Source organism: Oncorhynchus mykiss, chromosome 16, assembly GCF_013265735.2.
Source record: "Oncorhynchus mykiss isolate Arlee chromosome 16, USDA_OmykA_1.1, whole genome shotgun sequence".
NCBI classification, from domain to species: domain Eukaryota; kingdom Metazoa; phylum Chordata; class Actinopteri; order Salmoniformes; family Salmonidae; genus Oncorhynchus; species Oncorhynchus mykiss.
The window spans coordinates 41903697-42047875 of record NC_048580.1 but is presented as its reverse complement, the minus strand read 5'-3'; the positions used below and the strand labels follow the sequence as shown (position 1 = coordinate 42047875).

At 42.6% G+C, this 144179-nt stretch overlaps 7 protein-coding genes and 1 non-coding gene across 11 annotated transcripts in view; 4 read left to right on the top strand and 4 right to left on the bottom strand.

Annotated features, from left to right (window-relative positions):
• The window catches only part of LOC110492022 (cyclin-T1), an 8079-nt gene extending 6352 nt beyond the window's left edge, over nucleotides 1-1727 (top strand). For both annotated transcript variants that reach the window (XM_021565978.2, XM_021565977.2), the window contains exon 9: nucleotides 1-1727. This exon is cut by the window's left edge and continues 289 nt beyond it. In XM_021565978.2, coding sequence (XP_021421653.2) covers nucleotides 1-1007 — 1007 coding nt within the window. In that variant the 3' untranslated portion in view covers nucleotides 1008-1727.
• A 25787-nt stretch (nucleotides 1728-27514) lies between these two features.
• On the top strand, nucleotides 27515-27650 carry LOC118939612. The gene has a single exon (XR_005036645.1). It is a non-coding gene; the product is annotated as a small nucleolar RNA SNORA2/SNORA34 family (small nucleolar RNA).
• Nucleotides 27651-30040: 2390 nt separating this feature from the next.
• On the top strand, nucleotides 30041-33485 carry LOC100301771 (poly (ADP-ribose) polymerase family, member 3; the record flags this gene model as incomplete). Its single annotated transcript, NM_001160600.2, is given in 2 exon segments — nucleotides 30041-30237; nucleotides 33018-33485. Coding segments are annotated over 2 exon segments (284 nt in total), but the record flags the coding sequence as incomplete, so codon positions are not given.
• A 390-nt stretch (nucleotides 33486-33875) lies between these two features.
• Nucleotides 33876-85937, top strand: LOC110492019 (nck-associated protein 5-like). Of its 2 annotated transcripts, none has more exons than XM_021565973.2 (13): nucleotides 33876-34051; nucleotides 51495-51586; nucleotides 65411-65536; nucleotides 66078-66185; nucleotides 66307-66426; nucleotides 67234-67332; nucleotides 67682-70366; nucleotides 70555-70967; nucleotides 71130-71268; nucleotides 81275-81350; nucleotides 83567-83860; nucleotides 84108-84256; nucleotides 84490-85937. In XM_021565973.2, the coding sequence occupies exons 3-13, from the start codon at nucleotides 65411-65413 to the stop codon at nucleotides 84751-84753; spliced, it is 4473 nt and encodes a 1490-aa protein (XP_021421648.2). In that variant the 5' UTR covers nucleotides 33876-34051; nucleotides 51495-51586; the 3' UTR covers nucleotides 84754-85937. The 2 variants fall into 2 exon arrangements, with proteins under 2 accessions (XP_021421648.2, XP_021421647.2); XM_021565972.2 differs by lacking the exon at nucleotides 33876-34051 and adding an exon at nucleotides 45488-45698.
• Nucleotides 85938-86014: 77 nt separating this feature from the next.
• LOC110492021 (probable Bax inhibitor 1) lies at nucleotides 86015-94672 on the bottom strand. Of its 2 annotated transcripts, XM_021565975.2 has the most exons (10): nucleotides 93067-94672; nucleotides 90090-90177; nucleotides 89891-89999; nucleotides 89637-89757; nucleotides 89444-89492; nucleotides 89250-89347; nucleotides 87396-87475; nucleotides 87154-87254; nucleotides 86949-87024; nucleotides 86270-86831 (listed from the first exon to the last, which is right to left on the bottom strand). In XM_021565975.2, exons 2-10 carry the CDS (start codon nucleotides 90143-90145, stop codon nucleotides 86808-86810), a joined length of 714 nt encoding a protein of 237 aa, XP_021421650.1. In that variant the 5' UTR covers nucleotides 90146-90177; nucleotides 93067-94672; the 3' UTR covers nucleotides 86270-86807. The 2 variants fall into 2 exon arrangements, 1 of the variants encoding a protein (XP_021421650.1); XR_002468936.2 differs by lacking the exons at nucleotides 89444-89492; nucleotides 93067-94672 and having other exon boundaries at nucleotides 86015-86831; nucleotides 89250-89386.
• Nucleotides 94673-94879: 207 nt separating this feature from the next.
• LOC110492020 (carboxy-terminal domain RNA polymerase II polypeptide A small phosphatase 2) lies at nucleotides 94880-109465 on the bottom strand. The gene is made up of 7 exons (XM_021565974.2): nucleotides 108841-109465; nucleotides 104608-104762; nucleotides 102902-103006; nucleotides 101054-101110; nucleotides 100157-100249; nucleotides 99085-99270; nucleotides 94880-96949 (listed from the first exon to the last, which is right to left on the bottom strand). Exons 1-7 carry the CDS (start codon nucleotides 108899-108901, stop codon nucleotides 96824-96826), a joined length of 783 nt encoding a protein of 260 aa, XP_021421649.1. The 5' UTR covers nucleotides 108902-109465; the 3' UTR covers nucleotides 94880-96823.
• A 1766-nt stretch (nucleotides 109466-111231) lies between these two features.
• LOC110492017 (natural resistance-associated macrophage protein 2) lies at nucleotides 111232-121670 on the bottom strand. The gene is made up of 15 exons (XM_021565971.2): nucleotides 121455-121670; nucleotides 120873-120956; nucleotides 118712-118857; nucleotides 118371-118493; nucleotides 117674-117793; nucleotides 117366-117472; nucleotides 117135-117273; nucleotides 116784-116939; nucleotides 116387-116545; nucleotides 116166-116252; nucleotides 115087-115206; nucleotides 114644-114793; nucleotides 114208-114281; nucleotides 113887-114040; nucleotides 111232-113164 (listed from the first exon to the last, which is right to left on the bottom strand). The coding sequence occupies exons 1-15, from the start codon at nucleotides 121498-121500 to the stop codon at nucleotides 113057-113059; spliced, it is 1773 nt and encodes a 590-aa protein (XP_021421646.1). The 5' UTR covers nucleotides 121501-121670; the 3' UTR covers nucleotides 111232-113056.
• Nucleotides 121671-132838: 11168 nt separating this feature from the next.
• On the bottom strand, nucleotides 132839-140929 carry LOC110492016 (E3 ubiquitin-protein ligase MARCHF9). Its single transcript, XM_036946922.1, has 4 exons — nucleotides 139064-140929; nucleotides 135463-135618; nucleotides 134697-134889; nucleotides 132839-134382 (listed from the first exon to the last, which is right to left on the bottom strand). Exons 1-4 carry the CDS (start codon nucleotides 139385-139387, stop codon nucleotides 134054-134056), a joined length of 1002 nt encoding a protein of 333 aa, XP_036802817.1. The 5' UTR covers nucleotides 139388-140929; the 3' UTR covers nucleotides 132839-134053.
• Nucleotides 140930-144179: the final 3250 nt, after the last annotated feature.

Sequence of the window (144179 nt, the reverse complement as noted above, 5' to 3'; positions counted from 1 at the left end):
CTCAGAAGAGGAAGCTGGAGAACATGGAGGCCAGCGTGAAGAGGGAGTACGCCACGGCAGCCCAGGCTCTGATAGGCCAGCAGCAGAGGAAGGAGAAGCACCACCGTGACCAGCAGCAATCCAGCTCCCACCATTCCAGCTCGGCCTCCTCTGACCTCAGCAGCCCCTCGCCCATCATCCTCAAGATCCCCCTGGAAAAGGAGAGGGGCGAGCGCAGCTCCCTGAAGATGCGCCTCCCTCTGGGGTCTGGGGGAGGCGGGGGGCATAGTGGAGGAGGGAACAGAGGAGCAGGAGGAGAAAAGGACATCAAAGTGAGAATTCGGGTGCCTGAGAAAGTACGCAGTGGAGGCTCGGGAGAGGAGGGGGGCAAGACTAGGGAGGGAAAGCACCGAGAACGTTCCAACCACCACCATCATCATCATCACCACCACCATCATTCATCGTCATCTTTTAGCGGTGCTTCTGTCTCTTCGTCCTCGTCACATAAACACTCAGCCAGTGCTGCTGGAGCTGTAGGAGGAAGCAGCAGCAAAAAAGCCCCCAGTGACTCGTCTAGAATGAGCTCCTCTTCCTCTGTGTCTCGAAAGAGGACACATTCCACGGAGTCCCAGGGCTCCCACTCGTCCAAAGTCTCTAAGTCCTCCAGGAACTCAGCTCACCAGCTGCCTGCTCTTTTAGCTGCCTCTGGAGCACATTCCCTGGGGGCACACCCCACTGATATCCTCCCCTCCCTCCACCAGGGCAACTACTCTCACTCCAAGGGGGACAAGCTGGACACTAACGGACACAATGCAGGTGTTGGCAGCCAGTCGAATGAGTATCAGGACACGTTTGAAATGCTGAACTCTTTACTGAGTGCTCAGGGGGTGCAGCCTGTCCAGCCTCCCATGTTTGATTGCCGGTCTCAGTATGTGGAGTACAGATACAGCGGCGGGTCTAGGGGGGGATCTCGACCACCACCTCTGCCTGCTGAACCTCCACCTCCGCTACCCCCTCTACCCAAGTGATCCCTGATGAAGGGGTGAATTACTGACAGTGTACCTGTAGACTCATCCAACCATGTTACATAAGATATTTGCTCTGTGAATTTTGTCCCTTTTATGTGTTTGTATGGATCATGTTGTGGTTTTCAACTTGACAGCAAAGAAATGTACCAATACATACTTTTCAGTGATGTAGGTGCTGAAGTGTGTCCCTCGTCACATCATATTCAATACATCTGTGGGGCAATAACAGGAGGTGTGAAAGAAATGCTTGCAAAAAATTTGAAACGAACAAAATTAATTATTTATTCACAATGTAAATACTTTATCATGATATGACCTCAAATCAGATTTTATGGAATGGCGGGCATAATATTTGAGCCATAGCTATTTTTAAAAGAAAGTCAAACGTTACATGTTTGAATGCCTATTAGAGGAAACAAACTTGTTTGCTTCACTTACTACATTTTAAAGTCTTGCTAACAATGAGTCTTTTCCATAATGTTTTTGAAATATACTATTTATTATTAGTATTGAATGCTTTTGAGGAAGTTTAAAAATATATAAATAACTGCCCCTTTCCGCTGTGTTAAACTGAAGGATAGTTGAGTGCTCCTTACACAGGCCTATTTCAGAATGCATGTCTTCAAAGCCATCGTTTTCAACATTTTGTTTGTTTCAAAATACTGTAGTAACTGAGGTTTTTGTCTCCGTTTTGTCAATACATTTGTTTTGTAATCTCTACATTATTTTGTGAACAATTGTTTAATATTAATAATGTAAATTGGTAAAAGTAGACAAATATTTTGTACATTTTGTTAAGAAAAAAGTTGCTAAAAATCCTGTAGATTGATACGGCTTATATTTTAGTTCCTAGATTTGTGTGTTGCAGTCATTGTTTTAAATGGTTGTAAAATGTTAGCAGTCAAATGCTTACACTAACATTCAGAGTTTATACTACAGTACATGCACTGCATGGCCAAAAGTATGTGGACACTCATTCAAATTAGTGGATTTTGCTGTTTCAGCCGTACCCGTTGCTGACGGGTGTATAAAATTAAGCACACAGCCATGCAATCTCCATATACAAACATAAGCAGTAGACTGGGCCGTACTGAAGAGCACAATGACTTTAAACGTGGCACTGTAATAGGCTGCCACCTTTCCAAAATGTCAGTTTGTAAGTGATGTTATTGTGACGTAGAAACATCTAGGAGCAAGAACTGCTCAGCTGTGAAGTGGTATGACGCACAAGCTAATAAAACTGGACCATCGAGTGCTGTAGCGGGTAAAATTGTCTGTCCTCGGTTGCAACTCTTACCTCCAGAACTGCCTGGAAGCAACGTTAGCACAACAAGTGTTTGTTGGGAGCTTCATGAAATGGGTTTCCATGTGCAAGCAGCCGCACATAAGCCTAAAATCACCATCTGCAATGCCAAGCGTCGGTTGGAGTGGTGTAAAGCTCGCCGCCATTGGACTCTGGAACAGTGGAAACGCATTCTCTGGAGTGATGAATCACGCTGCACCATCTGGCAGACCAACAGACAAATCTGGGTTTGGCAGATACCAGAAGAACGCTACCTGCCTGAATGCATAGTGCCAACTGTAAATTTTGTTGGAGGAGCAATAATGGTCTGGGGCTGTTTTTCATGGTTGGGGCTTGGACCCTTAATTCCAGTAAAGGGAAATTTTAACGCTACAGCATACAATGGCATTCTAGACTGTTCTGTGCATCAAACCTTATGGCAACAGATTGGGGAAGGTCCTTACTTGTTTCAGCATGACAATGCCACCGTGTACAAAGCGAGTTCCATACAGAAATGTTTTTCGAGATCGGTGTAGAATAACTTGACTGGCTTGCACAGAGCCCTGACTTCAACTCCCATCGAACACCTTTGGGATGAATTGGAAGGCCGATTGGGAGCCAGGCCTCATCGCCCAACAGTGCTCGGCCTCACTAATGCTCTTGTGGCTGAATGGAAGCAAGTCCCCGTAGCAATGTTCCAGCATCTAGTGGAAAGCCTTCCCAGAAGAGTGGAGGCTGTCATAGCAGGAAAGGGTGGACCAACTCCATATTAATGGCCATGATTTTGGAATGAGATGTTCGACAAGCAGGTGTCCACATACTTTTGGCCATGTGGTGTATCTACATATTCATATACAAACCACAGCAGTGTCAATCATTTTGATAATGGACTGATTGTCTTTTTTAGTGTTTTGAACAGAATTAAGTGTTACTTTTACTGTTTTAACAGTAACTGAAGTCTTCACTTATTTTAATTCAATTGAAATTCCCTTTTTGGGTGATTTTAGTAAGGGGCATATTCTTTTGTCTATATTATTTAGATAATACAGCAGTTTTTTTCTGGTTTGTTTGTGGCGATTACACATGCTTAACTGAGAGACTAGAGGATTTAACAACAAAAAAGTCCCTCCTACCACTGTCAACCATCCTTGTCAGGGATGCATTTCTGTGTAAAGGACTTGTTCAATTAAGATAATAATAATCATCCCCTTTATGTCCAGTTATGCTGTTTGTCATGTTTATTGGTCATAAACTGGTATTCTCTCTCTCATTTAATCATGTGTTGGGAATCATCTTTAAGATTATGTGATAGTGGAAATGAAGTGGGCTGTAACGTAGCTCTGACATGTTTGACATTTTACCAGAACTCTCTTGGTCCAATAAGCTGCCAATGGACAGATTCATTTTTTGGAGATCATGTAACACAGCTGTAGCATACTGATTTGATCATGTTGTGTTCTTGCTGTTTGTTTTTGTATATAAAGGAAAGAGTTATCATTATTCTGGGGGCTGTTTTCTATTACTTTAACTGACCCATGATGGAAATACATTGTTGCTGTTTCCAAAGGCCACATAAAATGGCCAAAGTCTGCCAAGTTTCTACAGTACTTGAGTCCAACCATTGATTTTTGTCACTCAGGTAAGCCTTTATGATGATATTTGAAGAGAAACATGGATATACTTCAAAATGCACTGAAACGTTATCCCATCAGGATTGTCTAACAAACATAGCTTTTTTTTGTTAAAAACTGAGGAAATTATCACTTGTATTACTAGGAACATTACGTTTCCATTCTGTTTGATATTATATAATAAGATACTCATTAGTACTAAATTAAGCTAAGAATGATTGGACTTGAACTGATACATGGATGACTATATGCAATATATCTTGTGCGAGTGCTTATTTAACAAGAACGACCACAAAAGGAAGCTGAAATTATGAAAATAGATGGAAGACACTCATGCAACCAAATGCAAAATCACAAATGCTACTCCTTTGTACTTCATTAACTGCTCAAAAGTTGTATCTGTCTGTACACATTGTCACGTCTTAATGTTTTAGTTGTACCACAACTCAGGTCTGTAATTGACATTTTTGGGATATATACTGTTTAAAATAACTAAAGGTATGTGTTCTTTTGTTGTGAACAAAGTTCATTTTTTAAAATGTGGTTGATATAATCCCATGTCAATAAATGTTTAAGAAAAAACATCCCTTTCATTTTTATTTTGTATTTTATGATCATGCAACAATCCTTGTTTCCGTAAATAATAATATACTAAGGTCGCAAGCTCAATTGAATATCTACTTGCTCAGATGTGGGTTTTGTAAATTGAGAGACAGGTCTTTCAACCTATCGTGTATTTCCCACCCACTAGTCTGGACCAATCAAAACTAAAATGGGGCGTGTCCATCTTCTCAAGGCACTGATAGGAGAGTGCGGGAAAAACGACGCAGTGGCATTGTGCTTCGAGATCTGTCTAGGTAAGGACACGGTAAGCTCCTCGCCGTTATATTAACCAAACTGTTATATGAAACTCCTTTTTGGATTATTAACATATTTTGATTATATCAGAGTGCATCTGTACATCAACGACAGCGAATAAACCAGTATATGTTGCTACAGAGACTAAGGAACGCTAAGCAAACATGGCTGCTAAAGCTAACTGGCTAACAAGCTAACACAAAAGCTACAATTTGATGTCGTTGAGCTAAAAGGAGGCGGACCTGTTCCATGTGGCGCGTGATTGGGTTTTATGCAGGACGTCACAGCACAAGTGTTTGGCACAGATGGTAGAGTACTGTTTGTTTTATCCTGAACATACTTATTTGGCAGCTAGCTACAACAAATGGCTTGACAACGTAGCAATTAACTAACAACATTTTGTTATGAACATTTTTGCAATGAAAAGGTCCGTGTCTACTGTTCTGCATAACATGATTTTTATAACTAGGCATTTTATCAATCGACAGCATGTGCAAATGTCAGATCTGAAACCATGTGGCATGTTGGCTGGACAGATGTCATGAGTAGTGCCCTGTACTTTTCTTGACATTTTCATAATTTTATTTCTGTTTATTGTCACTGGTTATGCTGATCTGATGCACATGTTTTCGTATAACTATTTATTGATTGCTGAGGTTGTGGCAATGCTTGATGAAAGAATTGAGGAAGGCTTGAATTACAGATGAAGTAAATGTGACATGGGTCCGGTCCGTCAACGGATACACACGTGAACGTTGCTTTTTTTTATTTGATCGTGGCCCATGTTTGTTGTATTGTAGTATCAATATTCTATTGTAATCCCCCCCCCCCCCCCCCCCCCTCCCGGTGTTCTTTGTTTGCTACCATATTGTGGTATCCCTTTGGGCTCAGTTGGTAGAGCATGGTGCTTTCAACGCCAGGGTTGTGTTCCATTCACATCGGAGACCGGCATAAAAAAATGTGTACACTCACTACTGTAAGTCACACTGGATAAGAGCCTTTGCTTAAATGATTAAAATGTCAATATTGGCCTGGTCTCACCTAAGTAGTTATGTCAATTTATAACTGTAGGGTTGATAATTCAGCCCCTGGTACTCACCGGAACATGTATTTCCCTTCCAGGACCAGTGATGAACAGGATAAGGATCCATGTGTTGCCATCGAGCAGAGGCCGTGTGGCCCAGACCGCCCGTACCCAGGAGCCCCAGGCCTGCTCCTTCACCCAGCGACCCTGCTCCCAGCCGCGCCTGGAGGGCCTGGAGTTCTGCATCAAACATGTCCTGGAGGACAAGAACGCCCCTTACAGACAGTGTAGCTATGTCTCCAACAAGAATGGCAAGCGCTGCCCGAACGCAGCCCCTAAGGTGGAAAAGAAAGAAGGGTGAATGAAGCAACTTGCATGTTTATCAAATTCTCAAAACTGCATTTTGATGTATGTGGGCTTGAATCTGGGAAATCCCTTAGTGTATCAATGAATACTGAGTCTTTTACTTTCCAAGTCAGTTCTTCAGAAATATCTGCACAATCTTGAATTCTCTGTGACCTTAGTTCTTATCTTGCTTGTGATTCTTATGTCTACATTCAGGGTGACCTTCTGTGCGGAGCACGCCAGAAGGAATGCCATGGCTCTCCAGGCCCAGCTGAGAAAGGCCTCATCCGGACCCTCCCCTGAAGCCCTCCTATCTCAGCTCAGTGGCTACAACCGCCCCGAGACGCATGGCCTGGACAGTGGCCGCAGTGAAGCCACCCGCATCCTCGGTGAATAATATTTCTGAGTCTTTTCCCTCTAAAGCCATGTGCAATGGCAACATGTTTTAGAATAACCATATTTTTCCTAGAGTGAACTTCAGTTCTTAACCAGTCTGCACAATAATTATTTCCCAATTTGAACCCTAATTTCTTACATGTGCTTGACCTTGAATATTCATGGACTAATTTCACTCTCCCTTTACTACACACTATTGCTAAAAGGGCCCAAATCAAGTCTGACAGCTTGTGGTAGCTGTCCAGATCCTAACAGGGCCAACATTAACATCTTCCCATGGTCTGTTGGTTTTCTCTATATTAACAAAGAGAATAGTCAATTCAGTTGGAAGGAACAAACGCCTCCTTTACAAATCATAATGACTTTCTAAATCATTATTTCAGCATGTTTTTCAAGCCAAAACATCCAGTGCATTTGGATAGTATTCAGACCCCCTTGACTTTTTCCATGTTTTTACTTTAGGCCAGACAATTGATTCAGCGTTTATCTTCTTACGGCCGAGATCCTGTTAACGGGATTGATATGACAACAGCAGTGAAAGTGCAGGACGCCAAATTCAAACAGATCTCATAATTAAAATTCCTCAAACATACAAGTATTTTACACCATTTTAGTGGATAAGGAATAGCAGTACTTGGAAGGAACCACAATGTCTAATGCTATATGGACATGAACAATAGAAAAAATATTCAGACTGATTTTCAGATTATTAATACACAAATTAGCATTAAACATTATTCACAAATTGCATTCTATTTTGCATTCTATTATACATCCTATCATATTCAAAAGTTCAATCAAGTTAGGTCTTGCAAAATGAATGTAGCACTGGGGGAAAAAATGCGTTTTTTTTTTGATGTGCATGTTATAACCTAGAGTCAACTAGAAGCATCAATCTATATAGAGCAAGCGTGACTAAATTCAAGCCCAGTAACCTTGCTCACCGCATCCTCCTTCGATTATCTTGTCTGGCTGCCACAAAGCCCCCATCTGCTGATCTGCACGAAGTGTGTGCATGCCACTGGCGATGTACTTTGCTTGACATGCTAGCTGTTCTCGGCGCATCATCACTTCAAACGCATTCCGTTGTGGCGTTATCGGTTGGCCTACTACTACTGGTAGTACCGGTGAAATGTAAGTTATGAATTGCAAATCACCTGACACGCTTCAATTTCATCAATAAGTTTGACTTAAATTTGGTTGTCCAAAATACTATCAGCTTGCACTGTGACTTTACTGATGAATTCCCTGATTGCTGGCCAGTCAGTTGGTTAAATTACATTGTTTAGTCTATTTAGTCTAACCCCTGCGTTGTGGAGGAAAGTGAGGCGGGGCATTCATTAAACAGTAATTCAACTTTGTCCAGCCTTATTAAAATTGATGAGGGGGAAACTATTTAATCCATATACAAACAATACCCCATAATGACAAAGCTAAAACAGGTTTCTAGAAATGTTTGCAAATTTGCTTTTGGGATGTTTTGTTGCTGCAATGTTTTGCTGGTGCCATGTTTCCTCAAGACAACTTTTTAGCTTGAATGCCTAGTGTTATCTTGGTTTCATCAGACCAGAGAACTGCGGGACCTTATAAACAGGTGTGCCTTTCCAGATCATGTCCAATCTATTGACTCCAAGTTGTAGAAACATCTCAAGAATTATCAATGGAAACAGGATGCACCTGAGCTCATAGCAAAGGTTCTGAATACTTATGTAAATATGGCATTTTTGTTTGTAATACATTTGCGAAAATTACTAAACCTCTTTTCGCTTTGTCATTATGGGGTATTGTTTGTAGATTACTTTATAAAAATTTAATACATTTTAGAATATGGCTGTAATGTAACCCCCCCCCCCTTTTGCTATGACAGCCTCTACGCTTCTGGGAAGGCTTTCCACTAGATGTTGGAACATTGCTGAAGGGACTTTCTTCCATTCAGCCAAGAGCATGAGTGAGGACGGGCGCTGTAATTGGGGAATTAGGCCTGGCTTGCAGTTGGCGTTCCAGTTCATCCCAAAGGTGTTTGATATAAGGCTGGGCGACGATATTGAATTTGTTTTTGCGCGATATTACATATGCTTGTAAGAATTTAGGTTGTTTGAGTGTTTATGTCCGCATGTTCTCGTGTTTTATTCTTTATTTTTCTTCGCTCCTGTGTACCTCACCATTTACACCAGAGATCTGTACATTATGACGAGATGTACGTCTCAAATCAAAGTTTATTTATCACGTGCGCCGAATACAACGGGTGTAGTAGACCTTACAGTGAAATGCTTACTGACAGACCCAACAGTGACATTTTTAAGTAAAAAAAATAGCTATTAGGTGAAAAAGGAAATGAAGACAGTGAATAATAACAGTAGTGAGGCTATATACAGTAGCGAGGCTGGGTGTCGTTGTCCCAAAGGCGGGAAGGCAGGCAACAAGCTTAGGTCCAAAATAAGCCCATAGAAACGCGTTGGCCTTATTTTGGACAGATTTTACTCTTCCTCTATGGTTTACACACCTAGCCCCTGCCTCTCACGCCAACAAAGTTGATAGATGACATTTCCTCTGGCAAGCGGTTTCAATTCGCTATTTGAGGTTGGGTTCAAAATAATTGGTAATAATACATTGAGGCATTATTTTACTGTAATAGAGTAAACTTTTCAAACATAACAATTTCTCAACTACTCAAATTGTGTGCAGAGAAGACTCTACTTTTTTATTTGACCTTTTTATTTAACTAGCCAAGTCAGTTAAGAGCAAATTCTTATTTTCAATGACTGCCTAGGAACAGTGGGTTAACTACCTTGTTCAGGGGCAGAACAACAGATTTTTACCTTGTCAGCTCAGGGATTTGATCTTGCAACAATCTTACACGAGAGTATCAATGAACGTTGATTCTGGAAAATGAATACGGTTTGTCGTGCGTGGAATTGTTAGGTTAGCAGCATTTTAGCCAAAGACTACTATACTAGCAGTCTAGTCTGTGTAAATGTGCAGTAAGCATAAAACCCAACTTATTTTATAAGGAATTGGCAACTTTTCATTCAGAACAATGTGGACATGGTAACATGCTTTTCAAACAGTTGGCGGCAGAAGGTTGTGTTCATAGCAGTTCAACCTTGTTAGCTAGCAAATGGATCCAAGTTGCCTAAACTTGAAATGTAAAGATGAACTGGCTTATCACCAGCATGTGGGTTTGTTAATGTGACCCACTTTAATTTTAGTCATTATTAGTGAATGTGCTTTATACATGGTTTTAAATTTGTAACAAGGGTATTTTCATAGACTTGAAAGCCAGATTGGTGATTATTGCAAAAAAGCAAGTTAATTTAATCAAATTGTTTATTAGTGGGTCTTATGACTGTGGAAGGCTTATATTTCACCTAGGTATAACTAATAGCCCTCAATTAATAATTGCACTCTGTTTGAAATGCAGTGTATTTGACCTTATTTAATTGTACAATGCTTATTTAGATGTATATTGTGACTCACTCATTATTTTGAGGAAGGATTTATTTTTAGGCCATATCACCCATAGTTCGATGGGGTTGAGGTCAGGGCTCTTAGCAGTCCATTCAAGTTCTTCCACACCGATCTTGACAAACCATTTCTGTATGGATCTCGCTTAGTGCATGGGGGCATTGTCATGCTGAAACAGGAAAGGGCCTTCCCCAAACTGTTGCCACAGTCTGAAGCATAACCGTCAAGACTGTCTTTGTATGCTGCAGCGTTCATGATTTCCCTTCACTGGGGTTAGCACGAACCACGAAAAACAGCCCAGGCTGTTATTCCTCCTCCACCAAACTTTACAGTGGGCACCATGCATTTGGGGAGGTAGTGTTCTCCTGGCATCCGCCAAACCCAGATTAGTGTGTCGGACTGCCAGACGGTGACACGTGATTCATCACTCCAGAGAACATGGTTCCGCTGCGCCAGAGTCCACTAGCAGCGAGCTTTACACCACTCCAGCTGATGCTTGGCATTGCACGTGGTGATCTTAGGCCTGTGTGCAGCTGCTCGGCCATTTCATGAAGCTCACAACGAACAGTTCTTGTGCTAGCATTCCTTCCGGAGGCAGTTTGGAACTCTGTAGTGAGTGTTGCAACCATGCACTGTTCAGCATTTGGCGGTCCTGTTCTGTGAGCTTGTGGCCTACCACTTTGCGACTGAGCCGTTACTCCTAGAAGTTTCCACTTCACAATAACAGCAATTTCATTTGACCGGGGCAGCTCAAGCAGGGTTGAAATTTGACGGAATGACTTGAAATGGTGCCATCTTATGACGGTTCTACATAAAAAGTCACTGTGCTCATCAGTAAGGCCATTCTATTGTCAATGTATGTCTATAGAGGCTATAGAGGCTGTGTTTTAAAAAAAATAATAATAATAATTTTTTATTATTATTAATATACCTGTCAGTGGCTGAAATAGCCCAATACACTAATTTGAAGCGGTGTCCAAATACTTTTGTGTGTATACAGACACTTATGTTGGAGGCCTTAAGTCATTTTTCAACCACTCCACAAATTTCTTGTTTACAAACTATCGTTTTGGCAAGTCTGTTAGGACTTCTACTTTGCATGACACAAGTCATTTTTCCAACAATTGTTTACACACCGATTATTTCACTTAAGTCACGATCACAATTCCAGTGGGTCAGAAGTTTACATACATTAAGTTGACTGTGCCTTTAACAGCTTGGAAAGTTCCAGAAAATGATAGGCTAATTGACAATTTGAGTCAATTGGAGGTGTACATGTGGATGTATTTCAAGGCCTACCTTCAAACTCAGTGCCCCTTTGCTTGACATCATGGGAATATCAAAATAATTCAGCCAAGACCTCAGGAAAAAAAACTGTAGACCTCCACAAGTCTGGTTCATCCTTGGGAGCAATTTCCAAATGCCTTAAGGTACCACATTCATCTGTACAAACAATAGTACGCAAGTATAAACACCATGGGACCACGCAGCCGTCATCCCGCTCAGGAAGGAGACGCATTCTGATAAGCGCAAATCAATCCCAGAACATCAGCAAAGGACCTTGTGAAGATGCTGGAGGAAATGGGTACAAAAATGTCTATATCCACAGTAAAACAAGTCCTATATCAACATAGCCTGGAAGGCCACTCAGCAAGGAAGAAGCTACTTTTCAAAAAAAAGCCAGACTACGGTTTGCAACTGCACATGGGGACAAAGATTGTACTTTTTTGGAGAAATGTCCTCTGGTCTGATTAAACAAAAATGGAACTGTTTTGCCATAATGACCATTATGTTTGGAAGAAAAAGTGGTATGCTTGAAAGCCGAAGAACAGCGTCCCAACCATGACGCACGGGGTTGCCATGATGTTGTGGGGGTGCTTTGCTGCAGTAGGGACTGGTGCACTTCACAAACTAGATGGATGGCATCATGAGGGAGGAAAATGATGTGGATATAGTTAAGCAACATCTCAAGACATCAGCCAGGAATTTAAAGCTTGCTTGCAAATGGACAAGGACCCCAATTATACTTCCAAAGTTGTGGCAAAATGGCTTAAAGGACAACACAAGGTATTGGAGTGGCCATCACAGAGCCCTGACGTCAATCCCATACATTTGTGAGCAGAACTGAAAAGGCGTGTGCGAGCAAGGAGTACAACTGGACAAACCTGACTCAGTTACACCAGTTCTGTCTGGAGGAATGGGACAAAATTGACCCAACTTATTGTAGGAAGCTTGTGGAAGGCTACCTGAAACCTTTGACCTAAGTTAAACAATTTAAAGGCAATGCTACCAAATACTAATTCAGTGTATGTAGACTTCTGATCCACTGGGAATGTGATGAAAATAAAGTGATCCTAACTGACCTAAGACAGGGAATTTTTACTCGGATTAAATGTCAGTAATTGTTTAAATGTATTTGGCTATGTACATTTCCGACTTCAACTAAGTCCAAAAAGCCGTTCCATTAGACATAATTCCTAGGACTAACTATTCATTCAGGACCAGGGACAGTTACTATGAATCAGAGAAAAGAAAATGGCAGTGCGGCTTCTACAAGCCAGCTATTACTTCGCATTACAAACATTTTTATCACGTTCAGCACACAAATAACCGGTGATCTGAAGTTGCAACATTTCACACACCAGCAAATTAATATCAACAGTAAGCGAACTGCAATTAAAAAAAAGAAGCTGCCACTCACCAGATCATTTGAAAATCAAGTCCGTCCTCCAGTCCTTTATGAAATGAGCAATGGCAGGTTCATATAGTTTGTCGTTAGATTTTCTATCCAAGAAGTAGCCTACTTTCTCGACTTGAGATCAAAGGCAAGGCTGACAGTCGGGACTGTATGGTGGTGGTCCTGGAGTAAGTCTTGATCCATTTCAGGGCAGATGTCTTTTCAACTGAGGCAGTGGACACAGGAATGGTCAAGACTGATGCAGTTAGTACATACTATCATTCAGCCTCTTCTGCCAGAGAAAGCGGAGGTGGTCGGCTGGGCTCCTACCCTCAGTCAGACATGAGCCGCGCAGATCTAAGTTGGGCCCATGGCTTTCCTCAACTTGAGAATGCAGTATTTCATCGTTGTGAGTCTCTCTGCCCTGCTGCTCGTTAAGCTGAAGAGGGCTACTCTTGTGTCCAAATGTTTTTGAACTCTCGTAGCTCTTAGGTGTGAAGTTGAGTCTTGGTGTCGCAGAGCTAACTTCGTAAAGCTGGATAGGTCTGAAACCAACCAGTACAGGCCAAGGTTGACGTCTTGTCGGTGCTGAAGAGTAGACCATCCCAGCAGTACAGCTTCTTTGTTTGCTCACACCCAGGGCTTCCACAGATGAAAATGCTGTTCATAGCTCTCCTCGTTGCACCAATCCTGGTAGTGCTGGTGTTGGCCCCACCTCTGCACAACCTTTAACTTCTCGTTGAAAGCGACACTTACAAATCAAACACTTCCTCTAACATCTGCTACAGCTGCCACCACTACTACAACAAGCATGGGAAAACTATGCTACTTTGCTATCAGTCAGTAGTGATGTCTAGGCCTTCCAGAAGTGAATGTGACTGGTTCATTCCAAAATTCTGCTCTAATGCAGAGGCCTTCTGTCCAGCTTTTCAAGGCTTGATTTTTCTACCCAGACACCACCAGAGATCCTGATTGGCTATATTTTCTCTTCAGTATTAACCCTTTTTCCAACACAAACTGAATAAATAAAATCAGAAGATCATAAGTTATTGAAAATATGAAATGGATGTATAAGTATTGTATTAATCCTTAAGCCGGGTTCCCCACTGTTTCTAAAGATACACTTATTAACTCCTAAAATTTGTCATGCACAGCATTTTAACCAGACCGTTATAGTTTGTTTTGTAAATGTGCAATAAGCATAACTCCATTGTATAAGGAATTGGCAACTCGTTCTCATTCTGATAAATAAGGTAGGCCACTTGCTTTCCAAATGACAATGTGAACAGGCTAGCATGCTGTTCAAACAGTTGGCGATGGATAGAAGGGTGTGCTCATAACAATTCAACTATTCTACCTTGTTAGCTAGCAAATAGATTCAAGTTTTTTAATTTTTTTCCCCAACTTGAAATATTAAGGTTAGCTTGGTACTCGCTATCACATGGGATTGAGACCTGTTGTGTAGCAGGTATTATAGAAACCTGAGGTTATTGGTGAATGTCCATTATGCATGGTTCTAGTTAAATTGAACAGTAAGGCAATTTTCAGGGATTATTGCAAAAAAGCAGGTAACTTATTTTGATGAAATACAATTATTAGTGGGTCTTATGGGAGGCTTATATTTAGCCTAGGTATAATTTCACATGCCCTGAGTTCATTTGATTTTTGCTGACTATCTGAAATGGAGTGTTACACCTTTTTTTTGTTTTTTTTTTATACAAAACTTATTTAGAGGAAACAGAAACAAGATATACACTGCTGAAAAAAATAAAAGGAACACTAAAATAACACATCCTAGATCTGAATGAATGAAATATTCTTATGAAATACTTTTTTCTTTACATAGTTGAATGTACTGACAACAAAATCACACAAATCCATGGAAATCAAATTTATCAACCCATGGAGGTCTGGATTTAGAGTCACACTCAAAATTAGTGGAAAACCACACTACAGGCTCATCCAACTTTGATGTAATGTCCTTAAAACAAGTCAAAATGAGGCTCAGTAGTGTGTGTGTGGCCTCCACGTGCCTGTATGACCTCCCTACAACGCCTGGGCATGCGCCTGATGAGGTGGCGGATGGTCTCCTGAGGGATCTCCTCCCAGACCTGGATTAAAGCATCTGCCAACTCCTGGACAGTCTGTGGTGCAACGTGGCGTTGGTGGATGGAGCTAGACATGATGTGCTCAATTGGATTCTGGTCTGGGGAACGGGCAGGCCAGTCCATAGCGTCAATGCCTTCCTCTTGCAGGAACTGCTGACACACTCCAGCCACATGAGGTCTAGCATTGTCTTGCATTAGGAGGAACCCAGGGCCAACCGCACCAGCATATGGTCTCATAAGGGGTCTGAGGATCTCATCTCGGTACCTAATGGCAGTCAGGCTACTTCTGGCGAGCACATGGACGGCTGTGCGGCGGCCCCCCCCAAAGAAATGCCACACCATGACTGACCCACCGCCAAACCGGTCATGCTGGAGGATGTTGCAGGCAGCAGAACGTTCTCCACGGCATCTCCAGACTCTCACGTCTGTCACATAAGCATGCGTCACCAAACCACACTCTTGATGAGTTGTAAATACAAGACTTGTATTAGTGTAGCAGATGTGATCAGCCTGAACTGAGCAATTAAAGGCCTTTTTTAATAGTGCGATGAGTTAGAATGCTACAGGAGGGTGGTTGCGAGTTTTCTTTATCACCCTCCCTTCTAATGTGTATTGCATGTCCTATGAGCACCATAGAGGGGAACGGAAGACCCAACCACGCTCCAGAGAGTCTTGGCTTTCAGGAATGGGGCCAGAATTGCTTACAGCCCAAACGCTAGAGCCAAATTCATAAGAAGGAAATAAATTCAACATGCCACATTGGCATCAGAACCCTGTTTAACACAAAGCATTTGACAATATCTGTTCTCTTCTACCGTTCCTTGCTGGTAAAGTAGCAGAATCTTGTGTCCGGTTTTGATTCTGATTTTAGAGAACTGAATTTGAACATTTTAAATCTGCATACATCTGAGAAGTTGAGCATGAAACTTTGGTAAGCTTTAAATTAAGTTGCTATGCAGACAAATGCCATATTTACCATATTGAAAGTGGTATGTATACACACACACGCCTCTTTCAATTCAGTTTTGAATCATGAAATACAATTTCAATTTATGATTTCAATGATTTGAATTTGTGCATTATATCAAAATGTAAAATCTATTTAAATGCAATTTCAAAATATTGAATTCAAATTGCTCCATATACATACACCAGTTTTGTTGCTGTTAGTCTGCTCGTAATCGAGTAAGATCCACATTTTGTTACGTTACTGCCTTATTCTAAAATGTATTAAATAAAAATCCTCAATCTACACACAATACCCCTTAATGACAAAGTGAAGACTGGTGTTTAGATTTCTTAATTTAAGTATTCTCAGACTCTTTACAATGAGACTTGAAATTGATCTCCGGTGCATCCTGGTACTATAGATTATCGTTGAGATGTTTCTACAACTTGGAGTTTACTAGTGGTAAATTCAATTGATTGGACATGATTTGGAAAGGCAAACACCTGTCTATATAAGGTCCCACAGTTGACAGTGCATGTCAGAGCAAAAACCAAGCCATGAGGTCGAAGGAATTGTTCTTAGAGCTCTGAGACAGGATTGTGTTGGCACAGATCTGGGGAAGGGTACCCAAAAAATTCTGCACATTGAAGGTCTCTTAAGAACAGTGGCCTCATCATTCTTAAATGGAAGAAGACCTCAGACTGGGGTGAAGTTTCACCTTCCAACAGGACAACGACACTAAGCACACAGACAAGACAACGCAAGAGTGGTGTTGCACATTTTGGGGAATATTCAGAGGTGGAAACTTTCCATGGAAATTAATGCAAATTAATACTATTTAAATGTGGATGTTTTTTGCTTTTGATATATTTATCATATGGAGACAAACCTAAACCTTTTACCTTATCATAAGTAGACATTTGTGAATTATTAAATCCTTAAAATATAAATAAAATATTTAGTTATGAATTTAACTTTAATTCAACATCTGTAATGATAGTTGTCTTCCCCCTCAGGCCTCCATGTGTTCTCCCTGGACCCCCTCGATGTCCACTGCTCCATGTGTTCTCCCTGGACCCCCTCAATGTCCACATCTTGAACATCAGACAGACCTTTGTCTTCACTGTCACTTTTCAACCTCAAATTTGCCCGGATGGCCACCAGTTTTTCAACCCTTTTATATTGGTCAGCCTGTTGTGCTTTGGTGTGTGTGTTCCCAAACAAGGATCAGTTGTGCTCTGAGGCGGGTGATGTTGGTGGGTTTTGGAGGATGATGGCAACAGAGGAAAGAGCCTCAGATCCACAAAGTCCTTTTTACCAGGCGGCTGATGAGATGTTGCCACGACTGCCATATTGCATCTCCATCCCAAAGCCTTAGCTTGGAAGTGTACTTCACCAGACTGCAAAGAACCTTGCCATAGTCCAGGCCAAGGTGGCGAGACAAGGTAGTCATGACACCGTAGGCCTTGTTGATATCTACACCAGGCAGGATGCTGTTGCCAGCATACTTTGGGTCCAACATGTACACTGCGGAAAGTGTATGGACTTCAGGCAGAAGCCTTCACGCTTTTTGATGCATTTCAAAACTGCAGTTTCCTCTGCTTGGTGCAACAGTGAAGTGGGCAGGGCAGTACGGGTTTCTTCTCTTACATCTGCAAGCAGAGTCTGAACATCAGGCAGGATGGCAGTGCAATGGCTACTGTTATAGGTTTCAGGCTGCTTACCACTCTCTCCCAAAATACAGGAGGATCCTCATCCAGGAGGATCCTCTTGATGGGGCTGTCCATATCGGCAGACTGTTATATGGACATTTCTTGGAGAGACTCCTTCCCCTCCAGGAGACTGTCAAACATGATGACAACACCACCCCAACGGGTGTTGCTGGGCAGCTTCAATGTGGTGCTCTTATTCTCCACTTTGCTTGGTGAGGTAGATTGCTGCTATAACTTGATGGCCCTTCACATACCCAACAATTTCCTTGGCTCTCTTGTAGAGTGTATCCTTTGTTTTCAGTGCCATGATGTCCTTGAGGCGCAGATTCAATGCATGAGCAGCACAGCCAATGGGTGTGATAGGAGGGTAGGACTCCTCCACTTTAGACCAATCAGCCTTCATCTTCACAGCATTGTCTGTCAGCAGTGCAAATACCTTCTGTGGTCCAAGATCATTGACTGCCTTCAGAAGGTGTCTTCATAATTTTCACCTCGATTAGAAGTAGAGGGACTTTTGTCAGAGGTTTAGTGCTGAGGGAACTTTATGCACTTGGCCAGATGATTCTGCATCTTTGTTGCATTCCTCACATGATTTGGCACAGTATTTGCACATGTACACCGCTTTTCCTTCTACATTGGCTGCAGTGAAATGTCTCAATGCATCAGATAGTGCCCATGGCATTTTCCTGTAAAGATTAGGAAAAAATGAGTAAAAACAAATACAATGTACAGAACATTTCTTACGAAAGAGTTGTTTAAAGTTAACTGTGAGGAAACAGGTGAATTAACACTCAGATAGCAGGCTCAAGCAAGCTAAAACCCACATGGTAGCAGAAATTAACAAGTTAGAAATTATTTAAACACTTTGCTGTCGGCTACTATTTACTAGTTAACAAAAACTCATGTATGTTATAAAATATATTCACCCCACCCAGTATTGTAATCAACTTACCAGAAAGCATGTGGTCCTTGGGTCAGACAGTGTAGTAGTGTGGGCTCAATAGCATCTCATTAGTGTGCAAGATCTTGAATCAGCTGTACATGTACATTCAATTGAATTGGATAGTTTAACCAAAATATGCCACAATACCTAGAATTGCCTTGTGAATCCCACAAAGGTTCACTGTTATAAGCTAACTTTTGATGAATTTAAGCAAAATTCCCCAAATTCCCGGGCTTAACTTCCCATGAAAAGTTTCAGGTAAATTTCCTGGAAAGTTTGCAACCCTACGCAAGAGTGGCTTCGGAACAAGTCTCGATGTCCTTTAGTGGCCCAGCCATAGGCCGAACTTTAACCCAATCAAACATCTCTGGAGACACCTGAAAATAGCTGTGCAGCGACGCTCCCCATCCAACCTGACAGAGCTGGAATCAAAATCAAATCAAATGTATTTATATAGCCCTTCGTACATCAGCTGATATCTCAAAGTGCTGTACAGAAACCCAGCCTAAAACCCCAAACAGCAAGCAATGCAGGTGTAGAAGCACGGTGGCTAGGAAAAACTCCCTAGAAAGGCCAAAACCTAGGAAGAAACCTAGAGGAACCAGGCTATGTGGGGTGGCCAGTCCTCTTCTGGCTGTGCCGGGTGGAGATTATAACAGAACTGTTGAAACTGGAGCAGCAGCACGGCCAGGTGGACTGGGGACAGCAAGGAGTCATCATGTCAGGTAGTCCTGAGGCATGGTCCTAGGGCTCCGGTCCTCCGAGAGAATTGGAGAGAGGACACCGAATAGGACAGGAGAAGTACTCCAGATATAACAAACTGACCCTAGCCCCCCCGACAAACTACTGCAGCATAAATACTGGAGGCTGAGGCAGGAGGGGTCAGGAGACACTGGCCCCATCCGAGGACACCCCTGGACAGGGCCAAACAGGAAGGATATAACCCCACCCACTTTGCCAAAGCACAGCCCCCACACCACTCGAGGGATATCTTCAACCACCAACTTACCATCCTGAGACAAGGCCGAGTATAGCCCACAAAGATCTCCGCCACGGCACAACCCAAGAGGGGGGGGGAAAGAACTGAAAACTGCTGTTCACAAATGCTCTCCATACAACCTCACTGAGCTCGAGCTGTTTTGCAAGGAGGAATGGGAGAAAAATTCAGTCTCTCGATGTGCAAAACTGATAGAGACATACCCCAAGCGACTTACAGCTGTAATCGCAGCAAAAGGTGGCGCTACAAAGTATTAACTTAAGGGGGCTGAATAATTTTGCACGCCCAATTTTTCAGTTTTTGATTTGTTAAAGAAGTTTGAAATATCCAATAAATGTCGTTCCACTTCATGATTGTGTCCCACTTGTTGTTGATTCTTCACAAAAAAATACAGTTTTATATCTTTATGTTTGAAGCCTGAAATGTGGCAAAAGGTCGCAAAGTTCAAGGGGGCCGAATACTTTCGCAAGGCACTGTAGTGCTTTATCCGGGTAGCCGGAAAGTAGAGCATTGCAGTAGTCTAACCTAGAAGTGACAAAAGCATGGATTAATTTTTCTGCATAATTTTTGGACAACGTTTCTGACTTTTACAATGTTGCGTAGATGGAAAAAAGCTGTCCTTGAAATGGTCTTGATATGTTCTTCAAAAGAGAGAGCAGGGTCCAGAGTAACGCCGAGGTCCTTCAGTTTTATTTGAGATGACTGTACAACCATTAAGATTAATTGTCAGATTCAACAGAAGATCTCTTTGTTTCTTGGGACCTAGAACAAGCATCTCTGTTTTGTCCGAGTTTAAAAGTAGAAAGTTTGCTGCCTTCCACTTCCTTATGTCTGAAACATGCTTCTAGCGAGGGCAATTTTGGGGCTTCACCATGTTTCATTGAAATGTACAGCTGTGTGTCATCCGCATAGCAGTGAAAGTTAACATTGTTTTCAAATGACATCCCCAAGAGGATATCTCTATCTCTCCTAAAACGGAACCTTGAACACCTACATTTACAGTTGGTTTGTCAGAGGACAAACCATTCAGAGACAAACTGATATCTTTCCGACAGATAAGATCTAAACCAGGCCAGGTTCAACATAGGAGGGCCAAGCACAGGAAGCAGCTCTTTCAGTAGTTTAGTTGGAATAGGGTCCAGTATGCAACTTGACGGTTTAGAGGCCATGATTATTTTCATAATTGTGTCAAGAGATATAGTACTAAAACACTTGAGCGTCTCTCTTGATCCTAGGTCCTGGCAGAGTTGTGCAGACTCAGGACAACTAATCTTTGAAGGAATACGCAGATTTAAAGAGGAGTCCGTAATTTGCTTTCTAACAATCATGATCTTTTCCTCAAAGAAGTTCATGAATTTATCACTGCTGAAGTGAAAGCCATCCTCTCTTGGGGAATGCTGCTTTTTAGTTAACTTTGCGACAGTATCAAAAAGGAATTTCGGATTGTTCTTATTTTCCTCAATTATGTTAGAAAAATTTGATGATCGAGCAGCAGTAAGGGCTCTTCGGTACTGTCTTCCACTGGAAGACTTCCAGTTTGGTGTGGCGCCATTTCCGTTCCAATTTTCTGGAAGCTTGCTTCAGAGCTCGGGTATTTTCTGTGTACCAGGGAGCTAGTTTGTAATGAGATGTTTTTAGGGCTGCAACTGCATCTAGGGTACTGCGCAAGGTTAAATTGAGTTCCTCAGTTAGGTGGTTCACTGATTTTTGTCCTCTGGCGTCCTTGGGTAGACAGAGGGAATCTGGAAGGACATCAAGGAATCTTTGAATCTGAATTTATAGCACGACTTTTGATGTTCCTTGGTTGAGGTCTGAGCAGATTATTTGTTGCAATTGCAAACGTAATAAAATGGTGGTCCTATAGTCCAGGATTATGTGGAAAAACATTAAGATCCACAACATTTATTCCATGGGACAAAACTAGGTCCAGAGACATGTTGGACAAAACCCACTGAGTCGATGATGGCTCCGAAAGCCTTTTGAAGTGGGTCTGTGGACTTTTCCATGTGAATATTAAAGTCACCAAAGATTAGAATATTATCTGCTATGACTACAAGGTCCGATAGGAATTCAGGGAACCCAATGAGGAACGCTGTATATGGCCCAGGAGACTTGTAAACAGTAGCTATAAAAAGTGATTGAGTAGGCTGCATAGATTTCATGACTAGAAGCTCAAAAGACAAAAGTTTTTATTTTCTTTTTTTTTTTGTAAATTGAAATTTGCTATCGTAAATGTTAGCAACACCTCCGCCTTTGCGGGATGCACGGGGGATATGGTCACTAGTGTAGCCAGGAGGTGAGGCCTCATTTAACACAGTAAATTCATCAGGCTTAAGCCATGTTTCAGTCAGGCTAATCACATCAAGATTATGATCAGTGATTAGTTAATTGACTATAATTGCTTTTGAAGTAAGGGATCTAACATTATGTAGCCCTATTTTGAGATGTGAGGTATCATGATCTCTTTCAATAATGACAGGAATGGAGGAGGTCTTTATCCTAGTGAGATTGCGAGGGCGAACACCGCCATGTTTAGTTTTGCCCAACCTAGGTCGAGGCACAGACAACGGTCTCAATGGGGATAGCTGAGCTGACTACACTGACTGTGCTAGTGGCAGACTCCACTATGCTGGCAGGCTGGCTAACAGCCTGCTACCTGACCTGCACCCTATTTAATTGTGGAGCTAGAGGAGTTAGAGCCCTGTCTATGTTGAGAGGATCTGCAGAGAAGAATGGGAAAACTCTCCAAATACAGGTGTGCCAAGCTTGTCACTTCATACCCACGAAGACTCAGCTGTAAACGCTGCTAAAGGTACTTTAACAAAGTACTGAGTAAAGGGTCTGAATACTTATGTAAATGCAAAAATATTTATAAAAAAAAAGGAAATATTGCAACAATTTCTGAACCATTTTTCATTATGGCGTATTGTATGTAGGTTATTTGCGTGTAGAACTATTTCATCCATTTTAGAATAAGGCTGTAACAATGTGGAAAAAGTCAAGGGGTCTTAATACTTTCCGAATGCATTGTATACTTTCTAGCTAGTGTCAATACTTGTTTGCATTGAGCCATGCAATAGAGCAGAGGAATTGATTGGTGCTTGTCTGTCAGATGTGGACAGCTGGAGTGAGGAGGAGCAGGGACCACTGGTGCTGGACCAGACATGGAGAGGAGATCCAGACAGTGAAGCTGACAGTGTCGACAGTGACCATGAGGATCCTCTCAAGTAAGACACCTTTTGGTGTTGTGTGCTTGCTTGTGCTCACATTACATGGGTCTTGTAATGTCCATGAGATTAATTGTGATATTTTCAGTGTTTTATGTACTCTGTAAAAATGCTTTAACTTCAAGGTGTTGATATCATATTTAGCTCAACTTGTAAAAAAAATAAAATATGAAAGCACGATCATATTGTGGCGGTCATGAAATTGTCAGCCGGTGATTGTCAAGCAAATAACTGCCAGTCTCACTGTAATTAACATAAACCCAGACAGAGCAACATAAAACAAAAAGCAGCAAGACAAAATTCATAAAAGCAACAAAGTGTTTCCACACCTCACAAGCTACAGACAACATGGAAAGCGGCAACACACAGCTAGGGACCATGTTCACAAATCTGATTGACCTTTAGCCATGTCTTCAAGCATTTTGTGAAAGTGTGATATGTGGTGCAGTTGTGTGTCTGATGGCAGTGTATTCCAGACATGGGAAGCTCTCACAGAGAATGCAGATTTACTAAAGGTGCTTTTCCTTAGGGGAACTATACAGTCACCTCTCATGGCAGACCTTGTGGATCTGCTGCCATATGTCTGGGTTTTCTGTTTAACAAAAATATTGAGTGGAGGGGGAGCCAGGCCATTAAGGATCTTGAATACAAGACATGCGTCGGTGTATTGCACAAGATTTTCCCAACTCAAGAGCTCATGCTTTCTAAGGATGTGACAATGATGATGGCTATTGGGCTTCCTATCAAGCACTTTGAGAGCCTGTTTGTAGGCAGACTGAATAGGTTTTAATGTTGTACAGCAAGCTTGGGCCCAACTAGTCAAGCAGTATGTTAAGTGGGGGAGTATCATAGATTTGAAGTACAGTTTTGCTACCTCTGTAGTCAAACAATTTCGTATAAATCGGAAATTAGCTAGGTTGAATTTGGTTATTTGAATTACCCTTTTCACATGCTTTTTAAAAGAGAGGTTGGAATCAAGTATGATGCCAAGGTACTTAAAATCGGATACCACCTGGAGCTTCTCCCCTGACACATAGACATCTGGCTCAGTAGCATCTGTTGCCCTCTTTGTGAAGAACATGCAAACAGTTTTTTTCACATTGAGATGCAAACACGAGTCACTGAGCCACTTTGTAACCTGGACCATTACAGTAGTGAGTTCTTGTGCAGCTTGTTTGCTCTTTGCATGCACATATATCACTGTATCATCTGCATACATTTGAACTTCAGACCCAGTACAGACAGAAGGCAGATCATTAATGTACAGGCTGAACAGGAGGGGCCCCAGTATTGACCCTTGGGGCACGCCCACATCATAGCTATGAGTGGGCGACAGCTCATTGCTCACTCTGACACACTGAATCTAATATCCCCCATTGTCTAAAAGTTGACCTAGTATATTGGACAACTGGTCCTTCTGTCCGAGAAATATTTCTAACAGTCTGGGACAGTTGTGGGATGTGATAGATTAATGCAACCGCTAGCATTAAACCTGTTTTAAGCAATGAGCCTGACGCATCCGATTTAACATTTTTAGCTTAATGTTTAACTATTAGGCTATTTCTCCACGTAAGCCCAGCAAAGCGTACATGACAGTAGGTTATAAGCACGAATGTTCCGTTAGCAGGGAAACACCGTTCTCAAGTGTCCACAAATGTGATTATGCATGTATTGCTTTTATAATAAAGGTGCATTTTTATGGTGAAAATGATCTTCCACAAGCTTGAAACTCACGTGCTGTGTATCTATGCCAGTTAGGCTCTACACCTGTTGTAAAGTTGATGAATGTGCTTTATTTTAAGGTATGGGCTAGGCTACATGAAGCATGCAACTATGATTTGAAGAAGTTGCAAAAAAATGCTCTGTTTGCCTTAAGCTGGGCGTCATTCACAAGTTAATATATAAACAAGTGATAAGCTAATTGTCACCATCACACTTATTGATTTAATCTTGTCTTTACATATACATAAATAGATAAAGCTTTTCACGTGGTTCATTTTCATGCCAGCCAGGTAGGCTATACTCCTGTTGTAAAGAAAAGCATTGTGCTTAATATTAGGAAAGTTAAGGTAAATATAGTAGGCCTAAATAAGAGGCCCACACAGTGGTTTTCTCATGCAATTGCATAGCCTGTGGAGATGTTGTGCAACATGAGCTCATGGGCTCTGTTTTGATTTGTTTTTTGAATACATTTGCATTGATGTCAGTGATCAACTTGGAAAAGCCTAATTACAGCATCAACTTGGAAAAGCCTAATTACCGTGACTTAAGTCACGTGGAATTTGAATTGTGGCGTTTATACGGTCAGAGTAACAGCCCTAGATATGACACATTTGCTGTGGACTGTTGTAACTGTTTGCATGGATTGTTTGACCTACAGACATGCAGGGGTGTACACGGCAGAGGAGGTTGCTCTGATCACACGGGAGAAGCTCATCAGACTCCAGTCGCTCTACATCGACCAGTTCAAACGCCTGCAGCACCTCCTCAAGGAGAAGAAGCGCCGATACCTGCACAGCCGCAAGGTGGAGCATGAGACCCTAGGTAAAGCCATGGTGCTGCACTAACCCAGCATGTTCTGTCCTGTAGTTAGTCAGGTTTGCGACCAATAGGTTTCACTGTAGTGCAACATTTTGCAACGGAAAATAAAAATAATTTCTCCAATTGGACAGCTTCATATAGTACTTGTCCAGATGTGGTCGTGGGTTTTTCTGGTGAGATCATTATGGTTATTCCAGTAGCTGTCTGACCTCCTGCGTAATAGGTGTGTTTGTGACAGGGAACCTGACCCTAGATCAGCACACCTACTTTGACATGCTTTTTGAATACAGTCTCTGACCCCTTGTGTTTTCTGTCCAAAAGGGAGTAGTTTGCTGACTGGCCCGGAGGGTCTCTCCATGAAGGAGAGGGAGAACCTGAGAAAGCTGAAGGCTCTGCGTCGGTACCGCCGCCGGTACGGTGTGGAGGCTCTGCTTCACCGTCAGCTCCGAGAGAGGAGACAGGCCGTCACTGAAGGAGCTCCTCTTCAGGTCTGTGGCTTAACTGTTTTGTAGGGATGGACTCTAAATCCCGGGGACTCCAGCAACTGTCCGTGGCCTGGCAGAAGTAAATAGTTATGTTCCAGGTTGTTTGTGAGTCTCAGCTTGAATGTGGAAATGCCTAGCAGCCCAGAGGGGCTGGGTGATATGGCCTAAAAATCATATCTAGAGTCACGATATGCAAGAGTATTTGGACTCTCCTTCAAATGAGTGGGTTCAGCTATTTCATCCACACCTGTTGCTGACGGGTGTATAAAATCAAACAATGCAATCTCTATAGCAAACATTGGCAGTAGAATGCATGGCCTTACTGAAGAGCTCAGTGACTTTCAACGTGGCACCGTCATCTTGAGAAAAGTCAATGTGAAGTTATACCGTGGCTAACTATAATTCTTCCACAAACATACGACACTAATAATTGAAATTATTATTTTAACAAGCATTTTTTTTGCTATAATCACTGATCTGGCGTTCAAGTCTGTTTTGAAAATGCTATTTTGTTATAAATTTAACCAGAACCATGCACATTCTCTAATTACAAACTTCTTGTAGCAGGTGAAAATTAACACTGGTCTCATAAACAATCTCTCAAGCACAAAGCCACATGCTAGCGAGTAGCCATCTAATCTTTATTTCAAGCCAACTTGGCTCTATTTGCTTGCTAACAAGGTAGAACAGTTTAACTGTTATGAATACACCCTCTTATCTGCCTCAAATGGTTTAAACAGCCTGTTCATGTTAAAATATTGAAATCAAGTGTCCTACCTGCGTAAGAAGATGCTTATTTCTCAGAACGAGAACAATTTGCCAATTTTCTGATTTTATAAATTAGTATTTTTATGCTCATTGCACATGTATAAAACAGACAGCTAGCACATGAGTCTGTGGATAGAATGCTGCTGGTATGTGATGATCAATCATGTTCATTGATACTTTCGTTTTAGTTGGGTCTGTTCTACCTTTTGGGATTTGAGACATAAGGGTATCGTTAGAAATGTCTATTCCAATAAAGTATCGAAGCGTTTCGGTGTCCATATAATCAGTTCTGTTGGACTTAACCTCTAATGCAAATAGCGAGTTTTAACTTCCTCTGACAAACAGCAATTTATTTCGTTGTGAGTGACAGGGGCTTGGTGTCTGAGTGGGAAGGTGCACAGAAGGCATAACGGAGACCAGACCAAAAAGGCAGCACGCTCAGAAATAAATATGATCCTTGCGATACAGATATTTGGAACATTGTGCTAAAACATCAATTTGATATATCGTCTCAGTACAATAGTGTCAGCAGAGGGAAAACTGTGTTTTGTGGGAACGCAGGCAGTATGCCGGATTTGGTGTATCCGGACTAAGACGTTGCATTAACTGGTCACCGTATGCGTTAACCTCAACCAAACTTTGGTTGAGGAATTTGAGGATCTTAACCTTATTCCTGTCGTTGTGTGTGTTCTCTCTACAGGCGCATACGATGCGGTCCAGCCAGAGGTGTATCTCCTATGTGGAAGGGACCCGCTGTTCTAACCAGTGTCTCCCAATGACACGACATTGCGTCTCTCGTATCCTTCATACGGTTCTTCTGGTGTCCTCTATGATCAGTCATGTGTTTATCTAAAGTTCGTTTTCAAATTTGCATTAATCTTTTTCGTGGACTTTTGTGTTACCCTAGCATACTAATGCTTGTTGTGCCGAAAGCTGGGGGCATTAGTTAACTGGAGCATTAGTTAGTAAGGCGGTCCAAGCTTGATAACCAGTCTGCAGAATAACGTATTTCCCATTCGAACCCTAACTTCTTATGTGCTTGACCTGCAGAATATTCATGGACTAATTTCACTCTCCCTTTACTACACACAATTGCTAAAAGGGCCCAAATCAAGTCTGACAGTTTGTGGTAGCTGTGCAGATCCTAACAGGGCCAACATTAACATCTTCCCATGGTCTGTTGGTTTTCTCTATATTAACAAAGGGAATAGTCAATTCAGTTGGAAGGAACAAACGCCTCCTTTACAAGTCCGTTATTTTAACATTTTTTACTTCATGTTTTTTTTCGAACAGAAACGTGTGTACGCCAGTTTCATTACGCTGTTGGTCTGCTAGTAATCAAGTGGTTGACATAGCAAGTAATTCTGCTTAAAATGTTATTCCAAGAATCAATAAAACCTGGTTAATTCCGAGCAAAGCGTTTGTCAACCTGTTGCAAAATTTTGCTATACAAAACCAACCAAGCCTTTTTAAGCCATTTATTTGTACCTTGCAGCGTCTCACACAACAAATACCCAAATACTGTTATTGTAGTGAACTTGTGATGTAAAGCTAGTAAAAACTACCTACGTCGTTTTAATGCTGTTGTTGTAGACTGCTTATTTGTGTGGTAATTGTAATGACGGTGCTAATTGTTTGCTTAACGCATATGTATCCAACTTAGCCCATGGAGGGCAGAGTGTCTGCGGGTTTTCCCTCTCTTGTACTTGATTGCTGAATTAAGGTCACTAATTAGTAAGGAACTCGCCTCACTTGGTTGTCTAGGTCTTAATTGAAAGGAAATCCAGCGACCCACTAGGCCTTCCATGGAACGAGTTTGACACCCCTGGTCTAACTGGTGTTTTTTTTTTTTGTTTCTGACGTTCTGTTGCATGCCCATGATTCCTATAGATGCCCAACACCGAAGGAAGATGAGCTGATCTAGCCTTGATTTCTAGGCTTCCTCACATTGGTTCCTATAGCAGAGTAATACACAATACTCTGAAGTATCTTAATGGGAGACTATAACTGATGTAATTGCCATTGTGGATGTCAGTTATTATTCTTTACCATAAGACATCCAGACATCTACCAGGACAGTAACCAGGTACTGTTCAAGATGTGTCCGGGGCTGAAGGATGTTCCCTGTGACCGGCCCGTTCACATGGGCCAGTCAGAGGAGCCTCGCTGCCCCCTGCACCTCTCCCTGCCTCCCCCCATGTACCAGCCTGAACAGGAGACGGCCCTGACCCCAGAGCAGCTGGATGCAGTACTGCCCAAAGACATGTACCTGAGTGCTGCAGAGCTACAGCCCACGGAGAGCCTGCCGCTAGAGTTCAGTGACGTACGTGAAGTCTGACCACCAAGTTTCCTGCTCTTATTTTTTTTTTTTTCACCTTTATTTAACCAGGTAGGATAGTTGAGAACAGATGTTTTGTGCTAACATTCCACTGCTTGTACTCTGGCATATGACACCGTACAAGGGGTGGAATGTTACCACACAACGTGTCTGGATTTCAGACTATGAGTATATCATAAGAACAGGAAACTTGCTGGGAGTCAGAGGTGTGTATCTCACTGATTTGTGTTGTTTTTAATTTCTTCACCCCCCCCCCCAAGATTTACTTTCACTCTTTCTGCTACCATTATTGCTAAAGGTGCCCTAATCAAGTCTGACAGCTTGTAGCTGTCCAGATCCTAACAGGGCCAACATTAACATCTTCCCATGGTCTGTTGGTTTCCCCCATATTAACAAAGGGGATAGTCAATTCAGTTGGAAGCAACAAACACGTTTATTCCTCCAAAACTGATTTTCTTTTTTTCACCCCCCAGAATGTCTAAACATGTTGCATGTATACTGAACTAAAATATAAACATTTAAAGTGTTGGTTTCATGAGTCTTTGATACCAAAATAGCGTCTAAAATACTTTGATGTCATACCTTCTAGAATGGCCTTAACGTGATATGTCGTGATTTTGGGTGTTTCTTCTCGAGTCTATGAACTCGTGGATACAATTGTCTCTGTGTGCAGTATGAAGGAAGTTAGAGGTAGTTTGGTGAGCCAATGCTCACTACCACAAATGCTAGTTAGCAATTGAGGTAATCCTTTGCAACTTCTTTCAAACTGCATGTAGACAAATGGTATCCACGAGTTCATCTGATTCTAGGGAAGTAGATTATGGGCTTCATTTCCACATTCCTGACGTAATCCCTTTTAACAAGGCTCACAGCAGTATTATTCAAAGTCGACAGGCCCATTTAAAAACAATTTTGTGTTCTTTTTTTTTTACTGATTTATTGTATGGGGCAATATACAAATGTTTTGAAAAATGTATTTATTGGTTTATTCATTTTAAGAGATTGTAATAAATCCATTTTATAGATTTTAAAGTTTCATTAGATTTGGTGGGATAGGGTAGGCAGAAATTCTGGTGCAAAAAATGGGGTCCCCATTGAAAAGGGTTGGATTTCACTGGCTTGCTGTATGTGCTCAACCATAGCATTAGTGTTTATCTGTCACAACTCTCTCTGCCTTTTACTTCCCCTGTAATGTAGCTGCATTAATCTACTTGGCTGAGGAATAGAAACACCTTGTAACACTTACCCACTAATGTCTTCCCCGCCCCTCTCCTGTTCATCTCCTGTAGGACCTGGATGTAGTGGGGTGTCCTCCGTCCCCTCTGATGTTTGACACGGCCCTGGCTCTGGAGGACCAGACTATCAGGGCCATCGCTGAGGGTCCTATGGACATCCTGACTGGGGTCGAGCTGGATGCTTCGGGACACGATGACTCTGCTGACATGGAGCTCTCTGAGAGAGTTCTGCAGTCTATAGAGGACCAAGTGAGTTGTCGCCCTTGATTTCTTAACCCCCGAAAGTCGATTGAAGCGCTGGTCTAAGATGCATACATACATGAATACATAAGTTGCATAATAAAAAAAATCCCTGTCGAAATCCATCAGTTTAGGCTAGGGACCTGTTATTTATTTATTTTTTTTCCTTTGGATGCGTCTCGATCCACCACATCCGCCAGTGTCGCACTTCTGCATCTGCGGTGACAGGTGGTTGAATTAGAGCAATGTTTGTCAGACCATGAGACATCCCGGAAAGCTGTAGCGTCCGAACGGTTTGGCCTACAAACTATTACCATTATGGAAAGGGGAGACTCGCGTGTTCTCCGTTTTGGTCTAGGACCCACAAGTGTCACAGGATTCATATGAAGGTAATCGGTACCCGTAAAAAAAATAAATAAACAAATTGAAGTATGACGGTAGTTTTGTGCCTACCCAAGGGTTAAATATGTGTAAAAAAAAAATGTATTTTTCATCTCCTAGATTCAGGACACACTTAAACCTTTCTTCTAAATGTTTTTACTGTCTTTTTTGAGATTTGAGTGTTATTCAATGCATTTCTTTGGGCATTAGTAGTAAAGGCAAATCTACAGTACCAGTTAAGTTTGGAGACCTCATTCAAGGGTTTCTTTATTTTTACTACTTTCTTTTTGCATTGTAGAATAATAGAAGACATTAAAACTATGGAATCATGTAACCAAAAGTGTTAAACAAATCAAAATATATAGATAATTCAAAGTGCCTTGACAGCTTTGAACACGCTTGGCATTCTCTCAACCAGCTTCATGAGGTAGTCACCTGGAATGCATTTCGATTAACAGTTGTGCCTTGTTAATTTGTGGAATTTCTTTCCTTAATGCATTTGAGCCAATCAGTTGTGTTGTGACAAGGTAGGGGTGGTATACAGAAGATGGTCTGTTACCAAAAAGGGCTAAGTCCATATTATGACAAGAACAGCTCTGATAAGCAAAGCGAAATGACAGTCCATAATAAAAAACCTGGAATGAATAGGTGTCAACTTTGGAATGGTCCTAAAATTCCAAATCAAATGGCTAAATGAGTTTTTATTTAACTAGGCAGGTCGGCTAAGAACAAATTCTTCTTTACAATGACGGCCTACCAGAAGGCAAAATATATAGGACAAAACACACAGTACGACAAGACACCTCAACACTACATAAAGAGGCCTAAGACAACATTGCATGGTAGCAACACATGGCAGCAGCACAAAACATGGTAGAAAAATTATTGGGCTCAGACAACATCACAAAGGGCAAGAAAGTAGAGAACAATATATCACACGAAGCAGCCACAACTGTCAGTAATTGTGTCCGTGAATGAGTCTTTGAATGAAGAGATGGGAAACCAAATGTATGACAGTCTTCAAACAATTCCACATATCAGTTTAGCACCCCAGCTCCCCAATGTCTGACTATAAACATGGTTGTGTATCAGCAATATGTAGAGTTTTCCAACATGTGTGTGTGATTATTTATTATTATTCAGCATAGTAGTTGTAGCAGTTCTGAAAGGAATGACTAACCAACAGAAAAATACATTCTTATAAAGTTGAGTAGATTGAAAATGTACAGTGCCTTCAAAGTATTCATACCCCTTGAGTTATTCCACATTTAGTTGTTACAGCCTGAATTGAATCTATACACAATACCCCATAATGACAAAGTGGGGAGAAAAATGTATAATTTTTGCAGATGTAATTGAAAATAAAATGCAGAAATCTATAATTTACGTAGGTATTCGCATAGAAGCACCTTTGGTGATTACAGCTTTGAGTCATCATCTAGGGTATGTCTATCAGCTGTGTACATCTATTTGGGGATTTTCTCACAATCTGTTAAGTTAGATGGGGAGTGGCGGTGAAACTTTCCACAGATTTTCAATGGAATTCATGCCTGGAGTTTGGCTGGGCCGCTCAAGGACTTTCACGTACTTGTTCTGAAGCCATTAGTGACATTGTACGCTTGGCGTCGTTGTGCTGTTAGACTGGGGCAAAGATTTTGCGTTCCAAGGTCATTTGCACTCTGAAGCATGTTCTCATCAAAGATTTGGCTCCATTCATTATTCCCCCTTTCTCCAGTCCCTGCCTTTCTGAAAAGCATCCCCATAGCGTGATGCTGTCACCGCCATGTTTCACGGTAGGGATGGCGTTACAAGGTTGCGCTGTGCCTGGTTTTCTCCAGAAATGGCACTTTGCATTCAGGCCAAAGAGTTCAATTTGTCTCATCAGACCACAGAATCTTTTGCCTTATACTCAGTCTTTCACATGCCTTTTTGCAAACTCCAGGCGTGGTGTCATGCTTCTTTCTCAGGAGTGACCTCTGTCTGGCCACTCTCCCATAAAGCCCAGATTTGTGAAGTTCTGTAGAGACCTTTGTCCTTCTAGCAGGTTCTCCCATCTCAGCCAAGGAACTCTGTAGTTTAAATCATGTCCAAACAATTTAATTGGCAACAAGGTGAACTCCAAGTTGTAGTGATCTCTCAAGGATAATCAAAGAAAGTTGGCTGCACCTGAGCTCTATTTGGAGTGTGTATACTTGTGTAAATTAGATATTTCATTTTCAATAAATTTACAAAAATGTCTACACGTTTTCACTTTGTCATTATGTGGAGAAACAGATCTATTTAATCAAGTCAGGCTGTTACACACACACACGGTATGAATACTTTCTGAAGGCACTCTACATTGTTGATGGCTAATGCGTGCTATAAATGAATCTAGGTTTAGCTAAACTGCTCATCTTCCCCTCCAGATTGTATCAGAGGTAATAGGAGGAGGGGACACCACGGAAAATTCATCTACAGAACTGGACCATGTTGCTGCAGACACCTCCAGATGAGAGCTTTGCCTCCAGACTTGTGTTGAATTCCAGAGACTAATGTTGAGTTGACCAATTCAAAGCCAGGATGGATCTTCAAGGTGGTAGATCATAACAAAGCCTTTGCACACCATTGCCAAATGACTACTGTTAAGTCATTGTTTAATCAGTTGTCATATTACTAACTTTTGCTGATACTCTCTGAGTCGGTTCAATGTCTGTCTGGTCTTGTGCACCGTTGCCTTTCTCAACTTTACCTGTGTAATTTAATAAATCCTGGTTTCTCCTTAAACTACAAACATATGTATATCTTGTATACAAAGTCAGTGTTGGTGTAGTGAAGAGATGAAACACCACTTGTAACTCTGGTTTGTTACTGTTCAATAAACACTCCACAAATGCATTTATTGATTTTTACCTTATTACACCTCCTTTATAGGGTTCTCGAAATGGGTGAAACGTAATTATTGCAAGTAGTTTAGTTTGAACATAATAGCCTATTCTTGAAACAACAAATTACTGACTATTTTCACCAGTATGTAACCAAGTGTGTCCATTGGATCCATTTTACTTCTGCAGCACCACTAAATTGTTTCTGAGAATGCCAATATTTTGGTTTGCCAAACGCTGAGAGTATTATTCTCCAAAGTATCATCCGCTAAACATGGACCTTTCGAGGCTGCAGGTGAGTTCAACGGTGGGTGTTTTATTATTTGTGTGTATATATAAATAAATCTCCTTCGGTGAGGTTGGTCATACTTGGCAATGTGGGGCTGTTTGACGTCACTCTTCTCTAAACCAGTCTCGGACACAACGCTGCCTGCAAGGCTAAATGCAACCGAGAAGACATCGTCCTAAGACTGGATCTCTTTCATACAATGATTTAAATGTAGGCTAGCTATCTAATAAAGGAGCTATTTATACGTTTTATGGTACGTTTTTCTGCGGTAGCCTAATCAACAAATGAGGTGAGTTTCATTGCAAGCATAAATGTCTGCACTCACTAGGCTACTTACTGTAAATTGCTCTGGATAAGAGCTAAATGTGACGAACTGATTTTAAAAGGTCTCTTCGGTAAGGCCATTCTACTGCCAATGTTTGTCTATGGAGATTGCATGGCTGTGTGCTCGATTTATACACCTGTCAACAATCGGTTAAGGGTTAGTTTCTAAAAACAACCATACCAAAATAACATGCCAGTTGCTGTGAGCGATGTGGTCTCCCTCCAGATAAAACCGGGAAATTATACATCTAGGAATATATGCTGTTGCCCTCCAAAAGTCTACATAATGGCAATGTAGGCTAGGCTACTAATAGCATTGTCTAGGTTGGTCTGTTGTCTGGCGGACACGAATCCAAAACATGGATTTGATTTATGGGAAAACCCCTAACAATTTCTGGGCACTTTTGGAATGTAGGTTATAATGTATATTTGGTGTGCTCACTTACACCATAAACAGCAGTGACTAATTCAAGTATAATGGGCAGTAAAAGTATTCCCTCACCCTGGATAATTTAGTTCAAAAACATTATTTAAATACAGATGTGTTGCAGGCCTTTTGTGTCCCACATGTCTGCCTAGAGACCGTTGAAAGATATGTTATAAAAGGAAATGTTGCAGTGGATTTAGAATTATTTACAAACCCTAAAACATGATGGCGTTTGGATCCATTGAGAGAAACATGGATTATTTTTCCCAAGTGAATTGTTACAAGATTGTTTCAAACACGCAGATAATTTTCAGTCATACGATGGAACATATGATCAAAACATATTTATTTGCCATTTGATCATATTGGCATGCTTCGATGTATTGTTTTGTGACAGAATTATGCTGACAAAGAAATACTTTTCTTCTAATGCATCAGCCATAACATGATGGCATAGCACTACACGAGACGTCTAGACGTAGTGTTTGACAAGTCCTTGTGCTCATATGCATAGAGTAGGCCTAATTAGTGCTTTTGTTGAGATTATAACCTCTAAAATCAAGGTCATTCATTCCCTAGAGAAGTTGTTTCAACGTTCCTGGTTGTGATGACTGTTCACTGCTCCAGTATAAGGAATTAGAGCAATGGAAACATGTCTGTACAGAGCTGCATTGAGACTTATATTAACACACTTCGACAATGCTGTTATTGAATGTCTTTTCGCAGACAGGTCAGTGTCATTGGGCTGTAAGAGGTGTATCTTTCTTAAACGTACTGCTTCTCTGTGCATTTGCATTATCCCCCTCTCGTCTGTTATAAATAAATGTTCACTCTATCGCCCTCTGCACCCCGCCTTTTTGCTGCATGCTGGTAGTTACCATTGTTATGCAGCCGAGTAGAGACGCTTCTGGAGCAGCGTGTGTGTGTCTCTGGAACCACACATTAGCATGTAGAAATATTCATAAATTACCACGTGGAGCTGGAACGATATGGCAGAGCTCAAAGCAGGAGGAATCACGAATATCTCCCGGTAACATCACTACCGTTTCCACACACTGCAGATATGTCGATGTTGCCCCCCGCAGATATTTGGAAGCCCCCCATGTCCCGCAGCCGTTTGTTATTCTAGGATAGTAAAACAAGGGATGTTCTCCCCTGTGGGGACATTTCCCACGTCCCCATGAGGCTAAAGTATATTTGAAATGTAGAGGTTAGGGAAAATAGGATTTTGAATGGAAATGTGTTTTAGATCTCAACGAGGATAGAACATAACTGTGTGTGTGTGTGTGTGTGTCGACTAAAGGCAGAACATAATTTAGGGGTCATTATAAGAACAGTTTAAACTCTTCCTCTTCTATTTCTCTCCTAATATAAACTATATAAAATCATTTGTTTGTTATTGAATGATAACAATAGCCTTTTTGGCTTAGATAGGCCTATGGCTACCCCAATTCATTCCTCTAATGCAGGGGTTCCCAAAACTTAAATAAGCGTTAAAGCTAATTTAATATGACTGAAACATGACAACAAAATCAATGCGCTAAAAAAAACGTTAGCTGACATGGTCTGAAAAACATGGAGATACTTGGACAAAACCATGAACATTATAAAGCTAGTATCCTCTGGTTTGATACATTTATTTGATAAAGGACAGATTGTTATTGGTCATTTTGGAGAGACCGAAGGTAAACTTAGTTCTGTTTCCACTTTCCAACCATATAGTAACCATTCCATAACTTTACTTCAATTATATATATTTTATTCTATGAATAAGTCTTTCTGGGTCTGGCCAGACATGAGGACAAAGGATGTGGATGTTGAGATGTGAGAACATGCTTGGCTCAGCTGAGATGGTTCTGTGGGTGTCTGTACTGACTGACACGGCTACCTCCCAAATGGCACCCTATTTCCTACATAGTGCGCAACTTTTGACCAAAGCCCTATGGGCCCTGGTCAAAAGTAGTGCACTTTATAGAGAATAGAGTGTCATTTGAGATGCGTCCACGGTGCCTGGCGTCCAGATGTTAGCTGCTGCTGGCTGGCTATGTCCATGCCCGTATGTTAATGCTTCGTGCTCCACTCTGGCCTTGAGTGCAACACTGCTGTTCTATTACCAGCCTGTAGTCAGGGCCACATTCAGTCGAAAAATGTAGCGGAACATTGCAGAGGTCCAGGGTTGTGTCCAATAGGTACTACACAGTAGATCACTTTTTGAAGCTGGCGAAACAGTGAGGTACTACTTGAATTTGTTCAATAAGAAAAGCTCATATTCATTGGTATGTTTTGCCCTACTGAGCATGACCCAGACTTCATTGCCTGTCCAAGTGCTGGCAAGAGAACTCCAGTTGTTGGCAAGGGGATTCCTGTTATCACTGAAGTGTAAAAACCTGTCTGTGTAAAAACAGCTGTGTAAAAACCTGTCTGTAAACAGGCGAGACAAATGTTTTTCCTTACAGAGTTTAATGTTTAGTAGAATGTAAAGAGGAACAATTCATCAACTTTTTATTAAGATCATCAAAAATTTGACCTGAAAGGTATTTATAATGGTTGTTGTGTGGTTACTGGGTTCAGTTATAAAAGATAGTGGGTTTTATAACCCTTTTTGTTCGTAATGGCAAACAAATATATAATGTAATTTTATTAAAGCTTTGTTTTTTAAAAACTTGGATCATAAGTAAATTCATGCACTGTATAATTAGTTTTCTTACCATTTTGAATCAATGGTGATAAATGCAGGGCCATTCCTTGCGGTTCTGCCGCCTTAGCCAAGACCAAAAAATACCACCCGGGCGAAACTAGAATAGTCACAGTAAGCAAAATGTTGTTGAAAAGATGTCAGAAATACATATTTTCCAGACGTTGAAGTTAGGTTCAATGTAGGTTCTGAATGAAAGTTGAAAAAATATTTTTTGGACGTTGAAAAATACATATTTTTCGGGCTTTGAAATCAGGTTCATTTTCAGTTCTGAATTAGTTGAAAATAAGCTACTAATTATCTGGATGTTGAAAATAAGTATTTTCCAGACGTATATGTTTGGGCCAAATCAAGGCTGGTCCATTACCAGACAAAATCTGAACCAAACATCGACGTCTATGATTGGTTAAGATTTGGACCGGACCAAAAATAAATGACCATTGAAATCAAGGCCGGTCTGAACCGCACCAAATGTGAACTAAACATGATTGGCTCAGATTTGGTCCGGACCAAACACCAATGTCCGTGGATGTGGAAATCAAGGCCGGGCTGCACCAAAAAAAGACGTCCAAAAGGTGTCTGCATCGGTCCGTGCTTACTGCTTACTGAGGTATATCCTATAGTGAATTTCATAAATGCCTAACTGTGGTAAGCCTAATGTTTGTAAAACACCAAAAAAAAGACATCCGATCCGGACAGGACCAATAAAAGACGTCCAAAAGACATCGGCTCGTGCTTACTGGGGTGTAGCCTACCTTGTCGCCCACACTGGAATTTTTTGAATGCCCATCTATGTTGTTGGCCTACCTTTTGTAAAACAGGCTGTTGCATTGGCTTTATTAGTCCCGATTTATGTGACTAATCAGTTTGGCAATTCAAGCTCTGAAAATCAGCTACCCAACTTTATCAGCAGTTATCGAGAGCCTATTTGCAATGTGTTTACACAGCGGGAAATGCAGAAGTGTTTTCTTTTTCTCCATGATCAGCTTGTCAATAATTGACGGATACAAACTTGAAACCACTGATCATGACAATGGGGTGAAACTCCTGGACAACAGTTGTGATTGTCCATTCCTTAGCGTCCATTTTACTTTGACCTGTTTTATTTGATTAAGCGCCATTTAGGTTAGGCTATTTGATCGGAGAAACCTGCATGATGTAAAAAGTGTCTGTTTTTTGACAACGTTGGTGGAGAACTGCAGTGATTGCGGCTCTCCAACAGCACCCAGAGGCGCGCTGGGAATGGACAAGCTAAATATTTTGCGCCCCTGCCTTTGACAAAATGGACACTGCTTATCACAGGGCACCATCAGTGCTCACCTAAAAAGCCCATATGTCACTGGTTGAGAGAAATTGTCATTTTTTGGGGGCAGTATTATGTGAGGTTGTATGTGTTGTTGTTGGAGGTGCGTCTTGGTCAGTTTAGCTCAGAAAATGGCGCCCTTGTCAATCTGGCGCTATAGGCGGCTGCCCAATGAGCAGACAGGCCTTGGATAAATGTTCAAAGCTGTGACTGTTACAGGTAAAGGTTTTGAACTTTTAACTTAAGTAAATGAATGAAAAAAAATGATACAATTCCTTTCCCCAAGTCAATTCATGGTTTTGGTGACAAAATGTAATCAATGTCCACATGGTGTGATTTAACAGTGAGCCAGCATTTGTGTACCATTGTTCGGGGCGAGAGAGCTGGAGCACATGGTCTGAACAGATTGTAAGCTTTATCAGAAATGTTTATCAAAATATTGTACTTTTTTGCCATTGCCAAAAAAGGGGTACATTTCTTAGTCCTTTGGTGTGACGCCTTTTAAAAGTACAATTTAAAAAAGTATAATCTTTTGACAATTTAACGATAGAAAAAGCTATTAAAATATGTTGTGGTTAAATTAAATGGTTAGCCCAGCTACCACATTTGGTTCCTTGGAAGTTGTGGGAACGTATGTTTTTGGTTTCACATTGGTTGTGGGAACAAAGCCATATGTTTCCTGACAGTTAAAACTGAACTTAATATAATGTTTACATACCCTACATTACTCATCTCAAATGTATATGTATATACTGTACTCCATATCATCTACTGCATCTTGCCATATTTATGTCATACTTGTATCACTAGCCACTTTAAACTATGCCACTTTTATGTTTACATACCCTACATTACTCATCTCATATGTATATACTGTACTCGATACCATCTACTTGCCTAATCCGTTCTGTACCATCACTCATTCATATATCTTTATGTACATATTCTTTATGCCTTTACACTTGTGTGTGTGTATAAGGTAGTAGTTGTGGAATCGTTGGTTATTACTGCATTGTCAGAACTAGAAGCACAAGCATTTCGCTACACTCGCATTAACATCTGCTAACCATGTGTATATGGCAAATAACATTTGATTTGATTTGAACGTTTCTTAAATGTTTTGAGAACAGAAGTGAAAATGTTGCCTGTTCTGGGGACATTTGTTTTTAGGTTGCAGGGAGGTTCTGAAAATGTTAATAGTTAATGCTCTGAGAATGGAAATTGTAGACCATTTGGAGGTTTTTGAATAACTTCCTTTAAATGTTCACTGAATGTTTCAATTAGACATTTAATAACACTGCAAAATTATTTTGGGTTACCATTTTATTTATTTTTTACCCCTTTTTCTCCCCAATTTCGTGATATGCAATTGGTGGTTACAGTCTTGTCCCATCGCTGCAACTCCAGTACGGGCTCGGGAGAGGCGAAGGTCGAGAGCCATGCGTCCTCCGAAACCCAACCCTGCCCGAGCCGCAGTGCTTCTTGACACACTGCTTGCTTAACCCGGAAGCCAGCCGCACCAATGTGTCGGAGGAGACCGAAGTCAGTGTGCATGCATCCATCCCACTACAGGGAGTCGCAAGAGCACGATGGGACAGACCCTCCCCTATCCCGGATGATGCTGGGACAATTGTGTGCTGTCTCCTGGTCGCGGCCGGCTGCGACACAGCCTGGGATCGGACACGGACGCAGTTCCTTAGACCGCTGGGCCCTGGGTTAATTTTTTTGAACTCCAAGCACAGATAGTATACATGGAAATTAATTTCCTTAGGCATTAATCGTGCAAACACATCTATGTTTTATTGTGACACGGCATCAGTAAGATTTCAACCTATAATCATCTGTTCTTTATCCATGGAATTAGTCCACTGCGTCACCATGATGGAGGTAGCATGCCATGTTTTCTTTACACATGCAAAGCTGTTCATTTTAGTCTATTCAAACAGCCCGCATTTCAAAGGGAACAAGCGCTCATTAGTGGGTGTGGCCAACACACCTGAACACACTTAACAAGATAGAGGACAGAGAGAGTTTTGTCGATGCTGAGAATGGAATGTACAGTGCCGTGAAAAAAAGTATTTGCCCCCATTTCTGATTTTCTCTATTTTTGCATATTTTTTTACACTGAACGTTATCAGACCTTCAACAAAAACCTAATATTATATAAATGGAACATTTGATTTTATTTTACCTTTTATTTAAACCAGGCAAATCCATTCTTATTAACGATGACGGCCTGCCAAGAAGCAAAAGGCCTCCTGTGGGGATAGGGGCTGGTATTAAACATAAAAACAATGTAATACAAAACGGACAACACAGAGAGAAGACACTGGCAACAGCACAAATACAACAGCAAACAAACAGTGGATGTGTGTGTGAGTACATGCAGCAATGTGTGTGGTGTGTGTGTGAAGTAAAACATCATGCTCCCTTACATAAGGCAACGCAAACTAGTGACATCGGATTGATCAGTCTCACATCTCTGTGAAGGAACTTTGGCCCACTGTTTCATGCAGAACTGCTTTAACTCCGCAACGTTTGTGGGGTTTTGAGCATGAACGGCTCCTTTCAGGTCCCGTCACGGCATCTCAATCGAGTTTAGGTCTCGACTTTGACTAGACCATTCCAAAATGTGTTGCTTATCAGCCTTTCTGATGTAGACCTGCTTGTGTGTCTTGGATCATTGTAATGCTGCATGACCCAGCTGTGCTTCAGCTCATGGATGGATGGCCTGACATTCTCCTTTAGAATGATCTGATACGGAGCAGAATTCGTAGGTCCTGAGGCAGCAAAGAATCCTCAAATCATCACACTATCACCACCATGCTGGAGCGCTGGTTTGAGGTTCTTACTGTGTGTGGAATGCAGTGTTTGGTTTTTGCCAGACATAACGAGACCTATGTCGGGACCGATGTCGTCCACGCTGTGGCTGTGGGTAGGTCGGGTTCGGGGGTCGCCTTGAGGCCAGGTACACCTCAATGTTTTGGCGGCCTACCTGAGTGACCTTTACCATTAGCATTATTCTTGTCTCAAAACTGAAGCCATGCAAGTATTGGGACACACGGCCGGTACAGTGAAACTGCGAATGGATAATTAAATCAGTTGTATTTCCTTTGATTGCTCCAACATTACTTGGATGACTACAACAATTCTAGAGCTAAATCAAACCAACAAGTGCTGACCTTTGGGGATGCGTGCATTCAATCAGACTCAAAACCCATGCAGGATAGTCTCGGGCACCACGAACGCTTTTCGATCGTACTTTCTGTGCCTACCATGGTGACCACGGGTAACAGTGAGTCAGGGTTCGATTTTGGTGAGGGAGCCCAAGAAACGGCAGCCAAAATCCAAGGAAGGCAGCAGGTGCCTAAATGAACCACTCCTGACTCGGGGAGGTAGTGATGGAAAAATAACAGTACAGGACTCTTTCGAAGCCCTTCAATTGGAATGAGTACACTTGAAATCTTTTAAATGAGGATTCAGACACTTCTAAACGTCAGTAATGGTGTGGGGCGGCAGGGTAGCCTAGTGGTTAGAGCGTTGGACTAGTAGCCGGAAGGTTGCAAGTTCAAACCCCCGAGCTGTCGTTCTGCTCCTGAACAGGCCCCCACTGTTCCTAGGCCGTCATTGTAAATAAGAATTTGTTCTGAACTGACTTGCCTAGTAAAATAAAGGTAAATAATTTGTTTTTATAGAAATGTATTGTTATTTTTAAGTGAAATTTGACTGCCTGTTGTCAATTGTCCATCGGTGTGACATAATGTCCAATGGGGTGACGCCAATAAATGAAAGGAAAAAAAGGTGTTGCCTTGAAGAAAATGTAGAAATAACTGTTAAGCAAGAGGCAGGTTAACATCATCATAATACACAATTGGACAAATTGGCACCCCCATGGTGGAAAAGCACTTTTCTTTTCCTACTTACACTGACTTTGCTGATAACTACTTTGTTGAGGGAAAATCTACTTGCTGCGATTGTGAAATGTTGTCTCACCTAGCTATCTTAGCACTAATGCACTAATGTAAGTCTTTCTGGATAAGAGCATCTGCTAAATGACTAAATTATACATGTAAACGTAATCTAGGTTTAGTAAAATTACTGAATCTTACTCAAAATGTAATGGGGAGACACTTTGTTACCGTCAATATAGAAGGAAATTACGTGTTTTTTCAACTGAAATTACAGAATATGATTACTGATTTAAAGTATTTGTATTGTCTATTCATTAAACCATTATATTAGCATTAATTATGATGTCACACCAGAGGACAAATTCAATTCAAGGAACTAATGCATGAAATGGTTAATACAATTGGATTAAAACATGTATCAAAGGTGGCCACGTAACATTTTGAAATGTTTAGACAGTTTAATGCATCTATATATTTTTAAACTTGAATTTTAGAATAAATTATTTTTTCACTTTTGGTTTGGCCATAATGTCAACTACCCATTTGCAGTTTGCCGAGATTAGGCCTGATCCTTTTATGCATTCAAAACAATGTCAGTGTCTGTGTACGCTCCATGAAGATGCACAGTTTAAATCAGCAATGCAAAAGCGACAGTACTTCTTGGTGATGTCTCTGGAATGGATAGTACGATTTTGACTTCGTAATTAGCCCCGGGCTAAGGCATAACTGAGCAGTTCCATACAAACTACCATAAAGGCTACCATTCTCATTTTATCTACCCAGCTGTGGACACACCCTGCCCATCTCCCATTGCCCAGTAGAGAGAGAGAGAGAGAGTGCGTGGGTGTGCATATGTGTGGGTGTGTGTGTGTGTGTATGTGTGTGCATCTCCCAGCAGAGCAGAGGCAGCCAGTGTCACATTTCTACTAGGTGAATTAGCTCCATCTCACATGGAGCTGTACACACTACAGGCCATTAAACTGTCACCTCTCAATAGGGTTTTACCCCATTAGTCTTATTTACAACCCCCTTTCACAGTAGTGAGGTTGGCTTTGCACAACAACTAACCAACCGCTCGACGAGGAAGAAGAATGGTTGAGATAGATGGACCATCTGTCAATGCATAGTTGCATTTCTTTATTTTGCTAGGCTGCTGTGCTGTATTCATTTAGTGCTTGTGAACGTTTGGTGCTTGTGTTTCTTTGGTGCATGGATGGCAGGTTGAACCGTGGAGGCTTTTGGTGTTTTTTTTATGGACATTGACAGAGGACGCCAGTCTTATGGAACGAACTTGGCTTTCATAGGTTTGCATTGTGTTTTAGTCAAATGTCTTGCCGTGTCTTGGCAAATCTGTAAGGGTCCAGGTGGAACGGTGCTCAGTGGTGGCCGGGTATGTCAGAATGTCACTACTAGTGACTGAATCTGATGATATACTGTAGCTGCATTAAAAAATATATATATTTTTTTATCAGTGCTTACTAGTATCTATGTTATGAAATGTGAGCCCCTTAGCTACCGGTACTCTACCTGTTTTTACCTATCATCAGCCAATTACGTGTCTAGCCTACAATCACCAACTCCTATAAATAGCGCTATAACATAACGTCGATATTGAGCATTCAATTAATATTGACTGTTCTATTTGTGAGTTGTGATCCTCAGAGAAGTGAAAGTGGATCTTTAAAAGGGTAACAATAGGCCTTTTATGTGAAACATGTTCTCATTCCCTCTGTTAGTTCCAGGGTACCATGTGACCTGCTCTCTATCATCCAGGTCATGGCAGCCTCTGTGCAGCTTATCTGTCCCTCTTTGAGGAGACTGTTTCTGTGAATGTTCCGTTCACTACATCCATCCCATAGAGTTAGATGCCCGTGTGGATTAATGTCCGACAGAGCAGAGGCATTGACAAAGTCCCAAATGGCACCCTGTTCCCTATATAGTGCACTACTTTTACAAGAGCTCTATGGGTCCTGGTCAAAAGTGGTGCACCATGTAGGGACTAGGGTGCCATTTGGGATGTAATAATGGTATCCAGCCAGATTCATTCACAATTTATATGACACTGGATGGAGGTGGAAGTGTATTCTCTCTCCCAACCACTAGGTGGACAGACAGATTTCTGCCTCTATGGTTGCCCTACAGTGATTCTGTTTCTTTGACAGCAGGAAGGAGGATGCACCTCAACCTAGTGCTACTTTAGGCATAGGGATGGCCACCTTTTTCCCCAATACAACATGGGGCAATACAGTGATATTTATCCAATTCCAGTGTTAAATTGGCAGAGGTTTACAAGCTTTTATAGGAATGTGGCACCATTGGCAAGCTGCTTCGGTCAAATCTAGATTCCAAGAGAGAGAGAAGCTGAGAACACTGACATTGAGATAACCCCAGGGCTTTGTTATTTGAGTTCCGGAAGTCTTCTCTGGAATCAAGTACATTCAGGTCAGGCCTCTCTGCCATGTCAATTAGGGTAATTTACTGGAAAATATGAAACAATTCGGCCGACTGGTATAAGGCATTTATTAAAGGTGTTATTTAAAAGCATTATTAGCTGCATAGTGCTTGGTCAAATCACAGATGAAAAATGCTATTACAAAGCAAACAGAATATTTGAATTATTAGCTCATGTATTGGTTGTTTATGTATAGGTTATTCATTCAATAGCGTCTTTCCCTCTTTTGCATGGTCATAGGGGAGGCTATCCTCTCCTCATTAGTTGTCTGAATCGGTATGAAAATCCTCTTAGCGCAGAACCCATGTTCTTTATACAAGCAGTTGAATAGCCCTGGATGAATAATTCCATTACTCCACTAGCCAGCCAGCCAGACTGTCGGATATCCTCTCTGTGTCCACGGCTCCATACCGTTGTCGGTTACGTGGTGTGATTTCTTTTGAAACCTAACCCATTTCTCTCTATCTCCTTTATGGCCTGACCAGCAGCTGCAGGGTTAATGTTTAGCAGCAGCAGCAGAGGCAGTAGTTTTAGGAGGAGGAGAGAGGAGAGGTGGGGGCTAGTCCACAGCTGTTGTAAGTAGGCAGGGTCTATTGGGGCAGGAAGCCTGCCTTCCCACTCGCCCTGGAACAATGGGAGATATGGCAGCCACTGCAGGCAGACAGCACAGGGCAAGCAGAGAGAGATACACAATGCACATGCCCAAGGACTGGCCTTTTCTATCAGTAGTATAAACTGGAAGACATCACCTTGAGGATAAAACCCTTCTTCAATCGGAAGGGCTCTTTCGGATGTTTTAAGCGGATGCTAGGAAACAGAGCGAGGTGAGCCTGAGTGGTCATTTTAGGACACGCACGTTGAAAATCAGACAAATACATCACTGTTAAAACTGATTTTGCGCTGTTATGGTGATTTTAGGGTGGTATTCTGATGCTATTGTCTGCGTAGATTTGGACTTGTAAGGCTGGTTGTGGCAGGCGGCGTGACAGAACCATAACAGATGATGTATTAGCTGTGGTCTGAGAGGACAGATGGACATGGGAAGCAGAGCTCAGATGCCCACCGCCAGGTCCCTTACTTTCTGTGTCATTAGTGATCAGTGGACTAGCCTACATTTTGGGGCAGCACTAAAGTAAACAGTTTCCATAAGCATATTAGTATTAGAAGATCATAGAAGAGGAGGGACATGTGTTCATGAATTCTTGTTTGTTGTTCAGTGTGCCCAATTAGGACAGAATCTCCCTTGTCTCGCTGTATCAGGACTGGCAGCCTTGTAATTCTGTTCCAGTGGGGAGGACGGATGGTGGAGGGTGGGGTTTTCGGGGTTGCCTGGCAAAGATTTTGAAATATCACAGAGAGGCCTGCGCCATTCTGTTGGATTACTCTCAGACATGGCATGGGTCCAACCTCTGGATTCTTTTGGGAATCATCCCTCCCTTCCCCAAATCCGTTATTCCCTCTATCTCTCCCCTCCACCTTCAGTCAAAACGTTGTTATTGAATTATCAGGCCCACTGTTATTTTGGCTAAACATCAGAAGCCATAGTAACAAAGGAATCTGATTAGTATGAATCTAGTCTATGTACCATCTCACTATGCTTAGATGTATGCCTACAGTGGCATATTTTAGAAATCATGGTTATAGTTGCATTGTTGTTCCTGTGAGGTGTGGTTCCTAATTTGTCTGAAGGGGTCTTCTGTGCTGTGATGTTGTTTACCCCTCCTGCCTACACACTTGTTTGTTCACACCGAGAGAACTCCAATCTGTGCCATCCCAAATTGTCAAAAGGGAAGGGTGGTATTTGATATAACCTGAGACAGCCTCCGCTTGGCAGCAGCAGCCAAATCCCCAAGTGTGTGCCTGACATGACTAAAGGAGCGTGAAGGTTTTTGGTTCTGCTGAGTTGTCTTTGATTTGTACTGTAACTATATTCCATGAATATAGAGTATACGTCTGCGCTTGGCTTATTCCTCGTGGCGTGCATCACACCAGACTAGCCACTTTGAACTCTGAGCTCCATTCAGATGACCTCACACAACACAGCATAATATCAATATCAATGTTGCCAGCCGCCACAGGCAAAAACACATTCTCAAGAAAATCATTCTGAAGAAGTGCTATTTTTTTCGCGGTCTCTTGGATGTGATCAGGTGTGAGCACCCAGTAACATTATATGCCAATGGCAAAACCCATTCTCAAGTGCCATTTTGTCTGGTCTCTTGGATGTGATCAGCCATTTTGTCTGGTCTCTTGGATGTGATCAGGTGAGCAGCTAATAACACAATATGGCTATGGCAAGTGAATCATAACAATCATCTATTACACTTGTTTCGTGTCGCTCAACAACAGATAGCCAAGATCACAGATCAGGATTTTCACACATGGAGCAGGTGTGTTCTCCTGACTCGGAGACAGGCGTGCAGACTCCTCTGCTCTAGTTAATCTGCAGCTGAAACCCAGAGTGGAAAAGGCAGATGCTAAATACTGCTAAACCCATTTGGAGTTGATGAGATCTAAAAGGGATCAGCCGTGGTTCCCATGTGGGCTGCTTGGGAGTGAAGAGTTAACGCTGTAGCTCAGTCTAAACTCATCTCGTCTGAAGGAACGCGGCCAGACTAGACTGAATCTGAAGCCAATGGCAGTGACTGAACCTGCTCCCATTTAGCAAGTTACAGTATGAGGAGAGGACTGCATCCTAAATGACACCCTATTCCCTATGTAGTGCCTAGTAGTGCACTACATAGGGAATAGGGTGCCATTTGGGAGTTAACCTTTGGCAGCGAGCATCTGACCGTGCTCCCATTTATCAATGAGGGCAAGACTTGTGGAAACGAAACATAATTACCAATGAGAGTACAGTAATGGGAATCCCAGATTACCGACTAGACGACATATAGGTTCAATACAGTGATTGTAATACCGGGTGTCTGTAGCCTGCATGCCATAGTGTTATCACTGGAAGATGAAAGGGGACTTCTAAACACTACTGGGTCTCTCTGCTGAATTATTCATCCATCTTTCTTTCATTACACTTTACAATGACTCGAGATGAAAAGAAGGGAAGATGAGAGGGAGGGGGGGGTTGTGGTTTTGGCGGGCTGCCATCTGCAGACATTGTCCCCTGCAGGGCATGGAGATTCCTCTCAAATTCCTGGTCTGTCTGACAGGACAGGAAGACCATTCCAGTTCCATAGCCTGTCCCAATTTGCTTACTACCACTTCCTCTTAGCCCTAACCCTTCGATGTGTGCAGATCTGTAAAGTGGAGAAAATATGGTGGAAGCTCCAGACCCTTCAGATATTCAATCATCAAAGGGTTAGGGCCAATGAGGAGGGAGAGTTGCAGAATTCGGACTGGCTGCCTATTCTGATGGTGACAGTCACATTCATTGCGTTTGGTCAACACAACAAAAAAAAACAGTATGAAGCTGCTCTCCTCTCTGGAGATGACAGGGATGTGATGTTTGAGTGTCCATCTGGGGAAATCAAAATGGAGCAAGAGAAATATGGCCTTGATGTCATAAACATGGCGCGACGGTTACACTGTTACCCCAGGAAATCTTAAGTCTTATTACATACAGCCAGGAAGAACTATTGGAAACAAGAGCAACGTCAACTTACCAACAGTACGACCAGGAATACGACTTTCCAGAAGCGGATCCTCTGTTTGGAGAGTCGGTACAGCCACCCGGTTTCTTCGCGCATCGCGCCAACAGAAACAAACATCTCTCTGGTAAGAAGAATGGCGGGGGTGTATGCCTTATGATTAACGAGACGTGGTGTGATCATAACAACATACAGGAACTCAAGTCCTTTTGCTCACCTGACCTAGAATTCCTTACAATCAAATGCCGACTGCATTATCTGCCAAGAGAATTCTCTTCGATTATAATCACAGCCGTGTATATCCCCCCCAAGCAGACACCTCGACGGCCCTGAAAGAACTTTGTTGGACTCTATGTAAACTGGAAACCACATATCCTGAGGCTGCATTTATTGTAGCTGGGGATTTTAACAAAGCTTATCTGAAAACAAGGCTTCCTAAATTTGATCAGCATATAGAATGCGTGACCCGGGCTGGCAGCATTGCTACTCTAACTTCCGCGACACATTCAAAGCCCTCCCTCGCCCTCCTTTCGGCAAATCTGACCACGACTCAATTTTATTGCTCCCAGCCTATAGACAGAAACCTGAACAGGAAATGCCCGTGCTCAGGTCTGTTCAACGCTGGTCCGACCAATCTGATTCCACGCTTCAAGATCGCTTCGATCACGTGGACTGGGATATGTTCTGGATAGCCTCAGACAACAACATTGATGTATATGCTGATTCGGTGAGCGAGTTTATTAGCAAGTGCATCGGTGATGTTGTACCCACGGTGACTTTTAAAACCTTCCCCAACCAGAAGCCGTGGATTGATGGCAGCATTTGCGCAAAACTGAAAGCACGAACCACTGATTTTAATCATGGCAAGGCGACCGGAAACATGACCGAATACAAACAGTGCAGCTATTCCCTCCGCAAGGCAATCAAACAAGCAAAGTAGAGTCGCAATTCAATGGCTCAGACACGAGACGTATCTGGCAGGGTCTACAGTCAATCACGAATTACAAAAAGAAAACCAGCCCCGTCGTGGACACCCACCTATTGCTCCCAGACAAACTAAACAACTTCTTTGCTCGCTTTGAGAACAATACAGTGCACTGACACGTCCCGCTACCAAAACCTGCTGGCTCTCCTTCATCACAGCCAACGTGAGTAAAACATTTAAACTTGTTAACCCTCGCAGGGTTTCCCGGCCCAGACGCATCCCCAGCCACGTCTCCTGAGCATGTGCAGACCAGCTGGCTGGTGTGTTTACGGACATATTCAATCAATCCCTATCCCAGTCTGCTGTTCCCACATGCTTCAAGAGGGCCACCATTGTTCCTGTTCCCAAGAAAGCGAAGGTAACTGAGATATATGTCTATCACCCCGTGGCACTCACTTCCGTCATCATGAAGTGCTTTGAGAGACTAGTCAAGGATCGTATTGCCTCCACCCTACCTGACACCCTAGACCCACTCCAGTTTGCTTACCGCCCCAATAGGTCCACAGACAACACAATCACACTGCACACTGCCCTAACCCATCTGGACAAGAGGAATACCTATGTAAGAATGCTGTTCGTCGATTACAGCGCAGCATTTAACACCATAGTACCCTCCAAACTCGTCATTAAGCTCAGGACCCTGGGTCTCGACCCCGCCCTGTGCAACTGGGTCCTGGACTTTCTGACGCCCCCCCCCCCCCAGGTGGTGAGGGTAGGAAACAACATCTCCACCCCGCTGATCTTCAACACTGGGGCCCCACAATGGTGCGTTCTTAGCACTCTCCTGTACTCCCTGTTCACCCATGACTGCGTGGCCATGCACGCCTCCAACTCAATCATCAAGTTTGCAGACGACACTACAGTGGTAGGCTTGATTACCAACAATGACGAGATGGCCTACAGGGAGGAGGTGAGGGCCCTCGGAGTGTGGTGTCTGGAAAATAACCTCACACTCAACGTCAACAAACAAAGGAGATTATCGTGGACTTCAGGAAACAGCAGAGGGAGCACCCCCCATCCACATCGACTTGACAGTAGTGGAGAAGGTGGAAAGTTTTAAGTTCCTCGGCGTACACATCACAGACAAACTGAAATGGTCCACCCACACAGACAGCGTGGAGAAGAAGGTGCAACACTGCCTCTTCAACCTCAGGAGGCTGAAGAAATTTGGCTTGTCACTGAAAACACTCACAAACTTTTACAGGTGCACAACCGAGAGCATCCTGTCGGGCTGTATCACCGCCTGGTATGGCAACTGCTACGCCCACAACCATAAGGCTCACCAGAGGCTAGTGAGGTCTGCACAACGCATCAACGGGGGCAAACTACCTGCCCTCCAGGACACCTACAGCACCTGATATCACAGGAAGGCCAAAAAGATCATCAAGGACAACAACCACCTGAGCCACTGCCTGTTCACCACGCTATCATCCAGAAGGCGAGGTCAGTACAGGTGCATCAAAGCTGGGACCAAGAGACTAAAAAACAGCTTCTGTCTCAAGGCTGCTTGATACTGACTCAAATCTCAAATCTCAAGCCACTTTAATAATAAAAAATTGGATGTAATAAATGTATCACTAGTCACTTTAAACAATGCCACTTTATATAATGTTTACATACCCTACATTACTCATCTCATATGTATATACTGTACTCTATACCATCTACTGCATCTTGCCTATGCCGCATGGCCATCGCACATCAATATATTTATTGTACATATTCTTATTCATTCCTTTACACTTGTATGTATAAGGTAGTTGTTGTGAAATTGTTAGATTACTTGTTAGATACTACTGCACGGTCGGAACTAAAAGCACAAGCATTTCGCTACACTCGAATTAACATCTGCTAACCATGTGTATGTGACCAATAAAATTTGATTTGATTTGTATAAAAATAACGCTTGATGTCTGCAAACCGCACTAAATCCCCTGACTGAAAAATGCTCTGACTGGAAAAGGGAGGGGGGAGAGGAAGAGTTGAGAGGATGATAATAACAAGATGTGTCATTTCGTTTTTTTCCCCAGCTCCTTGGCTCTGACGTGGGGAGAGTAGAGAAGTGGCTTACACGCACAGGAGTAAACTGAGTACTCTGCTCTAAGGAGAGCTGGCATCACAGGTGAGTGTCTGTTCTGGAAGACTCTATTCTACTCTACTGTTGTATGTTCTTTGGCTTTCTGTATGTTTCCAACTATGAATATGGACCTTCCTAGCAATATGTTCTGGGTATTATACCTTCAGGAGACAGCATGCTTGGCTATTTATTTCTGGCGCGTGACACATTTGTTTTGCAGGCCTATAGTGTTACACATTTTCTTCTCCTTATAAAAGCTCCTAAAATGTCCTCATGATTACTTTTTTTATAGCAGATATCCATTTTACATTCATTTTATAGGGGGGAAAAGTGTTATGCATTCCAGCTCAGTGATGACATATGATGTATCTTGTTTTGTTCTCTTGCTGTTCCCTTTAAACTGAAAATTGTGCGTCGTTTCACCTGGTTTAGTCTGCATTTTGTGGATCTATTTGACGATAGAGCAGTGGGGGTGGAAGCATCATTGAAAAAGAGCAGTGGGGGTGGAAGCATCATTGAAAAAGAGCAGTGGAGGTGGAAACATCATTGAAAAAGAGCAGTGGGGGTGGAAGCATCATTGAAAAAGAGCAGTGGAGGTGGAAGCATCATTGAAAAAGAGCAGTGGGGGTGGACGCATCATTGAAAAAGAGCAGTGGGGGTGGAAGCATCATTGAAAAAGAGCAGTGGGGGTGGAAGCATCATTGAAAAAAAGCTGTGGGGGTGGAGGCATCATTGAAAAAGAGCAGTGGGGGTGGAAGCACCATTGAAAAAGAGCAGTGGGGGTGGAAGCATCATTGAAAAAGAGCAGTGGGGGTGGAAGCATAATTGAAAAAGAGCAGTGGGGGTGGACGCATCATTGAAAAAGAGCAGTGGGGGTGGAAGCATCATTGAAAAAGAGCAGTGGAGGTGGAAGCATCATTGAAAAAGAGCAGTGGAGGTGGAAGCATCATTGAAAAAGAGCAGTGGGGGTGGAAGCATCATTGAAAAATAGCAGTGGGGGTGGAAGCATCATTGAAAAAGAGTAGAAAAAGAGCAGTGGAGGTGGAAGCATCATTGAAAAAGAGCAGTGGAGGTGGAAGCATAATTGAAAAAGAGCAGTGGGGGTGGAAGCATCCTTGAAAAAGAGCAGTGGAGGTGGAAGCATAATTGAAAAAGAGCAGTGGGGGTGGAAGCATCATTGAAAAATAGCAGTGGAGGTGGAAGCATCATTGAAAAAGAGCAGTGGGGGTGGACGCATCATTGAAAAAGAGCAGTGGGGGTGGAAGCATCATTGAAAAAAAGCTGTGGGGGTGGAGGCATCATTGAAAAAGAGCAGTGGGGGTGGAAGCATCATTGAAAAAGAGCAGTGGGGGTGGAAGCACCATTGAAAAAGAGCAGTGGGGGTGGAAGCACCATTGAAAAAGAGCAGTGGGGGTGGACGCATCATTGAAAAAGAGCAGTGGGGGTGGAAGCATCATTGAAAACGAGCAGTGGGGGTGGAAGCATCATTGAAAAAGAGTAGAAAAAGAGCAGTGGAGGTGGAAGCATCATTGAAAAAGAGCAGTGGAGGTGGAAGCATAATTGAAAAAGAGCAGTGGGGGTGGAAGCATCATTGAAAAATAGCAGTGGGGGTGGAAGCATCATTGAAAAAGAGCAGTGGAGGTGGAAGCATCATTGAAAAAGAGCAGTGGGGGTGGAAGCATCATTGAAAAAGAACAGTGGAGGTGGAAGCATCATTGAAAAAGAGCAGTGGGGGTGGAAGCATCATTGAAAAAGAGCAGTGGAGGTGGAAGCATAATTGAAAAACAGCAGTGGGGTGGAAGCATCATTGAAAAAGAACAGTGGGGGTGGAAGCATCATTGAAAAATAGCAGTGGGGGTGGAAGCATCCTTGAAAAAGAGCAGTGGAGGTGGAAGCATCATTGAAAAAGAGCAGTGGGGGTGGAAGCATCATTGAAAAAGAGCAGTGGAGGTGGAAGCATCATTGAAAAATAGCAGTGGGGGTGGAAGCATCATTGAAAAAGAGTAGAAAAAGAGCAGTGGAGGTGGAAGCATCATTGAAAAAGAGCAGTGGAGGTGGAAGCATAATTGAAAAAGAGCAGTGGGGGTGGACGCATCATTGAAAAAGAGCAGTGGGGGTGGAAGCATCATTGAAAAAGAGCAGTGGGGGTGGAAGCATCATTGAAAAAAAGCTGTGGGGGTGGAGGCATCATTGAAAAAGAGCAGTGGGGGTTGAAGCACCATTGAAAAAGAGCAGTGGGGGTGGAAGCATCATTGAAAAAGAGCAGTGGGGGTGGAAGCATAATTGAAAAAGAGCAGTGGGGGTGGACGCATCATTGAAAAAGAGCAGTGGGGGTGGAAGCATCATTGAAAAAGAGCAGTGGAGGTGGAAGCATCATTGAAAAAGAGCAGTGGAGGTGGAAGCATCATTGAAAAAGAGCAGTGGGGGTGGAAGCATCATTGAAAAATAGCAGTGGGGGTGGAAGCATCATTGAAAAAGAGTAGAAAAAGAGCAGTGGAGGTGGAAGCATCATTGAAAAAGAGCAGTGGAGGTGGAAGCATAATTGAAAAAGAGCAGTGGGGGTGGAAGCATCCTTGAAAAAGAGCAGTGGAGGTGGAAGCATAATTGAAAAAGAGCAGTGGGGGTGGAAGCATCATTGAAAAATAGCAGTGGAGGTGGAAGCATCATTGAAAAAGAGCAGTGGGGGTGGACGCATCATTGAAAAAGAGCAGTGGGGGTGGAAGCATCATTGAAAAAAAGCTGTGGGGGTGGAGGCATCATTGAAAAAGAGCAGTGGGGGTGGAAGCATCATTGAAAAAGAGCAGTGGGGGTGGAAGCACCATTGAAAAAGAGCAGTGGGGGTGGAAGCACCATTGAAAAAGAGCAGTGGGGGTGGACGCATCATTGAAAAAGAGCAGTGGGGGTGGAAGCATCATTGAAAACGAGCAGTGGGGGTGGAAGCATCATTGAAAAAGAGTAGAAAAAGAGCAGTGGAGGTGGAAGCATCATTGAAAAAGAGCAGTGGAGGTGGAAGCATAATTGAAAAAGAGCAGTGGGGGTGGAAGCATCATTGAAAAATAGCAGTGGGGGTGGAAGCATCATTGAAAAAGAGCAGTGGAGGTGGAAGCATCATTGAAAAAGAGCAGTGGGGGTGGAAGCATCATTGAAAAAGAACAGTGGAGGTGGAAGCATCATTGAAAAAGAGCAGTGGGGGTGGAAGCATCATTGAAAAAGAGCAGTGGAGGTGGAAGCATAATTGAAAAACAGCAGTGGGGTGGAAGCATCATTGAAAAAGAACAGTGGGGGTGGAAGCATCATTGAAAAATAGCAGTGGGGGTGGAAGCATCCTTGAAAAAGAGCAGTGGAGGTGGAAGCATCATTGAAAAAGAGCAGTGGGGGTGGAAGCATCATTGAAAAAGAGCAGTGGAGGTGGAAGCATCATTGAAAAATAGCAGTGGGGGTGGAAGCATCATTGAAAAAGAGTAGAAAAAGAGCAGTGGAGGTGGAAGCATCATTGAAAAAGAGCAGTGGAGGTGGAAGCATAATTGAAAAAGAGCAGTGGGAGTGGAAGCATCATTGAAAAATAGCAGTGGAGGTGGAAGCATCATTGAAAAAGAGCAGTGGGGGTGGACGCATCATTGAAAAAGAGCAGTGGGGGTGGAAGCATCATTGAAAAAGAGCAGTGGGGGTGGAAGCATCATTGAAAAAAAGCTGTGGGGGTGGAGGCATCATTGAAAAAGAGCAGTGGGGGTGGAAGCACCATTGAAAAAGAGCAGTGGGGGTGGAAGCATCATTGAAAAAGAGCAGTTGGGGTGGAAGCATCATTGAAAAAGAGCAGTGGGGGTGGACGCATCATTGAAAAAGAGCAGTGGGGGTGGAAGCATCATTGAAAAAGAGCAGTGGGGGTGGAAGCATCATTGAAAAAGAGTAGAAAAAGAGCAGTGGAGGTGGAAGCATCATTGAAAAAGAGCAGTGGAGGTGGAAGCATAATTGAAAAAGAGCAGTGGGGGTGGAAGCATCATTGAAAAAGAGCAGTGGAGGTGGAAGCATAATTGAAAAAGAGCAGTGGGGGTGGAAGCATCATTGAAAAATAGCAGTGGGGGTGGAAGCATCATTGAAAAAGAGCAGTGGAGGTGGAAGCATCATTGAAAAAGAGCAGTGGGGGTGGAAGCATCATTGAAAAAGAACAGTGGAGGTGGAAGCATCATTGAAAAAGAGCAGTGGGGGTGGAAGCATCATTGAAAAAGGCAGTGGAGGTGGAAGCATAATTGAAAAACAGCAGTGGGGTGGAAGCATCATTGAAAAAGAACAGTGGGGGTGGAAGCATCATTGAAAAATAGCAGTGGGGGTGGAAGCATCCTTGAAAAAGAGCAGTGGAGGTGGAAGCATCATTGAAAAAGAGCAGTGGGGGTGGAAGCATCATTGAAAGATAGCAGTGGGGGTGGAAGCATCATTGAAAAAGAGTAGAAAAAGAGCAGTGGAGGTGGAAGCATCATTGAAAAAGAGCAGTGGAGGTGGAAGCATAATTGAAAAAGAGCAGTGGGGGTGGAAGCATCATTGAAAAAGAGCAGTGGAGGTGGAAGCATAATTGAAAAACAGCAGTGGGGTGGAAGCATCATTGAAAAAGAACAGTGGGGGTGGAAGCATCATTGAAAAATAGCAGTGGGGGTGGAAGCATCCTTGAAAAAGAGCAGTGGAGGTGGAAGCATCATTGAAAAAGAGCAGTGGGGGTGGAAGCATCATTGAAAAATAGCAGTGGGGGTGGAAGCATCATTGAAAAAGAGTAGAAAAAGAGCAGTGGAGGTGGAAGCATCATTGAAAAAGAGCAGTGGAGGTGGAAGCATCATTGAAAAAGAGCAGTGGAGGTGGAATCATAATTGAAAAACAGCAGTGGGGTGGAAGCATCATTGAAAACGAACAGTGGGGGTGGAAGCATAATTGAAAAACAGCAGTGGGGTGGAAGCATCATTGAAAAAGAACAGTGGGGGTGGAAGCATCATTGAAAAAGAGCAGTGGAGGTGGAAGCATAATTGACAAACAGCAGTATGGTGGATGCATCATTGAAAAAGAACAGTGGGGGTGGAAGCATAATTGAAAAACAGCAGTGGGGTGGAAGCATCATTGAAAAAGAACAGTGGGGGTGGAAGCATCATTGAAAAATAGCAGTGGGGGTGGAAGCATCCTTGAAAAAGAGCAGTGGAGGTGGAAGCATCATTGAAAAAGAGTAGAAAAAGAGCAGTGGAGGTGGAAGCATCATTGAAAAAGAGCAGTGGAGGTGGAAGCATAATTGAAAAAGAGCAGTGGGGGTGGAAGCATCATTGAAAAAGAGCAGTGGAGGTGGAAGCATAATTGAAAAACAGCAGTGGGGTGGAAGCATCATTGAAAAAGAACAGTGGGGGTGGAAGCATCCTTGAAAAAGAGCAGTGGAGGTGGAAGCATCATTGAAAAAGAGCAGTGGGGGTGGAAGCATCATTGAAAAATAGCAATGGGGTGGAAGCATCATTGAAAAAGAGTAGAAAAATAGCAGTGGGGGTGGAACCATCATTGAAAAAGAGTAGAAAAAGAGCAGTGGAGGTGGAAGCATCATTGAAAAAGAGCAGTGGAGGTGGAAGCATAATTGAAAAAGAGCAGTGGGGGTGGAAGCATCATTGAAAAAGAGCAGTGGAGGTGGAAGCATAATTGAAAAACAGCAGTGGGGGTGGAAGCATCATTGAAAAAGAGTAGAAAAAGAGCAGTGGAGGTGGAAGCATCATTGAAATAGAGCAGTGGAGGTGGAAGCATAATTGAAAAAGAGCAGTGGGGGTGGAAGCATCATTGAAAAAGAGCAGTGGAGGTGGAAGCATAATTGAAAAAGAGCAGTGGGGGTGGAAGCATCATTGAAAAATAGCAGTGGGGGTGGAAGCATCATTGAAAAAGAGCAGTGGAGGTGGAAGCATCATTGAAAAATAGCAGTGGGGGTGGAAGCATCATTGAAAAAGAGCAGTGGGGTGGAAGCATCATTGAAAAAGAACAGTGGGGGTGGAAGCATCATTGAAAAAGAGCAGTGGAGGTGGAAGCATAATTGACAAACAGCAGTATGGTGGATGCATCATTGAAAAAGAACAGTGGGGGTGGAAGCATAATTGAAAAACAGCAGTGGGGTGGAAGCATCATTGAAAAAGAACAGTGGGGGTGGAAGCATCATTGAAAAATAGCAGTGGGGGTGGAAGCATCCTTGAAAAAGAGCAGTGGAGGTGGAAGCATCATTGAAAAAGAGTAGAAAAAGAGCAGTGGAGGTGGAAGCATCATTGAAAAAGAGCAGTGGAGGTGGAAGCATAATTGAAAAAGAGCAGTGGGGGTGGAAGCATCATTGAAAAAGAGCAGTGGAGGTGGAAGCATAATTGAAAAACAGCAGTGGGGTGGAAGCATCATTGAAAAAGAACAGTGGGGGTGGAAGCATCCTTGAAAAAGAGCAGTGGAGGTGGAAGCATCATTGAAAAAGAGCAGTGGGGGTGGAAGCATCATTGAAAAATAGCAATGGGGTGGAAGCATCATTGAAAAAGAGTAGAAAAATAGCAGTGGGGGTGGAACCATCATTGAAAAAGAGTAGAAAAAGAGCAGTGGAGGTGGAAGCATCATTGAAAAAGAGCAGTGGAGGTGGAAGCATAATTGAAAAAGAGCAGTGGGGGTGGAAGCATCATTGAAAAAGAGCAGTGGAGGTGGAAGCATAATTGAAAAACAGCAGTGGGGGTGGAAGCATCATTGAAAAAGAGTAGAAAAAGAGCAGTGGAGGTGGAAGCATCATTGAAATAGAGCAGTGGAGGTGGAAGCATAATTGAAAAAGAGCAGTGGGGGTGGAAGCATCATTGAAAAAGAGCAGTGGAGGTGGAAGCATAATTGAAAAAGAGCAGTGGGGGTGGAAGCATCATTGAAAAATAGCAGTGGGGGTGGAAGCATCATTGAAAAAGAGCAGTGGAGGTGGAAGCATCATTGAAAAATAGCAGTGGGGGTGGAAGCATCATTGAAAAAGAGCAGTGGAGGTGGAAGCATCATTGAAAAAGAGCAGTGGGGGTGGAAGCATCATTGAAAAAGAACAGTGGAGGTGGAAGCATCATTGAAAAAGAGCAGTGGAGGTGGAAGCATCATTGAAAAAGAGCAGTGGGGTGGAAGCATCATTGAAAAAGAGCAGTGGAGGTGGAAGCATCATTGAAAAATAGCAGTGGGGGTGGAAGCATCATTGAAAAAGAGCAGTGGGGGTGGAATCATCATTGAAAAATAGCAGTGGGGGTGGAAGCATCTTCGAAAAAGAGTAGAAAAAGAGCAGTGGAGGTGGAAGCATCATTGAAAAAGAGCAGTGGAGGTGGAAGCATCATTGAAAAAGAGCAGTGGAGGTGGAAGCATCATTAAAAAGAGCAGTGGGGGTGGAAGCATCATTGAAAATGAGCAGTGGAGGTGGAAGCATAATTTAAAAAGAGCAGTGGGGGTGGAAGCATCATTGAAAAAAATCAGTGGGGGTGGAAGCATCATTGAAAAAGAGCTGTGGAGGTAGAAGCATCATTGAAAAAGAGCAGTGGAGGTGGAAGCATAATTGAAAAAGAGCAGTGGGGGTGGAAGCATCATTGAAAAAGAGCAGTGGGGGTGGACGCATCATTGAAAAAGAGCAGTGGAGGTGGAAGCATCGTTAAAAAGAGCAGTGCTGCTCAAAAAGCAACGCGTACTTCATGGTGTTCAGGGTTCCCCTTTGTTATCTCTGTACTTCACTCTCTGTTTTCTCTTCATGTCCTTTGTTATCTCTGTACTTCACTCTCTGTTTTCTCTTAATATCCTTTGTTATCTCTGTACTTCACTCTCTGTTTTCTCTTCATGTCCTTTGTTATCTCTGTACTTCACTCTCTGTTTTCTCTTCATATCCTTTGTTATCTCTTTACTTCACTCTCTGTTTTCTCTTCACGTCCTTTGTTATCTCTGTACTCCACTCTCTGTTTTCTCTTCACGTCCTTTGTTATCTCTGTACTTCACTCTCTGTTTTCTCTTCATGTCCTTTTTAGTGCATGTCCCAGTGTCAGTGTCCTTTTGTGGCATTTGAACAGGAAACAGGGGCAGCTTCTCTGTCACTGTGGTTAGATATGTCATTGGTGGTGGTGAAAAATCGTATTTGCTTTTTTAGAGGTTCCTCTTTTTAGATCCTCCTGTGTGTCAGTCAACAGAGGAAATATCTGGGATATTAGTAATGATCAGGCACTCAAGGGATGAGGGTGAAGCCTCTGTTCTATGTATCTCACGGACAGACAGTCCTTATCTACAGTAGATAGTAAACATTTGAATTACAGTCAGTGTTCTCTTTATCACACAATGCAGAAGAGAAGAAGGAGATGATGGAAGTATGTACCGTATATATTTCATACTTCTTATCACGGACTGCAGATTGTAATAAAGCACGTCTTGTTTTTATCCGGGTATATCATAAATTGTTTGGGAGTCTCCCCTGTTTATAATTCTAGAATGGGAAAATAAGGTAGCAAGCAATATGGCCGCCCTCCTTGTACACAAACTCCTTTTTGCATGCAGTGCTTCTCCATGGGTCTCAGTCTCATATCAGCACATTTCTGTAGCAGGGCTTCGCTCTCTCTCTTTTCTCTCCCTCGCTCTCTCTCTCTTCACGAGCCCTCTCTCTTCTCCCGCTCTCTCACTCTCTCCCTTCCCCCCTCCCACGCTCTCTCCCTCCCCACCCCTTGCTCCCTGCCTGGCACAGCAGTCTCTGGGCAGACACACTGATCTCCTCTCCCTGTGAATGGTTATCTGTTTGGGCACGCTGAAGCTAGTCAGTGGCCGAAGCACCACCCCCACAACGACAATGCTGTCCTTCACCACACTACAGTTGACCCCTACAGTTCTCTGTGACCCCTGCCTAGAATTTCATTGTATCTGCCGTGATCGGATGTAGGATCTGTTGTATAGTCAATATCAGTTGAATTGGTCTGATGGTGGGGAAAGAGGATGAGGTTAAGGATGGGGGAGAGAGCATGAGGGTGGGTGAATCAGATTTGATCAAGCTGCAATCAATAAATTGTGTCACTTTGGAATTGTCTGGATTAAATTCAGAAAAGAGGCATTCTCCTTTATCTCTTTGTTTTGGTCGCGATTCAAGGTTCTGCCCCACAGAGTACAGTACCTAGCAACAGCAGCATCTACCATGTTATATTTAGTCTCACTTTTATGTTTTGGTTAACGTGGAGTTCACATGGAGTTCCATCCCACTGGGCACGGACGTCATTTCAACGTGGAGTTCACATGGAGTTCCATCCCACTGGGCACGGACGTCATTTCAACGTGGAGTTCACATGGAGTTCCATCCCACTGGGCACGGACGTCATTTCAACGTGGAGTTCACATGGAGTTCCATCCCACTGGGCACGGACGTCATTTCAACGTGGAGTTCACATGGAGTTCCATCCCACTGGGCACGGACGTCATTTCAACGTGGAGTTCACATGGAGTTCCATCCCACTGGGCACGGACGTCATTTCAACGTGGAGTTCACATGGAGTTCCATCCCACTGGGCACGGACGTCATTTCAACGAGGAGTTCACATGGAGTTCCATCCCACTGGGCACGGACGTCATTTCAACGAGGAGTTCACATGGAGTTCCATCCCACTGGGCACGGACGTCATTTCAACGAGGAGTTCACATGGAGTTCCATCCCACTGGGCACGGACGTCATTTCAACGAGGAGTTCACATGGAGTTCCATCCCACTGGGCACGGACGTCATTTCAACGAGGAGTTCACATGGAGTTCCATCCCACTGGGCACGGACGTCATTTCAACGAGGAGTTCACATGGAGTTCCATCCCACTGGGCACGGACGTCATTTCAACGTGGAGTTCACATGGAGTTCCATCCCACTGGGCACGGACGTCATTTCAACGTGGAGTTCACATGGAGTTCCATCCCACTGGGCACGGACGTCATTTCAACGTGGAGTTCACATGGAGTTCCATCCCACTGGGCACGGACGTCATTTCAACCCAGCGTTTTACTTTACGTTTGGTTGAGTTGTCCACACAGCGAGCTCAAAAACAGAATTACCAACATGTCATTGGATTTAGACAAATGCCCTGATGTTGACGACTTTTTTTTGTTGAAAAATCCAAACAGTTTTCCATGTTGATTCAATGTCATCACATCCCTAAACAGGATTTAAATGACGCTGAAACAATGTTGATCCAACAAGTTTTTTGCCCAGTTGGACGTTGTGAACGTTCCCGAGAACACGCAGATGCAGTTATGCGGAAGAGGAGTTTTGTTGTTTTGTTCTGTTCATTTGTTATGAATAAACAAACCAGGTGTATGTTGTACTGTAGCTTGCCTGGAGCTGTAATGTGCATTAAGTGAAGAATAGCTGATATTTATAACTCCTCCTTAACGCTCTGGCAGGTTAAACACGCAGCTAATATCGTCTTCCTTATGCCTCTATAGGAGACACGTTGATCAGCCCTCCATTACAGGCCCAATTGGCCTTTGCTCAGTTGAATACAGCTCAATACGTCAGTTTAGATGGTGCTGCTGAGTTCTCAGACTGGCAGCGAGGGCGAGGATGGGCCAGTAATATTAGACCTGTTCAAATGCGTCCTCTGGGGTTGTCGAGGTTTCCCGTAAACGTATGCGCGCTTTGCACTTCGCAGCACTCGCCTCTTAGACTTACAATGCGCTCATCCCCACGGTCGGTTTGTGTTTGAGAACAGGGGGTTTACTGTACTGTACATGACCTGTCTGTTTAGCTCCGGGGTGAAGGGGATGACTTGGCAGGATTTCAGTACTGGTGTTAGATCAGTCTTATCCCCGACACTGTTTAATGCTCCTGAGAAACCCAGGGATATATCTCCAGACCTTCCCCTCCACTCACAGCTGTCACAGAACCCTACCACCAGCACTCCCACCATTATGTTCTGCTCCTATGGGCTTTGTCCAACAACAAAAAACGCTTCAGTATGCTCTACGTTACTATAGATTACTCAGTAATCTAGCTAAAGCCAACCAACAGGCTGATACATCAGTTATGCATTCATCCGACCAAACACACCCAGTCTTAACATGGCAGAGTAGCGTTACATCTCTCCATCGCCAAGAACCTGACACTAGAGGGATTGTTACGGTTCCGTTCTCACCAGAGAACGTCTTGAGATTTGTATTTGTATTTATTATGGACACTCTACTCTTCCTGGGGTCCAGTACAATTAAGGCAGTTATACCATTTAAAAAAAATTTTTTACAATACATTCCCAGATTTCACAACACACTGTGTGCCTTCAGGCCCCTACTCCACCACTACCACATATCTACAAAAGAAAATCCACGTGTACGTGTGTGTATAGTGCGTATGTTATCGTGCGTGTGTGTGTGTGTGTGTGTCTGTATGCATGTGTCTGTGTTTGCGTTGCTTCACCGTCCCCGCTGTTCCATCATTTTTATTTGTTAAATCAAATTTGACTGCTTGTATATCAGTTACTTGATGTGGAATAGAGTTCCATGTAGTCATGGCTCTATGTAGTACTGTGCGCCTCCCATAGTCTGTTCTGGACTCGGGGACTGTGAGGTAGGCATGGGTGTCCAAGCTGTGCGCCAGTAGTTCAAACAGACAGCTCGGTGCATTCAACATGTCAATACCTCTCATAAATACAAGTAGTGGTGAAGTCAATCTCTCCACCACTTTGAGCCAGAAGAGATTGACATGCATATCATTAATGTTAGCTCTCTGTGTACATCCAAGGACCAGCTGTCCTGCCCTGTTCTGAGCCTATTACAATTTTCTTAAGTTCCTTTTTGTGGCACCTGAACACACGACTGAACAGTAGTCCAGGTGCGACAAAACTAGGGCCTGTAGGACCTGCCTTGTTGACAGTGCTGTTAAATCAAATCAAATCAAATCAAATTTTATTTGTCACATACACATGGTTAGCAGATGTTAATGCGAGTGTAGCGAAATGCTTGTTAAGAAGGCAGAGCAGCGCTTTATTATGGACAGACTGCTCCCCATCTTAGCTTCTGTTGTATCAATATGTTTTGACCATGACAGTTTACAATCCATGGCAACTCCAAGCAGTTAAGTCGCCTCAACTTGCTCAATTTCCACATGATTTATTACAAGATTTAGTTAAATACAATGCTTTTAGTTTTAGAAATATTTAGGATTCATTTATTCCTTGCCACCCACTCTGAAACTAACTGCAGCTCTTTGTTAAGTGTTGCAGTCATTTCAGCCGCTGTGGTAGCTGACGTGTATAGTGTTGAGTCATCCACATACATAGACACACTTGCTTTACTCAAAGCCAGTGGCAAGTCATTAGTAAAGATTGCCCTGGGGAATTCCTGATTCTACCTGGATTATGTTGGAGAGGCTTCAATTAAAGAATACCCTCTGTGTTCTGTTAGACAGGTAAGTCTTTATCCACAGTATAGCAGGGGGTGTAAAGCTATAACACATAAGTTTTTCCATCAGCAGACTATGATCGATAATGTCAAAAACAGCACTGAAGTCTAACAAAACAGCCCCCACAATCTTTTTATCGTACATTTCTCTCAGCCTATCATCATAGAGACATAAAAAGGCTATCTAAGGTCAGGGCGTGACAGTACACACCCCCCCCCCACCCCCCCCCAAAGGTGCGGACTTCGGCCGCAAAACCTGAACCTATAGGGGAGGGTCCGGGTGGGCATCTATCCGTGGTGGCGGCTCTGGTACGGGACGTAGACCCCGCTCCACCTCTAGCTCACCCCACTTTGGTGCCGCCTCTGGTGCGGGGACCCTCGCCACGTGCCCCGGACTGGGGACCCTCACCGGAGGCTCCGGACTGGAGACCGCCGCCGGAGGCTCCGGACTGGGTATCGTCGCTTGAGGCTCCGGACTGGGTATCGTCGCTGGAGGCTCCGGACTGGGGATCATCGCTGGAGGCTTCGTGCCATGCCACGGTTGTCAATTTGTTTACTGTAAAATAGCATTGTATCTGGTCAAACTCCATTTAAAAAAAGTTTACGAAGGGTTGGTAACAGGCTGATTGGTTGGCTATTTGAGCCAGTAAAGGGGATAGTGGAATGACTTTTGCTTCCCTCCAGGCCTGGGGGCGCACACTTTCTAGTAGGCTTAAATTGAAAATATGGCAAATAGGAGTGGAAATATCGTCAGCTATTATCCTCAGTAATTTTCCATCCATGTTGTCACACCCCGGTGGCTTGTCATTGTTGATAGACAATGATCTTTTTTTTTTACCTCTTCCACACTCACTTTACGGAATTCAAAATTACAATGTTTGTCTTTCCTAATTTGGTCAGATATACTTTGATATCTCTACGGTGGCTAGGAAAAACTCCCTAGAAAGGCCAGAACCTAGGAAGAAACCTAGAGAGGAACCAGGCTATGAGGGGTGGCCAGTCCTCTTCTGGCTGTGCCGGGTGGAGATTATAACAGAACATGGCCAAGATGTTCAAATGTTCATAGATGACCAGCAGGGTCAAATAATAGTAATCACGGTGGTTGTCGAGGGTGCAACTGGTCAGCACCTCAGGAGTAAATGTCAGTTGGCTTTTCATAGCCAATCATTCAGAGTATCTCTACTGTTCCTGCTGTCTCTAAAGAGTTGAAAACAGCCAGTCTGGGACAGGTAGCACGTCCGGTGAACAGGTCAGGGTTCCATAGCCGCAGGCAGAACGGTTGAAACTGGGGCAGCAGCATGGCCAGGTGGACTGGGGACAGCAAGGAGTCATCAAGCCAGGTTGTCCTGAGGCATGGTCCTAGGGCCATGTCTCAACGCAAGGGGGATGACTTACTCTATGTTGGTGATTACATAGTACATTGATGTTTTGGGTGTAAAAGTGAGACGATTGTAACATTATGAACCTCCTTGTGTTCCAGATGAGAACGATGTCTGATGATACAGAACCGAGGATGTGTGATGAAGACCTGGAGTCAGACGTTGAGGACTACCTGGAGGAAGAAGAGAACAGCGGAGAACTCATGGACCGACTCAGAGAGCTGGAGGTGAGTCAACCCCAATCCTTTTTTTTCTTTTGAATTTTACCCCTTTTTCATGGTATGTGAAAGTTGAAGGTTGAAAGTCATGCGTCCTCCGATACACAACCCAACCAAGCCGCACTGCTTCTTAACACAGCGCGCATCCAACCCGGAAGCCATGTGTCGGAGGAAACACCGTGCACCTGGCCACCTTGGTTAGCGCACACCGACCAAGCCCTCCCCTAATCCGGGCGACGCTAGGCCAATTGTGCGTCACCCCACGGACCTCCCGGTCGCGGCCGGTTACGACAGAGCCTGGGCGCGAACCCAGGGACTCTGATGGCACAGCTGGCGCTGCAGTACAGCGCCCTTAACCACTGCACCACCCGGGAGGCCCTCGTCAACCCCAATCTTAATGAACTGAATATAAAGCATCTCAAATTATGTCATTTTTTAAATATAGTTTCACCACATATTCATTGCTTTCATTTCAATTTTCAAATTTATGAAAGTTATTGTCATACTAAACATTTACAGTTGTGAATAATATATTGGCTTCTTTTAACAGGCAGAGAATTCAGCTCTTGTGTTGGCAAATGAGAGTCAAAGAGAGGCATATGAGAGATGTCTGGACGAGGTGGCCAACCATGTGGTCCAAGCTCTACTCAACCAAAAGGCAAACTGACAAGTCATCCTCAACAATCCATTATTTTTTTTTGAAAGCCCATTTTGAATCACAACCGGTAAGACATGGGTTGTGGTTTTAATGATAAGTTTTTGTGTATACATATATGCAGGATCTGCGAGAGGAGTGCATCAAGCTGAAGATGCATGTGTTTGACCTGGAGAGACAGAACAGAGTGCTCTGTGAGCTCTTCCAACAGAAACTACCCAACCATTCAAGCCCTCACGACCAGGTATAAAGTAACAATCTGCCCCGAGACACGGCAACATTACACCAACTGTCACGCCCTGACCTTAGAGAGACGTTTTATTTCTCTATTTGGTTAGGTCAGGGTGTGATGTGGGGTGGGCATTCTATTTTTTGTTTTCTAGGTTTCTTTATTTCTATGTTTTGGCCGGGTATGGTTCTCAATCAGGGACAGCTGTCTATCGTTGTCTCTGATTGGGAATCATACTTAGGTAGCCCATTTTTCCCTCCTTTCAGTGTGGGTAGTTATCTTTGTTAGTGGCACCAGAGCCCTGTAAGCTTCACGGTTGGTTTTCGGTTCTTGTTTTGTTGGAGACATTTTAAATAAAAAGAGAAATGTACACTCACCACGCCGCACTTTGGTCTACTTCCAACGACGGCCGTGACACCAACTGAGTCTAGAGCCATGTTAAACACTCTTAGAGAAAAAAAAGGTGTTCTCTAGAACCTTAAAGGTTTCTCCAGGCTAACCCCATAGGAGAACCCTTTAAAGAACCCTTTCTGGTTCCAGGTACAACCCTTTTGGGTTCCATGTGAACCCTTTCTACAGAGGGTTTACATGGAACCCGAAAGGGTTCTACCTTGAACCAAAAATAGGTTTTCTAATCTGGACAGCCTGAAGAACACTTGTGTGCGCCATAGGAGTATACAGCCATGTCTCAGGGCAACGTCATAATCTGTCATAATCTGCTGTGTAGTGATGGAGCCTATTGAATAGAGAGAGTCCTATAACAATTTTTTTGCTTAAAGTGGTGTACATGATATCCTAATTGCATTGAATTTACTGTTACAGGTGCAGCCAGGACCCCTCCCAGTGTACAATACACAGCTGCTGCACAATGTCTCTGACAAACAGGTGGAGTCACAGTCACAGAGTCAAGCACAAGCCAAGGTGAGGACATGGCTGTAGACTCCTAGGGGGATAAACACTGTCTGGGTTACAGCAGCAGTCATGACGTATACTGTTGGGTCTATGGTTTCTCATATGAAATGGATATCCGTTCTATTTCACTGTTGTATTCAAGAGACCTGGACTTTCTCTGTTAAACTGATTTCCTTCACTTATGCCAACAGTGGTTTGTTCTGTCGATATTTCATACACAGTATAAGGCTGCAGTCTGGTGGAAGTGCTATTGAAAGAAATGATTTGAATCTTGTTTATAACCTTTGTTTTAACCAATTTAGTTATTGAGAACACGTTCACTCCTATAATAACAACCTGACAATATTTCTCTCAACAGGGAAATGGGTTCCACCGCACACTGCCACAGGCCCCAGCAACTCCCCCCCGAGGCCCAGCCGCATCCATGGAGGCCCTGTCCCCATTCTTCAAGAAGAAAGCACACATCCTGGAGGTCCTACGCAAGATGGAGGAGACCGACCCCCTCAAGTTCCACCCCTCGGCAGGCAGCGTTTCCTTCTGTGACTACAGCCAGGTTCTGATGTCCACGGAGGCTGTGCTGGCTGCTGGAGACCTGTGTCAGAAGCACCAGGCACGCTGCCGCTGCTCCTGCTCAGACTCTGACAGCACGCAACACCAACAGCGCGTCGATGGTGAAGGGCGGTTATGTCCTACTCACTGCAAGAGGAGCACAGACAGTCCGGTTAAATGTAACCATATTTGCACTCCGAAGCCTAATCCAACGCCGAACCACGTCAAAGGCACACCCACCACAGCTGCTCTTAGTGAGTTCCACACCAAGAGCACATCAGTGGAGAAACACCAGACAATGAATGACCACCAGCAACCAGCGGGTCCCAACTCTTACTTGTCAGTCACAAGTGTAGATCAGACTAGTCCAGCCAATCGGTGCCCAGAGGCAGCGATAAAGACAGGGCAGGTCCAGGGCACAGAGGAAGAGGACTGTCTTAAAGGAAAATCTGAAGACAGCGGTAGTTTGTTTACCTCCCAGCTGCCTGTCCCTGGAGTGAAGGACAACCCTCAGATTGCATACTGTGAGCTGGAAACCAATGGGTTTCTCCTCTCCTCCAATGACAGTGATAATGTTTTGAGTGATGTAGTTATTCCAGAGAAAGACAGTGGCCCAGCAGAGGAGGGAGCTCTCTCAGGGAGAGCCAATGTGGCCTTCAGCCCCATCCCCTCCTCCTGCCTCATCGACGTCAAAGCTGCTGCGATCAACTCCCCGTCCAGGATCCTAAAGTTTATAAAGATCCCCACGATGGCAGAGAGGACCCAGGCAGCGGCCAGTCCTGTCCGCCTGAGTCCACAGCTCACCCGCACCTCCAAGATCCCCTGCCGTACCAATAACTATGAGGTGTACCACTCCCCCGTCCCCTCACGCAGAGCCACCACCACAGAGAGGACCAGGCACCCTCCTCCACCCGCCAGGTCAGAGTCCTACCCAGCCACCACACACTCAGCCTCAGCCCCCACCTCCCCGCCACAGCCTGAGGATGCCTGCTCCCCTCCAGCCAAGGAACTTTGCTACAGCAGCCTCTCGGTCCCCAAGGCAAGCTGTGTGGTCCCCAAGCCACTGGCCCCTGGCACATCACAGACACCCAGGGCCTCTCCTCAGAAGGTCCCGTACTATGAGAATGTTTTGGAACTCTCCACCTCGGCTCAGCTGGAAGAATCCAAGGTCCCAGAGAACGTAAACACATCATTTTCCTCTCATACCAACACAGATAGTGACAGGAAGCTAGTGAATCCACTACTACAGAAAGATAATGTCCGTAGTCTCCAGCTGCAGCATTTCTCCCCTGCCTCGGACTCCTCCTCCTCCTCATCTTCCTCATCTTCTTCATCCTCGTCCGATCAGGATGTGAACACAGAGAGCCCAGTCTGGCACGGCCACCACAGTCTGCCCAACCCCTCTGCCCTCAGAGCAGCGCAGTTTCAGGGGAGCCCTGCTCACTACGCCAGCATGAAAGACAGAGGATCGCAGGACCAGGACACTAGAGAAACCACCATGCAGAACTCTGATCTCTCCCAGTCCCAGCCTCCAGCTCTCCCAGCCAAGAGACATGATCCCTCATCCATTCCCAAGAGGCCTTCTCGGGTAGCAGGGCCAGGGAGGCAGCCAGCCGAGTCTAGTCACACATTCAAAGACAGGTTGGCTGCACTTGGCAAGCTGAGGAGCTCTGAGGATTTACAAGTCAATGTGCTGCTGCCAGTAGACAAGCCAGACCCTCATAGTGATGAGAGTATAGTCACTTTTAACGATGACAGGAGTAAGACAGCGGAGAGGCCTGTGGATCATAATTTAGAGGAGCAGAGGCACTCAAAATATACAGACTCTTTGGATGGTAAGCCTAAAGGTATTCTTGGTAGTGTTGCTTTGATGTTCCCTGGTGCTTGTCAGTCCTATGATCCAGCAGCTAAGTCTCTTCTCTCTGGCTCTTCAGTCGCTAAGGCAGAGCTGGAGACGCTCTCATCCAGAGTGGGTGTGACTAATACAGACAGCCCCAAAGGTAAACTGGGCCTCCCATCCCCAAACACGGACTCTCCCGTGGTTCCACACAACGTGAAATGCCCAGCTTCTCTGAACCTGTCTTACCAGGGTAAACAACCTGCACCCAGCATCCCTCAGAGCAGCAACAGCCCCAACAAAGTCCTGCCTAAGTCCCCGTCTAAACCCTGCCAGGCTCCCTCACCCTCAGCTGTCAGTAGAGGTGGAGCTGGGAAACCCACCCTGGATGCCCCGGCGCTGACGCCACGCTACTCATCCAAGTCCGAGGACAGGAGCAAGCTCAACGCAAACAGGAAGAGAAACACCACAGCGCACGGAGACAGCTTTCCTCCCCCAAGGCCAACGTCAGGCACGCAGCAGGAGGAGGAGAGGCACCTTGTCCCCATTGTTCCCGGCCCCACCCCCGGCCCGACGTCAGCCATGGAAGAGAAGGTGATGAAGGGTATTGAGGAGAACATGCTGAAACTGGCAGAGCAGGACCGAGACAGAGGACAGGTATTGATTGTTGTTTTCTCTAACTGTGTTGTAGTGTTGAGTCGTAAGGTGTTATTATCAAATCAAATCAAATTTTATTTGTCACATACACATGGTTAGCAGATGTTAGTGCGAGTGTAGCGAAATATTTTATCAAGTATTTCAGAGTGTTTGCTGTCATCAATTTGATAAATAAACACTTTGGACAGGTCACCGAGGTGAAACAGAAAGGCTCCAATGGCATCGCAAGCTGGTTCGGCCTGAAGAAGAGCAAACTCCCAGCTCTGAGCCGCAAACCAGACATACCCCCTAAAGTCAAAGACGAAAAGAAGGGTGGAGAGTGGAGGCTGAACATCCCTTCCAAGATGGCGGGGTCTAAGTCTAAAGGAGATGGGGTGGGGGTGGAGAGCCTGAATATCTCTATGCTGATGGAGAAGGCAGAGGGTCTGAGGAGAGCTCTGGAGGAGGAGAGAGCCTACATGAACGGGGTCGAGGGGGTTGGGATAGACCGCTCTGGGAGGGGTCACTCCTGTGAGGTGGTGATGGACCAATCACAGGGCCAGCTGGCTGTTATGTACCGGGGAGCACGCTCAGACAATTTCATGCAGCAGTTACTGAACAGGTGAGGAAATGATAGAAGCAAGCACTGTTGGATTCTATGTATAAGCCAGTTAAGCTTGATCTGATTTTGTGAAAAGTGAATTTTGTGCTTAGGTGAAAATATCAGTTGTATTGTGTTGCCTTTCCTTTAATAAACCGATTCCGTTATCTGGTGTGACTGTAGGGTGGATGGGAAGGACTTCAGTGGCATCAGTGTGGCTCAGAGACGCCTCTCCTTTGACTGTAAGACTTCCAGACCGTTCAGCAGCCACAATACTGACAGCATCATCAGCCACACCGCCAACAGAGAGGACATGCAGAAGGTAGGCTGCAGCTGAGTTACAATGAGTATTCATTAGGGGTTCACAGCAAAGGTATTGTTATTGTCTGAATTTTTTTTCTTATTTTTTCCTTGACATGGTCAAATAACTCAAGCATTTAAAAAAATATATATAGATAATTTGATACACAGAAACTGGAGCCCACTTTGTGTGTAGGCGTCTTTCTTCATGCCGAACAACTTTGCTTCAAGGACCTATCAGGTCCATCATTCTGGAAATTGGGAAAAACCTTTGAAAAACCTATTCCCATTCCCATGAACCATAATAACACGATGTGTAGGCCCATGGTACAGCTCTTAACTTAGTTTGAGGAAGAACGAAGGGATTGGTGATAAGAGTGGGCTACCTTATTTCTCAGAATTAATTGCCAGTTCCTTATATAATTGTGTTTTAAGCTTGTTGCACATTTATCAAACACAGACTAGACAGCTAGTATAACAATGAATTAGGTGGTACCCCAATGCTGTGTGTGACCAACTGAGCATTCATTTTCCAGAATCAATGTTCATTGACACTCTCAGTAGTGTCTGCTCGGCGTGCAATTTGAGTAGTTGAGACATAAAAAGAGTATTGTTAGAAGAGTGAACATATCCTCTATTACAGTAAAATTATGTCTCAATGTGTTTGTGTCCATATGACCAATTCTGTTGGACCAAATCTTAAATACAAATAGCGAGTTGAAACTGCATTGTTAGAGAGGAAGATGTGGTCTATCATCTTTGTTGGCGTGAGAGGCTGGAGGGTCAGTAATACAGGGCAGCGTCAATCAGGGACAGAACGGCAAGAAACAGGAGATAGAGGTTTAATCCTAGACACATGAAACGTAGGATGTATACAAAGGGTGTGGGGCAACAGAAGATAAACAGCAGAGGGGCTAAGAATATTTGAGATGGGGAAAGGGCCAATAAAACGGGGGGGGAAGTTTACGGGACTCCACCCGGAGGGGTAGATCCCAAGTGGGCAGCCCAAGACGGTAGTGGGTAGCAGGGGTCCGGTGGCAGTCCGCCTGTTACCGATACTTGGAGGTGATCTTGAGAAGAGTGGGCCGGGCTCTCTTCTAGGTACGGCGACAACGGCGGACGAACATCTGGGCTGAGGGTATGTTGACCTCTTCCTCAGGGAAGAGTGGGGGCTGATATCCCAGGGAACACTCGAAAGGCGAGAGACCAGTGGCCAAGCAGGGAAAGGTGTTGCGGGCGTATTCCACCCACACTAGTTGCTGATTCCAGGGGGTGGGGTGGGCAGAGACGAGGCAACGAAGAGCCGTCTCCAGGTCCTCGCTCCGACTGGCCGTTAGACGGGGTGAAAACCAGAGGGCAGGCTGGCCGACGACCCAATGAGGGTGCAGATCGCCTTCCAGAAACTGAGGACCACGATCGCAGACAATGTCCACCGGAAGTCCATGGATCCGGAAGATGTGCTGCACCATGAGCTGGGCCGTCTCCTTGGCTGAGGGTAACTTGGGAAGGGGAATGAAATGGGAAACTTTGGAAAACCTATCCACCACTGTAAGGATTGTGGTGTTGCCATCTGATGGAGGGAGACCAGTGACGAAGTCCAGGGATATATGAGACAAGAGGTAGGGAGGATGGTCTCGGGGTCCGACGGTGTAGCAGCTGGTCTATAGAAGCATGAGACATTCTTGGACCCCGGGTGGTAGGAAATCGTGAATTGAACAGAGTGAAAAGCAGGGCACATCAAGCTTGCCTAGAGTTGAGGCGGTGTGGAGATATTCCAGGTTCTTGTGATCAGTGTACACTACGAATGGATGTTCCGCCCCCTCTAACCAGTGCCTCCACTCCTCCAACACCATCTTGGCCGCGAGTAGTTCTCGATTTCCCACATCGTAGTTCCTCTCTTCAGGGTTAAGACGATGGGAAAGGAAAACGCAGGGATGCAACTTTTGGTCATTGGCAAAACGCTGGGACAGAACACTCTAAAGTCTGAGGCAAGCTGATGGGACGGGTCCGGATGGGTTAAAATGGGAGCTGTAATAAACCAATGCTTGAGGTTCGAGAACGCCCAGTCAGCTGCTGGAGACCACGTGAATGGAACTTTGGGAGAGGTGAGTGCTGAGAGGGGGGAAGCCAGGGTGCTGTAACCCCGGATGAAGCGGCGGTAGAAATGAACAAACCACAGGAAATGTTGCAGTTGTACTCTGGATGTGAGTTGAGGCCAATCCATCACCTCTCTCACCTTGTCAGAGTCCAGCTGAATATTTCCAGCAGCAATGACGTACCCTAGGAAGGAGATGGAATTCACATTTTTCTGATTTAACAAAAAGCTCTCGTCGGCCCCAGAGTCAATGAGCACCCGGAGACATTTGGACTGGTCACCCCACAACAGAATAGCATGGAGAGGGGTGCGAGTAATGGAAGAAGGGAAACTTCCTCTACGGCTAACCAGCATACTCATACCTGCTTGATGACCCTGGTCTTTTAATGGACAGGTAGATATGTAATGTCCTGCAGTTCCACAATACAGACAGCTCTCGGTGCTCAGTCTGCGTAAGTGTTCAGCAGGAGAAAATCTGGCCCTGCCAAGTTGCATGGGCTCCGGAGGAAGCGAGTCGATAGCCCTCGGTGATTCCCGTGGGAACTCGGGTGACATCGGATTCTCCCGGGTACTTCCGGGATTCCTCGGAGGTGCACCTTGGACGGGCGAGTGTGACAGGGAGCAGACTATTGCAGTCAAGGCTATGAGAGAGTCAAGGGTCCATGGGAAGCTCCCGGGCTGCGAGCTCGTCTTTGACTACCTCTGATAATCCATTCAGGAACGTGTCGAAAAGAGCTTACGGGTTCCAGGCATTCTCAACGGCCAAAGTGCGAAAACCTACTGCATAGTCTGCCACACTATGGGAGTCTTGGCGCAGATGCTTACGAGCAGCCTCTCTCCCGGACAACAGAGAATCGAACACCTTTCTAACCTCTGCCACAAACTCCTCCAGACTGAGGCAAATGGTGGATTGTTGCTCCCACACTGCCGTAGCCCAGGCGAGAGCCCTCCCAGACATCAGCGTCATCAAGTATGCTATTCTCGAGCGATCTGAGGGAAACGAAGAGGGCTCCAGCTCAAAGATGAGAGAACACTGGGAGAGAAACGCCAGGCAGGATCCTGGATCTCCAACGTAGCGCTGCGGAGGAGGTAAGCAGGGTTCTCTGGAAGCCGGGCTAGATTGGGGAGTAGCACCACTGGTAGCGGGGGGTTACTGTAGTGGCTTGCTGCTTAGTAGATAACCCGCGGAATTGCTCCAGCACTGAGTTGAAACCCTGGTCATGGCATTCCGTGTCTTCCAATGGTGGCTCCTTGTAGACAGACAGCGTTGCGGGGCTGGTAGGATTCTGCTGGGTAAGTCATGGCCAGTTCGTACTCTCACGACTCAGGATATGACCCAGATACAGACACAGGAGGTAGATGATTCAGTTCTCAGATAATTTATTATAACACGGGGAGCAGGCAAAGGGCAGGTCAAGGACAAAAAGAGGTTTGCAAACAGATCAGAGTCCGACAGGTACAGGACGGCAGGCTCAGGGTCAGGGCAGGCAGAATAATCAGAACGGGGAGGACTAGAAAACAGAAACTTCAAAGACTGGAAAACTGCAAAAAGCGCTGGTAAAACTTGGCAAGACAAGATGAACTGGCAACAGACAAACAGAACACGCAGGTATAAATGCACAGAGGATAATGGGGAAAATTGGAGACACCTGGTGGGAGGTGGAGACAAGCACAAGACAGGTGAAAAAGATCAGGGTGAGACAGCTTGTCACAGCCTTCCCGCATTTGGGACAATGACTCCCATTGTTAGAGCGGAGACGTGAATCTCGTCATTATATCGACATCTCTGGTGTAAATAGGAAGGTGCACAAAGAGGAGCGAAGGAGACAAGACCAAAAATACAACATGAGAAAAAGCGGACACAAAACCTACATTCTTGCGATACAGGCAATTGGAATATTGCGCAAAAAAAAACATACATTTGAATTAATTTGATATATCGCTCAGCTCTAGCTCAATGGGTGGTGACATGTCTGTGGCATTTTCAGCTTCCAGGAATTGTGTACAGATCCTTGCGCCATTATTATCGTGCTGAATGGGCCTTAGGATCTCGTCACGGTATCTCAGGGCATTCAAATTGCCATCGATAAAATGGAATTGTGTTTGTGGTCCGTAGCTTATGCCTGCCCATATAACGCCACCGCCACCATGGGGCACTCTGTTCACAACGTTGACATCAGCACACCGCTCGCCCACAAAACGCCATACATGCTGTCTGACATCTGCCCGGTACAGTTGAAATTGGGATTTGTCTGTGAAGAGCGCACTCTGAATCAGGTGAACAAGTTCTGGGCAACAAAAAAAATTGTGAAACCTCTGGGGTTCCCTTAGCCCAGTGGTCCTCAAACCTCTCCTAACCTAACCAGGTAAAACTTCGGACCCAAGTTGGAGGGAATAACAAAGTAATAAATCAGCTGTAAAACGGTTTTATCTGGGACAAGATTAAAAAATAATAATAGTTATCGACAACAGCTGTGATTGGATAATAGAACTAAGAGGGCTGAGTTTGCTTTCTGCAGGGTTGCATCGTGTAGGCCTTTGCATCTGTAATTAAAAAGTTACTCGCACAGTGGTCTAAGGCACTGCATCTCAGTGTTAGAGGCGTCACTACAGATCCTGGTTCGATTCCAGGCTGTATCACAACCGGCCGTGATTGGGAGTCCCATAGGGCGGCGCACAGTTGGCCCAGCGTCATCTGGGTAGGTCGTCATTGTAAATGAGAATTTGTTCTTAACTGACTTCCCTAGTTAAATAAAGGTTAAATAAAATAAATAAAAATGTCATCACTATTGTGTTGATTAATTCCAGTCAATAATTTTGAATTGATAAGGTCTAGGTAGCCTAGCCACCTGAAGTTTGAATGCAAACCAAATTTGATCACATTCACATTTTCTCTTAACACAAATGGCTATAAATACATTACATAGCTTAGACTATAAATGCATTACATAGCTTAGGCTAGAAGTAAATGACGTTACCTCTTCTTTTCCCTTGGTCAGAGGGGATCAGCGTGCATAGGCGTCTCTAGGCTACCTGCAACTGTGGTTGTTATCAGTAACATACAGTTGATCAGACTGAAGCACAGATTAATTGTGCACAAGTTGACAAGTCATGAGGCAAATCAGTCTAAACAATAGTACTTTTCCCTCTTTTCAACGCTTTTGTGTCAATATTTTTTTATTAAACTGAATCAAAAGTGTTGGAAAATTCCAGCTCGCCACAGCCGGTGGCCCTGCTGTACTGATCTCTGCAACGTGGATAGATGGAAATTGCCACGTAATGCTACAAATGAAGAAACATATCCTATGTTCTACTATTTTCTAAATCCAAGTTAGTGTCTCAAAATTTGGACTTAGTATCTTGAAATTCTGACCTAGCATGTCGAAATTTAGAGATAGTATGTCGAAATTTTGACTTAGTATTTTGGCATTTTTAGATAGTATTGGCATTAAGAAATGGTGGTGGGAATTGGCTTCCATAGGTGTCAGTAAACATCAGAAAAAAAAGTGATTTAATTGTTGCCAGCAGCACAGTTAGTCACTAATCCTCCAGATAACATGAACAGCTTAACCAACTCTGCTAGGGTGAGTGAAATGGTCAGTGAAGTGTTCTCTAATTTGTTTCTGGAAGTAACTAGCAAGCTAGCCAGCTTTAGCCAGTTAGCTTGGGTGCTTGACTGCCGTTGTGAGGAAAGCTCGGATCAACCCTACTCCTTGGCCAGAGCGTCCAGTGTCCAGCAAAACTCTCTGAATTTACGAACAGACAATCTGACAACGCTCTGAGTTTACGAACAACCCAGAGCGCACTCTGACACACGAGGCAATTTACAAATGCACCCTTAGTTGTCGATCAAATGGGCAGGCAGGCAGGCAAGTTCCCATTCAGTTGTCAAAATGTGGTTTGGGACCAATGATGTGTATAAACCCTGGATGACTGACAGGGGTGCTGTATAGAAATCTTGGCAGTCCTGAAATGTAAAAAATATATTTTGGAAGCTATAGAAATGCATTTATTAATGTCGACATCCGTTTTTGACACATTCAGTCTATTAGACACCGTAATGCATACTTTTAAATTATACTATGTGAGCTAAACATAAAAAATAAATAATAATAATAAACATTTTCCTGAAAGCATTTTTTTAGAGAGTATGAATGTTACTGTCCCCACAACAACAAAAATTAAATTGTGTAATTCCATTCATTCCCGTGGAGGACTGATCCTACTAGGGAGTGCCAATATGGCCGACCGGTGGTTTCGAAGACTCTCAATGGCCAATAAATAGCATCTGCAATCTAGGGTTCATGTAAATTATTGGTTCTAATTTTTTATTATTTTTGACATTTTATTTCGCCTTTATTTAACCAGGTAGGCTAGTTGAGAACAAGTTCTCATTTACAACTGTGACCTGGCTAAGATAAAGAAAAGCAGTGCGACACAAACAAGAGTTACACATGGAATAAACAAACGTACAGTCAATAACACAATAGAAAAGTCAATATACAGTGTGTGCAAATGTAGAAGATTAGGGAGGTAAGGCAATAAATAGGCCATAGTGGCGAAATAATTACAATTTAGCAATTCAACACTGGATTAATGAGTGAACCATACACTAGATGACCAGTAGGGGGTTTTGTGTTAAAGCCACTGTGCCTCCTTTCCTTCAAAGGTATTTTGGAAGATATAGAAATGCATTTATTAATGTCTACATTTGTTTTTGCCACCTGTATTCTATTACAGACACCTTAGTGCATACTTTTAAATTATTATGTGAGCTAAACATACAAACATATGTTTTTATATATTTTTTTAAAATCCTTAAAGTAATAATTCATTGAGATGACTAATTTTACTGTCCCCACTACAACAACAAAAATACTTAAATACGTGTAATTTTGTCCTTGGAACATTCATACTGAACAAAAATAGAAACGCAACATGCAACAATTTCAAAGATTTTGCTGAGTTACAGTTCATATAAGGAAATCAGTCAATTTAAATAAAATCATTAGGCCCTAATCTATGGATTTCACATGACTGGGCAGGGGTTCAGCCATGGGTGGCTGAAAGACATACATTCTCCTCATTTATTTCAGCTAATGAAACATGGGACCAGCACCTTACATGTTGTGTTTACATTTTTGTTCAGTGTAATTTAAATACTGTTGAATTCCTATGGATGACTGTGCCTACTGGAGAGTGCCAATATGGCCGACAGGTAGTTTCAAAGCCTCTCAATGGCCAATACATAGCATTCGCAATCCAGGGTTTATATACACTGCTCAAAAAAATAAAGGGAACACTTAAACAACACAATGTAACTCCAAGTCAATCACACTGTCCACTTAGGAAGCAACACTGATTGACAATAAATTTCACATGCTGTTGTGCAAATGGAATAGACAACAGGTGGAAATTATAGGCAATTAGCAAGACACCCCCAATAAAGGAGTGGTTCTGCAGGTGGGGACCACAGACCACTTCTCAGTTCCTATGCTTCCTGACTGATGTTTTGGTCACTTTTGAATGCTGGCGGTGCTTTCACTCTAGTGGTAGCATGAGACGGAGTCTACAACCCACACAAGTGGCTCAGGTAGTGCAGCTCATCCAGGATGGCACATCAATGCGAGCTGTGGCAAGAAGGTTTACTGTGTCTGTCAGCGTAGTGTCCAGAGCATGGAGGCGCTACCAGGAGACAGGCCAGTACATCAGGAGACGTGGAGGAGGCCGTAGGAGGGCAACAACCCAGCAGCAGGACCGCTACCTCCGCCTTTGTGCAAGGAGGAGCACTGCCAGAGCCCTGCAAAATGACCTCCAGCATGCCACAAATGTGCATGTGTCTGCTCAAACGGTCAGAAACAGACTCCATGAGGGTGGTATGACGGCCCGATGTCCACAGGTGGGGGTTGTGCTTACATCCCAACACCGTGCAGGACGTTTGGCATTTGCCAGAGAACACCAAGATTGGCAAATTCGCCACTGGCGCCCTGTGCTCTTCACAGATGAAAGCAGGTTCACACTGAGCACGTGACCGAGTCTGGAGACGCCGTGGAGAACGTTCTGCTGCCTGCAACATCCTCTAGCATGACCGGTTTGGCGGTGGGTGAGTCATGGTGTGGGGTGGCATTTCTTTGGGGGGCCGCACAGCCCTCCATGTGCTCGCCAGAGGTAGCCTGACTGCCATTAGGTACCGAGATGAGATCCTCAGACCCCTTGTGAGACCATATGCTGGTGCGGTTGGCCCTGGGATCCTCCTAATGCAAGACAATGCTAGACCTCATGTGGCTGGAGTGTGTCAGCAGTTCCTGCAAGAGGAAGGCATTGATGCTATGGACTGGCCTGCCCGTTCCCCAGACCTGAATCCAATTGAGCACATCTGGGACATCATGTCTCACTCCATCCACCAACGCCACGTTGCACCACAGACTGTCTAGGAGTTGGCGGATGCTTTAGTCCAGGTTTGGGAGGAGATCCCTCAGGAGACCATTCGCCACCTCATCAGGATCATGCCCAGGCATTGTAGGGAGGTCATACAGGCACATGGAGGCCACACACACTACTGAGCCTCATTTTGAGTTGTTTTAAGGACATTACATCAAAGTTGGATCAGCCTGTAGTGTGGTTTTCCACTTTTAATTTTGAGTGTGACTCCAAATCCAGACCTCCATCGGTTGATAAATTTGATTTCCATTGATAATTTTTGTTTGATTTTGTTGTCAGCACATTCAACTATGTAAAGAAAAAAGTATTTAATAAGAATATTTAATTCATTCAGATCTAGGATGTGTTATTTTAGTGTTCCCTTTATTTTTTTGAGCAGTGTACATCATTAGTTGGGACAAGCATGCATTGGCAGGCAATCTGCAGAAGGAAGAGTAGGCTACTATTCTCCATCGTTTATCAGTGCAATTTTGACGGCCAACTAGCTGAAAAACATTTGAGAGGGTTTATCTAATATTCCCTTGTTTATTTTAAGATCATCTCACTCTGGCTAGCATTAGTTGTGGATATTGTTGTTGTTGATGTGCATAACTGAGGGAGAGAGCCTACCTTTTCATGGTTGTTTGATCAATAGGACTGTAAAATTCCCAAATGTAAGAGGACTATCTTGGTATTTACTGTACATATTTTCAGAAATCCATTCAGGTGTATTTTTTGGCTTTTGAAGAATGTGTTCTAATGATCTAAAGCTGCGCTGTTGAAAATGGCTTATTTGCATAAAGGCTTACTGTAGCTCTGATTGGCTATAACGCACCGGTCTGCATAGACTCCTGTCCAGGACGACAGATGTTTTTATTCGGTTTTATTTACTGCAGTGTCTATTAATTGTCCAAGCGACACGGCCACTTTCCCACTCTACAGAATTTTCACAAATACCTTACTCTACCTCATTCCCAAACATTCTATGAATTTATGAAAATGTGAAAATTACAAAACATGTTTTTTTAAAGGTGTCATTCTTCCTGGGGGTGTATATGAACAGATTTTAATCTGATTTAATGTTGCTAAAATGCTGTCAGTTCCACTTGAACTTAGTTTGAGAAAAGCTAAAAGGATTAGTCAAAAGTTGACCAATCAAAGATCTGACTTTACATGTCCATTTAAACCACTGTTAATCCACTCCACAGTTGCCTATCAACTTGAAACTTGGCATCTCTATCATGGTCGTCCCTAAGATGAACCACACTGAATTTGGTATTGATGTCTCCAACAACAAGGAAACTATTAACAACTCATTCTTGCATAGGTCACGCTAATGCTCAAAAAACTGATCTTGATCCTGTGAACCCCATTCATTGTTGCTCAAGGTTGTATTTGTTACTTTATTATGTGTGGCTTATGTTATTATGTGATTATTGTTGTGTGTACTATGTATGTTTTTTTGGCTGTTATTTCACTTAATTAACTCTGTTTCTGTTTTTTCTTTACTCAGGGTTCAGAACATCTGATAAGCAACGTCCCCTCAGATGAGAATTTAGCGGACCTAGTTCACTACCCGCCCTTTGCAGGTAGGAAAATGGTCTGCTCACAATCCTTGTTGATGGAGGGATCCAGTCTTGCTTGTATTTAGTTCATCCTTACACTTTACATAATCAAAACAGAGAATATTTTACATTTCATAATTGCCTTTGGTACATACAGTTGAAGTCGGAAGTTTACATACACTTTGGTTGGAGTCATTAAAACAAATTTTTCGGGCCTCCCGGGTGGCGCAGTGGTTAAGGGCGCTGTACTGCAGCGCCAGCTGTGCCACTAGAGACCCTGGCTCTGTCGTAACCGGCCGCGACAGGAAGGACCTTGGGGCGATGCACAATTGGCCTAGCGTCGTCCGGGTTAGGGAGGGTTTGGCCGGTAGGGAAATCCTTGTCTCATCGCGCACCAGCGACTCCTGTGGCGGACCGGGCGCAGTGCCAGGTGCGGCTGTCTTCCGTGTTGGATGGCGCTGTGTTAAGAAGCATTGCGGCTTGGTTGGGTTGTGTATCGGAGGACGCATGACTTTCAACCTTCGTCTCTCCCGAGCCCGTACGGGAGTTGTAGCGATGAGACAAGAAATTGGGGAGAAAAAGGAGTTAAATGTAAAAAAAAATTTAAGTTTTTCAAACCACTCCACAAATTTCTTGTTAACAAACTATAGTTTTGGCAAATCGGTTAGGACATTTACTTTGTGCGTGACACAAGTCATTTTTCCAACAATTGTTTACAGACAATTCTAGTGGTTCAGAAGTGGTTCAGAAGTTTACATACACTAAGTTGACTGTGCCTTTAAACAGCTTGGAAAATTCCAGAAAATGATGACATGGCTTTAGAAGCTTCTGATAGGCTAATTGACATCATTTGAGTAAATTGGAGGTGTACCTGTGGATGTATTTCAAGGCCTACCTTCAAACTCAATGCCTCTTTGCTTGACCTCAAAGGAAAATCAAAAGAAATCAACCAAGAGCTTAGAAAAAAAATTGTAGGCCTCCAATTTCCAAACTCCTGAAGGTACCACGTTCATCTGTACAAACAATAGTACGCAAGTATTAACACCATGGGACCACGCAGCCGTCATACCGCTCAGGAAGGAGACACGTTCTGTCTCCTAGAGATGAACATACTTTAGAGCGAAAAGTGCAAATCAATCCCAGAACATCAGCAAAGGACCTTGTGAAGATGCTGGAGGAAACAGGTGCAAAAGTATCTATATCCACAGTAAAACAAGTCCTATATCGACATAACCTGAAAGGCCGCTCAGCAAGGAAGAAGCCACTGCTCCAAAACCGCCATAAAAAAGCCAGACTACGGTTTGCAACTGCACATGGGGACAAAGATCGTACTTTGTGTAGAAATGTCCTCTGGTCTGATGAAACAAAAATAGCTCTGTTTGGCCATAATGTCCATCGTTATGTTTGGAGGATAAAGGGGGAGGCTTGCAAGCCGAAGAACACCACCCCAACCGTGAAGCACGGGGGTGGCAGCATCATGTTGTGGGGGTGCTTTGCTGCAGGAGGGACTGGTGCACTTCACAAACTAGATGGCATCATGAGGTAGGAAAATTGTTGATATATTGAAGCAACATCTCAAGACATCAGTCAGGAAGTTAAAGCTTAGTCGCAAATGGGTCTTCCAAATGGACAATGACCCCAAGCATACTTCCAAAGTTGTGTCAAAATGGCTTAAGGACAACAAAGTCAAGGTATTGGAGTGGCCATCACAAAACCCTGACCTCAATCCCATAGAAAATGTGTGGGCAGAACTGAAAAGGTGTGTGCGAGCAGGGAGGCCTACAAACCTGACTGTTACATCAGCTTTGTCAGGAGGAATGGGCCAAAATACACCCAACTTATTGTGGAAAGCTTGTGGAAGGCTACCTGAAACGTTTGACCCAAGTTAAACAATTTAAAGGCAATGCTACCAAATACTAATTGAGTGTATGTAAACTTCTGACCCACTGGGAATGTGATGAAAGAATTAAAAGCTGAAATAAATAATTCTCTCTACTATTATTCTGACATTTAACATTCTTAAAATAAAGTGGTGATCCTAAGACAGGGAATTTTTTACTATAATTAAATGTCAGGAGTTGTGGAAAATTGAGTTTAAATGTATTTGGCTAAGGTGTATGTAAACTACCGACTTCAACTGTAGGAGCTATTAACTGAAAATGACAACATGGACATTTATCAAAATGTAACAAGTACAATTCCTCTCCTCTCTCTCTCTACCTTCTCCCCTCTCCTACTAGCTTCAGGAGCCTCCACTTACACACTAGACAGTGGCATTGGAACGTTCCCTCTGCCTGACTACAGTAGTGGGGCAGCAGGAAGAAGCCTGTCTAAGATGAGGGGGGCTGGAGCTGAGCATGGCTCCTCTGGTTCCCCAGGGAGGGTAGGAAGGAGGGCTAGGACCCTGGACAGAGAACCCTCATCCCTGGAGCAGTGCTATCAACCTCACAGAGAGATGACCACCCCGGTACTGTACGGGTCTGTACTGGAGGGGAAAGGCATGAACAGACAGACAGCTGGGGTCATTCATGAAGGTACAGTAGTGAGAAATATACATCACAATTCATAATATCAAATACATTATCACTGTATGTAATATGAAATATATCACAATACACTATATTAAATATTCAATACTCAAAAACAAACATATCATCATAAGGGTATAGCAATCTGATGATTTGGTATAGGAAAAATGTTAATGAGTTTTATACAATAACCATGTGCTTTATGTATGCCCTGTTTCATTTAAGACTCAAATGTATTTTGTAACCTTTGCAGACAAAGAAGCCTATGGAGCTCACATGCTGTCCCCCCACTCAAAGACCTGGACATTCCCCAACCTGAAGTCCGCTGCAGGGCCCACTGAGGTGTACCTGGCCATGGAGGAAGAGGTGGAGACTGCCCCCTATGGATCCCCATTCAGAGGGGTGAGTTGAAAACATGACAATAATGTCAGACTAACTATTTTCAATTTGAAATATGTGAATTCTTTACAATGATGTGCTCATGAATAATTTAGAATAGGATTATTAAAAATGAATTGTGGATTTGTGACATTTGTGAACTTTTTACAAATGACTATCTCTCTCTTCCCTCCCTCCTTCTCTCCCCCCTCCTCTCTCTCTCCTCTCTCCACTCCTCTTCCGCCTCCTCCTTATAGAAGGCCTGTGGTCCCTCTGTCTCTCGTAACATGGACCCCAGCAGTCTGCCGGTGCCGGCCCAGACAGGGTTGAGCCGACGTGGGAAGATCCGCAGTACGCCCAGTGCCCCAGAGATGGGCCTTGGCCGGGAGACAGGCCTAGAGCTGGTGAGGGAGAGGCCTGAGGAAGCCCTCTCCCCCAGCCGACCCCAGGTCCTAGAGACCCCTGAGTCACTCAGTGACTCGCTCTACGACAGCCTCTCTTCCTGTGGTAGCCAGGGATGACAGGGGGAGGCAGAGAGACAGGTGCTTTGCAGATCTTACTGCGGTGCTGACTGACGCACCTTAATAGAACATGGGATATGGACTGTGCTAAGATATACCCTTTTCACACTATCGTGTCAACCCGAATCACATTGGACTGGCTCGACTATTTCCTTTTCACATTGTCCTTTCCAGAATGGTTTCAGCTTCTATGGTGGATGCGTAACCAAGCCAGCCGGATACAACTTGGTTCGACCCAGCTTGGTTTGGCTCAGTATTGTGAAAAGGGTACAAGTGGCACTGGCCACCTTTAGAAGAATATGGATAAGGACTGTGATAAGATGGTCCCCTTAGGACTTACATGTATGCTTTCTCACCAGCTATGTTGCAAGGTTAACTGGAAAGAAAAACCTCTCCTCAGGATAACTACAACCCAAAGGATATAGACTATTCAGAATATCACTGTTTTATGACGGGAGGTAATTGGAAAGAACACACTCCGCTAACCAAAATAGTTACTTAAATCATTTTAGGATTATGAAATATCCGGACAAGATGACAATATCAAACATTCTCAGTCTTTGTTGAAATTGAATATGCCTTGTTCAATCTTACGCTGACCCTCACCAAAAGATCTTACTATATTTATTATAGACTACAGAGCGCTGAACACCCTGACCATGCAAGTACTTACCAATATGTCCTTCTCAGTTCAGACAATGTACTTATTCCGTTATCTTGAGCTCTTAAAAAAAATGAATGTTAATGTTTGTGATTTTTCGCTATTGAATAAATACATTACAATTTTGAAGTATAAAATGATTTGTTGATGGTGTTGTTCAGATTATGTCTCTGTAACTGCCAAGAAAGCTTGTCAGAATATGTTTTTAGTTTAGCTCACCATTCTTTGAAGGTAATAGACGCCAGCAATAATATTGTGAAAAAGAGATGTGGCTACATTATTGTCCAATTAATATGTATTTGTATTATTTATTTTCATGTTAAATCAACTCCACATAATTTGGGTAATTGTCCATTTTTTTGTAATATTGTGTAAATGCAGTCACCTGGCTAAAATAGATTCTTGTTTTAACGCTGGATGTCAATCTTGAACAGCCAAGATGTCAACATACTTTAAAAAATGTTTTTATGATTATTTCTTGTGTTCTCACTGAAGCACAAATAAATACAAGAAAATTGCACCATATACTTTGCAATTGAAATGTGTATCAGCATGTTTGCGTGCATGTACTGCAATGAAAAACAGGCATTTAGTTAAGTATTTTTAAATGTATTTAAATAAAATGTATCAAATTAGATTATCATAATTACACTTATGAAATGTGTTTTTCACAGTATACAGATGATCAAAACGTGAAAGAAAATACAATTTGGCACAAATCTTGCGAGAGAATGCATCGGCAGTTGGTTCATCTATTCTACAGCCTTGACCAGTCCTTTTTGTGCCGCAAAAGCTCACCAGTCTGACCATAAAGTGCACTAAATCTTCATGAAAAGATCATCTGAATTACCAAAACGGTACCAAGAGATTGTTTATAAGGTTATTCTTCAAGGTAGCATACATATGTGGAGCAGGAGACAATAATAGAGAAAGCTCTTAAGGAGTGGTGCTCAAGACTATCACAGGTCATGTCAGTCACATAACTTTCTATAAATTAAAACAAAAACGAATGCGGGGAATAGCACTGACAACGAACCAAAATATTATGACTTAAAATACAACAATGATTCATCTCCAAAAGCTCAAAACAGTCAGCTGAAAAATCTTGGCAAAAAGAATTCACAGTTCTGCGAACGAACGTAGGCCTTCATAGAACAACCACTCTCCCTACAGGACAAGCATCATCACTGCAGCAGTAGCTTAAAATACAGCCTTTTATCGTAACCTCCTTTTGCAAGCTCAAAACAAAGCAAATAAACAATATACCATAAGTTAACAAAGATTGACAAATAGTAAAAGCACCAATAGCATTGCAGACCAGAGGCTTTGTTGCTGGTTCTGTTCCTTCTCACAGATCATTTTTTATTTGAAACTTCAATTGGATTTCTTCCATCTACTTCTTTTCTTTCTTCTTGTCCTGAAAATATAAAATATCACAATTTGCATATTGTGAAATGTGCTTACATGAGGGAAAAGTCAATTATATGATAGATTCATATTTTGTCTGTAAAAAAAAAAAAAATACAAAAATTACCTTCTCATTCATGGCAAGAAGAATCATGAGTTTTCTGAAAATGGCCACAAAGTCGAGGAACAGGTCCACGCAATGCCTTTCAAAAGACAGAAAAACATTTACTTCATTGCAATTACTTTATATATTATTTTCCCATTCTAATACATCAGCAAAGTAAAAAGCTTTACTACGACTGATTATTTGGTGAAATGTTGAAAAGACTCACCAGACGTAGTCCTTGTCTCCGTTCTCGGCTTTCTCAATGATGAGCTGAGTGTCGAACAGAACAAAGCCACACATAATGACCAGCCCCATGTACATGTGAGCCTGTTAGTGAAGAGAAGAGCTATGTTACACCTGGGTCACCTTGCTGAGACCTCACAATTATACTACACACTTCCAATGTATGAGTGGAATCACTTCACATCCAAGTCCCGAGAGAGATAGATCTATAAATATTTAGGCTACCTTGAAGAGTATTGCTGATCCAAAGAACATGTTCAACACAGACACAAGGAACAAGATGGACAATCCAGACATCAGAGTCCCTGAGAAGACAACAAAGAACACATCACATCAAATCAAAGTAGTAAATCGCATGGTAAAAAAATATGTATATACAGTGTATGTACAGTGCATTCTGAAAGTATTCAGACCCCTTGAATGTTTACACATTTTGTTACGTTACAGCCTTATTCTAAAATTTATTAAATTGTTTTTCCCCCCCTCATCAAACGACACAAAATACCCCATAATTTCAAAGCAAAAACAGGTTTAAACATTTTAGCAAATTTATTTTAAAAACTTAAATATCACATTTACATAAGTATTAAGACCCTTTACTCAATACTTTGTTGCAGCACCTTTGGCACCAATTACAGCCTCAAGTCTTCTTTGGTATGATACGACAAGCTTAGAACCCCTGTATTTGGGGAGTTTATCCCATTTCTCCTCAAGCTCTATCACGTTGGATGGGGAGCCTCGCAGCATAGCTATTTTCAGGTCTCTCCAGAGATTTTCGATCAGGTTCAAGTCCGGGCTCTGGCTGGGCCACTCAAGCACATTCAGAGACTTGTCCCGAAGCCATACCTGCCTTATTTTGGCTGTGTGCTTAGGGTCGTCCTGTTGGAAGGTAAACCTTTGCCCCAGTCTGACATCCTGAGTGCTCTGGAGCAGGTTTTCATCAAGGACCTCTCTGCACTTTGCTCCGTTTATCTTTACCTTAATCCTGACTAGTCTCCCAGTCCGTGCCGCTGAAAAACATCCCCAAAGCATGATGCTGTCACCACCATACTTATACCATAAGGATGGTGCCAGGTTTCCTTCAGACGTGACACTTGGCATTCAGGCCAAAGAGTTCAATCTTGGTTTCGTCAGACCTGAGAATCTTGTGTATCATGGTCTGAGAGTCCTTTAGGTGCCTTTTGGCAAACTCCAAGTGGGCTGTCATGTACCTTTCACTGAGGAGTGGCTTCCGTCTGGCCACTCTACCATTAAGGCCTGATTGCTGGAGTGCTGCAGAGATGGTTGTCCTTCTGGAAGGTTCTCCCATCTCCACAGAGGAACTCTGAAGCTCTGTCAGAGTGACCATCAGGTTCTTGGTTACCTCCCTGACCAAGTTCCTTCTCCCCCAATTGCTCAGTTTGGCTGGGCGGCTAGCTCTAGGAAGAGTCTTGGTGATTCCAAACTTCTTCCATTTAAGAATGATGGAGGCCACTGTGTTCTTGGGGACCTTCAATGCTGCAGACATTTTTTGGTACCCTTCCCCAGATCTGTGCTTTGACATTATCCTGTCTCGGAGCTCTACGGACAATTCCTTCGACCTCATGGCTTGTTTTTTTTCTCTGACAAGCACTGTCAAATGGACCTTAGACAGGTGTGTGTGCCTTTCCAAATCATGTCCAATCAATTTAATTTACCACAGGTGGACTCCAATCAAGTTGTAGAAACATCAAGGATGATCAATGGAAACAGGATGAACCAGAGCTCAATTTTGAGTCTCATAGCAAAGGGTCTGAATAGTTATGTAAATAAGGTGTTTCTGTTTTTTGTTTGTTTTTTTCAACATTTCTAAAAACCTGTTTTCTTTTGTCATTATTGTGTGTAGATTACTGAGGGAAATTCAATCAATTTTAGAATAACACTAACGTAACAAAATGTGGAAAAAGGTGTCTGAATACTTTCCCGAATGAACTGTATATATCTTGACTAAATTGACATAAATTCTGTGAAATAGGTGAATGACTTATGCTCCTGAAGAGCAAAAGGGTTTATGTTAAGTGAGTTAACTAGGCTACTGAATAGTGTAGAACATCTTTGTACCTCCCAGGTAGAGGTAGCTCCTACGCTTGGCGTACAGAGCACTGAGAGTGAAGCAGATGAAGATGATGGAGGTTCCGAGGAAGGCTGTCACAATGACGCTAGAGAGACCAGATAGGCAAAGACACGTTCTCTTGACTCTTCAATTGAAAAACAAACAGACTTAAGAAATGATTTCCAACAATATTCAATAGCACCTTGGGTTAATGTTAATGACAAAATCCATTGCCGGTCCAAGACCAACACCTGGTGAGAAAGAAAAAGTCAATTTGACTGACTAGGCATATTGGCCATAGTGTTCTTCAATCAATATTGAGTTTTTGTTCTAATTATACTGAGATATTACAGTCAAGAATAGTCAAAGATTGCTGTCTAGAGCCCTGAGTTTACCTGTGAAGAAAGCAAACCCTGCAAGGATAGCCAGTCTATTCTTCTCTGTCTCCGAGTTGTGTGGCGTCATGGACAACCAAACCATCATGCCCAGGGAACACAGAAGTGACAGCAAACCACCCTAAAGGAATATGATAAAGCCAGTAGTATTTTTGATTAGATATCGCTTCACCATTGACTAACATCTATCTGTTAGTTACTCTCTGTTAGCCAATGTTTGTCTATTATTATGGGGTGGTGTGCTTACTGTTTACCTGAAAGAGCCGTGTGACAACATGGACATAGGAGCCTGCTGCAGCCACGAACATGCACACTGCCAAGCTGGAGTAGACATTCTTCAGGTGTAACTGGGTAGAGTGGGAACTGGGGGAAACAACATTGAGTTAACCATGTCAGTAACTTACAAACAGAGCAGTATTATTTGCATTGGAAACTTGATTTAGGTCTGCTTACATTTGGGAGAACTTGAAGAGAGCATGAAATCTGATGCTGTGGTGAAATATGTTCATATTGAGGCAGGATTCTGAGATCTGAGACAGATCTAAAAACAAGTCAAAGTTATTGTGTTGATGGTGGAAATGACATAGATTGATGTAGCTGACGTTACCAATGATTCTTGACTGTAGCTATCCGTGCTGTAGCCGGGCAATTCCATAGTAAGGGAATTACACTGAAACTCCGATTTTTTTTAATGCCAAACAAACACAATTGATTTCAAAAAGTTTACCAAACCATATGCACAATGACTACATTGAACAATTTGCACAGTAAACAGAGCAGCCAACTCTCCCACATCACGCCACACCTCATATCTCACGCATTGAAAAGTACTGCATTTATTTTCTTAATTAGTCCATTGAATACGTTTCAACTGTGCTCCAAATCGTTTTGAAATCGTAGCATCTGCGCCTGCAATTTAACATTGTGAGCGGTGTTACCATTGTCCTGGTTTACCACAGCACTGTTAACCGTTGCACAATGAAGCATATGATTGGTCTAGTTATGTAAGGGATCAGGGGGATTGGGTGCGCGTTTTAAAGAAACGTCCCTCAACATTAGTAGAGTGGCGCTGAATGGAGAGAGAGAGAGAGAACGGTATCGGGTGACTTTATAAAACTGGAAATAGAGCAGCACAGTAGCGCTGTTTTATGTTGTCAACACAATTAGGTTGCTGTTACTCCCGTCCATATTGCAGAATGCAGCCTTTTGACAGCATGTACTAAAATCGATTTAATCCACACTTGCATTTTCTTTTAGGCTGTGACAACGAAAAGGCAGCAGACAGACCTACAGTATGTTTTAGCAGGGAAGTTTGGTAGAGGGATCTGAACTATGAAAATATTTTAGTCAAACAGATTGTGAACCCAAAAGTGTAAATTTGATTCTAGAAGGGGGACAATAAATAGAAAAATAATTTGGTTAGGTGTTAAGGGCAGATTTATGTAATCTTGTTTTCATTAGTTTTTATTATCTATTTACTTTATTTAGTCTGATCAGTGGTACAATTCTTCTGCTTAACAATGGGCTAAAATATAGGGTAATTAGTGTGCTTGTTAGCAAAACACTACTGTTATTCCACACACGGGTTTTATCATTCCACTTCTTCATTATTTTTCCAGTGTAATCACATATTTGAAATCTGATATGCCTAATTGTCTTTGAAAATTAATTATATCAGGCTATGTATTTTTGCAGCCCTTTATGGATATTTTTGAACGGTCCAGGCCTAAAATATAAATGTTGAACATTTTAGTATTTGTGCACATGCTAGGCAGAGATGGTAGGGGGATTCACATCATATTTTGTCTATGTAGAGTAAGATGATGGCAAGGATCTTCAACTAGTTTGCATAAACTACCTGAATATCACTGCATCGCAGCACTAGCTGTGCCACCAGAGACTCTGGGTTCACGCCCAGGCTCTGTCGCAGCCGGCCGCGACCGGGAGGTCCGTGGGGCGACGCACAATTGGCCTAGCGTCGTCTGGGTTAGGGAGGGTTTGGCCGGTATGGATTTCCTTGTCTCATCGCGCACCAGCGACTCCTGTGGCGGGCCGGGCGCAGTGCGCGCTAACCAAGGTCGCCAGGTACACGGTGTTTCCTCCGACACATTGGTGCGGCTGGCTTCCAGGTTGGAGGCGCGCTGGGTTAAGGAGCAGTGCGGCTTGGTTGGGTTGTGTTTCGGAGGACGCATGGCTTTCGGACCTTCGTCTCTCCCGAGCCCGTACGGGAGTTGTAGCGATGAGACAAGATAGTAATTACTAACAACAATTGGATACCACAAAATTGGGGAGAAATGGGGGTAAACATTTTTTTTTTTTTTATATAATAAAAAAATTTAAAAATACGATTTTAAAAAACTACCTGAATATTCATTAGATTATCCTTGAAGGTTGGGTGATTGAGAAATGAATTGTTAGAACAAGAACATTTTCAAACACTCAGCTTGGGAAACATAGATCAAGGGTGGCCAACACTCCTGAATTGCATGCAGGGTTTACCCAGATTACAAAATGTTTGTGTCCTTACCTTGAAAACAATATATGGAGAAGGAAACTGAAATATATGATTTGGTTACCCACTGCCATCAAGCATTAATATTAGTATTTCCTGAGCAGAGCCTTTGAGTAGTGGTAAAACTCCCCAGCATGTGCCCCATACAACTTTCCACAACAGGAATCAATCCCTGCTTCCAAGCTTCCCACTGTTTCTCCCATTTGCCAGTCTCTCCATCAAATGATATTACTGTCTTAATAGTGTCAAACCACTTCAAAATTATTATTTTTAAATTAGACTTTCAATTTCATCCCCCCAAAATCTCAAAGTAACAAAGTTGTCAAATGTTCAAAGCATCCTGAATACACCTGACCTGTGGTTTTTAATAGCCACTCTGGTCATAGGCCTAAGTCATGTCAAAATAAATATAATTGCAGGAAATTAGCTTTAAAAAAATTCAATTTTCCTGGGGGAGAACCCCCAGACTCCCAATCTAGGAGTTGTGCCATGGGAAATTCAATTCATATAGCAAATCTCAACACAAGCTTTCTTCAAAAGTTAGCAGCCCTGAATAAATAATAACAATACAAATATTTACAGGAAAAAAAATGTACCGTAATTATGTTGCCAATCTCTGCCAGTTTGATTATGTAACCAAACTTTGTATCTGCACAGTTCTTCTTGTAAATGTGTTTTTGTCAAATGTTCGGAGGAAATTGTTAAAAGTAGTCTTCGTGCATAAAGTTGTATGGTTTGTTAAACTTTGAAACCAATGGTTTTTATTAGTAATTTTTTAAGTTAAAAATCTAAGTCCGTTAACGTTACCATGGAATTGTCCAGCTACGTCGTTAATTTAATGTTATTCTAGCTAGCTTGAATTTAAACTCAAATACTAACTAATACATAATTAAACGTTATAACGAAGAAAATACATACCTAGATAGCTTTATTTCTTGTATTTTATTTGTCTCTACTTTTAATTTTCTTCCTTGTTTACTAATTGTAGCTACGTGTCAATCGATTTGAGTCTCAACGTAGCAACATCATCACGTAGCAACAATTCTTCAATAGTGCACGCCGCCACCAACTGTACTGGTAATGAACCGAATAAAAAACTAAAATAATAATATAATAATCATCCTCATCATACAAAAGACGAAAACGTCGCTAATCCGTTGTTGTTATTTGTCCCCTGATTGCCATAGCTCATGGTTCCTTCTACTAAGGCTACACTCGTAAAAAAAAAACACTACCCCATTCCACTACTTTGACCACGACACCGGCCTGAGAGGACAGGACATCACAACTCAACACACCCTGTAACACTTCTGAAGTCAAATATCGTATACCCAAATGCTTCTCTGCACCACAACATCTATTTTCTCTGATTTACATTCAATTTATGCGGTACAGTTGATAACCATAGCTAAAAAGCCAACCTTACTGAAGCACATATCACTCGTTGACCTATCCCTCTATGCTGGCACAGATCCACTAATCACAGGCATCCTCTCAGGACCCTTGAACCATCCTCCTCTACTTTCTTCACTGCCTCAGCATACCGCACCTGCACTACTCTGACTCTGGCCACCTCCACCTGTCTCTCGCACCAGACGGACACTTCCCCACCCCTACAGTTGACACACAACTTTATCCAACGAAACTACACAATCCTCTGTCCCGTGTACTTCTGCACAATTCCCACATCTTGAAAATGTCCTCCTACATACTGCTGTTACGACTTTAAATGGTGCACCTGAAACAGCGCAGTGGATTTAACACAAAAGCCCTAACAGGATAACTGATATCCTAAGATGACTTTGTCGAGTAAAGACTCAAAACTCAAAAGGACTGACAGCGACTCCTGTTTCACCACCGGAACTGCGTCGCACCAAATACGGCGGTCGTCACAAACACCAGGAAATCTTCGACTTCAATTGCTCCACCTCCACACTTAACGCTACCCCAGAAAACACTAATTTCAATGGTGCCATGTTCCTAAGAGCAAAGCGAGATAACATATATTGACCCAAGTTGCGTGACACGGAGAGCCCACTCCCTCTGGTCAGAAGAAACACAAACAAATATCACAAGTCTACTACAGGTTGCCTTCACTGATTCAACTGCACCCAACTAATTTCCCACCAAAAATGGATACGCCAAAAGGCAAGGATCCACTATCGCAAAGAAAAATCCTTCCTACTGGACCCGATACTTCTTTATCATGCTCGGGCTCCGAGCTCTTCATCACACCTTCCACTTCACTTAACTCGCCCTCATTCACTTCCATTTCACCTCCAGAACTCGGTCTGGCGCACGGCTCGCTGTTTGAACTTGACACCAATCTTCTTCAACACTCCATCTCCATTTTTGACGCCATCTTCCTCAAATTCAGCTCCGACCTCTTCTTCATCTTCTTCCTCATTTCCCCCCTCCCATTCCTCCTAAGAAATCGACCTTTCTGTGTCCGTCCCAATATTCCACTCATCCCAACATTGCTTGCGGCCCACACTCATCTCGACACCAGCCTTGAAGCTGTCCCTCGGCGTCCGGAGCTATAGCAATAGCAAGCGTACATGCTTGTTTTCTCTCGCTGTCACCCAAAGACTTTGCTTATTTCGTAGCAAAAAAATATGTACATTTCTGTATATTATATGCCTCAAATCCAATGGGACGGACATATGTTTTAAATTTGTAATACAAAACATTTCACAATCTCTACAAAAAAAAACACAAATAGACAAGGAAATACAATCCAACTTTATTTTGGCAACTTTTGCCCAGTTTGCGTCCAATATACACTTATTTCTTGCCAAAAGCTATAGTGTAGGCCTAACATTTGTTTTTATCCAGAGTGATTTACAGGAGCAATTCCGGGTTAAGTGCCTTGCTCAAGGCACATCGACAGATTTTTCACCTAGTATGCTCAGTGATTCCTTTCGGTTACGAGCCCAACGCTCTTCGCCGCTAGACTACCTGGCGCCCTATTGGAAAGTATGACCCATCTTACACTGAACAACAATGTATAGGCCTAAATGTGTGTTCATGATTTACAATTTACATGTAGCTTTATTTTGTTTAATTACCAACAATGTCAATGAGAACAACTAAATCTACACAATATCAACAACCAGATATCTTTGGTTAATCATTAGGATTGGTAAACATTCATTCAAATATCTTAAGTGATCAATGTACACAATAAAAACGGACATAAAACATTATATAAACAACTTGATTGTACCCACATAAAATAATCCTGGTTTCCATCATTATTTGTGGAATGGCAATATACTACAGTAACAAACATTTACTTGTTTTAACATTTACCTATTTAACATTTAACACAAACCCCCTGAATTTTGATTATTGTTTTTTGATAACACAATGTCGTTGGTATCATCTACGATGATTCGAGGAGTAATGTTTGAAAGGCACAGTTTGGAGGAAAATATGTGATTAACTTCACACAATCCAAAAATACTAGCCAAAAATTCTAATTTGGCAGAGGTTTTGAATATTGTTGTTTTGATAACCTCATTTGCAGTGGGCAAATAATGACGGAAAATGAACACAAATTGTAAAAAATAAAATACTAATTCAGCATTGGGAGTACCACAATTCCATATAGTTTTGTTAATACAGTATTTGACCACATTCAGCATGGCATAAGGGTGCATATATCTGACTGAATTGGAAATGCAGTTGTCACTTCTTGAAGCAGTCTTACTTATCAAAACAAATAGTGCAACTTCTGTCATTTAGTATTACAAGAAAAACAGAAAAATAAATGTGTTAAAAGACTGGACCAAGAGCGACACTATTCTGTACTTCTGCTGAGCAGCCTACAACCATGCCATCCAGTGTGTTGGCATTCAAGTGACCAGATTAAAGAAGTTTGTCCCAAATGACAAACTCAAAGAGCTTTATAAAACTTTATAACATCGTTGTATGTTAATCATAAAAAAATATATATAATGTTGCTAATATTTGAAGCTCTTCAAAATTATTTACTTACAAATGTATTTAGTACTTATTGGAGAGGCATTTTTCTTTGTTGTCCATTTTACAGTAAATAATACAAATATTTACATACTTAAACATCCATTAACCGTATAGTACATGAGCATATGCTGACTGGTCATATATCCAGGAAAATGTAAAGAATACATTCTGTTGGCATTCTGGATATGATTGTGACCCACCCGTATAACAAGTAGCACTGTAGTCCATCATGATTTACAGAAGAGGATTGCATGTTGAGATTGGAAGAAGAAAACAAATCATTAAAACAGTTTGAGCTGCTTGGTTTTTGTGTTTGTTAAGAAGAAGAAATAAGGCACAATGATACTAGTGTCCTGAGTTAGATCAGGCCATTCAGGCCTCTGGTTTGGCAAAAAAACAACAACACTTTATTCATATTCATTTGGAGTGATTGCAGTACTCTACGGTATTTTGGCTCAGAGTTGTCAGACAGTGATTGACAGACAGACAGATGCTCAGAGTAAAGGCCTTAGAATGTCATGAAGTGCTCGTCTGAAACAAATACACTGCATGTGTCTCTGGCTGGTGAGCATACAAATACAATGTTATATGAATAGAATGTTATTTTTCTATTTCTATGTTGGTGCGTATGTTCTGGGCCAGGTGCTGGCTAGTCTGGCAGTGAGAGCAGGGTCCTCTCCCGTCTCCATCATGGCACTCTTAGCTCCCCCAGTCTGATGTAGATGTCTTCAGCCTGACTCAGGTCTTCAAACACCGGCAGCAGGTGGAGCAGCTCCGAATCCTCCACATCATCAAACCAGGACACCACAGGAACCTGAGGGGGCAACAGAGAAACCATTCACTCACTTACTAATGCTTTGTTTGCAGTGTTAGGGTATTGACAAATTGTATATTCTTGTTGTATATATCAGAATGTATATATCTGTGCTAAATCTTAAGTTCATATTCTGTTAACTCAAACCCAAATAATAATGTTGTTGACTCATCCTGTACTCATGCAGCGCATTCGGAAAGTATTCAGACCCCTTGACTTTTTCCACATTTTGTTACGTTACAGCCTTTTTCAAAAATGTATTAAATTGTTTTTCCCCCTCATTAATCTACACACAATACCCCATAATGACAAAGCAAAAACAGTTTTGTTTTTTTGAAAATGTATTTTTTTAAAAACACCTGCGCTAAATTCAATTCAGACCCTTTACTCAGTACTTTGTTGAAGCACCTTTGGCAGTAATTACAGCCTCAAGTCTTCTTGGGTATGACGCTACAAGCTTGGCACACCTGTATTTGGCGACATTCTCCCATTCTTCTCTGCAGATCCTCTCAAGCTCTGTCAGGTTGGATGGGGAGTGTCGCTGCACAGCTATTTTCAGGTCTCTCCAGAGATGTTCAAGTCCGGGCTCTGGCTGGGCCACTCAAGGACATTCAGAGACTTGTCCCGAAGCCACTCCTGTGTTGTCTTGGCTGTGTGCTTAGGGTTGTTGTCCTGTTGGAAGGTGAACCTTCACCCCAGTCTGAGCGCTGTAGAGCAGGGTTTCATCAAGGATCTTTCTGTACTTTTTCCTCAAATTTTTCCTCATTATACTCATCATACTCATCATATTTCCTCAAATCTGACTAGTCTCCCAGTCCCTGGTGCTGAAAAACATCCCCACAGCATGATGTTGCCACCACCATGCTTCACTATAGGGATGGTTCCAGGTTTCCTCCAGACGTGGAGCTTAGCATTCAGGCCAAACTCTATGTGGGCTGTCATGTGCCTTTTACTGAGGAGTGGCTGCCGTCTGGCCACTCTACCATAAAGGCCTGATTGGTAGAGCGCTGCAGAGATGGTTGTCCTTTTGGAAGGTTCTCCCATCTCCACAGAGGACTTCTGAAGCTCTGTCAGAGCGACCATCAGGTTCTTCATCACCTGACCAAGGCCTTTCAAACTACGCCCGATTGCGTAGTTTGGCCGGGCGGCCACCCCTAGGAAGAGTCTTCGTGGTTCCAAACTTTTTCCATTTAAGAATGACGGAGGTCACTGTGTTCTTGGGGACCTCCAACGCTGCAGAAATGTTTTAGTACCCTTCCCCAGATCTGTGCCTCGACACAATCCTGTCTCGAAGCTCTATAGAAAATTCCTTTGATCTCATGGCTTGGGACCTTATAACTGTGGGACCTTATATAGACAGGTGTTTGCCTTTCCAAGTCATGTCCAATCAATTGAATTTACCACCGGTGCATTCCAATCAAGTTGTAGAAACATCTCAAGGACGATAAATGGAAACAGGATGCACCTGAGCTCAATTTCGAGTCTCATAGCAAAGGGTCTGAATACTTATGTAAATAAAGTATTTATGTTTTTTTATTTGTAATCTTTTTTTAAATTTGTAATAAATTTGCAAACATTTTGAAAAACCTGTTTTCGCTTTGTCATTATAGGTATTGTGTGTAGATTGATGACCAAAAAAATAAATGTAATCCATTTGAGAATAAGGCTGTAACGTAACAAAATGTGGAAAAGGGAAGGGGTCTGAATACTTTCCAAATGCTCTGTATGTGGCCAAAGGATAAATGGAAGTGAAAACACTAACATCTCAAAACAGACCGTTTAAAAAATGCTTGCCATTTCCTCATAGAGGATGATGTCATCCTACTCGCCTGAATATTTTTTATGACGGTTATACGCCCACACCATTCCACAGAAAAGCTGCTTTTTAACCTACTTTATTACAATTATTTTTAAGAAAAACTATTTCACTCATATTGTAATTAATAAGAGGTCATATTACATGGAAATCTGGGAACACTGGACAGTTATTTTAAGTGGAATATAAGGTTAAACCTTTAAAAAGTGAATAGAATAGAATGCAGTAAAATGTGAAATAAAATCATGTTAATTATCAGTTTGAATCCATAAAGCGGTCACAGTTGAGTTGAAAGAAGTTGAATGAAACCCAAACTCACAGCATTCTCAGGGTGGAAGATGTATGAAGCAGGAGAGTTGTCCAAGATGAGGGTCTTATGGAGCTCTCTGCCCAGTAGGCTGAGGTCTTTGACATAGAAACCCTGATGGAACACACAGGACTCCCGGAACAGCCGCGCCCGGAACACCCCACACTGATCCAACAGGTCAGTCACTGGGTCTGCATACTAGGGGAGGGCAAGGAAATGGGGGGAGAGGGGAATGGAGAGTAGGGGGTAAGGTGTCACCAAAGTTTACCCAAGCTACTAATAATGTACAATTGCGGTCAAATATTCGGGCACCCTTGCACTTTAAAATGGAGCTGAATGTTCCATTTTCTCTTTTCAAAACTGGTTGAATGGCTATTTTTACCCTGTATGCACCTTTAACTTTTGGGCTCCCGAGTGGCGCAGCAGTCTAAGGCACTGCATCTCAGTGCTTGAGGAGTCACTACAGACCGTGGTTTGATTCCAGGCTGTATCACAACCGGCCGTGATTGGGAGTCCCATAGGGCGGCGCACAATTGGCCCAGCGTCATCTGGGTTAGAGTTTGGCCGGGGTAGGCCATCATTGTAAACAAGAATTTGTTCTTAATTGGCTTGCCTAGTTGAATAAAGGTTAAAGAAATTAAAAATATGTAACTTCCCACAGGTGAGATAAATAACACAATAAATGAGAATAAATTGCCTCCAACCAAATAAATTCTTTATATTTAAGTCCAGGCCATTTTGTTTTTACTTTGAAGTGTGAACACCAATTTTTTTTCTATTTCAAACTTATTTAAAAAAAATATATAGAATTGTGCAAGGGTGCCAATATAGTTGACCACAAAAGTAACTACACGTTACATTGAAAATGTATGCTAGCTCCTTTATATGTAAATTCACAAAGCAGGTTTTGGCACTACAAAGGTCATCTAACACACGGGGAAAAGGCTACAGAGGGTTGGGAAAGAGAAAAAACGTGTAAGACTTCCTAAACTAGTTTTCAAAATGAAGAGTAATCTTCTCAAGAAGAATCATAGGGAAATGTCATAACATCAAAATGTTTTTTGTTTGTTTTTTTTTAGCTTACCTTGGCAAGACTGGCAGTAAACAGAATACACTCAAACAGCTCTCCCATTCGCTGTAGGAACTCATCCACATACGGCCTCTTCAGCACGTATACCTGAAACAAACACCTGGCATTAATGTTTTGTAACACTTTGCATTGTGTTGCCCTTATACCTAGCTATGTAACAACACTATAATTACTACAGTAACAACATTCTTTATTACTTTACTAATTGCTTTGAAATGACATAGTAACCGAGTATTTTATTATTATTATTATAATATTCACTCTTCCTCTGTAGTCATACTTATATTTGTTCCACATTACATGAAATTCTTGTTGTCATTGTGTCCATTACCAGTTGCTGGTGGACAGTTCCTGAAACAAGTAATCAAGAACAGGCCGTGCATGTGTTAACCAGCCTATCCTGGATTACTTGAACCAGGCAGAGGCCCATGGTGAAGAATCCCGAACCAAACGACAGTACTCACATGCGCAGTTGTGCATATGCATTTTTTGCATATGCATTTTTTGCATGAAGTTCTGCATGCAAAGGACACAACACAGTGTTGAATTATTATCCCCGGGGCAGTGCATTGATGAGTGAATTCTGTTCCACATTTTCTCTAAAAGTGTGCTCTAAAATTGTGTGCTCTTATTTATGAAAAGTGAACTAACTATGCTGAAATAACTTCCTTCTTCTTTTTTTTTACGCTTACACTTCCTTTCCCAGTCAACCTCACATCTGTCCACTAGAGGGCTCATAGCGCCCATAACAAACCTCATCTGTCCTAAAAACACATCCTATTTTAAGCTCAGCAAACACTGAACTCTGAACACATCAACATACAGTACATGAACGCCAAGCTACCCGACTCGACAAGCGCACACATACTGCATTTAGTTCATATATTTTACCTGGTGTGTGGTCCCCTCAATCTCCACAGGCACTATGAAGTCTGCATTGCTAATAGGCTAAGGAAAGAACACAGAGGGAGCCGTTGAACATTCTAATGCAATTACATAAGATAAAATCACTAAGACCTGGACTATAATAACCACATAAATATAATATACACAATTGTTCAAAAATTTGGAGTCACTTAGAAATGTCCATGTTCAAATAACATCAAATTGATCAGGAATACAGTGTAGACATTGTTAATGTTGTAAATGACTATTGTAGGTGGAAACGGCTGATGTTTTTATGAAATATTTACATAGGCGTACAGAGGCCCATTATCAGCAACCGTCACTCCTGTGTTCCAATGGCATGTTGTGTTAGCTAATCTAAGTTTATAATTTTAAAAGGATATTTATCATTAGAAAACCCTTTTGCAATTATGTTAGCACATCTGAAAACTGTTGTTCTGATTAAAGAAGCAACAAAACTGGCCTTCTTTAGACTAGTTGAGTATCTAGAGCATCAGTATTTGTGGGTTCGATTTACAGGCTCAAAATGGCTAGAAACAAAGAACTTTCTTCTGAAACTCGTCAGTCTATTCTTGTTCGGAGAAATGAAGGCTATTCCATGAGAGAAATTGCCAAGAAACTGAAGATCTGGTACAACGCTGTGTACTACTCCCTTCACAGAACAGCGCAAACTGGCTCTAACCAGAATAGAAAGAGGAGTGTGAGGCCCCTGTGCACAACTGAGCAAGAGGACAAGTACATTAGTGTCTAGTTTGAGAAACAGAAGACTCACAAGTCCTCAACGAACAGCTTCATTAAAAAGTACCCGCAAAACACCAGTCTCAACGTCAACAGTGAAGAGGCGACTCCGGGATGCTGGCCTTCTGGGCACAGTTCCTCTGTCCAGTGTCTGTGTTCTCTTGCCCATCTTAATATTTTCTTTTTATTGGCCAGTCTGAGATATGTATTTTTCTTTGTAACTCAGCATCCCAGAGTCGCCTCTTCACTGTTGACGTTGAGACTGGTGTTTTGTGGGTACTTTTTAATGAAGCTGCCAGTTGAGGACTTGTGAGTCGTCTGTTTCTCAAACTAGACACTCTAATATACTTGTCCTCTTGCTCAGTTGTGCACAGGGGCCTCACACTCCTCTTTCTATTCTGGTTAGAGCCAGTTTGCGCTGTTCTGTGAAGGGAGTAGTACACAGCGTTGTACCAGATCTTCAGTTTCTTGGAAAGTTCTCGCATGGAATAACCTTAATTTCTCCGAACAAGTTTCATAAGAAAGTTCTTTGTTTCTGGCCATTTTGAGCCTGTAATCGAACCCACAAATGCTGATGCTCTAGATACTCAACTAGTCTAAAGAAGGCCAGTTTTATTGCTTCTTTAATCAGAACAACAGTTTTCAGCAGTGCCAACATAATTGCAAAAGGGTTTTCTAATGATCAATTAGTCTTTTAAAATGATAAACTTGGATTAGCTAACACAACGTGCCATTGGAACACAGAAGTGATGGTTTCTGATAATGTACCCCATGTAGATATTCCATTTAAAAAAATCTGCCGTTTCCAGCTACAAAAGTCATTTACAACATTAACAATGTCTACACTGTATTTGTGATCAATTTGATGTTATTTTAATGGACAAAAAAAAAATTGCTTTTCTTTCAAAAACAAGGATATTTCTAAATGACCCCAAACGTTTTAACGGTAGTGTACATACAACAAAGAAAAACATGATTAACTTTATGATATTTCCTCTTAACGACTGTTGAAACAAATACCCATACAAAACCCTTTAACAGTGAGTTGACAACAGCAGTAGTTACAGTGAGAGTTAAATAAAGGTCAGTAGCTACCTTGAATGAGCTATGCACCAGTGTTTCATCCAGGTCTATGACCACACATATCTTCCCCTGGTCCTGAGGTATCATCTCCGGCAGCAGGCTGGGTCCAGATGAGAGCTGTGGTGGAGGAGACAAGAGTACAGACCAAGGTCACTACTGTATCTGTACAGAGCACTCATTGGGGACAACAACACATCTTGCCCGTTTTATTAGGCTGGCTTTATGCTTCATCAACACTTCCTCACTCTACTACCATTAAAAATCAAATGACATTTATAGATTTCCACCAACCAATGCAACTGCACTATAATAACAGTGTCGCAGTGTAACACCTGTGGGCAAGATGGACTTGATAGGCTATAGGGTCTATACTGTACATATACATGTTACATCAGATTCAATTCAGAGACGCAAACAATACCCAGGCCTCACAACAGATACTGCTGCCTCACTGCTTCTGTGCTGCCTGGAGGACACTAGATAATGTGAACAAACATGAAGCTCATTAGCCCCTGGTTACATGGCGCTAACGCCCATCTACACCTGACAGCCTCACAAGTGGCCAGTGGGCAACAACACCTTTTCATGCTTCTGTACACATCGGTTACGACACACCGGGTACTAAATACTGTACATCTCTAACATATCTTATGTCTCCCACATGAACTGACATGCACATCACATGATCCACTCTTTGTAGGCCCTCTGCACCTCTGTTTTGCCTTAGTGGATTGCAATTCACTCAGCTGTCTTATCGTAGGAGATCTATGTGAACAGACCTAAAAACTCTGTAGCCGCCAACCGTCATGGTGGTGTTCAAGATGTTCACAACAGGTGCAGCAGCTACTCCATATTGCAACATGCTGTTATAACATCCACGGGCAATAATCCCACACATTCTCACGGGACAATAGGTATTGCTCAACAGAGGAAAGCTATCAATTTCCGAAGTAGTTATTTTATGCCTTTCCTGCAATTACGCTGGAGTAGTTAGAACATGTGATGAGGCACTTGACAGTGGTAAAATAAAAAGGTTTGACAAAAAAACACTTAGTTGTACACACAAGAGTATCATATCCTATAATAAAGGCTAACATGGCAAATTATAATGTTGTCACGCCCTGACCTTAGTTATCTCTGTTTTCGTTATTATTTTGGTTAGGTCAGGGTGTGACGAGGGAGGGTATGCTTGTTTGGTCTTGTCTAGGTTTTTTGTATATCTATGGGTTTTGTAAGTCTAGGTAATTGTATGTCTATGATGGCCTGAATTGGTTCCCAATCAGAGGCAGCTGTTTATCGTTGTCTCTGATTGGGGATCCTATTTAGGTTGCCATTTTTCCTTTTGGTTTTGTGGGTTCTTGTCTATGTGTAGTTGCCTGTCAGCACTTGTTTTGTATAGTGGCACGGTTATTTTGTTCAGTGTTCTTTCTTCATTAAAAGAAGAATGTATGCATATCACGCTGCGCCTTGGTCTCCTCCATACAACGAACTAGACAAATGTGTGAAACTTTGTGGCAATTTTGTTAAAATTTAGACTCTGCTTAAAGTGTCCAAACAAGCTTTGCAAACAAAACAAAATGCAAAATGACACTTTTTAGGCTACATAAAAGTCCCATACTTGGTTGAAATAGGGCAAACAACAGTCCATACACTATTTCTGATATGGATAATTACAACAACAATGCTGCCGTGATGCCGAGAGGAATAAATTATGTTACCTTGACAACGTCCCCATTGTCCTGTGGCTCCAGCAATGCATCCTGGGAAGGTGGCAGTGGTTTGGGGGCAGCCTGTGCTCCTCTGAGGCAACAGAAAAGTGCTTTGAAGAGGTTACAACTCCTAGGCTTCTTCGGAGAAGACCTGCTCACCTGGCCTGTCATGAGGGCAAAAATAAGAATGCTTTTAATGTGTGTGAAAATTAGCTGTGACATAACCAAGCTTTTGATTCAAACTGAGTGATATGAAAATTATATTCACAAACACATTATGCTCATTCTCACATGGCAATGAAGGTTCTTATAAGCCAAGTAGATGGATGGAGTGAGGGAAATGGATGTTGTACATTTCTTTTCCCATGAAGAAGTAAGAAGGATTTCCCCCATTTTGAGAGACATCGTTGCTGTACATAACGTAGAATGAACTCCTTGCTCCCTTTACGAAAGGGAGCAAGGACACACACGCATACACACACACATACACGCACACACACACTCTGGGTTTAATGAGGTTGCTGCTGCTGGAAGGGGCTGGTACATGTTATATAATCACAGAGAGGGCGGGAAAACCCACACTCTTCACTAGGCAGTGACTGCTTCTCAAATGGCAGCCTATTCCCTATTGAGTGCATTACTTGTATCCAGGACCCTGTGGCACTGGTCAGAAGTTGTGCATAGGGAGTAGGGTGCCATTTGGGACACAGGCAGTACTTTCTGCTGTAGAAAACACAGACAGAAAACATTCCAACCATTTCACTGACTCTCCTGGAACAAGACCTCTGGCTGGAGCGGAGCAAGCCGAAGTCAGTCACACCTCAATGCTCCAAGCCCCCTTTGATCAGTCACTGTAAAAATGTGTCCTAGTTCACAGAGGTTCCACTACTGGGGGAAATTAGCATCTATTATTTGGTTGGATTTGGATATGCATAGCACCTATGTTAATATACAGTACCAGTCAAAAGTTTGGAAACACCGACTCGTTCAAGGGGTTTTTCTTAATTTTTTACTATTTTCTACATTGTAGAATAATAGTGAAGACATCAAAACTGTGAAATAACACATATAGAATCATGTAGTAACCAAAAAAAGTGTTAAACAAATCAAAATATATTTTAGATTTTTCAAAAGTAGCCACCCTTTGCCTTGATGACAGCTTTGCACACTCTTGGCATTCTCTCAACCAGATTCATGAGATAGTCACCTGGAACGCTTTTCCAACAGTTGTGAAGGTGTTGCCACATATGCTGGCTGCTTTTCCTTCACTCTATGGTCCAACTCATCCCAAACCATCTCAATTGGGTTGAGGTCGGGTGTTTGTGGAGGCCAGGTCATCGATGCAACACTCCATCACTCTCCTTCTTGGTCAAATAGCCGTTACACAGCGTTGAGGTGTGTTGGGTCATTGTCTTGTTGAAAAACAAATGCTAGTACCACTAAGCACAGACCAGATGGGATGGCGTATTGCTGCAGAATGCTGGGGTAGCCATGCTGGTTAAGTGTGCCTTGAATTCTAAATAAATCACAGACAGTGTCACCAGCAAAGCACCCCCACACCATTACACCTCCTCCTCCATGCTTCACGGTGTGAACCACACATGCAGAGATCATCCGTTCACCTGCTCTGCATCTCACAAAGACATGGCTGTTGGAAATAAAAATCTCAAATTTGGACTCATCAGACCAAAGGACAAAATTCCACTGGTCTAATGTCCATTGCTCTTGTTTCTTGGCCCAAGCAGGTCTCTTCTTATTATTGGTGTCCTTTAGTAGTGGTTTCTTTGCCGCAATTCAACCATGAAGGCCTGATTCACGCAGTCTCCTCTGAACAGTTGATGTTGAGATGTGTCTGTTACTTGAAGTCTGTGAAGCATTTATTTGGGCTGCAATTTCGGAGGCTGGTAACTCCAATGAACTTATCCTCTGCAGCAGAGGTAACTCTGGGTCTTCCGGATTGACTGACCTTCATGTCTTAAAGTAATGATGGACAGTAATTCCTCTTTGCTTATTTGAGCTGTTCTTGCCATAATATGGACTTGGTCTTTTACCAAATAAGGCTATCATCTGGAGCACTAGGGCCCAGTGCTATTTTCAACATTTTCTCTATAAAATAAAATATTTGTTGTAACAATATTTGAAGGACACCTACATAAGGACAGATTCATAATGGAAGTGCTTTAGCATTTCTAAAATGTAATTGTCAAACAACTACAAGGGGAAATTTGCAGTATTTGTGTAGTTGTTAGCATAGCTAAGCATTTATGAAATGCCCATGTACTGCTTATGAATGTGTTATGTTTGGAGTTATGAGTGTGTTATGAAGTCCTTATAAGGATTTTAGGTACTGTTCAAATAAAGTGTTACCGAAATTGTTTAGAACTGACCTGTATAGGCATATTGCCAATCAGGGTACATGTAATAGTAAAAATGATTGATGATGTGGATATCCTTCATCAACATAAACATAACATGCTAGTGCCAAAAGGGGGGAAAGAACCTCTGAGCATAGGGGTCCAAAGCCATTTTAAAGGGTAGAAAAGCCTATAGCTGAATATATGAAAACAATATTCTAATAAAAGAGAAGGAAAAAAAACAATATATAATAATCTATAATATTTTTCTCTGCTGAGCAAACATAGGAGCAGAAGGGTTTATCCTATCACACATAATCTGGTATTGTACCACTATCAAAGAGCAGTCAGTACACAGTGGCGTACCACAGTTTCGCAGGCCCGCAAGGTCTGAGCAGATTTTTATTTGCAGTTTTATAGCTAATCTCATACTATTCTCCACATTTTGCAATGAGGACGAGAGAATTTAGCATTTTTAAAACGAATTTCCTGGAATTCTACACATATTGCCAAAGGTCTCGAGAGAAAAAATGTGCAGTTTTATAGCTAATCTCACGCTATTCTACACATTTAGCCAGTTTTACTGCTAATTTCCTATAATTCGATTTTTTTTGCCATGGTTTATGACGTGTTTATAAACTATCTGCATTTTGGGGGGGGGGTTGGGGGCCCCCAAAACTATAGGGCCCAGTGCCATTAGAGTATCAGGCCTATCCTTTAATTCAAACCAAAGTGCCAGAAGCATAAAAACAACGAATCTTTGAAACCGCGCTTTACAATGGGCGGAGGAGGGAGAAGGGCATGTGTTTGTGCATACCACTGTCAACACCGACTGCGGTACCTGGCATTTCTACGGTTATGCTTGTCATCTTTCATCAGCAACCGTTTTAGGTTTAATTTCCAACAGCCAAAGGAAAAAAACACATACACCTGCCAATCTTTATATCGTACATTGTATCGTACAGGCCTTTGATATATGCGGTATTTTTCGAATGAGATTCGGATAGTGTACCACACTGGCGCGCATTGATCTGCCTTGATGTATTTGTCTCCAGGCTGAGCCTGCGAACAAAAACAAGACATGGCTGTGCTGTGTGTATGGCTCTAGACAGATGTGACAGTAATATGGAAAGGTGCCATACAACAACTAGAAAATAAGAGCATAAAGCATAAATCATAAACACAGGGCAGGCTAAATGCTGGGTTGGTTTGGTTTACCATTTTACGCGCGAAAAGATAAGTCTGTCAATTTATTAAATTATTATTATTAGCTATAGACATATCCCTAAATGTCTAGTAAGATGGCATTAGATAACCTTGTTTTGATCCATATAAATACCATAACATCAACAAAACGGAATCATTTGATTGTCTTGAAAGTCCAATAATGTGCGTAAATAGGTAAGAAATATTGATTTGGCTAACAAACACTGTTTTAATATCCTTTGCAGGTTTGAGTTCGTGATTACATACCAAATGTAATGCAGTTTTTCAAACAGCCTTTACTCTCGCATTGTCAAAAATGTGTTTGAACCAGAGGGTAAACACTTTCCAATTATACAGGTGTTCCATAATAACTGAAAATCAATCCAAGTTCAGCATCAGTTGCATGTGTGGGTTTGAAACACCATGAAATATAATATAGACATTTAATATAGCCTATGTGTATGCAAGATTAATCAAATGTGTAGTAGGCTGCATAGCCGACCGTCAAGAGCAGTGCGCTCTAGAATGTCGCGCGCAGTGTCCGAGACGTTGGAACTGTCAAATGAACGTGCTGGAAACATGTTTACATCAACCTTATATTTCATAACTTAACGAACCTTCTCCATATCAAATCAACCCATGTTTAATCAGAACAAACAATAGAAACGGGAGCATATCCTACCTGTTTTCGGCGACAATTGAATGTCTTCTTTCTGCACTTGCGTGATGATAGAACTTTCCATCTGACAAGCACAGAGCCCTCAAAATCCAATCCGTTCCCCAAACAGAGATAAGCAGCCTTCATTAGGTTATGTTGACAAGTTACTAAAGGATTGCCTTGATAACTGTCATGCGTGTGTGTCTGTGTTGGATTTGTAAGAGGCTACATTTCACAGGCAACAATGTTTCTTTATTCCTCGCTTCTTCTGTTGTCCACACATGGGAGGGGCAGGGCGCTTGGATATGTTTTCGTCGTTGCGATTCCCTCTGCTGCGCCTCTCGGTTTACTTTATCACTAGTATATTTCCCGAACGGCCCCTTCCTGTCTCTGCGAAGTCCTCAATTTTCACTCCAACAACATGGAGAATACAGGCGAAAGAAGAAAAACAACCGAGGAAATGGGGCAAGGGGGCGGTTTCAAGTTCCCCTCACAATAGATAAACAACACCGTCAAAATTGAATGATTACTGAGAGGAGGAGAATAAAACAGATTACACCGTCGGTAATATTTCTGAAAATTAAAAATGGTTATGAATAGAATTCTATTTTAAATGTGAGACTTGTTTTTTTCCCCAGTGCTTTGTTTTTCTTCGGCGGGACTTCAAGGGTGCCTTGAAACCGTTGCTAGCTTCGGATTGGATCTTTGAAAAATGGGAGTTGCAAAGGCATTCTTCGCTATTCTGCACGCTCCACACCAAAAACATTCCAGCGCTGGTTTTGTCACAAGTCGATATAATATGATTGAAATCAATTGCATTATTCAATTAGGCAAAAAATATCAACATATAATTAATTATAACATGAATAATAATAATAATATTAAAATAGTTTTATTTTATATTGTCATTGATATTATCAATCTTTAATTCATTGAAATACACAGTACTTCAGTAATTGCAGTAATGACAAAGAAAAAAACATGACTTCTAACTGGTCATAAGAATAATTCAAATTTATGCACAGTATATGATTGTTTCCTTTTTTTGCTAAATATATTTATGTGCATCATAACTATGATAATCTGTTTTGTTGATTTGTTGTAATTTGCCAGCACTACAACCTGACAACACTTCCTAATATGCAGATCATTGAACAGGTAGCCAAGCATTTTTTTTATTGTGAATTGCAGTGCATCACATACTTCATGAGTTTCACTGTTGTTTCTATTTTTGATTGTTGACAAAAAAAATACATTACACCAGCACTACACAACCCACTGAAATGTATGAATGAATGTATTTCTTGATGCATTTTTAATTGCTTTTGACGCTATGAGATGCTGAGCATCCACCGGTGTGTGTTGTAGCTCAGTGTGGTCCTCTGTAGATCAGCTGGTAGAGTATGGCGCTTGCAACACCAGAATTTGGGTTTGATTCCCAGGACCACCCATACGTAAAATATATGCATGGATGACTGTATGACTGCTTTGGATGAAAGCATCTAATAATGGCCATATACTATACAATAACATCTTCAACAGCACCAGTGAGTGAATTTCAGAACACTCTCCTTTAGTGCAGTCCTGAGCGCATTGAGCTTTGAATGTCTCTATGGGATGTGAGGTAGGTGTATGCTGTGCCTGTGAATGAATGGAAAGAAGATCTCCCCAGATGAAAATGTTTATGGACATGCACACAGAGGGAAATAAATCAGGGAATTCTGCATCTCTTGTGGTTGTGGAATGTTTTGGAAGCAAACCTGTGTGTCCTAACAGGAGCACTGAGGTAAGGAGGCAAAAGTGAGGACAGGAAGCAAAAGACAAAATATGCTAGTCAGGTTAGTCATAAAGAAACAACAACACTAAAGCAGAGAAATAAAAAATTGGTGGCTCTACTGCCAGAATCGTGAATCCGGGAACAGAACCCGAACCACATAACCAAGTCCATCCAAGTCGTGAACAAGAATGGCACAGCTGTTTACATTCCTGCATTGACTGTTTTTAGACAGCAACACAGATGCAATGTGAATTAATGTAACATTTGCATGAACTGGATGACCTGGAAAATGTCATGAGGTTCGAAGTTGAACTGGATACCCGATTACACGAATGAAACTTTCAAACTCCTGGTCATGTTGTCTTTGCATTCCTCAAAGCTAAGAGAGACATACAGACAGCGAGAGCGAGATGGGAAGGAAAGAGACGAGAGAGAGAGAGAGAGAGACTGAGAAAGAGAGAAATATAAAGACAGAGAAAGAGAGAGGAGTTGGGCAGCTGGTGCTGAGGCCCTGTGTTGATTCTGACTTTCAAAGTGGCACACAAGTGGACAACAAAAACTAAAATTCACAAACAAAAAGCAAAAGAACTGAAGTGTAGGATTAAGGAATGGGTCATAAATCATCCTGCAACATTGCCTTAAATTATGTAAAGTTTTTATTAGTAGTATTAACTCAAATGAAGTAGATTACAAATGAAATGATGGTGTTGCAACTGCACTGCAACTAATGTACACACAGCCTACATGATGGTTCATAACAGAAAAGATTTTTCCGGAATAATCATTGAACGATAATTGAGGAAAATTGTTTGCTATAATTATGTTATAAATATAAATACGTTTCAAGCAAAGTGTTTTACAATGTTTAATTAGACTTAATCAATGACAGAGTAATTTTCAAATATTTAATTTAGTTCCAATCTTAGTCAACAGCAGAGGATAGGGTTAAAGCATCCTGGGGCAAATATAGCTTCTACCAGTCCATCCTTCACCTGTTTCACATGACATCAAACATCAGTCTTTGTACAAAACGACAAAAATTAGCAGATAATTATCTATTCACCATTGAACTTCATCTTAATAAATTATTTTAAAAAATAATTAAATTATATAACAATATTGATATGAGAATACATTGTTCAGAATAAAAAATAAATAAAACACTGTGGATGTTGTAGTTTCTATTCCTACAAAACTGCAATTAACGATATTACATATCTCCAATCACTCAGGAAATATAGCATACATGTCCCATGTTTGCCTCAATACTTACTTACAGAACTGTGCAACATTGTCAATAGCATCCTGATACCATGGAGATTGGTCACTTCTTAGGTTTTATGTAGGACTGGGACTTTAGGTCCAGGATCATGTGATTTCCTGGAAGAAGCCGCCCTGGCCTCCCTCCTCTGCCCCTTAGTGGCCTCTGCTGGGCTATGTTTCCAGGAAAGGGGCCTGCTGGACAGGCTGTGAGAGAGCCCTACACAGGGAGAGATCGGCTCATTGAGAAAAACAAAAACACAGAGGGGAGGTGGGAAGACTCTCCCTCCTTACAGAAGGCTGCTGGCGCCATGACAGGAAAAAGTTCCCGCCGCCACAATGTCAAGAAAACCTGTCTGTCTGCTCTGGCCCGCTTTCTTAAAAGGTCACAGACCTTCCAGTCTGGAATATGCTTAACTTTTATACCAGTGATTGCTACAGGAAATGTAATGACACAATTGTTCATACCAGCATAAGAATTCCAAAAATCAACAACATTAGCTGTGAATGGGAACTTGATGCATACAGAAGGGTAGAATTTTGCATATGGAAGCAATAAAAGACATGAGGTTAAATAAAATCATCATGGTGGACCTACAGATAAAAACACTATAGTGATACATTTTTACAATATGTTAACGTTCATGGCATTCCATGTTTGTTGTTGTAGACTTCAGTACTGGTACTTTTCAAACATTACCCTCGGTTTGAATCCACAGTGTCTCCCTGTGGCGGAGTTGAGGAATGCTAGACACATACATTATGAAACCATTTTTTCCATGGTAGATCTCATTGACCACAACATAAAAAAATGGGAGCATTTATTTGCGTTTTTTAACAATTTCAGGGTGTAATTAATTCAGAGTAAATATATATCAACATTTACAGTGTACAGTACCATTTCACAATCCTTTTCTAAATTCCTCACAAATCAAAGTCCTAGTATGATCATTAATATGGCAATTATCTTAAAATTCCATACATACAAAAGTGAAATAATTAATGAAATGTACCATAATAAACGTTATTTAGTTCATGCATATTCCTTAAATAACAATTGTCATAAAGGCAAATATCATTACAGAACATTAGTCATTTCAAAATTGTAAACAAAGCTTACAATCTGTACAGTAGCACCTTCAAATATCCCAAGGCTCCTCCCATAGCCTCACACACAAACACACATGCAGGAAGGAACCATGCTCAAGAGTCAAACTCCGGCTGCTGCTCTATCAGAACCGTGGTGTCGTCCCTGACCCTGCAGGTGACATCCAGACAGGACACACCCAGCGCTATCAGACATAACCACGTCTAGAGGGAGAGAGGAAGAGAGAGAGAGATGGGGAGAGTGGTGTGAGAGAACCAGTACAACGTATAATCATTCTACTGCCAGGACTGCATTCCTACACATACAACTGTCCTCACACAAAGTTTGTTAAAAGTTTAAAGGCCCAGTGGAGTCAAAAAAAAGTGATTTGCCTATGTTTGATGTATATTTTCACACTATAAGGTTGGAATAATACTGTGAAAATTATGATTCTTACACTTACAAAGGGAAGTGCTGTATGAAAAGAATGCCTGAAATTTCAGCCTGTTGTAGTTGGATGGAGTTTTGGCCTGCCTGGTGACCTCACGAGGCGGTAAATAGTTAATAGACCAATAAGAAAGAAATCCAAACCTCTCTCCCAATAACAGCTAGTTTTCCATTTCCCCCTCCCCACTCAGACATCTCCCAGACAGTCATGGCAAAATCCTTGCTCGAGAAATTGCTAAGAAGCTATTTTTGCTTAGTTTTGACAATTTCAATTGAAAACAATCACGGTAAGGTACTTACTTGGCACCCAGAAATAATTTGAAGTTGAGATAAAAACAGCTGCATTGGACCTTTAATAACTGACTCAGTGGTTGAAGATTAAAGTGGTCCTCTAAATAACACTTTTGGTTTGGTATGCTTCGCAAAGACATGGAAACATGACCACACAAAAAGCTAAATAAAGAAAACAGCATTTATTTCAAATGTAAAAAATACTTACCAGGTAACCCACAAATCCCAAATATGCTATGCAGAGAAAAGCAGCCAACACGTACAGCCACACACTGTTCAGAGAGGTCACATAGATGACTACAAAGTACATGTTGATACAACACACCAACAAGATCACAACTCCTCCCCCAATCTTCCAAAATCTGAAAGGAGAATGGATAGTAACAGAAGTCAGTTAGTCAGTATAAAAGTCAGCATAAAAAAAAAAACTTGTAATCTTCTCATATATATATACATACATATCGTATGTTACGTAAAATGTAATGCAGCTCAAATGTTATAGTTTTCACTATAATTGTGGTATACTTACAATCCATTGGCAAATTCACTCATGAGGGAGGATAAACTGGTGAAAGTGAGGATGGGAATCAAAGCAAACGGCAGCTGTGATAGGGAGAGAAAGAAAGCAGCCATGAGAAGGGGTCCCACTTGAAGTTGACAATCCCCAATAGATGTTTCAATTACCAGCCAACTACTCTGTTAAAATGCCTGGGGTTGGGGTTAGGGTCAACCTGGGGTGTGGACATGAAGTTAGGATTAGATTTAGGGTTAGGGTTGTGGTGGAGGATAGGTTTAGGGTTGAACCGGGATGTCAATGTGAAGCTAGGGTTAGGGTTATGGTTAGGGTTGTGTGTTAGGGTTGAACCGGAATGTGGACATTAAACTAGGGTTAAGGTTAGCGGATTTGCATGCACTGCCGTCTGACCTGACTCACTCAGTTAAAAAAGGTGAAACAAATAAATAACCTGCATGCTCTGCAGCACGTTCAGGAAGTCGTTCATGCCCGTCAGGTGGGTGACGTCCTGGAAGATGGCCACCAGCAGGGTGGGCGTGATGGCGATGGAGCGGGTCAGCAGCACCCGGGAGAAACGGGACCAGCGCAGGTTCAAAAAGCCCTGTAGGGACGGAATGGGTTCAAGATCTGTGACTTTTATTGAGCTAATGTAGGGTTTTATATGCTGTCTGGTGTGTGTTTGTGATGACAGAGCTGGGCCACTGTCGTTTTAACTTCTTACCATCACAAACACACCACAGCCTATCTGACTGATATCCTTTAGTCCTTTAGTTAGAGACAGCTAAAGCAATTAGCACATTTTTAAAAATCAAATTGATCCAGGGGTTGACTCAAAGTCGATCTTATCTCTCAATTCAATTGACCTTGAATGAATGAATGAGTTCTTGCACACACCTCCATGACAAACTGTCCTGAGTAGGTCCCGGTCATGGTTGAACTCTGACCTGCTGCCAGGATGCCCACAGCCCAGATATATAGTGCTGCAGGCCCGAAAATACAGCCCAGAACCACTCCCTGTAATGATAGGGGTAACATTCGGTGTTGTGTCAGGAAAACACCTAGCCCAACAGCAGAGTCATAAACAAGACCTGGGAGTATGGTAATAAAAGACTAGGTATACTGAACAAAAATATAAAACGCAACATCTTCAAAAGATTTTTACAGAGTTACAGTTAATATAAGGAAATCATTCAATTCAAATACATTTATTAGACCCTAATATAAGGATTTCACATGACTGGGCATAGGCCCACCCATTTGGGAGTCAGGTCCACCCACTGGGGAGCCAGGCCTAACCAATCAGAATGAGTTTTCCCGACAAAAGGGCTTTATTACAGACATAAATACTCATCAGCAGCACCCCACCTCCTCAAACAATTCCGCAGGTGAAGAAGCCAGATGTGGAGGTCCTGGGCTGGCGTTGTTACACTTAGTCTGCGGTTGTGAAACCGGTTGGACATACTGCCAAATTCTCTAAAATGACATTGGACATTCCTGAGGTCAGCATGCCAATTGCACACTCCCTCAAAACTTGATACATCTGTGGCATTGTGTTGTGTGACAAAACTGCACATTTTAGAGTGGCCTTTCATTGTCCCCAGCACAAGGTACACCTGTGTAATGATCATGCTCTTTAATCAGTTTCATGATATGCCACACCGGTCAGGTGGCTGGATTATCTTGGCAAAGGAGAAATGCTCACTACCAGGGATGTAAACAAATTTGTGCACAAAATGTGAGAGAAATAAGCTTTTTGTGCATATGGAACATTTCTAGGATCTTTTATTTCAGCTGATAAAACATGGGACCAACACTTTACAAGCTGCGTTTATATTTTTGTTCAGTATAATTTGCTATGATAATTGTTTTACCAAATACTGTCACCCAGCACAACAGATCTGGGACCAAGCTAGAATAACAGGGGAAAAAACAAAATGGTGGCATTCAGCCTGAGGATGAAAGTGCAGCCTTACGCCTTTGTAGATGTCCACCTGCAGTGTCTCATTGTTCAAGGGGAACAGATCTAGGTGAAGAATACCAGTTGCATTACAGATGTCATGCTGAAATGAAGAGCAATGAGACATGCTGTTAAGAATGATAAAAACAACAGTGGCTTAGCAGCAACTCATTGTTCATGTATTGTACAATCCAACGATTAGTTCCTTAGTACCATACAGAGTAGCTACATACGCACCACTTCAATGTTTGTTCGTCCATAGACAGCCTCGGCGAAGACAGCCACCACAAATACGTTGATGAGAAAAGAGAGGAAGAGTGCAATGGTCGACTCAATGAAGAAGTATTTGTTGGCCTCCTTGAGCTCCTTCTTGCTGGAACGATCAATCTGTCGAGACTGAGCATTGTCCAACAGAATCACACTTATAGACAGAAAGGAATTCCACAATCACTACCATTCTACGATCATCAACAGACACACTACAACAGTTTCTTGATTGTCAATATCTCCACAAAATCATTATTACAGAATAAAACATTGCAAGACTATACAACAGTGATAGTGTAATTGTGATTGAATGGAAAAATATTGAATATGATTCTAAAATAGAGCCACTGTGGTCTTCCATGGCTACCTTGACGAGGGCAGAGTGCAGGTAGATGTTGTGGGGCATTATGACAGCCCCTACGATGCCCACAGCCTGCTCCAGCTGCACAGGACCACAGCCTTCACAGTACGGCATAAACATCCCCTTGAGCAGCTCCCCCTGGTCCGGACGCACAGTCACATACTGGGAGGAAAAGAGATCAGAGGTCACCACAACCTTCATCTACATTAGACCATCACATACTGAGAGGGACAATGCTCGTCCACTCAGAGAGTACAGGTATCACTGCTACAAGGCAGGCAGCGTACATGTACAGGGTACATCCACAATCCCTATTCCTCCACAAAAGAATCAAAATGACAGTCAAGCCTTGTGTACCTCATATCCAAAGGTGATGGCCATGATTGTAATAAGGACCCCAAAAAAGGCCTCAAGTTTCCTCAGACCATACTTGTCCAGGAAGAGGAACACAAATGTGTCAATGATGGTGATGAGAACACCCCCCCACAAAGGTATCCTGTAGACACAGAACGTAACAAATCATTTAGGGTACCAATATCACTATACTCCCTATTCTGTAATAGGCTATAGTCCAGTACTGTCATCTACCTGCCAGAGGAGAGGAGGTTGAATGCAATGGCACAACCTATGACCTCCTGCATGTCTGAACCTATGATGGCCAGCTCCACCATCAACCACAGGACAATGCGTGGCACCTAGGCAGAAGAGAAATACATGAATTGAACAACATTTTGAAACATTTGACGTCCAATACAAAGCAACAGTTGTAGACTAGTACAAAAAAAAAAGTAATTTATGATGAGCAACTGTATTAAAGGCTGTGGCAGAATTTGATTTAGTTCATTCAATATTGGTTGGGTTTCTCAGAGAGTGTGAGCGACAAAATGGAGACTCACGGTGGGGTACTGGCGGTTGCAGACTTCTGCCAGGTGCATCCCAGTGACCACACCCAGTCTGGCTGCCAGCCTCTGCAACAGCAGACCAATGATGGTGGCTCCCAGAAGAACCCACAACAGCTGGATACATTGGAGGAGAACAGAGATGTCATCCATCTATGATACACACGCAAACGTTTCTAATCATAACGCAACATTTTTCCGAATTTGTTCTTTAAAAAGGCAGATTTCCCTGACCTAGATTAAGTCTACTCCTCTGTCCAAAAATTATGCAGAACAGCTAGTCAAATACGTCAGCTATAATCTTGACCTGAACCCCCCCCCCAAAAAAAACAAAATGTCTCTCTTTATGTAGTTTTGTCTCTGTTGTTGTGATGTGTGTTTTGTCCTATATTTATATATATATATATATTTTTTTTTTTATCCCAGGCCCCCATCCCCGCAGTAGGCCTTTTGGTAGGCTGTCATTATAACTAAGAATTTGTTCTTAACTTACTTGCCTAGTTAAATAAAAGGTTAAATAAAATAAAAAATAAAATAAAGGCTTTATTAAATTAATTTAAATTTGCCTAGTGTAAATTGCACTTTTTGAAGAGAGATTTTCCATTGAGCTTGCTTTTTAGTCCAGGAATAATGCTTAATCTGGTCTGGGAAACTAGCCTTTTGGGTTTGAATAGAACGTTGAACCTTCATGTACCTTGAATCCTGCTTTAGCACCTGACTGCAGGTCTGACTCTATATTTCCTGGGTCTAGGTAGGCGATGCTCATCAGGAACCCAGGTCCTGTGAAGGCCCATAGCTTACGGAAACTGAACCACATCTAAACCAGGAGGGAGGAATAAGGGTTTAAACATTTATTGCTCCAAAACAACATTTTCAAAATGTAAAGTATATATTCTGATGCCCTTTGCTCCACTATGAGCTAAAAGTAATACATCAAAATCAAGTAAGCCAAGTCTATTCACTGTGAACAGACCAGCAAATCATAGTACGATTGGGATTCTGAGAGAGGCAGTCTGAGACCTTTCTCTCTCATACCTGACTGTCATCATCTGGAATGGGGACCTTATGGTGAAAATAGGTACTAGATACATCAGTTCCCCCATTCTGGCCCTCTGGAAAGACAGAGGGGGCTCCTCGCTGTGTCTGTGTGGTCTCAACTGCTTTCCCTTGTGCCATGTCTCCTGAAATAAGAGACACCCTCATTAACATAGCTGAACAACTCAGTCCAACCAGTTCAGGCTATTACATCAGGTCACAAGAACGTGCACAATTTTGTTTTACAACTGCAACTTTTACAGCGCAGTAATATCATCAAGGAAGTATTACATTTGGTCCCTTCCTGTCAGTACAGCTGAGCAGGCAAGTATGAACTCAGTGGTGCCTATAGTAAAACTGTATCATGGCTGAAATCCAACCATGCTGATTGCAATAAATATAATCCAGTCATATAGATTTGATTGCAAGAACAAACACCGTGCAACATTGAAAAGCACAAGCCGATCTGAAAGTTACTTGAGCCAGCAGCAAGAAAGTACTTTTATAACAACACTCAACTTTGACTGGCTGTTTCAGTGGCAGTCCAAAGGACACAACTCAAACGTTTGCTTGCTGTGTGATATACAGTACCAGTCAAAGGTTTGGACACACCTACTCATTCATGGGTTTTTCTTTATTTTTTACATTGTAGAATAAGAGTGAAGACATCAAAACTATGAAATAACACATATGGAATCATGTAGTAACCAAATAAGTGTTAAAACCAACCAAAATATATTTTAGATTCTTCAAAAGTAGCCACCCTTTGCATTCTCTCAACCAGCTTCATAAGGAATGCTTTTCCAACAGTCTTGAAGGAGTTCCCACATATGCTGAGCACTTGTTGGTTGCTTTTCTTTCACTCTGCGGACAAACTTATCCCAAACTATCTCAATTATGTTGAGGTTGGGTGACTGTGGAGGCCAGGTCATCTGATGCAGCACTCCACACTCTCCTTGGTCAAATAGCCCTTACACAGCCTTGATATGTTTTGAGTCATTGTCCTGTTGAAAAACAAATGGTAGTCCCACTAAGTGCAAACCAGATGGAATGCGTATCGCTGCAGAATGCTGTGGTAGCCATACTGGTTAAGTGTGCCTTGAATTCAAAATAAATCACAGACATTGGCACCAGCAAAGCACCCCCACACCTCCTCCTTCTTGGCCCAAGCAAGTCTCTTCTTATTGGTGTCCTTTAGTAGTGGTCTCTTTGCAGCAATTCGACCATGAAGGCCTGACTCATGTGTCTGTTACTTGAACTCTGTGAAGCATTTATTTGTGCTGCAATCTGAGGTGCAATTAACTCTAATGAACTTACGCTCTGCAGCAGAGGTAACTCTGGGTCTTCCTTTCCTGTGGTGGTCCTCATGAGATCCAGTTTCATCACAGCCCTTGATGGTTTTTGCAACTGCACTTGAAGAAACGTTCAAAGTTCTTGAAATTTTACAGACCTTCATGTCTTAAAGTAATGATGGACTGTCGTTTCTCTTTGCTTATTTTAGCTGTTCTTGCCATAATATGGACTTGGTCTTTTACCAAATATGGCTATATTCTGTATATCATCCCTACCTTGTCACAACACAACCAATTGACTCAAACGCATTAAGAAGGAAAGAAATTACACAAATTAACATTTAACAAGGCACAACTGTTAATTGAAATGTATTCCAGATAACTACCTCATGATGCTTGTTGGAAGAATGCCAAAAATGTACAGAGCTTTCATCAAGGCAAAGGGTGGCTACTTTGAAGAATCTCAAATTTAAAATATATTTGGATTTGTTTAACACTTTTTTGGTTAAGACATGTGTTATTTCATAGTTTTGATGTCTTCACTATTATTCTACAACGTAGAAAATAGTAAAAAATAAAGTAAAAACCCTTGAATGAGTAGGTGTGTCCAACCTTTTGACTGGTACTGTATATCTCAAAAACCAGACTGTAAGCAAGCAAAGCAAGTTTATTTTCTGTAACATGTAGCCTACTTACACAGTATGGTTTCTGAGATGTGTGTGCATGACAAACCAACCTCTGTGCAACCTGACTTCAAATGGACTGCCATTGACACAACAAGTCAATGTCACAGAAATGAAGCGGTTTCTTCTCTGCTGCTCCTACCATAGAATACACTTTATACTGTTCGAATTCTATGGCTCCATTACCTTCTCCATGCGTTGGCTCCTGGTCTGTAGGAATACTGGGAGGTAGTGAAGAGATGTGGATGTTCTCTGGATGGGGGGTTCTGTCTGAAAACAGTAACACACAGAGTTATAATTTAGGGTAGATTATGGTGTGGTAGGCATACCATTTTCACAAAAAGTATACTAGCCTAATGTACACAAAACTAATCCACCCCATGCAAAGAGAACTGGGACTTCCCACATAGGCCTACTGTAAATTACAGGGTTTAGCTGAAAAATGCCACCCACAAAACAATTGGACTGACTGAGTCAAATAAAAACCATTTACTTTTTTTACTTGATCAACAATTCATAAAATTATGATAACAATGGAAATATGTTTTTATACTTCATGCACTGAACAAGGAAAGAGCAACAGAAGCATGCATTGAACATAACCATAAGCACATTTTCTGTACAGTACGCTTCACATATTTTTTTAAAGTCCATCTATGTAACATATCAAATAGTGCCGCTAAGGTCTGACACATGTCACCCTCGCAGCTGAATTCATTTATTTCTTCTCCCTAGCGCTGAGATATTTCAGCTCTACTGTCACCTTACCTGTCGTCAGAAAAGATACAAATTTTGATGAACTGAAGCGCTTCATCCTTGTCTTCTTCAAAGTCAAAAGGTAGGCTACCTGTCCATTAATTAATAGGTCCCCGTGGACGACATTGGTATGAGCATGCAGGTGCAGTCAGGTATTCAGATAAATAATATGACTTCCTGTTTTGGAATAGCCTACTTGTGTGGCAGTTGATGCTGCGTTCATATCATGTCGGACCCGGAGTGATCGGAGGGAACAAAACTTATCTACCTCGGAGGAACGAAATGGGAAGGATCTCAATGGCATTTTCCTCGCGTCGTCTCTCTCTTCTCGCCTAGTTCTCAAACCTTCTCCTCCAATGGGTTTTGAGAACGAGGCGAGAGGACCCAAAGAGTATGCAATTGAGGTTCTCCCATGGAGTGTTCACGACAAGTGCTAAGAGCTCGGTAGGAACACAATAACCATTTTATTTTATTTTATAATATAATTTTTTTTTTATTTATATATTTTTAGCCCTTTTTCTCCCCAATTTCGTGGTATCCAATTGGTACAGTCATGGCCAAAAGTTTTGAGAATGACACAAATATTCATTTTCACAAAATCCGCTGCCTCAGTTTGTATGATGGCAATTTGCATATACTCCTGAATGTTATGAAGAGTGATCAGCTGAATTGCAATTAATTGCAAAGTCCCTCTTTGCCATGCAAATGAACTGAATCCCCCAAAAACATTTCCAACGCATTTCAGCCCTGCCACAAAAGGACCAGCTGACATCATGTCAGTGATTCTCTCATTAACACAGGTCATTGCTTTGCACAAAAAGGGCTTCACAGGCAAGGATATTGCTGCCAGTAAGATTGCACCTAAATCAACCATTCATCGGATCATCAAGATCCGATGAACACAAGGAGAGCGGTTCAATTGTTGTGAAGAAGGCTTCAGGGCGCCCAAGAAAGTCCAACAAGCGTCAGGACTGTCTCCTAAAGTTGATTCAGCTGTGGGATCTGGGCACCACCAGTACAGAGCTTGCTCAGGAATAGCAGCAGGCAGGTGTGAGTGCATCTGCACGCACAGTGAGGCGAGGACTTTTGGAGGATGGCCTGGTGTCAAGAAGGGCAGCAAAGAAGCCACTTCTCTCCAGGAAAAACATCAGGGACAGACTGATATTCTGCAAAAGGTACAGCGATTGGACTGCTGAGGACTGGGGTAAAGTCATTTTCTCTGATGAATCCTCTTTCCGATTGTTTGGGGCATCCAGAAAAAAGCTTGTCCGGAGAAGACAAGGTGAGCGCTACCATCAGCGCTACATCGATATTTTCGGTCCATAGCCAAGAAACTCCCCAGACCTTAATCCTATTGAGAACTTGTGGTCGATCCTCAAGAGGCGGGTGGACAAACAAAAACCCACAAATTTGGACAAACTCCAAGCATTGATTATGCAAGAATGGGCATCAGTCAGGATGTGGCCCAGAAGTTTATTGACAGCATGCCAGGGAGGATTGCAGAGGTCTGGAAAAAGAAGGGTCAACACTGCAAATATTGACTCTTCGCATCAACTTCATGTAATTGTCAATAAAAGCCTTTGACACTTATGTAATGCTTGTAATTATACTTCAGTATTCCATAGTAACAAAAATATCTAAAGTCACTGAAGCAGCAAACTTTGTGGAAATTAATATGTGTCATTCTCAAAACTTTTGGCCACGACTGTACTTACAATCTTGTCCCATCGCTACTGAAACACAACCCAGCCAAGCCGCACTGCTTCTTGACACAACGGCTGCTTAACCTTGGAAGCCAGCTGCACCAGGAGGAAACTCCGTACACCACCCTTTACCTTGATGACAGCTTTGCACACTTCGCATTCTCTCAACCAGTTTCATGAGGAATGCTTTTTGAAGGAGTTCCCACATATGCTGAGCACTTGTTGGCTGCTTTTCCTTCACTCTGCGGTCCAACTCATCCCAAACCATCTCAATTGGGTTGAGGTCAGGTGACTGTGGAGGCCAAGTCATCTGATGCAGCACTCCATCACTCTCCTTTGTCAAATAGCCCTTAAACAAACCAAAATATATTTTATATTTGAGATGATTCAAAGCAGTCACCCTTTGCCTTGATGACAGCTTTGCACACTCTTGGCATTCTCTCAATCAGCTTCATGGGGTAGTCACCTGGAATGCATTTCAATTAACAGGTGTGCCTTGTTAAATGTTAATTTGTGGAATTTCTTTCCTTAATGTGTTTGAGCCTATCCTTTGTGTTGTGACAAGGTAGGGGTGGTATACAGAAGATAGCCACATTTGGTAAAATACCAAGTCCATATTATGGCAAGAACAGCTCAAATAAGCAAAGAGAAACGACAGTCCATCATTACTTTAAGACATGAAGGTCAGTCAAGAACTTTTAAAGTTTATTCAGGTGCAGTTGCAAAAACCATCCAGCGCTATGATGAAACTGGCTCTCATAAGGACCGCCACAGGAAAGGTAGACCCAGAATTACCTCTGCTGCAGAGGATAAGTTCATTAGAGTTACCAGCCAAAGAAATTGCAACCCAAATAAATGCTTCACAGAGTTCAAGTAACAGACACATCTCAACATCAACTGTTCAGAGGAGAATCAGGCCTTCATGGTATAATTACTGCACTACTAAAGGACACCAATAAGAAGAGACTTGCTTGGGCCAAGAAACACGAGCAATGGACATTAGACCGGTGGAAATCTGTCCTTTGGTCCAAATCTGAGATTTTTGGTTCCAACCGCAGTGTCTTTGTGAGACGTAGAGTAGGTGAATGGATGATCTCCGCATGTGTATTTCCCACCGTGAAGCATGGAGGTGGTAATGTTATGCTGCTTTGCTGGTGACAGTGTCTGTGATTTATTTAGAATTCAAGGCACACTTAACTAGCACAGCATTCTGCAGTGACATGCCATTCCATCTGGTTTGTGCTTAGTGGGACTATAATTTGTTTTTCAACAGGACAATAACCCAAAACACACCTCAAGACTGTTGGAAAAGCATTCCAGGTGAACCTGGTTGAGAGAATGCCAAGAGTGTGCAAAACTGTCATCAAGGCAAAAGGTGGCTACTTTAAAAAATCAAAAATCAAAAATATATTTAGGTTTGTTTAACACTTGTTTTTGGTTACTACATGATACCATATGTGTTACTTCATAGTTTTGATGTCTTCACAATTATTCTACAATGTAGAAAATAGTAAAAATAAAGAAAAATTAGTAGGTGTGTCCAAACCTTTGACTGGTACTGTATATACAATTTATATATTTAATTTTTAAGCATAAAACTACCTCCATATTGCCATATTATTTTTTAAATGGTACCGGTTACCTTCAGACGAGTCCTGTGACACTTGTGGGGGTCGTAGAGCAAAACAGAGAATCTCCCCTTTCCACAGTGGGGTCACATTAGCCCAAACGGTTTGGACGCTACAAATAGAAGTTGACACATCGACGGTACCGACTTCAGATGAGTCCAATAGGGTCCAGTAGGGTGGATTGAGACGCAGCCCACACAAAAAAAAACATATCTCTAGCTTAAACTGATGGATTTTGATGGGGATTTTCTTATTATGTTACTTATATTACCCCACCGGTGTGTCAAAAGACTCTAGGGGGTTTTAAGGAATGTTTTTCAACAGAATCGGCAGAATGAATACACCCCTGATAACCTGCACACACAGTTGGATTTCATAACAGCCACATACAAACAGCATCATCACTTTGCTCATTGCTTTTCGCATCTAATAGGTATTGGAATTTTAACATATTGTCCCATGTGCATTGTGTAATTTATCCATGGTCCCTAACTAGCCCCTAACCACCACAGGCATTACAATCGGGTCATGTGCACCTGCACTCCATATTGATGATTACTTGTGTGTTGCCAGCTGTGAGCATGTGGGCAAGATTGAAACAAACCCAACCTTAATTTATGTTGTGATGCAGCCATGACAATAAGTCACAAAACTCAGTTTTGGAGGAGACTGACTTTACAACCAAAATTATCCAATCAAAACTTTGTAGTCAATTTTGACAGTAGAATAAATGTTTCTGACTCATATTGATCCCACATAGGCTGTTTTCTAAATGAGAAGTTGGTTTTTAAGGGCAGTTGCTCTTTAAAGTTACTGTATACGGACACGACCATGGCAACTCAACTGTAAAGAAAAATGCAAGTGTCCGCATAACAGCGCAACACAACTCCAAACATGACAGATAAAAATCTACATAGCTACAATTAAATTGTTTCTCCAATTTCAGAATGGGCAGTTTTTTACAAATAGTTACATAGAATATCAGTCAGTTCTACCACCTCAACATTGCTAATTTAAACAGGGTTTAATATAATGTAGTAAAGTTCAGCTTCAGTCCACAGGGGGGCACTGTGTCACTGTCAGAAGATATGTGCTTCAGTCAGAAAAACATTCTCTCAACTTTTCGGTCTCAGCTGGCTAGCCAACCATCTATTTACAGAAACGAAACCCATCAAATACACTCGCTGGAAATAAACACTTTTCCTAATATTATGATTTAAATCAACATCCTTAGCTTGCCCATTTACTAAAAGTACTGTTAAATAACTCTGACTGACACCCAATAGCGTAAGGATGCTGAGCGCTTACGCTAGCCTATTTTGTATTTATTATGAATCCCCATTACTCTTCCTTGGGTCTAGAAAAATTAAGGCAGTTATACACAATACAACAAAAAAGATTTTACAACGCATTAAGTGTGTACCCTCAGGCCACTACTCTACTACCACATATCTACAACAAAAAATCTATGTATACGTGTGTGTATAGTGCGTATGTTATCGTGTGTGTGTCTGTGCCTGTCTCTTCACAGTCCCTGCTGTTCCATAATGTGTATTTGTATCTGTTTTTTAAAATCTGATTTCTCTGCTTGCATGAGTTACTTGATATGGAATAGAGTTCCATGTAGTCCTAGCTCTATGTAGTACTGTGCGCCTCCCATAATCTGTTCTGGACTTCGGGACTATGAAGAGATCTCTGGGGGCATGTCTTGTGGGGTATGCATTAGTATCATGGGTACGCCTTTCCTTACAGTTCTCTGCTGCCAATGACTGGAGCGAATTGCAAAAATCACTCAAGCTGGAGTCTTATATCTCCCTCTCTAACTTTAAGCATCAGCTGTCAGAGAAGATTACAGATCACTGTACCTGTACACAGCCAATCTGTAAATAGTACACCCGATCTGTAAATAGTACACCCGACTACCTCATCCCCATATTATTACTTACCCTCTTGCTCTTTTGCAGCCCAGTATCTACTTGCACATCATCATCTGCACATCTATCACTCCAGTGTTAATACTAAATTGTAATTATTTTGCCTATTTATTGCCTTATTCCCTACTCTTCTACATTTGCACACACTGTACATAGATTTTTCTATTTATTTCTATTGTGTTATTGACTGTACATTTGTTTATGTGTAACTGTGTTGTTTTTGTCGCACTGCTTTGCTTTATCTTGGCCAGGTCGCAGTTGTAAATTAGAACTTGTTTTCAACTGGCCTACCTGGTTAAATAAAGGTGAAATAAAAAAAATCTAAATTAAAATCTGAGCTGTGTCTTAGTAGTTTAAACAGACAGCTCGGTGCATTCAACATGTCAATACTTCTCACAAATACAAGTAGTGATGAAATCAAACCTTTTGGCATGGCAAATCTAATCTTCATTGAAGTCATCGCATGCCTCATCCATGGCCATAAGGAAGGTGGCACACTCATGAGGATGGCGATCGTACACCTTCCATCTCCATGCTGAAAGGAGAGTATCGGAGCAGGTATAGGGTCACGAATCGGGGATGGGACCACACGATGACATAGGTGACCCCGTCACCTTTGACAGGCTTGCTCAATTTCATTGAGAAACACAATGAGGTGTGCAGCGTTGCAGGATCCAAGTAATGCCCTACGTCCTACCACACCGTCTTCAGAAATAGCGGTGCACATGGAGATGTTTCCCCCACCAAGTAAATGTGTTTCATAGATACCTGGTGCCTCTTCAAAAGGCAGGTGATTGTTGGTAGGCTGGTGGATGCCACATTGGCAAAGGTGTCATCGTTCTCCTCAATGGCCTGCTTTATTTCGGACAGACAAATGTTATTCCTGGCCCTCACCATTTCCACCACTGCTGGTCGGTCGGCACATGGCCACCACCATGGGGTCTTCTATCAATTCTGAGTGTAGAACAGAGTATACTTTCAATAGATCATAATGTATGAATATTGTAAAATGTGTTGTGAATTTACATGCATTACCATATGTAATTTACTGTAAATGTAATGGTAAAGCATAGTGCATATCCTGCAGACTTATGTTAGATTTGCGTCAATTCGAATCTGGTATCAGGATAAATATGACAATGAGTCACCGATTGTATACTATGTATTTTTTATTAGCTAAGCAATAAGTGGTAAATGCAATTTTCGTATATACGGGCTCTCTGTCCCACCTCGCAGGGCAAACAGAGAACTGACTTGTTCCTGACAAAGATATTATAATATACCCTGATGACAGTAGTAGTTCCTGCTTCCGAGCCGGCCTGTCAGAGTAGAGACTGGGCGTGGTTTAAACTCACCCAGCCTATTGTTGAGCTGGTACGAGCTGGTACCAGCCCCCGGGCACTCCAGTTGATAGATGTAACTTGCTGTGTCGAGTATCTATGCGCTCATTCCCTAGATACCGTTATCACATATCTGGTTTCTGTTATTGTTAAGTTTGAGTTCTAACAAAAACAGTATGTGGTTTGCTACACTACGTTCTGTATGTGTCTGTTTTTATGTTATTCTGTATTTTTCCATCATGAGAAAGGCCCATGGCCCTGAAACTGTTAACAATGTTTCAAGTCAGCTATGTTGCATAACACCTACATACATCCACACAAGCCAACAGCAGATAATATTCAATCACATATATGGTAACGTGCTATAGTGCATAACACAGAATCCTCATAATTACCAGTTTTCTTGCCGAAATGTTCTCATGATCGAATTGACAGTTGATCGTTTCAGATTGTGGTGAAGTAATCTGGCAGCCTCTGCCATGGTAAGGCCTCAGTTTACCACATGGTCAACGACGATGGCCCAGACTTCCTTAGACACAACAGTTCCCTGCAGTCTGCGTCCCTCTCTCTGATGTCCACCTCTTTGATGGGGCCCATGCCCACCTCTTTGATCTCTTTGATGGGGCCCATGCCCACCTCTTTGACCTCTGATGGGGCCCATTTCTCTGACGGGGCCCATGCCCACCTCTCTGACAGGGCCCTTGTCCACAAGGTCTTTGATTTCTTCCTCTCACTCGCCGTCTATCCTGCTCAATGTTGAAAGAAATTGCAAGTGTTCACACACACACCATTTTATAGTGACTAATTGTGGTTACCACTATGTGAAATCAATTAGCAATAATGTCATTATGTATGGTTAACATGTATCATACATGTTTCAACTTTACAAACACACGTTTTATTTCTGTAGTTCTCAAAATCCATATATAGTAGACCGATCAGTTTAACATCTGTAGGTTTACCAAAAGGTTAAGTTATTAACCATTAAGTGGTTGGATTAAGTGATGGTCAAATGTATTTAAACAAATGAGAAGAGAATCATGTGAACAGAATTGTGAGCATTGCATTGTGACAGGCAATGACTTAATAAGAAATGTATTTTTAGATGAAACACTGAATAGGTTTGGTGAAAAAGTTACTGTTTGATTGTGTGTTGTACTTAGACAATTCAAAAGGTGCTTAAAGTTTTGAAGAAAAAAAAGCCTTTTTGGTGATCTGTTTTGAATTTTGTACTAAGAGTTGTGAAATTTTAACACAAACTTGCGAAAATAGTACCAAAGCAAAAAAATGTTTTAAGTAATTTGATTACTGTGAAATAGCATTGCATCTGGTCAAACACAATTTTGGATTGGTAACAGGCTGATTGGTCAGCTGTTTGAGCAAGTAAAGGGTGCTTTGTTATTCTTGGGTCTATTAGTATTGGCCAACCCTTATGCTGAGGGAGACTAACTAGTTAGCCACAGGTTTGTGCAGGGTTAGTGGTAGCTAACTCTTTTGCTGCACTTTGACTTTCTGGCTGTTCTGCCCTCTCCACCTCATTCAATGCTGCCTCAATCTGCTAAACCTGCTCCGTTTGCTTTGCCACTTTCGGAAGAAGTTCCGAATATCCACATTGTTCTGTGCATTGCTGCAGACTGACTTAGTGACATGGGTTGGGGGGGGGGGGGGGGGGGGGGGGTCAAGGGATGTGAGCGGTCCACTGCGTTGTGAAATCTCAACTAATCATAGCAGGCATGGCGTCACTCCAGGGGCTTCTTGCAGTATATTGTATTGTTTGCATGTGGTAACGATCTGGGTCCAGAAGTCATACCAGAGTTTCTTAGTCATAATAATGAGTTGGAGGGGTGTTCTCATGCATTTTTCCAAGTAGGAAGGTGGTATTTACGGGTTCCCGACATGAAGTGAATACGGCATGAAGTATTATTGGGCATTCCAGGGCCATACTTGTGTAACCGATGTGAAATGGCTATCTAGTTAGCGGTGGTGCGCGCTAATAGCGTTTCAATCGGTGACATCACTCGCTTTGAGACCTTGAAGTAGTGGTTCCCCTTGCTCTGCAAGGGCCGTGGCTTTTGTGGAGTGATCGGTAACGATGCTTCGTGGGTGTCAGTTATTGATGTGTGCAGAGGGTCCCTGGTTCGAGCCCGGATATGGGCGAGGGGACGGAGTAAAGTTATACTGTTACATTGGTGCAGTTTTGCATCGGTTACACTCACCCCCCTATTGACCTCCTCCTTTTCCGCAGCAACCGGTGATCCGGGTCACGGCACCAATGTAACAGCATAACTTTACGTCTGTCCCCTCACCCATACCCGGGCGCGAACCAGGGACACTCTGCACACATCAACAACAGTCACCCACGAAGCATCGTTACAGCGGGGAACCACTACTTCAAGGTCTCAGAGCAAGTGACGTCACCGATTGAAGCGCTATTAGCGCACACCACCGCTAACTAGATAGCCATTTCGCATTGGTTACACTTGTAAACATTATGCTGTGTTCCTAACCAAGTGGGAATGTGCTATTTACCACATACCATATGACTAGGAAAAATCCACTTGAATGCCCTTCCAACTCGTAACTACTAGTAGGAAACTGGTCTGTCATCTCTGACCTCTCCCACATGCTGATCTCTGATATCACCTACACTTTTTTTGGTTACTACAGGATTCCACGTGTTATTTCATAGTTTGACAAACACCGCTGTAAGCAAGGCCACCTTTCAAAGCATATGCGGAAGGCCGACAAAGGCGGATGCTGTGTGCTTTTACGAAGAAAAAAAAAAAGATAAAGGAGGTCTATTCAACATTTAAATTGATCGTACATCTAAAAAAAACTGTGCACATTAACTTTGGGTTCGAGCCACCATTGCGTCAAGATTTTTTTGTTAAGGATAACACTGTTCACTGCAGGGACACGACGCTCGATTGAAGCAACGCATATGCGACGAAGTGGATGATTATAATAATACAGATAAAAGGTTGTACATGTAAGTGTAGCTTACACATTTATGTAACGTCGCCTATAGTAACAACGATGATTTATGTAGCAGTGCCAGTAACCTATGTGTCGGTTTGCATGAGGGACTCCCAACAAAAAGCACCTCATTAAATGTATTCGTAATCTTAATTTACAACATGTTGGCTGCACTTCTCAACACACTAACACAAATATAATTCAACATTTCAAAGGGGTGGGGGGTGTGAATGTGACATTCGAACCCTTGCCACGATCTGCGTCATTTACGTGGAGTTGGCACTCTACACAGACAGTCAGTCAAACACACTTGAACAAGTTGTTTTGATTGTCAAAACGTGCCGTTGGATTTATGTTAAAGCCTCTGTCAAATCAACTATTTCAACGATTTTAATTGTCTGATACAAAATTGTAACCGAATATAATCTCGGTCAGGTGTGCAGGTTAGCACTGGGCAAAATCAAGGGGCCAGGGTTCCGGTGTTGAAGCACGGTTTCGACTGCTCCTACAGTTTTGCATTGGTACTGCGGCCCAGAAATAACATTTCTATAGACGGCGACATAGAGAAGTCAGATTTGAACATTCCTAATAAGACACATTAGTCATCACGTTTGTGCACAAAACATCCATTGAATGAGGCCGAGTTTTTCCCCATCACTCACAGTGGAAGATATTAACATTCTATATTCATCCAATGTCTACCATGTTTTTGGATGACATCTTCATAGCTGCTTCCTGTGCACACTGAGTGCTAGTGCGCATGTGATGTTGGTCTGATTAACTGGATGCAACCCGGGTATAGATGGTCCATGATTAAAATCTGCATATACGAATTTGAGTAAATTACCTTGAGAACAGTCAAATAAAGACCACGAAAAAGAACACATTTCTAATGTACAGCCTAAAAGTATGCCTACCGTTATGTCAGACAGTGAAATGTGAGTTCAAACACATTTTACCTGACGAAATTAGATCGCCTGTAATTATTTATATTTTTGTACACACTGGGGAACTGTAGCGTACAGAATGAGTCTCTCCTCACGACCAATTGTTCCTGCAGTGAGGAATTACCATCTTCAGATAACGTTTTCTACCATATCTACAGATAATCGTTGTCTGGAGCTCGAAAAGCAGTAGTAGTAGTAGTAGTAGTAGCAGCAGAGTTTCTAAACCATATTTGGTAGCAGTATGCAAATAAGGGAGCCAAATTCCCGAAGTTCACCAAAAAGATCCGTTCAAATAGAGCCGTTCGTCCATCTCTGAATTGAATGGACTAAGCTGTAATGTAGGTTTGCAGTTGCACCTTATTGCAATATACAGTATCTAGGCTCCTCGTGTTTGAGCCATTGGAGGTGAGAGGGGGCAACGTTTGATAAAAAGGTGCAATATTTATAACACGTATATCACGTATCACTTTGTCCCAGGACGAGAGCCGTTGAGGTAGTCAATAATGTATGGCATTGGGGCGCCATCTACAGCATCATAATTCATTACACCTGTTCTGTAATACACATTATCCAGAGACAAGGTGATTAGTTCTCTAGGTGGCGACAATTAGCCACAACACAACCTGGTGTCCTTCCACAATGTAGCAGAGTGTACAGAACAACAGGCCTTTGACACAGACAGGACAAACTTCCAAAGTCCATAAATGTCCACCTTATGTGATTGTGTTCATCAACAATGAAAGCGAAACGTATCGCAATTTGAATGTAAAACCAGATCTCTCTTGAAGGCCTAGTAATCACAATGAACTAATCAGCAAACCATTTTTACTGCACAAGTGTGTAAAAAGAAAAAACAAAGACACAGGAGTGAGACAGTGAATAATAAGGGATCCTCAGATCTCCATCTTTAATCCAATGGTTTGTTTGCTTGTTATCAAATCTGAATCATCAGCACACAGCAGCAAGTCGGTCATCTCTGTTATAGCTGAAATAACACTGCCATCAGTCAGATTTTTAAAAAACGGTTTGGTGCAATTAAAACCAGCTGAATAAAAAGTGTTTCTTTTGACAAGCACCTTTCTGAATAGAGCAAATTTGTAGAAGTGCTTAAATGTTATGTGGTAATTATGCGGCATTAAAAAAATGATATACCCATGCAAAATTCACTGTGAAATGTACAGATGTCTTTATTGCAGAGAAGATAGGACTAGGAGTCATCTTAATAAATGCATTGTTCTCCTTTTGTAGATGATCCCTTGATCCCTGTATTGTTTGCAGTAATGAACGTCGGTTTTCATATGATGGCTTTGATGTATGATGTAATATGATGTAGTATTCTTTGTTCTCCAGTCTGTAGCTTAATCATCATTAGCTACAGCAATATTTCAGAACTGCGGAACTATTATTATTATTATTATTATTATTATTATTTAGAGTTGTTTGAAAATGCTTGGCGTGCCATAAGGAGTTTCAGGTATCTCCTTAAATCATACACCCCGTATAAATATCAAAATGACAAAAAAAAGAAACCATACCAGAAAAAAATAAAATACATGTATTTCCTTGTGCATCCTGAAATCGGACTGAAAAATATCCTTGGATTGGGTTGTTATAAAGCATGTTGGATAGTTTGCATGTTTTCCATAGTTTACAATAACCATTCGATTATTACAAATCATGTGCATCGCTTTTTTTAAACAAACTCCTGTAAAGATCCTCATATGTGCGGTCTGTTGCTGTTTCAGGACGTTTCCAAACATCCAACACATTGTCTCGAACCCAGGTCTCCCAGCCCATAGACAAACTCATAATAACTGCTCCAGTAGGATTAACCTACTGGGCAGGGATCGTAATGAGCCTACCAAGGCAAGGGTTGTTACAATATCATAGTACCTTGGCTGCAGGTCCAGACATTGTCTTGTCTGTACGTATCCTTCCTTGGGCTGGGTACTGAAATCGAGTTCCTCAATGGAGTTGTCAAAATCTTGAAAGAACTGACCAGACCCCCCCCCCCCCCCCCCCCCCCCCGAAAAAAAACAATACCCTGCTTTATTCCTTCATTCCACCCCTTCCACGCTCAGTTTCATACCGTTGTCACCCTCATCACCACCTCCCGGTTGGCCGAGGAGCCGATACGTGGGTTGTGTGGCCGTAGCTGGCTCAGAATATGAAGGATGGTGTAGCCACAGTGGTGGTCCAGAATAGTCCTGAACCTCCGACTCTGTCTCCTGCTGCCGCCACTACCCAAGCCATGGGGGTTACTCCGTGAGCCCCGACCCCCACCCTTACTGCTACTCAACGGGTCCCCCAAGTCATTGGCTTTTATATAGTTCAATACTTTCCATTGTTGATTGACAGCCTGCCATCGCTTGAATATTCGGTATACTGATGAGCCCTCGTGGATTATAAGCCCTGGGAAGAGAGAGATGATTTTACAGAGATAGAAAGATGCAAGGCGTTCAATTATTTTTAAGGCATGAAATACTTGGGAGTAGGTAATAGGTACAAATCTGTCATACAAAGCACCTTACTCTAGTGCTAACAAATTACAGACATTTGGTATAACCACACAGTGCAGACACGTAAGCAGCGCCATCTGTTTTGAGTCTGGCAATGCACCATTTTCACCAGGTAGACTCTACAAAGCTTCACAGTGTGTGTGTGTGTGTGTGTGTGTATGTTAATGTATGTGTGTGTGTGTGTCTTCTGTGATTCCTCCTCCTCACCGATGCACACGATGTCCATGAAGCCGTACATGCCGTAGCAGATCTGGAAGAGCAGGTCCTGGCGCTGCCACTTGGCCGAGGGGCTGAGGGACGACCAGACGAGCCAGGAGATGCTGGCGATGAGGAACAGGGAGCCCAGGATGATGGCAGCGATCTGGACCTTCTCGATCACCGTCAGGGAGATGGCCTGCCACTGAACAGAACGGACACGAGGGCCAAGAAAGGGACAATAAGAAAGGGGAAACAGTCAAATGAATAGGATGTCATTTCAGGCACAGATTTAGTGAGGCAACAGGAAAAAGTGTCAGCACAGGTCCAGTTTTCACACTTTCCTCCTTGCGAGTGCCCAAGACTTGTTCTAGCAGAGTAACTGTAACGCCTAGACTAGTGCACCAGAGCAGAGCACTGTGTAATACTCTGATAGGGGTATTGTGCGTGGTTTGAAGTTGATGCATCAGCAGAAAACTGCCTGTGAGATAAGATCTGTGCACTGTGGCCACTAGAAAAACCGTCATTGATTTTGGAGGATGAGAGTAGACCAGGTGCACAATGCACACACGACTGGAGTGGATGAGACAGACCCCCTACTCCCTAGACACTTCTGTAAATCAGAAAGGATTGGATAGGTATAAGCAATATGAGGACAATCACAAAAGTGGAGCTACTGTTGTATTGTACTGCATGAAGTACCAATTGGCTAGGGTCTGATTCTGGCCAGAGCGTAAGTCCTCGAGAATGAGGGGTTGGGCGGAGTGACGAGACATACCTGCAGTGGGTTCTTGGTGCTGATGGCCAGGACATGGTACTTGAAGTAGCAAAGCTCACAGCTCCAGGAGCCTCTCTCGCTGATCCAGCGGATGAGGCAGGGCTGGTGGGTGCAGCGCACAGAACCCTTACAGCGACATGGGCTCAGCAGCTCTCCCTGCAGGAGAGAGAGGGGTCCAACCATAGAATTAGAATGACTAGAATAAACATTCTCATTCAAGCCAATGTTCTGTGATGTGAGTCTGATGTGGCATAACACACCATGGGTTATTTCTGAATTGGAAATATTTTGTAATAAGAAACGATACTGGATAATGGATAGCCCTCAATGTCTCACTTTTGTGTATGTCTGTCTGGCACACTCAGTAAAAATACAATGGGTGGACCCACACAGGTTGTGGGGCACCTTAACACAATATCACAATCCTCCCACATATTTTAGAGTTTGAAACAGTCAGAAAGCAACTATGAATGACCTATTCATTATTAATTAGAGTATCTTCCTCCTCTTCCACAATTTCCACCTTAGTAAATGGAAAATCAAAAGTGGTGAAAACATCAGTACTGTAGCTAAATGTCGAGGGTAGTATATTACTCAATGCTAAAATGATGCATGCCTAGGAATAATTAGTAGATCAATGCATGTGCCCAGCTTGATGCTGGCCTATTGGCCAGAACGAGCCAATTAGGGCCCGGCAACATCGGCAGGGGTGCACAGAGATTTGAAGGGCAGGCAGGTGAACGGGAGGTGAGCCATTCAACCCCTACTGTTCACACAAAACGGGTCCCAAATGGCAGCCTATTCCCTTCATGTTGCACTATGTCAAAAGTAGTACACTATATAGGGAATAGGTTGCCATTTCAGCGCAGAGACAGACTCTCAGTGAACTCAATCAATACAGGCCCTACTGCAGTACCTACAGCAAACATTGCCCTTCTCATCTGGATGGGTAGGATGGGATAAGAAGAACTTTCATCAGGTTGACTCTTGAGGAATAGAGAGAATGTTGAGCATTGTAGATTGTTTTATATATATATTTTTTACAGTTATGTATGTGTCTAATTATACACATCTAAATAGGCTGAAGTTAAAAAAAAGTAGCCTAGTAATTCCCCTGAATGCAGTTTCCTATTCATTGCTTGCAGTCCATACAGCAAATACCCCATCTAATTAGATCATCCCCACTTAAGTAGATTGTGAAATCCATGACGGGAATGTGCAAGTGCACACTTCAGAAGGGTGGAGAATCGGGACATAGTCCATGAGGACTCGTGAAGGAAAGGGAGTATGTTGAGATGTTTTGAATAAGTTTGGCATGAGTCATGTGTACACATTTACCAATTTACTCTTAAGAGCACGCAGATAGAAGACTAGTATTACCTTCTACTTTTCATATCAAGTTAAACTGCAAATACATCTGGTAGCAATGAACAAGATCAAACCACAACCAAAATCTAAAGTTATCCATCCATATTTAAAATTGTATTTAATAGTGCCATATTAGAAACTACCCTCGCTCCAGAAATAATTTGATCCCAAATGATTTTTAAGCACAAATGGGGAATTTTTTTTTTCATTTTGGTTCAGTTGGTAGAGAGTGACTCATTTAACCCATGTGTATTTCTCCCTAAATAACCAGTTGCATGTTTTTTTGACAGGGGCTTTACAATGACACTTCATAATCTTTTCCTGTTTTTTACATTTATTTTCCCCAGGTTTGCTTGTTTAAACCTTGTTATTATAAGATACTTTCATTGACTAACAACATACCGATTTGAGTGGGGGAGAGGAGCCACATGTCCCATCAGTCATAAACTGGTCAACAGTATATGAGGAAGTATATATATCAGCAGCATATAAGGAACTGAATAAAAACTTAAACATTTGTTGTACAGCAAAATGTCAAGCCAGGTAAAAGTAATAGTGTGTCCACCCACCCACCCACCCACACACCCATCCACCCACCCACACACCCATCCACCCACACACACACCCATCCACCCACACACCCACCCACACAACCATCCACCCACACACCCACCCACACACCCATCCACCCACCCACACACCCATCCACCCACACACACACCCATACACCCACACACCAACCCACCCACCCATCCATCCATCCAGGCACCCATCCTGTCTGAAGCAAATGCTGCCTGGCACTGCCCAGAGCCTCATATGTGGCTAACATTCCAAATATGAGGCTATGGCACAGCCTATTCTGAAGCTAGACCATGTCAAGTGGAAAGGTTGGTGATGGAGCCCACAGAAATACAATCACTAGGATGGGAAAATGTAAGTCGCATTGGATAAAGGTGTCTGTTAAATGGCATATATTATTATTAGTATAAAATCTCCTAAGACCCCAGACCACCCACCTTGACTTGAATGGGAATTCCCGTTCTAGATATTATATTTCTATGGGTGCACATGCCATTGCAATACCATGGAGTTCTCCTTCTGACGGCTCTGACAGGAAGTTTAATTATGAATCATATTTCATGCGTCCCACAGAGCAAGGTTATTATATTTGTAGAAGTAATTGCTCAACTGACAGGGACATGACTGTCCCCTGTTGTGACCCACTTGAATAATGAAATAACAATTAAATGACAAAGTGGCTGGGTCTACGATAATAGCTCATCTTCTAAGTAATCATGAAGTTGAAGTGGTACAGGAAGTAGTGCTGAAAGATAAGTTCATATCATGTCAATCTAAAGAAGATTGATGCTGCTTTTAAATCATTCTTAAAATGTATTCTGAATGTGTGTTTGCCTTTGCCTCATAGTCTATTCACTTAAGGCCCAGCCAATTAGCCTGAGATCCAAACCATGTGGAACAACTGGTCAGAACCAGGTAACTGATCAACATTTCTTACGGTTATATTACAGGTGTGAAACACCTGCCTGTTCCTTTTTATAGTTTTTCAATTCTGCATAGCTCCCAATGAGATTACAGATGCTATGAAGTAGCACCTACTGTATACTGTAATAATGCTATGACAAACATAAAATCTCACAAAGTCATTAAGTAGTGATTTCCATCTGTGCTCCAGTGGCACTTACACCATATCTCATTATCTCAAGGCCATGGTTAACGAGCTCAGCCAGGCTGTACAGGTTCTGCACATCTGTTGTGTCAAATTTTGGCTGAGGACCAAAGCTCCGTTCATTGTTCTGCATCCCTATACATTCATTGGCTTAGAGGCCCAAAGACGTAGCCTGGGTTCCAGTCTGTTTCTGCTCTTCTGACATTCGTTACCAGTTCATTACCAGGCCAATTATTATTCACGTGCACAAGTGGACCATGACATCAGTCAAGCTATAATCAACATTGTTATAGGCTATATAGTACTAAAATAACAATTGTATTTGTCGTATTTTCTCAACCAAATCAATTTGTCAATGTCACAGAACACACCAAATCGAAACAGGTCAAAGTGTAGCAATATAGGTTTACTATAGGCCTACACGCGTACTAACATTCAGAACCATGGACAGCGTAGGGCTATTGCCTAATGGTCAAATTGAGCAGTTTTGTGTTGTGGCGCGAAAAGCGGGACAACGAAGGCGTATGCATCTATCTGGGACAGTACCTGCTCCGGACCCTGAAAGCAGATACGACAGCGCAGGCTGCTTGCAGTGCTGGTGAGCGACACGGCATCCAGGCCCACTTGCAGTTTGGGGTCCTTCTCCTCAAAGCCCAGGCTCCGAGGCCGAGGATCCGTCCCGTAATACTCCTCCTCGTCATCCCGGGAGGAGCAGTCCACAAAGGGAGGCCAGCCGCAGCCGCCCATCCCAAGACCCCGCATGCTGGACCGTCTCTCTGCTTCGGCTCGTTCAGGCTGTCTCGAATCGTCTCGCATAAAAACCAGTACTTTCAGTTCGTTGAAAAACATGCGGATCCTATATTTGAACATGTTTGGCTACATTAATTATTCAGAAGGGAATGAAACCAATTTAAAAATAAGGTGGTCTCAAGAAAAAATTAAATATACCTTTGATTTAGGAGAAGGGTTATAATTATTATTATTATACACCTATTATCTTTAGCCAATTATTGTGCTGCATATGCTATTATTTAGGGGATTTTACCTAAACATTTTCTGAATAGTATCACTGATGAGCTTACAAAACTTGTAGGCTCACCCTATTGTAAATGTTCTGTCAAATGGTAAGAAATAAATGACCACGTCTTGGTTGTTGTCTGATGGCATGTGTGTCTAAGACAATGCAGATGAGAAATTTCCCTCTTGAGAAGCTCGATACACTCTCTCAATATTCATTACGAAAACAACTCTGCGAATGCTGTCAAGCTAGATTCTTCCTCCACCCCTACCACCACAAATACGTGATAGGCCTATATCGTCCATTGCCTGCACTATCGATCTAAATTATACACATCATCAAATACCTTGCATTAGGGGTTTGCAGCAAAAAATATATATGTTTGCTACACAAAGCAGAAGACATGCCAGCGTGGACTAGTGGAAGAGTGAACAACGGAGAGACATAAAATAGAACGAGATGTAAAAAATAAAAATAAACATTCCATGACCAACCCCACAGTCATATCTGGGACTGTTGTCAAGAAGCATAATCCAAAAGGGTGCGGACAGACGATATAATGAAAGTTAGATGTAAGACGTGTGATTATATCGTGTTTTTAATGATCCTTAGTAGCATCCCAGCCATCAGATCATGTTTTTTTTCCTATTCCACCTCTGTAATGTTTTGGATTGATCCATCAAGAATGGTCCACCTCATTCCACCCGACGTCCACACAGAGTGGATCCAATTTGCAATCCAGTGAATTTGCATGTTAAATATATCTGTAAATATATCCACTCAAAACAGCGATACATCCCACCTTCATTCGATAGCCATCAGCATTTCTCTTCGGTGTCTTCAATCTTTGCGTTGAAAATATGGTGCACCGAAATTTGAGAATAACAGACCAGAATTCAAAACAACAGTTGCTGCAATCTTCTAATTTACAGACCGATGGAGATGTCTACACATCCGAGAGGGCAATTACAGCAGTAGCCTAATGCCATTGATATTGTAGCCTAGCCTCTCAGATGGTGATGATGATGATAGCCTACTGCTTGCTCGCGCTGCCTGATTCCTCCTCGAAATGGTCGACTTTGATAGTGAACCAACGCAGCACCAACTTCCGGAATGAATACTAGCCTACAAGAATGAAAAACTGCATGACATTGGTATACTTTTATCATGTTCTTCTCTACGGTCATTAGTCTGTCTCCTCTGTATGATATGGATGCACCCTCTCTGGAGCCCTGTAGTTAGGGATGGGGAGGGCAGATTCCGTTCGGCTGTTGTATTGACAGACGACGCTGTCGCTGTCCAAGGTGCGATCTCGCCTAGTGACGTGTGCAGTCACAGTGCCACATGCACTACACTCCCGGGAAATATACATGATGACGCCTGAGCATCTCTTTCTTTCTTTCTTTCTTTCTTTCTTTCTTTCTTTCTTTCTTTCTTTCTTTCTTTCTTTCTTTCTTTCTTTCTTTCTTTCTTTCTTTCTTTCTTTCGAATTCAGGGACGCTTTCTTTTTCACCATTCTTTCTTTCACCTGTTTCTACACTCCACATTATCAACAACTTTTGATCTTTGGGGACTCAGTCTTTTCGACCAGGACACTATCAGCGATTGACTTGGACTGAAATAGGTACCGGTACTGTTTATATTTAGGTGCAGGCGCTCCACAATACTTTTGAATGAATATTCTATAAGAGGAACAGGAGTTCAAGAAGTAGAAAATGTAAGGTCCTGGTACTCAACTCTGGTGAGCTTCTGCCTAAATCAAGCACGGATTAATACACCAGCAACCACTAGTTTACTATAAGGTCCATGAAATTCCTCATGTCATGGTGATAGAGAAACAACTGAGAAAGTTCATGCTCCTTCCTTGGTGAGGGAGAATTGTCTCGGGGCCATTTCACAGAGTACACCAGACAAGGTAATTAGGTTATATCACAAGCTGGGGTTGTAAGGTCAGTTGAATCACACATAAATAGACACACACACACACACTGAATTATTGGCTGTTCCTTGACCACTGGCCGGCCCCCCACACTCAGCATTCTGAACCCATAGCAATTCCCTGCTATGGGTTCAATTCCCCAGAATAGATTTTTCACACATACTCTGCACTTGTGGATTTTTCAACATGGAGCTTGGCTTGAGATGCAGTTCATAGGCTATTATGTGAAGTCTCCATAAACGGTCATATTTGCTATCCCGTATTCCTACACGAAAACCTCTCATGGTAATCTGAGGCGTAGTTTCAGTGACTCGTAAACATTCTGCCCCACCCCCACTCTCACCACCTGCCCTGATCCTTCCTACCAATGAGTGTATGGGGTGTGATTCATACTGTAACAGAACAATTCCGATCACACGATATCCTTACGCTCTCCCATACTGCTAGACATGGCAGTGCAGGGCTAATTTTATGAACCCTAAAATGCACACGCCACCATTCGTATTGTAATGGGGGAAATATGATAACAACAGTATATCATCTCCCATACTGACAGTTTCAGGAGTAGCAGGGCAGGACGTCTTTCTTTTTACTGAGCACTAACAACATGCATCCACCCACCCACCCACCGGTCGGTCTGTTACATTATTGATAGGCTTACTGACCTGTTTCTCTCCTCTTACTGAACTGATGACAATGATTTCCCCTCCTGTTGGCCCTGGCTGCATCGTTACAGTGAGAGGAATGTAGATCTAGATCCAGACACATCATTATCTTGTCTCTTGTCTCGTGGTTCCATCCATAGAAATAGTCAGAATTGCATTCTTGTCTTTCTATTTCTATGGTCTTTTGACGCCATTTCCACTCCTTCTGTTATGTGATGAGCTGCGTCGAATACAACAGGTGTAGACCTTACAGTGAAATGCTTACTTGCAAGCTCTTAACAAACAATAGTTTTAAGAACCCCCCCCACACACACACACAAAAACAATTATGAGATAATAATAATACAAAATTAAAGAGCAGCAGTAAATAACAATAGCGGGGCTATATACTGGGGGTACCGGTACAGAGTCAATGTGCGGGGGCACCTGTGTTGAGGTAATTGAAGTAATATGCACATGTAGGTAGAGTTATTAAAGTGACTATGCATAGATAATAACTGAGAGTAGCAGCAGTGTAGAAGAGGGGGGGGGGGGGGGTGGCAATGCAAATAGTCTGTGTAGCCATTTGATTAGCTGTTCAGGGGTCTTATGGCTTGTGGGTAGAAGCTGTTTAGAAGCCTCTTGGACCTAGACTTGGCGCTCCGGTACCACTTGCTTTGCAGCAGCAGAGAGAACAGTCTGTGACTAGGGTGGCTGGAGTCTTTCACCATTTTTAGGGCCTTCCTCTGACACCGCCTGGTATAGAGGTCCTGGATGGCAGGAAGCGGTCCTCCTTTTCCTGTAGTCCCCAATCATCTCCTTTGCTTTGATCATGTTGATGGAGAGGTTGTTGTCCTTGCACCACACGGTCAGGTCTCTGACCTCCTCCCTATAGGCTGTCTCATCGTTGTCGGTGATCAGGCCTACCACTGTTGTGTCATCGAAAACTTAATGATGGTGTTGGAGTCATGCCTGGCTATGCAGTCATGAGTGAACAGGGAGTACAGGAGGGGACTGAGCACGCACCCCTGAGAAGCCCACGTGTTGAGGATCAGCATGGTGGATGTGTTGTTACCTGCCCTTACCACCTGGGGGCGGCCCTTCAGGAAGTCTAGCATCCAGTTGCAGTGGGAGGTGTTTAGTTCCAGGGTCCTTAGCTTAGTGATGAGCTTTGAGGGCACTATGGTGTTGAATGCCAAGCTGTAGTCAATAAACAGCATTCTCACATAGGTGTTCCTTTTGTCCAGGTGTGAAAGGGCAGTGTGGATTATAATAGAAATTGCATCATCTGTGGATCTGTTGGTGCGGTATGCAAATTGGAGTGGGTCTAGAGTTTCTGGGATGATGGTGTTGATGTGAGCCATGACCAGCCTTTCAAAGTATTTCATGGCTACAGACGTGAGTGCTACGGGTCGGTAGTCATTTAGGCAGGTTACCTTAGTGTTTTTGGGGACACTGACTATGGTGGTCTGCTTGAAACATGTTGTTATTACAGACTTAGGGAGAGGTTGAAAAAGTCAGTGAAGACACTTGCCAGTTGGTCAGCGCATGCTCGGAGTACACGTCCTGGTAATCCGTCTGGCCTTGCGGCCTTGTGAAGGTTGACCTGTTTAAAGGTCTTATTCACATCGGCTGCGGAGAGTGTGATCACACAGTCATCCGGAACAGCTGATGCTCTCATGCATGTTTCAGTGTTACTTGCCTCGAAGCGAGCATAGAAGCTATTTATTTTGTCCGGTAGGCTCATGTCACTGCACAGCTCTCGAGTGTGCTTCCCTTTGTATTCTGTAATAGTTTGCAAGCCCCGCCACAACCGACGAGCGTCCGGTGTAGTACGATTCAATCTTAGTCCTGTATTGACGCTTTGCCTGTTTGATGGTTCGTCGGAGGGAATAGCGGGATTTCTTATAAGCTTCCAGGTTAGAGTCCTGCTCCTTGAAAGTGGCAGCTCTACTCTTTAGCTCAGTGCAAATGTTGCCTGGCTTCTGGTTGAGGTATGTACGTAGACAACGTGCTCAATGCGCTTATTGATAAAGCCAGTGACTGATGTGGTGTACTCCT

Bases quoted from the DNA above. Each gene is read 5' to 3' on its own strand.
- LOC110492019 (XM_021565973.2), top strand. From the start codon at position 65,411: ATGAGAACGATGTCTGATGATACAGAACCGAGGATGTGTGATGAAGAC. The intron at 65,537-66,077 runs GTGAGTCAACCC...TTCTTTTAACAG, and splicing joins ACCGACTCAGAGAGCTGGAG to GCAGAGAATTCAGCTCTTGT. The intron at 67,333-67,681 runs GTGAGGACATGG...TTCTCTCAACAG, and splicing joins AGAGTCAAGCACAAGCCAAG to GGAAATGGGTTCCACCGCAC.
- LOC110492021 (XM_021565975.2), bottom strand. From the start codon at position 90,145: ATGAACATATTTCACCACAGCATCAGATTTCATGCTCTCTTCAAGTTC. The intron at 89,758-89,890 runs GTAAACAGTAAG...ATATTCCTTTAG, and splicing joins TTGTCACACGGCTCTTTCAG to GGTGGTTTGCTGTCACTTCT. The intron at 89,348-89,443 runs GTGCTATTGAAT...TGGTCTCTCTAG, and splicing joins GTCATTAACATTAACCCAAG to CGTCATTGTGACAGCCTTCC.
- LOC110492020 (XM_021565974.2), bottom strand. From the start codon at position 108,901: ATGGAAAGTTCTATCATCACGCAAGTGCAGAAAGAAGACATTCAATTG. The intron at 104,763-108,840 runs GTAGGATATGCT...CCCTCATGACAG, and splicing joins TCAATTGTCGCCGAAAACAG to GCCAGGTGAGCAGGTCTTCT. The intron at 99,271-100,156 runs GTAAGCTAAAAA...GCCCTCCCCTAG, and splicing joins TTACTGCCAGTCTTGCCAAG to TATGCAGACCCAGTGACTGA.
- LOC110492017 (XM_021565971.2), bottom strand. From the start codon at position 121,500: ATGAAGCGCTTCAGTTCATCAAAATTTGTATCTTTTCTGACGACAG. The intron at 116,253-116,386 runs GTGCGTATGTAG...TCTTCATTTCAG, and splicing joins GACGAACAAACATTGAAGTG to CATGACATCTGTAATGCAAC. The intron at 114,041-114,207 runs GTAAGTATACCA...TTCTCCTTTCAG, and splicing joins AGTGAATTTGCCAATGGATT to ATTTTGGAAGATTGGGGGAG.
- LOC110492016 (XM_036946922.1), bottom strand. From the start codon at position 139,387: ATGTTCAAATATAGGATCCGCATGTTTTTCAACGAACTGAAAGTACTG. The intron at 135,619-139,063 runs GTACTGTCCCAG...TCTCTCCTGCAG, and splicing joins GCTTTCAGGGTCCGGAGCAG to GGAGAGCTGCTGAGCCCATG. The intron at 134,890-135,462 runs GTATGTCTCGTC...CGTTCTGTTCAG, and splicing joins GCACCAAGAACCCACTGCAG to TGGCAGGCCATCTCCCTGAC.